The following is a 144,179-nucleotide window of genomic DNA, read 5'->3' on the forward strand; positions in this document are numbered from 1 at the left end:
CAGGGAGCCCGATGCTGATGCTGGGCTCGATCCCAGGACCCTGGGATCATGACCTGAGCCTGAACGCAGATGCCTAATGACGGAGCCACCCAGGCGCCCCTAGGTTCATCAATTTTTTTTCTTTTTTGTTAAAGATTTTACTTATTTGACAGAGAGAGATCACAAGTAGACAGAGAGGCAGGCAGAGAGAGAGGAAGGGAAGCAGGGTCCCCGCTGAGCAGAGAGCCCGATGCGGGACTCGATCCCAGGACCCTGAGATCATGACCTGAGCCGAAGGCAATGGCTTAACCCACCGAGCCACCCAGGTGCCCTCATCAATTTTAACAAATGTACCACTCCAGGGGAGTGTTGATAATAGAAGCAGCTATGCATTTGTGTTGGGGGGTGGTACCTGACAGCTCTGTACCTTTCACTTCATTCTGCTTTGCATCTAATGCTGCTCTAAAAATAAAGTCTACTAAAAAAAAAAAAAAAAAAAAAAAGCAGTTCTCGGTATCAATGGCATAACCCTCCTTACTTTTGAGAACCAGCATTCCCTTTTTACGTTCATCAGCCAATTATACTTTTTTGAATTGGGTAATCAAATCCTTTGCCTATTTTTCTTTTTTTAAGATTTTATTTTTCAGTAATCTCGACACCCAGCGTGGGGCTTGAACTCACAACTGTGAGATCAAGAGTCACATGCTCTGCCGACTGAGCCAGCCAGGTGCCCCTGCCCATTTTCTAACGTTCTTTCTTTTTTTTTTTTTTTTTTAAGATTTGATTTTATTTATTTGACAGAGAGAGATCACAAGTAGGCAGAGAGGCAGGCAGAGAGAGAGGAGGAAGCAGGCTCCCTGCTGAGCAGAGAGCCCGATGCGGGGCTCGATCCCAGGATCCTGAGATCATGACCTGAGCCGAAGGAAGAGGCTTAACCCACTGAGCCACCCAGGTGCACCCCTGCCCATTTTTCTAATGGAACTTTTTTTTTTTTTAAGCAGAAGACAGGTCGTTAGATGGGATTGTCCTTATCAGTTTCTCTATATGTTTGCAGAAGACTTGCCTTTTGCTTACTCATTAAAGCTGCTTTTATATTAAGAAAATTAACCTATCATATGGACCAAATGTTTGTGTCTCCCCACCAAGCTAATCCCTCATGTGATGGTATTAGGAGGTGGGGCCTTTGGGAGGTGCTTAGGTCATGAGAGTGGAGACCCTTGTGAATGGGATTTGTGCCCTCACCAGAGACCCCAGAAAGCTCTCTTGCTCCTACCTCCATGTGAAGTTAACAGCTAGAAAAAGGCCTTCTATGAACCAGGCAGCAAGCACCTTGATCTTGGACTTCCCAGATTGCACAGCTGTGAGAAACAAATGTGTTGTTTATAGGCTACCTAGTCTGTATTCTGTTATAGCTGCCCAAATGCACTTAAGGCAATGGGACTAAACTCCCCACTCCACCCCACCCCCATCCCTGGTCATCTATATTTTGACTTTGCTTATTGTATTGATTTATGTTTCTTTTTTTTTTTTCCCCCAAAGCAGAATTGTCAAATTTCTTATTCTTTTATTTTAGGTCTTTGGGCTTTGTGTCATACTCAGAAAAATCTTTCTTACTCGAGCTATAAATACAGTTGTTTATACCGTGATCACCAGGCAGTTCGTCAAAGGACTGGATTACATATTACTCATTTGCACAAAGCCTTAAAATGGTACCATAAACCACTGGTTGTCAACTAGGGATGACTTGGCCCACATGGGACCTTTGGCCGTGTCTGGAGACGTATTTGTTCTGTGCACTGGGGCTGTGTTAAGGACATCTCGGGGGTAGAGGCAGGGAGGCCAAGGAAAACTCCTACCGTGCACGGGCCAGCCCCTCCCCACCGCCCCCCAGCAAGGAGTCAGCCAGCCCCCAAAATGTTGATGACCAGAAAGATAAGAAAACCTGCCAGAGACCAACTCCCGTCACTGGTTATTCGGCTCCCCCATTGTTCAGGTCTTTTGTATATCACAGAACACTGGAAAGATGGAGTGAGAGGGAAAAAAGAAAAAGGGAGGAACCAGATAAGGAAGTTAGAGTAAGTTGGAGAAGGCCCTCTGACCCCACTGGGGCTCTCCTTCATTCAGCTCCAAGAGCTTAGATTGAACAGACATCATTTTGTACAGTACATCAGAAAAAGAGAACATTGGGGGGAAAAATCTGGCAAACATGACTGGCAAACCACGAAGGGTGGAAACACGAGGAGACTACTTATTATGTAAATGCCTTTATTGGAACTAATACATTGCTACCAGATTACATCACTTTTCAGAGTTAGAGTAACATTATGATCTTGGAAACTATAGCAAACAGCTTGACAAAGCAAGAGTACATTACGTCCTACATACATATTTTATTTTTTAGTGACCACATCTCCTTGTTTTAGGTGGAAAATTAGAAAATTTATGGTACACTTAGCATGCTTGGCCTACCATCTCCTGTCTACATTCTGAGCATGCTCTCTCCTCAAAAGTGTCATATTCAACAGCATTTTAAATCTAAAGAGAGAGTTTGACGATACAAGTTTTTAAAACAAATAAGCATATATGGAACCAAGTGTGTGAAGACAAAATATGTCAGCTGTTTACAGCTTGGGTGTGAGAGGGTAAATGCAAAATCAAGGTACACTTTTTCTCTACCTACAATGTATGGTTTTTACGTACTTGGAGACCCCTTAAAAAAAGTAGCAAAATCAGCAGTCTTATTTAATGTAATCAAAATATTCTTAAATGTACAAAAAAGATCACGTAGAAAGAATACTGTAAAAAGATACTGATCTTAAGAATAAAAGAATATGAAAAGCTTCTATTACTTCTGCCAATGTTCTGTACTACAAAGATAAGCAAAGGATACTCTTATCCAGATACCCTCTGAGCCTGGTTCTCGAATAAGAACTAGCATCCTGGATGGAAAAGCAAAGTTATGGTCTAATGGTATTCATATCCAATCATCTAAGCAAGTCCCAAGAGGCGGATATTCTAAGGGGGTGGCAAAGATACACAGAAACGACATACAGCAACGGGAAATGTCACGGGCAGCGATCTAGGAGGAGAGAGTAAATGATCCGGCCGTGAGTGCATTTCAGGTGTGCCTGACAAATCCAACTGTGACTATGGGAAAGAGGAGCTGTTGCCATTAAAACTCTTCCCCTGTGAGCTCTCAAGATGAGGAATCTTGTTCATCAAAACTATGAGTCCTTGCAGTGACCATCAGTTCTTTAAGCCATGACCGCTTCCCCTGGAAAGAGCTGACCTGCTAATCATGCACCTGGGAGCAAGGCTGTTTTTATTCGAATTGGTTATTTTACACCCTCTTCATTCCCCTGCCCATCAAGCATGCAAACACAGTCATGACCATCTTGGGCTTTACTTCCACAAGGTCTTCTGGGAGAGCATACACCCTGGCTCCGATTCTTCTAGCCATTGACACAGCGTACCTATTGTCAGAGGAAACAAAAATCAAGACGAACCTCTTGTTAGTCAAGGACATGACAGGAGACATGTTTCCTCTTGTAAAATCATTTGGCTGGGAGGGGAAACTTTCATATTGAAACTTTGGAGTGGTACCATTTTAGTTTTTGAGGTCACTCTTAAGTGATCCTGCTTTTTTGGCTCTATGACTTGGGGATGATTTTACTCACCCCTTTTCTGCAACGAGAATTAATTTTGAAGCTGATGTGATAAAAGATGAGGAAAAAAATTATCATTATAGTTTTCTACCCACTGAGCAGGGAGTCTGACATAGGGCTCGATCTCAGGAGCCCAGGATCACGACCTGAGCAGAAGGCAAATGCCTCACTGACTGAGCCACCCAGGCGCAAGAAACTTTCAAGACATAGTTTCAGTGGAGGCTTAAGCATCCTGCTCATTTAGGGACCAAGATAATAAACTCAACATATGTAGGAAAGGGGATCTGTGCACAGTAAAAAAAAGACATCAGTAAATAATGCATTTTGAAAAAGAGCAAGACAGAAGAATATTCTTATCTATGGCATAAATATTCTTAGCCTATCTTCTCCTTGTTGTCAGATAAAGTATATTATTTTGGTAATTCCCTAAAGCAACAGCTGATCGAGTGCCTATGACGTCAGGCACAGTCTAGGCTCTTATATCTTATATTCATATCAAAATCTCTAAGATAAGTATTATTGCTCCCTTATGTACTGATAAGGGGTCTGAGGCTTGGAGAGGTTTTCCTCAGGTGACACCACTCTTTTTTTGTTCTGTTTTGCTTTTTAAGGATTTTTAAATTTTATTTATTTATTTGAAAGAGAGAAAGAGGGAGAGAGAGGATGAGCCAGGGGGAGAGGCAGACTCCCCAGTGAGCAGGGAGCCCGATGCGGGGCTCGATCCCAGGACCCTGAGATCATGACCTGAGCCGAAAGCAGACGCTCAACCGATTGAGCCACCCAGGCGCTCCTAGGGCACCACCATTCATAAAGTGGCCGAACCTGAGCGAGAATGCAGAGCTGCCTGGCTACCCAAAGCCCATGGGTATTAATCATTGTTATCGTCAGTGTCTCTTACTTGGCATTATTGTGCTTGTCGTCTTCTGTCAGATTGCCACTCTTAACAAGGTCATAGTTTATGCAGCCCGGCTGGATGGCGTCAATTAAATCCACAACGGCCAAACTGGAGCTGATCGTCTTGTCCTAGTGCCAAAGGACAATAAATCTGAGAGTTTCCGGTTTGTACAAGTGAACACGGGATTACTTGTATCAAGTTGCCACGCACCAAGCCCAGCAGGTGAAGAGAAGCTCGTTGTTAGCCCAACACTAAATCACACTAACCAACCAACCAGAGGCCGTCCTTCCAAATTACTGATCCTTTCTGGCAAATAGAACAGTTAATCATCTAACATGCAATTCTTACCTTAAAACTCTGAATGGAAGTTGATTTTCCAGCTTCACTCAATGTTCTGTTCACCCAGCTCACAATGATGTCATCATTGGCTTTCTGCCCGTCTCCAAGGTCTTCCAGAACATTCAGGGTATATCTAGAAGGAGAAGTGAAAGAAGAGGTCCCAAGCTACTTCATGAGGAAAAAAACCAAAATGCACCTTTTGTACTAGTCTGACAGTGGCCGTGACCTAAAGGCAGTTGTGCTCTGGCCGGCACTCGGGTGTAAATGCACGTCAGCACTCTAGCTAAGAGGTCTTTTTTCAAACGGATACACAGGCTGTTCAGCATTTTTGCAACTATCCATCACTTAAGCTCACTTCAGAGTCTAAATCCAAAAGTTTCCAAGGTGTAGTCATTGACATGTCTATCTGAAAATGACAAGGGCCAGATCACAGACCGCTAGGACGGTGGTGCTTGAGCAGCTAAAACTGGGTGCCATACCTTCTCATCAGCTGCCAGACTAAAGCTAGAGTCAGGGTTTGGTTTCCATCGTTCAGGTCTTGCCCTCCGATACCAACCAGGGAGAATTTGGCAGGATGCTTCCCCAATTCAACAGCATAGTTGCAGTTTTCCAGCTGTAAACCCACAAAAAAAGCAAACGGTTGAGGATTTTTTTTCCATTGGCTTCATCTGTACATGTGAGTGAGTACTGAGGGCACACGATGCTGGGTACTTAGCACATCGGGATACGTGAGACACAGCTCCTGTTCTTAGGAAGCTCAGATGCAAGTTTCCCAAGCAAAAGAACGAACTGGGACTGAAAACAGTAACTAACCCTAACCCTGTAACAATTGTATGCAGTAACTTCCCATCTACCTTTTTCATGTTGGCTCCAAGTTTCGGGTATGGAGGTTTATTAACCTTACTCCAGTCAACAGGAACTTTAATTCGTTCATACAACTGTAAGATTACAAGGGCGTCCTGCAGGTCGCTAAGGAATAAAATAAAGAATAAAATAATAAAAATAATTTCATCAGTGTTTTCAGACAGCTGGGCCTTTGTTTCCTTAAACACAGTAACAGTACACTGGCAACTGAAACATATAAGACCAGAGATAAGACCCACGGCTCACATTTTCTAGCAGTCTGTGCTAAAAATAGAGCTCACACCATCCCGTTCACTTAAAATACTTGAGAGCTTCCGGTTTGCGAGGTATGACTCTAGAAGCTGGGCACATAGGATGAAAACCCGTGGCCTTACACCAGACTCAGAGAGAGAGTGACAATAAACAAGTTATGGATCGATAGATAATTTGATTTGAGGGCGTATATACTTGCTATGAAGATGAAAAGAACCGGGGTTAGGGTTACAGTGTGTTAGATGGTGGTCAGGGTCTGAATCTGAAGACAGTAAGGGAGTAGGGCATTCCAGGCGGACAAGAACGTTCGAGGCTGAGAAAACAGTGAGTACAAAGGCCTCAGGACATCATGGACAGTGCACTTAAGTCTTTCCCTACTCTGTTACAAAATGTAAAGGATCTGTTTCCTGGGGTGTCGGAAAGACATTCATACACTCTTACTCTTAATGATCATGTAAAGAAAGAATCTGGGCCTCTGTGTATTTGGAAAATGATAATGGATGTCACCATTCAAAATCTTCCAACCTCAATGACCAGTGTCAATGAACATCTAGAAAATGTTTAGAGCTATAATTCTTTCTGTGGCACCCATTCATGCTGTTCCTAACTGATAGTAACAGTAGAAAGGCTTACGCGTAGAGATGGTTTACATGGGGATTAACTCCAAGAGAATTCATCCAGTTACGGAAGGTTCTTTCTTCACGAGTTTCTCCTATTAAGAATATTTACAAAATTTAGATATTAACTAAACACCTTTTATACATGCATATAATATCAGTTCTAGCTAAGATGAATTCATTTCCTCTGTGCAAATCTAGAGGTTTTCTCTAATACGAATCTCCAAATATTTTCTCTAAATACATTCTCTCTAGGTATAGGCTTATTTTAAAAAATTTGCTGATTTATTTTAGAATTGAAGAACACAACTTTATAACCAGTTAAACAATTTAGAGATTTATGAATTTTTTATAATCTCCTCCCCCTTCTAAGGATTCCCCAGTATCTCCCCAAATCCCCATACCTCAAAAGTAACTGATGTTACATTAGCCCTCAGGGAGATTCAAATTAAAACCACATTGAGATATCACCTTACACCAGTTAGAATGGCCAAAATTAACAAAACAGGAAACAACATGTGTTGGAGAGGATGTGGAGAAAGGGGAACCCTCTTACACTGTTGGTGGGAATGCAAGTTGGTGCAGCCTCTTTGGAGAACAGTGTGGAGATTCCTCAAGAAATTAAAAATAGAGCTTCCCTACGACCCTGCAATTGCACTCCTGGGTATTTACCCCAAAGATACAGATGTCGTGAAAAGAAGGGCCATCTGTACCCCAATGTTTATAGCAGCAATGGCCACAGTCGCCAAACTATGGAAAGAACCAAGATGCCCTTCAACGGATGAATGGATAAGGAAGATGTGGTCCATATACACTACGGAGTATTATGCCTCCATCAGAAAGGATGAATACCCAACTTTTGTAGCAACATGGACGGGACTGGAAGAGATTATGCTGAGTGAAATAAGTCAAGCAGAGAGAGTCAATTATCATATGGTTTCACTTATTTGTGGAGCATAACAAATAGCATGGAGGACAAGGGGCGTTAGAGAGGAGTAGGGAATTTGGGTAAATTGGAAGGGGAGGTGAACCATGAGAGACTATGGACTCTGAAAAACAGTCTGAGGGGTTTGAAGTGGCGGGGGGGTGGGAGGTTGGGGTACCAGGTGGTGGGTATTATAGAGGGCACGGCTTGCATGGAGCACTGGGTGTGGTGAAAAAATAATGAATACTGTTTTTCTGAAAATAAATAAATTGGAAAAAAAAAGTAACTGATGTTATTGGTTTTACCTTTAAAGAAACTTGGGGGGGGTCAAACTTCAGGGCTGCGAGCATATGAACCCTCTATACACATGAATTTACACCCTCCCTCTACATATTTATAAATTATAAGCTACACACAAGCACTTCTTTTACATGCCTATATTATAGCTGCAAGTCACATGAAACTTGAAAAGCATAAAATTTAAAAATGTTATAGTCCTGCCAGTGGATATTCAAGGAATGACTACTACATTTGCTCATTTTTGAATCTTATACTTCATGCATTTATAATCTGGAAAAGGTAAACTCTACCTTCCCCAAACTCAAATAATTGCCATACGTTAATCATTTTAAAGATTTTATTTTTAAGTAATCTCCACACCCAATGTGGGTCTCAAACTCACAACCCCTAGATCAAGAGTTGTATGCAATACCAACGGAGCCGGCCAGGTGTCCCTGTATTATGATTTTTGGAGTAGGTAAATAGAAAAGGAACTGGGGCTAATTCTGTCTGGTTAGTCTGAATGTGGAAGAATGAAATAATATTATAAACTGATAGGTCAAATTTAATGCATATATACATTTTTCTGGTGAGGGGTTTAGAAGGTGATCTATTTCTAAAATACTAAAATAAAACTGGTTTACTAAGCTAGGTGAACCTTGCTTTACAAAGTTCCCAGTATCATCCCTTTCCATCAGCTGCCACTTTTGATTCAGCCGTCAGGTCTACTTCCAGCAGAAATTCGCTAAAGGAAAGTGGGGAAGGAAATTTATTAGGCCAAGATCCTAGAATCATCGTGGCCTATGTATTTCTGGTCTGTAGTCCCGCACATTAGAACGTGAGAAAACTTCCATTACCTTCCAATAGAGTCCAGTCAATGTCCTGGTTCTCGGGCTTCGTTAGTGCCGGGTATTTATTAAACAGGTTAGCCACAAAGGCTAAGTTCAGTTTGGGGTTTCCACTGACAACATCAGCAGGGGTGACAAACTGTCTGCACCCCAACTTGTCTGCTTGTTGAAGCATACTTTCAGCTCTCCTCAAATCATCTGTTTCCTGTTGAAGTAAAAGAAGCAGCCATCTTTTAAAAGGCTATACTAAAAACATAGACCTGTTTCCCTACAATGATAGGCTGGATATACAATTCTACTTTCTCTTAGCCGACATATGGTACTTATTATAAAATTGTTTTGAATGCAACAGCAAAAAAAAAAAAAAAAAAAAAGTTGGTTGTATTTGAGTGCAGTACCTCAAAGGCACGCTAGGTGGAACCAGATCATCTATCGAAGGACAGTACATTTAATTTAAATGGGATTACATCGCTCCTCTGAAAACTCATCAAGAAAAAAGCTAAAACTGTGGAGATTTTTCAACTGGGCCTTAAGGAAGGTGTAAGACTGTAAAGGGTAGAGAAATTATGAGAAAATATTTAAAAGATAACATCAAGAATAGCAGTTTCCAATAATTTAATTTCAGGTTTAAACTGTGTATTTCAAATTGTAGTTTTCCACTGCAAGGATTTTTTGGGGGGTGGGGTGGGGTGGGTTACGGCTTGTTTGACTTAACTTTTCCACTCAGGCAGAAGCAAAGTTGCTCATTTCTGTAAAGAATACTTACTTCCAACTAATTCCCATGACTCCTAACTTGTTACCCGTCCCCCAAACCCCCATTCCTCCCCAGCCCCTCCAACCCACCCCAAAAGATGAGTGCCCAGCTCTGGATTAACACAGGGTTTGGTGAAGAATTTAAGTTATCCAATCATTTCAGCCTGATGTAAAAAGTATAGTTTCTCAAACACCCACTATGCCTACATCCCAAGGCTACAAGTAAAAAACATGGAGCTGTGGGAGGAACGGGTGCTTTTGGATCTGTTTCTGGTGACCTACACTTGGAAAGGAGCAGAGTGGCAGTCTGGGCACTTCCTACATATACACGGTACAGTTTTGCCCGGGAGCAAACGTAAGCATTTCTGCGGAACAGTGTCATGGGAGGAAGGGTTTTACAATCTGGTGGGAAAAGAAGAGATAAAGATAAATGAAACTTGAGGAATGTTACTTTTAAACTAAAGCTGCCCAGGATGTATAATTTGACAATCTTAGCTTTGTCTTCAATGGGTGATGCTATCTTAGTTTTTTAACCCCCGGTGAGGTGCCTTGATTGTACAAGACTCCAGAACAATGTGTATTCATTATGTTACCCTTGTTACCTTCTGCAAAACAATCAGTAACCACTAGTGGATGGGTAGTTGCGTGGGATTCAACCTTTCTTCAGGGTTCTCTCTGAGCATAGTGAGTTCCTCTCATAGAGCCTATTTTATTTCTTGTAACCTGTCAGTTATTACTTTAATATTGTTTGCTTTATGCTATTTACCAACTTTAAATAGTCAAATATACAATAATGAAATATAAATAATCAAATAAAAATATATATGAAAAACTAACTTCAGCCCCTACCTCACACCATATCCAAAGTTAACCCCAAACATATTATATTTCTAAAGGTAAAACCTCAAACTATAAAACTTCTAGGAGAATACGTAGGAAGAAATATTAGTGACCTTATGTTAGGCTAAAATTTCTTAGATACAACACCAAAAGCATGATCCATTAAAGAAAAAAATGACTAAATCAGACTTTGCCAAAATTAAGAACGTCTGTTCTTTAAAAAACACATTGAGAGAAAATTTGCAAATCACATATCCAATCAAGGCATTGTCTCCAAAATACATAAAAACACTCAAAACTTGCTAATAAGAAAACAAACAATGCAAATAAAAATGGGCAAAATGTTTGAACATGATGATACAAAGATGGCAAATAACCACATTAAAAATATTCGACACCATGTGTCATTAGGGAAATACAAATTAAAACCACAATGACAGATCATTCGGCACCTGTTAGAATGATTCAAGTTAAAAGGACTGACCACACTAAAGTACTGGTGAGGATATGGATGAATTGGCACTTCTGTATACTGCCAGTAGCAATGTAAGATGTACAACCACACTGAAAGTGAATTGGTCGCTTCCTAACATACCCGATTACTCAGCCATTTCATTCCTAGGTATTTACCAAAGAGAAATGAATGCATGTATTTATACAAAGAGTTCTCTATGTTCAATAGCAGCTATATCTGTAATAGCCCCAAACTGGAAACAATCCAAATGCTCATCAACAAGTACATGTGCAAACAAATGGTGATATATCCATTCACTGGAATATAATTTAGCAATAAACAAGGAATGCATTTATGATACATGTGACAACATGAGTGAATCTCAAAATATTACACTGAGTGAAAGAAGCTAGACAAAAAAAAAAAAAAGAGTACATACTGTAGGGGTCCATTACATAAAGCTTGTAAAAACTCAAATGAATATAAAGCAAAAGAAAGCAAATGAGTGGTTGCCTGGGATGGGGGAATATAGGATGGGAGCCAGAAGGCATTACAAAGGATCATGAGAAAACCTGATGTGATAATGGATATAAAAAAAAAAATCAATCATCAGTCAATTAGGCCTTAAAGAAGGTAATAAAGCTGAAAAAGATGAAGAAGGACACGGACTGACAAGGGAAAAGTGTGAGCAAAGGCTCAGAGGTAAAATGAGTGTTGGGGGAGGGTGTGGGGGTGGAGGCTAGCGGGGAAGAGCACTCGCCCGCAGACGGGGAGCAAGACCATGCAGGGCCTTAAATGCTAAGCAGAACACTTTAGACTGAAGTCTAGAGTTAATGGGGAATCCTTGAAGGATTCTGGGAAGGCAAGAGACAAAGGAGTGTTTGAAGATCAACCAGGGAAGAATGAACGCAGAAGAGCGGTCTTAAAATCAGCATCAGTTAGCATACTGGTGCCATTTACGCAGGCCCAAGGTCACCCGGCGAGCCTGCGCGGACAGCTGCCCCACGCACAGGACAGTTCCTGATCCATACCAAGTCACCTGAACCAAAGAGTCTCACATCCCACATCCAGACAGAAATAGAAGCACACAAGTCAGTTACAAATTCAGTTCTGATAAGGTCATTGTAAGTGGTTTAGCCCATGTTATCTACTCGATCCTACTGCCTACCGGGCTAGAAACATGGATTCTCTAAATTAGTACAATGCATTCTATACCTAATGGGTACAAAGAACGCACCGGGGGATCATAGAAACTTAAGACTAAATTGTCTAGTCCAACTCCTTCCTTTATGGATGAGCAAAGTGAGATCCAATTTGGCGAAGAAATCTGTCCAAGGTCACTGAACAACTGAGTGATATAACCAGGGAATATGGTCCATGAGTAAGTCCCCAAGTTGGATCTGCAGTTTGTAAACATAGTCATGTTACTCTCAACACACGAAGACTACAAATGCATATATGACTATGTTGTCATTACATCTCTCACTGTGATTATAATCCAAACACTTGGAAAAGGTTAGTTTCTAGCACTTATTTCCCGACCTTGGTTTTGAATATTTTATGCAATCAATACAAGCCAATAGCGCCATCGTTATGGAACCCATTAATAAACTACCAAAATACACCAAAGCTCATCTTTCGGTCTTTGAATTATACCCACAGCAATAAATTTTAAAATAACGCTCAAAATTTTTAACACCATTACATGCGATTATCAAACTTCTTGTTATTGAGAAGAAACTGACAATCATTTTGTAAGACTGTAGAATTCAAATGAACACTTATACTTACATTGAAACCTGACATGTTAATATCTATCCGCAGTTCACCTTCCTTTTGTCCTTTTGGTGCAATTTGATTGAGAAGGTGGAAATAGGCTTTGGAATCCTATAAATGAATTGAAAATCTCAGTGAGATCACATCTACAAAGAATGAATGTATCCCATTGTTCTATGTTTGGAAGGATATTTGCACGGGATTTTGTGAGAATATATGGCACAAATTGCTGTCTTCTAATCTAACAGATCTTTCCCCCAGAAAAGTCCAGCCATCTGGCCTACTTTCTGCCTCAGATATGGATAACTGGATTTTATCATGACTTTATAACTGATTAACATTGCCAATAAAATAAAGCTAGTAAACACAGAACTAGTTCTGTACCTTCACTGAATTACTGAAGTCAATAAGCTTGGCAGATAAAACAAGCAAGAAAAGAAAGGAGGAGCAGAAATCCAGGAAGCATAGGGAAAGAGAAAATAGACAGGTTACATCATTACAAAACACAATATATACCATAACCTATGGGGAAGAGATTAGCTATGTTAAAGATGTATTTAACTGTAAATTTAAATGACATTTTTAAAAGTAACACTTGAGTTGGTGAAGTAACATTTAACCCTGTATGACCTGAACATAGTTAACCAAATAAGATATTTATTTTAACTAGGCTCCCAATGCAGGGCTTGAACTCACAACCCTGGGCTCAAGACCTGAGCTGAGATCAAGAGTCGGACGCTTCACCGACTGAGCCAGCCAGGTGCCCCCGAAGATTTTCTTTTGTTTTAAGCTCCTGAACTCATCCATTGAATGGTTTTACATGGCTAGGTGGATTCAGGCTGTGTGGACCCTCCACAGAGGACAACTTGAAAACCACGGCACCAGGGCAAACACTTCATAACAGTCTTCAACCATGTCAAGTAAGCATCTGCCTTGAGGGGACAGAAACTGGGGTCAAGACTCCTTAATCCTGCTGAACTGGAAGATGATCCTCCCAGCAGTGATCAGATTCTGTTACTGAACCTCGACAGTCCAGACATGCTTATAAGGAACGTCTCTTCCAGCAAAATCTGTAGATAACCGGCACCATAATCACCTGGGAGAAGCTGTTCAATACACAGGTGACTGGGTTCAGCCCCAAACCTACCAAATACGAATCTCTGGGAGCTGCATCTTACAGAAGCTCCCTGAATGAGGTGGATACAGAATGCCGGAAATAACTCTAAAAGAGGGGAAAATCACACCAGTGAAATCTACTTCAGAGCCATTCATGAAATGCAAAGCCAGATCCTGCCATTAGCAGGCACAGGATTTGCCTTCCCGTAATCATGCATTACCGTTGTGAAAGCGCTTGTGCTTACAATTTCTTCCTAATGGTGCATGAGCAGCTCATAATCTAATCCTCTGCCCTTGACAAGAGTGAGTAAAAAGAGCAGACCCAGCAGGGTCTTCTCCCCCAGAAAGGGCTTTACAGGGCAAAATTACACTTGGAGTATAGACCAAATGGAAGCCTTTCTTTTTCACATTACTAACAATCCTTTGCTTTTTAAAAAGATTCACAGCAGGCTCCATTTTTAAACAATATTTCCTTTTGTACCTTTCAAAGAGGTCCCAAACAGAAAATCCATTTAAGAGTGGTTTTTAGGAACACAGCTCGTGCATAAAGCAAAAATATATACCCGACCAAACATCTTGTGTAAGTTAAAAGAAGAGGTAGAAGGCCTGCTGGTTTTGTAATCTGGGAGCTATCCTTAACTGTCCCTGGTGAAACCAGTAATGCAAACATCCCAAGGCTCCCTCTCCCCACTGAGCACATCGATAGGATCACAGACTATCGTTTTCATAGCCCCGTGGGTCAGTGACATCTGCTGAAGATCCTTGAATTTGTTCCCTGTGTCCCAACACTCAGATCTGGGAGAGAGTGGAGTCAATGAATGAGATTTTTTTTTTTTTTTTTCTATCGTAATTTTGGGCCCCCTCTTTGGGAAGCTACCAACGTCTCCTCCCTCTGCTAGTTTTTTCCTTACTGCCTTTGAGACATGAACGCCAAAATGTAACACAAGAAATGTTTGAAGGTCTTTTATGTGGCAGGTCTTGGGGTTAGAAGTGGGCTTTGGTAGGAGGACCATAGGGCAGGGCTGAGGTAGGAGAGACAGCCATATGTGAGCTCATCACTACCCTCATGAGCTCAATGGCTAACGGTGGGAGCACATGATGGAAAGAAGCCAAGTAAGAAAGGAGGAGGAGAACCCTGGGGCCCTTTCTCTTTCTCCCAGGATTTATTAACAGGTACCCTGAGGTCTGGGAAAGGCAGTTAGGAAGAGAATGGTCATGGCCCACCCTTTGGTACTCCATGTTTAACAGAGAGCAGAACAGAAAGCGTTAGGACTACAATACTTTGACCATTTGCCACAGAAGGAGAGTACCTTCTAGGTTTCAGCTCTCCTGAAATCTACCATCAGGGCCAAGGGCCAACAAGGCCTGGCAATATGCTGGCAGGATTTTCCCTCTGTCTGGCTGGTAGTCACCCAAGCCATCGTATCCACGCCCAAAGGCATGACGGTTCCTTGCATGGTTACCTTGATGTCAGCACTGAAGTTGTTGATTTTCTGCCAGCCTGAGTTTTCCAAATGAAAGTTTGCCCATCTGAGCAGAAGCTCTTCCGGAGACAACTTCATAAGCTCTTCCAAAGTCTCACCATCTCGAAGTAAGGCAGCCAAGGCTAAAAGGGAAAAAAACCCACAACCAAGATATTACATGACAATGGTCATTACAAGTTCATTTGTTCTTTGGACACTCTGTTAGGTAACAGAGGGACAATAACTGGTCTGACCTAGTTCCTCATTTTCAGGTACTGTCACTCTAATAAAAGATAATATATTCGTGGATAATTATATGATGATGTAGATAAAGATACTGTTATGAGAATATATAGCAAATACATACTATATTTTATTAGTCTTTATGTTCCAAATGACAAATAAGTTACAGCTTTTAAAACACTTTACATTATGACATATGTTTACCTTGGGTTTTTTTTTTTTAAGATTTTATTTATTTATTTGAAAGAGAGAAAGTGAGCAGAGAGAGAAGCAGAGGGAGAGAGACGAACAGACTCCCTGCTGAGTGCAAAGCCTGGCTTGGGATTTGATCTCACAACCCTGAGATCCTGACCTGAGCTGAAATCCAGAGTCAGACACTCAACCAACTGAGCCACCCAAGCGACCCCTAAACTGTCCTTGTTTAATTATGTTAAAATTAGAGATTTGGAGGAGGATATTTAAAATGGTGGCACCTTTATACTTAACCTTTTGACCAAAGGAGTATAGAACCTTATGGTACTTATATTTAAATGTAATTAATGGACTCTCGAAGGGGTAAATCTATTTTTTTAAAAGATTTTATTTATTTATTTGACAGAGATCACAAGTAGGCAGAGAGACAGGCAGAGAGAGACGGGGAAGCAGGCTCCCCGCTGAACAGACAGCCCAATGCGGGGCTCGATCCCAGGACCCTGAGATCATGACCTGAGCCCAAGGCAGAGGCTTTACCCCACTGAGCCACCCAGGCGCCCTGGGGTAAATCTATTTTTAAACATAGTTTTATTTTTAAAAATAATCTCTGCAGCCAACACGGGGCTCCAACAACCCCGAGATCAAGCGTCCCACGTTCCACCAACTGAGCCAGCCAGCCGCCCCGGGTTAAATCTATTTTTAAAGGGCTATAATTTAGCTTCACATTTTCTATAGCACCTAACATGTAAAAGCTGCTCAGTTATTTTTTGTTGTTGAATTGAATGTGAAGAAGCCAAGGGTTCCTGGTTAGTATTCTCTATGGGTACTAGGTAGAAGCAGGGGGTGTCTGCACGGAGAACAGCTGAACTTCCGGCATGGTTGCAGGAGTACGTCATGTGGTCCCTAATGCAGTAATTACCTCCCCTGAAATAAAAGGAGGTTTCCCTTGAACAAGAAGACTGAAACTGCCTGATTTCTGAAGAGGTCTAAGTGATACCTTTATCAGGCAAATTTCATCTCTCATGGACTCTGCCTCATGCCATGTCATTCTGATGCTGAGGGACTTAAGCAAGGGTAGAAGCAGCAGGTCACTTGTCTAAGACCGTCCTTTTGCTCCCCATCCCCACCACATCAGAGGCCAAAGAGGATTAAACCGCCTGACATCTGTGCACCTGAGACCTTGTCAAAGAAAAGTTATTTGATTTATTCCACATGCCAATGTGATTGTATTTGCCTTTCCGAACGGACCTTTTTTTTTTTTTTTTAAAGATTTTATTTATTTGACAGAGAGAGACACAGCAAGAGAGAGGAACACAAGCAGGGGGCGTGGGAGAGGGAGAAGCAGGCTTCCCGCTGAGCAGGGAGCCAGATGTGGGGCTCGATCCAAGGACCCTGGGATCATGACCTAAGCAGACAGCAGATGCTTAACGACTGAGCCACCCAGGTGTCCCTGGACTTCAGCTTCTTTAACAAGACAAACACCACCGTGAAGAAGGCCAGCAATGAGAGCAATTGTCTTTGTTCAAATATAGTTCAAATATAGGTACCTTTGAGCAGATTGAAACAAAGGCAAGGGCAACAGTCTCAAAAGTGCAAAAAAGTCTTATCATGGATCAATATGCAAAATAATAAAACCATTGACAGACATTCTGGGGGACCTTGAAAAGACTGAGAACCCCAAAGAGATATTTCCCAGAAGTGACAAGGATTGAGAAGGCGATTTCTGGAATAAAATAGGAATATCTGGAGTGGTGGTTCATAGTTAAAGCTTTGCAGGAAGAGTATCATGTAGAATTGCCCAGGACACAAGACAATTGTATCATGTGTACTTATAGAATCTAAAAATCCACGGTGTGACGGGAAACCCCATGTTGTAAGAAGTTCAGAAAACGTGACCATCAAGGGTGGGGTGGATTAGTTTGAAGAGGTCTCAAAATCCAGGAGTGAAGATGGGGCGGGAGTTGGGCAGCCAGATTAGAAATGAAAAGTACCTTGGGAAAGTTCCTTCAACTCTGTGCTTTTGTGTCTTTATTATAAAATGAATTCTAAAGCACCAGGCAAATGTGAATTACTACTAAAGACGAAAAGTTGTAATTAGACTGTTTTCCACAACAACACTATAGCATTACCTTCTTTTAATTCTAGTTATCATCTAATCGTCTCAATTAAGTGAAAGCACCACAGTCTGTGTGACCAGGAAAAATATCCAATAAACAATTTTCAAAATAATGACTGTGTTCCATTACCTTCATTCCTGCTTAATTCAATGTCGGCAAACAACCCGATCTTAATAATCTGCCAAAGCAGTCCCAGAACCAGATGTGGTTTCCCAGCCCGCAAATCCTCCGCACCGATGTTCACAACGTGACACCCAATGGCAGAAGCAGAGTTCAGGGCCAAGTTTAAGTTTTCCTGCAAGAGAGCCAACGTACACATTTGCTTCTTGACCTTTCCAGTTTTTAGGAGTCTACTCCTTTACTGAAAATAATGCTCAATGAGGAAATTAATTTCAGCCGCACATGATCCACAGAAAACAAAGTCCAGACAACCAACTCCAGACTTTGGTGTTAAAGGCATAGCTAAAACAAATCTCAGCTTTATTATTGTTACTGTCTTTTCCAGAATTCTGTGGGAAGTTAACTTGGTATTTTTATTTGGTCTCTTTTGAAGTACATGGACATTGTCACGAAAAGAAAAGGCTGAGTGACTAGAGTCAGGCTCTCCATGCAGGTCAAGGGTCGTATTTCTTTTTTTCTTTTTTAAAGATTTTATTTTTAGGCAATCTCTATACCTGGGACTCAAACTTATAGTCCTGAGATCAAGACTTATATGTTCTACCAACTGAGCCAGCCGGGTGCCCCAAGAGTGGCTGTATTTCCACTTTTTTCCTCAAGAGTATCTATCTATCTATCTATCTATCTATCTATCTATCGACAGAGCACGTGCGCGTGAGAGAGACCAGCAGAGAGAGAGGGAGAAGCAGACTCCCCGCTGAGCAGGGAGTCCCTTTATCCCAGGTCCCGTGATCTGAGCCCAAGGCAGACGTTTAACCGACTGAGTCACCCAGGCACCAGAGTCATTGTATTTCTAAAAATGTCTAAAAGAGGGGTCTAATCCATGCACCTGAATAAAGTTCTAGAATTGTAATCTCTGCGTCGCAAGAGGTGCTGCTGCCCGAGGGAATTTTGCTATTTCAGAGTGTAATACTCACTTAACAGAAAAGAAAAATGCTCCATTGCTTAAGCATGCTAATTAATTAAGAGCTTAAATATTTTTGCTTATTTCTGCATGCTTGAAAACAGCATGTAATGAGAAGAACACAGGGCTTTAGAGTTAGTCCTGGATTTGAACTTCAGTTCCAATGTTAACCTTGGGCAAGGCAGGAGCCTGAGTTCCAGCTCTCCTCTGTCAAATCTGGATAATAGTCCTAAACTCAAGAGTTGTAGAAGAATTAAATGGGAAGACATGAAGGGCAGAACTGATGGGCTACAGAATAGGATCTCACAAGGCCGTTTTCAAGAAGAGGGTAGGGATATCCTTTTGTACCTGAATGATGAAGGGTGTCAGTTTCTTCTTGTTGATTGCTCTTTCATCAATTGTATCAGGAACTGAAAGGTTGATCATTTTACTGAAACACAAATTAGCAGGGAGTTGGTTTACTTTTAAAGAGCCTGTAAATATTCACAAATGTTTTAAGGCACATGACATGTCTCTCATGTAATCTGAAAAAAAATCAGTGCAATATATGACTTTTACCATGTTGATCACACACACAAAAAACTATACATGTGAAAAATGCACATGAAAAAAAAAAAGACCAAAATGCTTACAGTAGTTGAGTATTTCTGAGTTGGGGATTGAGGCATACTTTATCATTTTAATTTTTTGTATTTTCCCATCATTTTGTAAGAATGAATAACTTGGATACTGGAAAAACCCTTACTGCATACATTTTAAAAACAGATAAAATCCCACATGGAAATTGTGTCTCTTTCTCGATTGTAAAATTCACAAATAAGAATGACCATTTATTCACAAGGAGGTCAATTTATTGAGCATGAGATTCTTTCATTCACCATATTTATTGAGAGCCTAAAAGATGAGCTAGGCACGATATTCGGTATTGCTAATCCAGTCGTGAGGTAAAGAAATGTTCTGCTAATTAGACTAGAATCTGTGATTTCTTCGGGTAGAATCTCATTCAGTAAAATTTGGACGAAGACACTAACATTTTAGGTGTTTATAATACTGCCCCAAAACATGTGATTCCACACAGGGAAAACCATGCTTCTTTCCATGTCAGATTTGTTTTTTTTTTTTTTTTAAAGATTTAATTTATTTGGGAGAGAGAGAGAGCACAAGTGGGGGCGGGGGGTAGCGTTGCATAGGGAGAGGGAGAAGCAGGCTTCCCGCTGAGCAGGGAGACTGATGTGGGGCTCAATCCCAGGACCCCAGGATCATGACCTGGGTCCAAGGCAGATGTTCAATGGACTGGGCCACCCTGGTGCCCCTATGTCAGATTTAAACATCAAATCAACAGCATCTCGTACGTAGCAGAGCAGCTCCCTCGCTGCGATCTATTGAAAGTTAGCCCTCGACACAAGGGTTTGAAAGAAAAGAAAGATTAAAAAAAAAAAGAAAAGAAAAGAAAGAAAAGCTTTTTAAAACGTTAAAGTAGAAAAAAGAGAAAAAAAAGTTAATGAAAAAAAAACCAATAGCATCATGTGATTATCTCTCTGTACTAAAACACATGGGAGAATTAGTTCTTTAGTGCCTATACATGGACGAAATGGGATTATCTTATGGTTTTTAATGGGGATCATAGTAGATGCAGCGTGAAATGCAAAGGGGTGTGAATATTCTGACTGCATTTTGGTTGGTCTTACAAGCTCCTGAGCGGCAGAGGCAGAGGACGAACCCAGGCCGACTGATTACGGAGCATATGCTCTTAGAGCATCAACGGGACAAAGTGTTGATCATCTTACATCCTTTCTACCAAGATACTGTTCGCTCTGGAGCAGCAAGGACCAACACAATTTTCAGAACTAAGTAACTGGAGAGTGAGAACTGAAGAGGAAGCTTTTTTTGTATTTTGAAGCTATGGTACTTTATTTTTTTTATATTTATTTTTTAAAAAAGATATTTATTTATTTATTTGACAGATAGCGATCACAAGCAGGCAGAGAGAGAGAGGAGGAAGCAGGCTCCCTGCTGAGCAGAGAGCCCGATGTGGGGCTGGATCCCAGAACCCTGGGATCATGACCTGAGCCGAAGGCAGAGGCTTTAACACCCACTGAGCCACCCAGGCGTCCCAAAGCTATGGTACTTTAAAAACAAGTAGACACTGACATACTTAAGTCCAACAAAGTTGTCACGTTCTGCTTGTACTTCAGCAGAAATCGGAAGCTGGCAGCTTCCTTATAAAGCGGTCCCCAGTCTAAATGAGTGAGTTTCAGATTTGTATCTTGGTGGTACTTTCTCAGACACACCCAGACAACTTTCAGTTCTGTTTCCCGAGTTGAAGCCGTCAAGCACCCAGAAACCAATAATATATCAATTATGTGGAAGGCTGTTTTGGAAATCGGGACACAAAATCAACCAACATCTTACCAGAGCACAATTCCATCACCAACAGCTTTGAACAGGTCGTCAGTATTCGGGTTCATGGGTATTACGTGTCTGCAATCGGGATCATTTTCCAAAGCTTTGTTTATCCAGTTAACAAAGGCATATTTTTCTTCCTCTATAATCATGTTAAATAATAAGAAATTAGTTCACACTCTAGGTTGACTCTAAAGTCTAAAATAATTTGTACGTAGTACTGAAAGTTAACGTGTCACAAACATGAGTTCTCCCCTTTGAAAACCCAGATACTTGAATACAATATGGCTCTTATGAAGTACAAAATTAACAGCAAAAAACAGAGAGAATGAGCAGGGTTAACAGATCCTTAGAAAAGTTAGTTACCAAATTCTTTAAAAAAACATTACTTACATTCCTGTAGAGTTCTACTATAATAAAGCCGATCATTGCTCACATCATATAATATGTCTTGCAAGCTAACAAAGCCATATGATAAATACTTACAATACCCTTACGGCAAGTATTAGTCCCAGGTCTAAATACACACCACAGTGGGCTTCTGCTGTATTCTTATTTAGGAAGCAATGTTTCTCGAGCAGACCTCCTTAGGTCACTGCATCACCCTGTCATACTATTATTACCTGAGTAAGAATGCTGCGTTCCTTCACTGGACAGCTCGGAAGTGCCTCCCAGAGCACAAATCCCTTCTTTCCTGTTGATTGCTTTGCGGAAGGTTTTAGCAATATCGCTGCTTTTTACCTCTTGGAAAATCTACGAATGAAAATCTGTTGTTAATTCACAGTTTGTTTTAAATCAGGTGCAACGATAAGCCCTTCTATCTTCTTTTAGACTCCTACATTTTCACCTACATTTTCCCATATGGGTGGTGAGTCTTAAAAGGAGATGGAAAACTGGGCTTGCGCTTTTAAGATGCTAAATAAATACTACAATACTGCTACTGAAAATGAAGCCAGACAGTCAATTGCACACACTTGTCAAAAATGTTAAGTGCCACATGCATTGAATCCGCTTTAAGCCGCCAACTAGTGTGGTTCAAAGGCATAGGTAAATCTGCTAATTTTCTACCAACAAGTAAGGCTTTGTTCGTTCCCTGGAGAGAAAAAGCTGAAGGATCCCCCTTCTTTAACCACAATTCTTAATGCAAAGGAAGACGAAAATTTAATGATTTAACCAAAAAAACCTCTTTCGGGGGTACAATGGTAAGAGCTTGTTCAATCAAAATTTACAGAATAATCAGGTGAAGAAATGGGTTGAGTTGGCAGCAAAAAGACAACTTTGGAGAATAAACACAAAAAAGAGGCTTTTCAGTAACTATCTTGTTTGAGTGTTTATGAAATCTAGCTTCTCGTCATGAACAACATGGTGAACAAAATGAATGTGTGCATTCTAATTGTACAAAGCAGGTGGTAACAAAGCAGATTTCATACCCTCTCCTAACTGCCTGATTGAATGAATGGATTTTCTAAAGGACTACGCAGCTCTACATATTTTTTAAAGATCTCTCTATATTTTTTAATGATCTATTTATTAGAGAGAGCACAAGAGGGGAGGGACGTGGGGAGGGAGAAGAAGAGAGACTCCTCAAGTAAACTCCCCGCTTAGTGCAGAGCCCGGAGGTGGGGCTGGATCCCAGGACCCTGAGATCATGAACTGAGCTGAAACGCAGAGTTGGAAGCCCAACGGACTGAGCCACCCAGGTATCCCAGGACTAACTATATACTTTTAAATATTGGAACTCACCTAAGCCCAAACTTGTTTCTGATCTACCAATGCACATGGCTAAAATGTAGCTACTTCCAATAAAATGAGAGAAAGATGTAGCATCTTCACAAAAATTTCTTTAAAAGGCACACCTGGGTGGCTCAGTCAGTTAAGTGTCTGACTCTTGATTTCAGCTCAGGTCATGATCTCAGGGTTGTGAGATCAAGCCCAGTGCAGGGCTCTATGCTCATCAGATCGTCTGCTTGGGTATTCCTTCCCCCTCTCCCTCTGCCACTCACATTGTACATGTGTGCTCTCTCTCTCTTAGACTCTGTCTCTAAATACGTAAAATCTTTTTTTTAAAAAGGTGTTTATAACACATAAGTGGACCTACAGAAGGAAACATACTACCCTAATGGAAGAGTTGCTGAACAAACAAAACAGGAGTCAAAGGCCTTTGGCATTATTGACAGTTACACACACACACACACACACACACAAATCTCAGGAGGTGCAGCCCATGTTTGAAGTTCATAGACCAGGGTCACAATATGTAGCAGTTCAGGTTGTATCTATGAGAACAGGCACGAGGATAAGTTTGAAATCCAGCCCCAAGTGCCACTGACCAACCCCTGTGTCCTGCACAAGACATCCATCCAAAAGCTGGGAGGGCCTTTTCTATTTAGGTTTCCCAGGAGGGAACCTTTTTGTCATTAATCCACTAATCTACTAATCCAAATCAGAGAGAGAGATTTTCTGTAAAAGTTGTGTAAAAGTTGTTACAGGTGTTGTGGGTGGCCCTCTCTCTCAAAGCCACGCTTTTTCCTCTTGCCTTTCTAAAATCCTGTCTTTCCTTGGACTTACAAACCCAATTTTATTTAGGAAACTAGGGAGTAGTTAAGTTCCACAAGATCAAGCTTAATTTTCAGAGCTGTGATTTCTCTGCTCTACCTGTAATGTCAGAGGTGGAATTTCAGAATGGGTGTGCACGTGTGCAAGTGTGTCCATGTCTACTTATGTCTTTAGATACACACACACAGACTACTCTAAATATTGCACAGAGCCGACAAAATCATTTTCCCTCCTTTCTGGCCATTATATGGACTCCTGTTAGGTATCGATACTGTAGAGCTGACTACTCAGGCACTCTGGGCAAGTTCTAAATGATAGAAATTCTTTTTATGCACACTGATTTTTTAAATCCAACTTTCGTTTCATTTCATTTACCTTAACTTCTGAGCCAAGATTATATGATAAAATGGTGACCAGTGAATGTAGCAGTCTTCACTGGGATGCGTTTGGTTCCCATAACTCCCCTTTGAGAATTATATATCTGCTTAGTAAAAACGCAATATTCACTATTCTACCCAACTCTGAACTCCACTTTATTTAGACATTGTCTAGTAAATTAAAATCTGAAATGTGTGCTTTCCCTCATGACTGAGGTACCATAAATCACTTGCATGACAAAAAAAAAAGCATACAAAATGTTATTGCCTCAGAAATGACCTATGAAAAGTTATTTTTTTATTAGGCCTATTTTTGCCTCAAGATCGTTTGCTTCTAAAAATTAGGTTGGGGGGCACCTGGGTGGCTCAATGGGTTAAAGCCTCTGCTTTCGGCTCGGGTCGTGATCCCAGGGTCCTGGGATCTAGCCCCACATCGGGCTCTCCGCTTGGCAGGGAGCCTGCTTCCCTTCCTCTCTCTCTGCCTGCCTCTCTACCTACTTGTGATCCTTGTCTGTCAAACAAATAAATAAAATCTTAAAAAAAAAATTAGGTTGGTTTCCATGATCACAACTGCAGCTAAAAAATAAATCCAAATTTAAATATAGCATGGAAAAAAGGAACAATACAAATAATAAGTTAAAAAAAGAATGTCTACTGTGTAATATCCTAATGCAATGACTTACGTCACTGGAGTTAAGCTCATGCTTGGGAATGGAAGCAAAGTTGCAATTAAATCAGTTAATTTTTAATTGCCTTACAGAGGTTATAGGACCTTCGTTTTCTAAATATTTTTAAATAAATGTGTCCAGCCAAGCTCAAACTTTCAGGTTCACGGTAATTTCCTCTGTTGCGTAGATTTAAAAAAAAAAAAAGCAAATTAAAAGGGATAATTGAAGATTTACGTCTCTTCAATGGATTCACCGCAGGAGAACTTGCATTTTGTTTTCTACGTTAGGGAAGAATTGCTCCAGCGGATGATAAAGTTATTTGAGTAGAAAACCCTGGCTTAACAAGAATCTCTGAAATCAGAGATAACACAAGGCCAACTACTGTGCTGAAGTCTTCTCAATGAATCTTTTCAAAGCTGCCCGTTGTGATACTAATGAGCTCACTGTTAGTGCTGTTTTCCCTCGAGGAGCAAGGACTGGCTTTGTCATGCGTGAGCAAACTCCTGGGGACCCTGCGGCTCTGGTTCTATGCATCTCCCCCCCTTTATGGAGTATATATATGTATATGTTTCTTATTCCTTTTTAAAGTTTCATCACCTTTCTAGTTCTGTGCAGGACTAGCAGCCAGACAAAGCAATCCAGAGGCATAATGACTTAGGAGGAAGGAAAGATTTCAGAAAGAATTGCAAAATATTGACTGGCTTCCGGGGTTTGAGGCTTGCTTCCAAAGTGTTTCCAAAGTAGTACACTTGAATTTTTTCTTTTCTTTTTTTTTGGAATCTGTTGTAGGCCTGAGCTTAGTAATAATAGGAAAAGAACACTACTTTACAAAACAGAACAGAAATCCGTACCCCCAACAGTTGACATCTACATAGCGTTTGCTATATGCCGGGCACTGTTCTAAGCAAAAGTCCTAGGACTGGTCAACAACTTAGTGCCATTATGCAAGAGCAAATTTCTCACTGTGAAAACAAGAGTTTAATGCAGACATCTCTGCTGAAAGGAAGGGCCATACCAGTCTTTTTAAAGATACGGGTAAAAAAAAAACAACAACAAAAAAACCCCACCATTACCTTGTAGGTATAAAAATCCAGTAATGTCGTTTTGAGAGACTTAGAAGAAACAAAATCCGGGTATTAAATTTAACTAACATTTGAAGTGTACATAATAACTTAGGGACTCTTTTCTGCCCTATATATATTCTTCTCCAAAATTAACATAAACTGATTTTGTCTGTAGGCTGCTTTGCAATTAACACCTCTTATGCAGCAATTTAAATAAAAAACCCCAAGATGTAAGAACACGTTTATTTGTACTTCCTTATGTTAACACCTGATAGGAATAACTCGCTTGGTTTTTTTACAGATGACGAAAATTACCCATATTTTGACAATTTCTAAGATGTCTCATCAGTGACAAAGCAGATGGAAGCGGACGGGCATTTGCTCAGACACCCGTCTTTCAGTCCGGTCATGGCGGTATCATTCTGAAATTTCAGGCAGGTTATTTAACTGTCCTTCACATTTCAGATGTCTTGAACAGAAGGGAAGTAACTGGAAAAAGCTACTAGTCCTATGTGTAATGTTGGGGAAGCTACTTCCTTTTTTCAGGACTCCAGGCTTTTATTTTTGATTTGAAAAATGAAAGAGTATACTGGGGCGCCTGGGTGGCTCAGTGGGTTAAAGCCTCTGCCTTCGGCTCAGGTCATGATCCCAGGGTCCTGGGGTGGAGCCCCACATCCGGCTCTCTGCTCAGCAGGGAGCCTGCTTCCCTTCCTCTCTCTCTCTCTCTCTCTCTCTCTCTGCCTACTTGCGATCTCTGTCAAATAAATAAATAAAATCTTTAAAAAAGTGAAAGAGTATAAACATACTGATTCCTTCCAATTAGAAAGAAATGTACATTTTAACCTGAAATGTCATTAATATTTTCTAAAAATTCCTAGCGATGCCAAAATTAGTATGCACGTCATTTACTTTTTAAGAATATACTAGGGGAATCAAACCTTCTCCCTTAAAAGCCTCCGACAGCTCGGATGGAAGAACCTGCAACATTTCAAGACCTACAAAATTAAGTATTTCCCTAAGATCATTTTTCTCAAGGACACTTTCACAATTTTGTCCTTAATAATACTGGCCACACTGCAGATCTTCACGATTTAGGTCCATTCTTTCTAGCAGATTAAAATTCTGGGCAGTAAATTATCTCAAAAATTAACCCATCATAGTTAACTACTGCTCTAAGCTGCTTTAAATTCACAACTCAACATGCAGTTCCAAGGGGAGCACGTTCACATCAGAGACATGCAAGTGCTCATACTGCAAGTCAATTGCAACTTACTATTGAACACAGAATTCAAAACAAAAGGCTTTGGCAATAACTGAAGACAAAAAACAGTAGGTAGGAAATCAGTATTTCAAAAGAAGCCGACAAGAACGCCATCATGACACATGTCTACATTTTTAAAACAGCAGCCCTCCCCGCCGCACCAAATGCTCTCAGCTCTGGATACATCATTAGCCAATCTGCTCTTAACAAAGTTCTAAAGGAGTTAATTCTAATGGGAGAGAACATACCAGAATTTCACTGGCTATAGGGAGCCTCAGTTACCATGGAAAAGGAGGATGAGAAAGCTGGGAAGTTGGTGAAAAATGAGGCAACTCATTACCTGTTTGTAACCCAGTAAAAGGAATGCCTAATTAGATCTAGACAAACTCAGCCTTAAATTAATAAACCCAACCAATAAAATCTTCAGGGTGTTCTTCATGGAGGGAAGAGGCAACCGCTACATCTCAAATACTCCTGGCAATGGCTATGGACTGAAAATGGCACCAGTCGCCTGGCTCACTGGCAGCTACAGTGTCGGGCTTCAGGAAGGAGGGCTACAGAACCCCTCCCCAAGCACTGAGTGCGGAACTCTAAACTCGGTGCTTGGAAGTGGAAGAATTAAGTCAGCCCCGAACCCTAAGGAGTATCTGATGATACTAGAAATTTTAAACGCCTCCTCCAATGGACTAAAAAGATACACTTCAAACTTTTAATTATCAAAATGATTATCCTCGAGAAAACCGTCCGGTTAAATACTACTAAGACAAGAGTCGCAAACATCTTCTTTTAATCAGAAAGCTCAAGTCAGGAAGCTTCCAAGACTGTGAGTCAGGGTGTAGCATTCATTAACTAACATCTGGGAGCACCCTATTCTCCAAGGCAGACACCAAGGGAGACGGAAAGAGCACTTCAAGGACGACACTTAGCACCTTGAAAAATCCCCTTTGAGGAAGCCCTAGAGGAAATGGATCGCCTTTCACAGCAAGTAGAGTAGCTTTGATTTTGTCAGTGTTCTTTTCCCCAATTCATTTGCTAAGATACTCGAATGGCTAAGAGAACCCAGGACACTTGGTGGGGTGAAGGAAACTTCATTAATCCCAACAGTACTAATACGCAACATTTAGCAACTTCACAGGATTGACTACTTTTAAGATCCCACTAGACAAAGGAACAGTCATGACCCCTTATACTAATGGTGCACTTACACATACTTACATAAACAAATTCATCGAAACTTATCTTCCCATCTTTATTCCTGTCACCATCCAGCATGAGTTTTTGAATAATTTCTCTCACTTTATATCCTGGTAATGGCATATTGGCCTCCTTGAAAAGCTCATGAAGTTCATAGTCACAGATGAATCCGTTGCTGTTGAGATCTTTGTAAAGAGGGAGAGCAGGCAAAAAAAGGAAAAAAAAAATTAGAAGAAATAAGTGAACCTCTTGGAGTAGGCTTATGATGAGCATTTGTCTTCATTTGAGACTCAGTTCCTACTAAGCTCGCCTGAACACAGTGTTTGCTCTTCTTACTGTTTGGTACCTAAGGTTGTTTAAAAAGGAAACGCAAATTTTAACAGAAAGCACAGTTTTACACCATGTTTTCTGTATTTTAAACAATGTATATGTAGCTTCACTTAAAAATAGCATCCCTGGGGTGCCTGGGTGGCTCAGTGGGTTAAAGCCTCTGCCTTCGGCTCAGGTCATGGTCTCGGGGGTCCTGGGATCCAGCCCTGCATGGGGCTCTCTGCTCAGCAGGGAGCCTGCTCCCCCCCCCGCCCCCCCCCCCCCCCGCCTGCCTCTCTGACTACTTGTGATCTCTCTCTGTCAAATTAAAAAAAAAAAATAGCATCCTTAATACTAACAAAGCAGAGTTGCCTAATAAATTATTTTTCAATCATGAAGCTGACAGGACTTCTAAAAAATAAATAATAGACAACGTACCAATAAAACACCGCCATGGTAGAAAACGGTTTCTGTTGTATCTATTTAGGAGTTTTACGTCCCTTATTCTTCCATTAGTCTGGTAGAACAGTTTATGAATGGATGCTGATTATATTACAAAGCACACCTGAAATTAAACTACCCTCTTCAACGCCACTTTTTTCCAAGAGCTAATGTAAATAAATATGGAATTCATAAAAATAAATGCAGTCCCGAGTAATGCAAACGTTTACCATGACTCTATAAATAACCTTTTTATTTTTGTGCTAGGACTGTTCTAACAGGGTATATATCTTAAGTGCTGATGATGCTTAGTCTGAAACTATTCAAAATGAAAAAACAAAAAACAAAAAACTGATCAATAACCAGAAGTTAATTTACTGAGAAAGAGGGTTAATGTCCCGAGGGCTGTAATCTCTTGGGCATATATAGTTTTAAGAAAACTGGACTTTCACCAGAAATTTCAAATACCTACTGTTTCAGCAGTGCTTTTCCTTAGGTTCCTCCACTGAATTTCACACATAAATTTATTACAACAAAAGGATACAATCTCAATAGAGAAACCAGAGCACTGTTCAAGAAAATGTATTGTGAAATTAATCTATCTGATACGTTACTTTAAAACCTGACTGGGTGCTGTTCTGGGAATGGGGGTGCTGCTGGGATTCATAGAGAAGTCCTGTTATTCTAATGACAACTACTAAGCAAATAACATCTAAGGTGAGGTAAGACTATAAAAATATAATATAATGAAATATAACTTAAGTGCTGTGCTGAAAAATAAAGCAGGGAAAGGGGTCAGACTGGGGGCTAATTTGCCCCCCACCAAGGCTCCTGGCATCCAGTGTCTTGTGCTGCCCAATACCCTCCGACACATATGACCCCCGCCCGCAAAACAGAATTATGCAGCTCAAAATGGCAGAGGTCAAGGATGGCCACTTTGACAAGGTTATATTTGAATGAAGACTTACATGAAGCAAGGGAACGAATCGCAGATATCTAGGGGGAAGAGATTTTGAGTAGAGGAAAGAGCAAATGCAAAGTCTGTGGTATGGAAGAGTGTCTGGTACAGTTTGAGAACAGCAAAGATCCAGTAGGACTTGAGCAGAGTAAACAGAGGAAGAGAGTCAGGGATGAGGCTAGGGAGCTGATCACATCTACTCTTACAGATCATGGAAAGTACTTGGGATTTTTATTTTTATTTTTTGTAAAGATCCTGCTTATTTATTTGAGAGACAGAGAGAGAGGTCAAAGATAGCAAGAGAGGGCACACGTAGGGAAGAGAGAGGAAACAGAATCTCCGCTGAGCAGAGAGACCAATGTGGGCTCGATCCCAGGATCCCAGGATCATGACTTGGGTCGAAGGCAGACGCTCAACGAACTGAGCCACCCCGGTGCCCCTATGTCAGATTTAAACATCAAATCAACAGCATCATGTGATTATCTCTCTGTACTAAAACACATGGGAGAATTAGTTCTTTAGTGCCTATACATGGATGCCTAACTGACTGAGTCACCCGGACGCCCCACAGATCTTATTTTAAGTGTGATCTAAGTGTAATTCATTTCAGCTAATTTTTGTCAACTATTAAAATATTAAATATCCTATGTAAAACCATTTCTGCAATATTTTGAGGGCTGATAAAATTCTATATTTAATTTTAGTGAAGTATATTTGTAGATTCAAACAAATACTCTTAAACGCAATTGGCACATTTAAATCTACCAATTAGAGTATCTATACTTCTCAAACATCATCCCCAAGCTACCCCAAACTTCTGAAAATCACGAATATTCCCTTCGATAAAGAGTACTTAATTTCCCTAGGGCACATCTTTGCTTTCTTTGCTTTGAATTAATAAAAGGCCATACATCAAACACTTTACTAGTAAAGTGTTTATACGTACAAGTCAATCCAGCAACAACATCTGCAATTGCTAAAAAGAGCAAAGTAATCCACATGGTACTGTGGCAGGATTTTAGCAACTTTTGATGAATGAAATTCTTGAGTTTAAATACACCTCCTCCCATGCATAAACTAAGCTGTTTCTCCCATTTTATTTATAAAGTTAAATAGAGGGGTGCCTGTGTGGCTGAGTCCATAGTCATAAAGTGACTGGCTCATGATTTCAGCTCAGGTCATGATCTCAGGGTCATGAGATCAAGCCCCACATTGGACTCTGTGCTAGGTGTGGACGTGCTTAACATTCTCACTCTTGGGGTGTCTGGGTGGCTCAGTCAGTTAAGCATCTGCCTTTGGCTCAGGTCATGATCCTGGGGTCCTGGGATCTAGTCCTGCCTCAGTCTCCTTGCTAAGCGGGGAGCCTGCTTCTCCCTTAAAAAAAAAAAGAAAAGATTATCGCTCTTCCTTTCTCTCTCTCTCTCTCTCTCAAAAAAAAAAAAAAAAAAAAAAAGGTAAAACCGAGCTCATTACTAGGGTGTAAGCATGGCATACAGAAAGATACACAGCATGGCTAAAAGGATGCGAGTGAAGAGTAATGTGACATAGGATTTGCATAAGTCACATCTCTGGGTCTTCATTTTCCCATCTGTAAGATGTCTTTGGATCAAATGATCCCCAGATTCCCTTTTTGACTCTAACACACTCTGATTCTAAACTTGAGTAGCCAAGACTTCACAAACCACACACACACGCACGCATACACTTTTAAAAATATTGGAGGTAAAACTGTAATACATAATAGAAAGAGATATATAATAATAACATTCTGATCACTACTGCATCACAGCACCTAAATATAACATTCCTTTATTTTTAGATCTTTTAGGAAAAGATGGCTTATTCCTTGCCACTATCAAAACTTTGTCCACTTGGGGGGTGCCGGGGTGGCTCAGTTGGTTAAGTGACTGTCTTTGGCTTGGGTCATGATCTTAGGGTCCTGGGACAGAGACCCAGCATCTCCCTTTCCCACTGCTGCTCCCCCTACTGTGCTGTCTCGTGCTTTCTCTCTGTCACATAAATAAAAATAAAAAAGTCTTTAAAAAAAACAAAACAACACAACTTTGTCCACTTGGCAATTTCTTTTTTTTTTTTTAAAGATTTTATTTTATTTTATTTGACAGACAGAGATCACAAGTAGGCAGAGAGGCAGGCAGATAGAGAGGGAGGAGGAAGCAGGCTCCTTGCTGAGCAGAGAGCCCAATGTGGGGCTCGATCCCAGGACCCTGGGACCATGACCTGAGCCGAAGGCAGAGGCTTTAACCCACTGAGCCACCCAGGTGCCCCCACTTGGCAATTTCTGATAGAAAAATATTTTATGGGCTGCCTGGGTGGCTCAGTAGGTAAGTTGCCAGCTCTTGATTTTGGCTCAGGTCATGATGTTGGGGTCCTGGGATGGGACCTGTGTCAGGCTCCACACTCAGCATGGGGTCTACTTGACATTCGCTCCCTCACCCTCTGCCCTTCCCACTCATGCTCTCTCTCTCTCTTAAATCTTTTAAAAGATTTGTTTATTAATGTATTCTACTTTACCCTGACTTCTGAAATGATGTATCTGAGCACAATTTATTTTATTTATTTTTTATTTTTTCAAAAGATTTTATTTATTTATTTGACAGACAGAGATCACAAGTAGGCAGAGAGGCAGGCAGAGAGAGAGGAGGAAGCAGGCTCTCCGCTGAGCAGAGAGCCCAATGCGGGGCTTGATCCCCGGATGCTGGGATCATGACCCGAGCCGAAAGCAGAGGTTTTAACCCACTGAGCCATCCAGGTGCCCCAATTTATTTTTTTTTAAAGATTTATTTATTTATTTGGCAGAGAGAAAGGGAACACAAGCAGGGGGAGAGGGAGAGGGAGAGGGAGATGCAGGCCCCCCTGAGCAGGGAGCCTGCTGTGGGGCTCGAACCCAGGACCTTGGGATCATGACCCAAGCAGAAGGCAGATGCTTAACGACTGAGCCACCTGGGTGCTCTGAGCATAATTTAACCTGTGATTGACTCCAGTTTTGACCTAGCATAGAATAGGTCCTTAATTGTTCCTTTTGTATTCTCAGTGATCTAACAGAAGCAGAAGGCAGAGATTTTTAAAATAAGTATTGGAGAACAGTGAATTCAAAACGACCTGAAACCAACCAGGGTGCCGAGAGTCTAGGCCATTTCGCAGTTTATCAGCCTTAGGTAGAATAGAGGTGTAGGCAATGAAGAGAATTAACATTTGCCTGAGCCCTTTCTGAAATAACCTGTTGGGCATTAATTAGAAGACAGCTCACTGACATGATTAAAAGATGCCAGGAAGTACCCACCCTAAAATATAACTAACATCAAATAACCACGTGTAGAAACTCCATTTTGAAGTAAGAGTGGTAATACACAGATGCTGTTAGTAACCGACAGGACCATTTTAAAGGGGGACTGGAGGGGCAGGACTTGGTCAGAATGCAGCAATCTTCCTTATTAGGTTGTAAATCTTTTGACCTCAACCCCAGTACGTGGCCCAGTCCCTTGCATGTAACAGGCGATGGGAAAAGACCATTTTTTGTAGGACTACTGATTCTCAGGTATTAACCAGGAAAAGAATGTTCTAATCTAATGAGCATTTTAAAAACAGAATTAAACAAACAATAAGGAACACATACAGAAATAGCACTGAAAGACCGAATGGTAATTCACCAGGAAACCATAACGACAGAAATATCCCTTAAATAACATTCAATCTCATTCCCTTTGTTCTAATCCTGTCCCCACCCTGGCAGCCTTCAGATCTGTAATTTGGTTTTCTAAGTGAACACACCCACAGAGGAGTACCCTGGTAGAAAACCAGTGATGGCTGTCAGGTCAGGAGTTCCGTTCTAAATGTAGAAACCTGCTTTGTCTGTATTAAGAAATACCGTGTGCACTTGGTTGGCAGAAGGCAGCCTCCAGAACAAATGGAGAACCTACTGTGTGGCCAGCACTAAGCTAGACACCAGAGATACAGAAATTAATCACATTTTACATATTTTAAAAGTTTTGGGGTGCCTGGGTGGCTCAGTTGTTAAGCGTCTGCCTTCAGCTCAGGTCATGATCCCGAAGTCCAGGGATAGGTCCCTGCTCCGCGGGAAGCCTGCTTCTCCATCTCCCACTCCCGCTGCTTGTGTTCCCTCTCTCACTGTGTCTCTCTCTGTCAAATAAATAAATAAAATCTTAAAAAAAAAAAGTTTTACCTACTCTGCTGTTTTCCTACAATTTATCAGCAGATCTAGCTCGTATTACCTCCCGTAATCAAAGACATTTTAGTGTTAGTACTAGTAAATTAGAGCCAGCCTTTCTTAGAACTCCTAAATCGTTATCTTTTTGAAGACAACAATTTCAATTTCAATAAAAAGGCAGAGGGAGCCTAAAAAGGCAGCTTGCAATTAATTTTACAAAATCTCCCAGCTGGAAAAGTACTTGAAAGACAAAATAGGGTGCAATTATTTTTAAAGAGTTTTATGCTAATTTTATTTCCAATCCCCAGCCAAAACACGCGCGCGCGCACACACACACACACACAGACACACACCCTTAAACTATTATCAGAGATCTAATACGCTGTGCTTTGGAAAGCCAGAAAATCAAATAGCACAATGGCATTTTAGAAAGCTTCCATCTTATCAGTGACATTATTACTGGGAGCCCAAAACGAGGTTTGGCGGTGATCTTTTTCTATTCGGAGTTTTGACATAAACATGAGAATTTAATAATAAACTGACCCCCAAAACACAGACCTGGATTGAAAACAGTCTGAACAATTAGAAACTAACATCACAACGTCCTGGCAATAATGGCAGCCCTCTATTTTCTCATTAAAGCTGCCGATATTCTGAAAGCCCTTTCTGGCTCATTTGCCACATCTTCATTAAACTACACATTGGCATAGGGTCAAACAGGTTCTGCATTTTGAAGACTCCTATTTTCAACCGCCTGATAAGCTAGATACTATCCTATAGCCTGTACTATCTAGAGCATTCTTAATGCTTCTGTGGAAGCAAGTCTCAACTTTTGGGTTCAGAACATAGGGTCAGTAAGGAGTCGACATTAACAAATGGCAGGAAAAAAAGAAACTCCAGACACATCCCTGCTGAACAAAGTTCCCGCAGAAAGTAAACAGCTAAACATTCAGGCCACTGACCAAGTGTTCTTCTTTTTAAAGAAAAATCACTACACTTAAAAAAAGAAAAATCACCAGCAGGCTCCCAGTGCTACACCGAGAGGCCTGTCTTTCATACTGGCTGCTGAATTCCTCAGAAAGGAACCAACTGTTTGTAACAACAGATTCTCTCTGTCTGTTGCTCTGTGTGTGTGTGTGTGTGTGTGTCTGTCTCTCTGATGACACGTGTAAGTTCACATCTGCATTCTGTTTTAAAAGAAACCTCATTATGCTCTTGTACCAAGTATTATTTAAAACGCCAGTTAACTCTCTCAACACCCTCCCCCAAGTAACCTTAAAGTAAATAAACTTATTATACAGCCGTGTTCCTGCAGAAGTTTGAATCACACCAAGAATGCATATCCTTAAAAGGAAATGTTTTCCCTCCCCTTGCATCCTGTTATTTAAGCTATTTTAAGTACTTGTCTGGAGAACGCTGAGCCAGAATTCAAGTGGTTTTGATTTTAGCTGTTCTACACTGCCCATGTCCAGGTGGTACGAGACGAAATCTATCACTTCAAATGCATCTTTTGGAGTGCTACTTCGTCTTATAAATCTGACAGTAAGAAAGACTGGGATTTCCTTTGACCCCCAAGTTGTGTGTGTGTGTGTGTGTGTGTGTGTGTGTGTTGCTTTAACCATCCTTGAATCAGTCTAAATCCAGTGTCTCTACAAAGAGGTTGCATATGTGTGTCCTCATCTGTAACACACATGCAACCTCTTCACTAACCCATCACGGACAGTGTGCATTAGGACTTAAAGAAGAAAACCAATCAAGTACAGATCCACATCCTTTCAGAAAAGCTGGGTTTAAAAGTTCCATTTAGTTTAACCAACATACCCCAAACTTTTTCACACTAAAAAAAAAACAAAAACAAAAAACCAAAAACCAAAGACAAAAGGAATCTATGTGTCTAACAGGAATGGATTTACACACGTGTACACATGCACATACGCCATCTCCAATGCCCGCGAAAGCACAAGAAGTATTGACTTGGAAGACTCAGCCAAAAGACTTGCGTAGAAGAATTTAGGTTATATTCTATCCTAAGATCTAAGCAGTAAAGTCGAGCTTTCATTAGGCATTAAAACTTCAGAAAAGGCAGCTGCTAAACGTCTCCAGATGCTTCATTAAACGTGAGTTTTGCCTTTCACAGCTTACACCTTTTGAGGTAGCTCATTCCAGCAAATAGAAGAGACAGTTTAATGAGTCCCAGCTCAGGGTAGAAGTGAGGTCGCTATCGAAGAGTTCATCCTAATGGTGGATCCTCAAAGGTGGAGGTAGGTCAAGGACGGCTGAAGGCCAGGCAAGATTAGAAGGCTGAAACCAGGCAATCAAAAATGTCACCTATATCGGTCATTTTCCAACTCAAAATTTCCAACAAGTTTGGCCCCCGGTTCCCACCTGCTGCCACTCTCCCGCTTTAAAAGTACACACACATCTCCACACACGTGCGCTCTTGCTCTGAAGCCCATCCATCCACATGTGTGTACGTCTCTAATCTTCCACACCCCCAGAACATGGTCTGCAGACCATCCCAAGGCCTTCTTCTTCAACAGTCCACTGAGAATTAGCCAGATGGCTGAGTGAAATAGCATGGGTTAGTTTATTTTTTTGGCTGGCCTGTAGGTTTTATTTTTTAAGTCATAATTAAACAAATATGCACTGGTGGACTTTTATTGAATACTAAAAGTAAATGAAACTAAACCACTGTGCCTTTTGTGGCATCATCCTGATGTGGGTTTTATGTACTACAGAATATCAGATAATTGGAAACAACTCAACTTCCTGAGAGGAGAAAATCACCATAACCAAAACGTTTTGACTTCGTGTGGTAGGCAGCCACAGAGGGATATACCCACAGTATTCCTCGTCATTTATGAAACCCCGTTATTCTTTTATTTCAAAGTGCTGAATTTGTGGGGGCTTTTTATGTTTTTTTTGTTTTGTTTTGTTTTGTTTTAAAGCTCAGTAGCAATTGCTTAGGAGAGAAAAAAGTCAGATGTCAGTGTTTGTGGGACTAAAGCCAATCTGAAAAGATTTACATTACGTGACTTTATCTCCATGACAAGTAATCATCCAAATGACTTCTAGCTTCCATAACAAGATTAAGTTCTCAGATTGTGTAAGACATTTTATAGTTGGTAAAATATTTACTTCCTAAGTGCTCTGAAAGTTTTATTTATTCTTCTTTAGAAAGAACTTATGCAGCATTTACATTAATAGGGAAACATTATGAAGTAGGAAAAAAAAAAAAAAAAAAAAACCAGAGCCAAGGCTTCTGCTATCCTTGTGGGATATACTGGAAACAAATGTTGAGAAAATTAAAATAATTAAATGAAAATATACTGCTGGGAGCTTAACACTAAGCAGGTGCAGAAAGTGAGTGAAAGGATAACTTTAAGTCTTAATACTCCATTTATTGCTAGTAAAGAGAATTTCAAAGCACTATTAATTGATTGGACAAAACCTATGGTTAGTGGTAATTACAGAGATTTTCCTCACATGCTGTGATTTTGCTGAATTTCTAAAGAGATAATCAAGGCTATTATTGTTAATAGATGGGAAAAATCACATAATGATTTCCATATTTTGTCACAACTGAACAGAGACAAAGTGGTCCTCCCTGCCTCCCCCCACCAATAAGAAAGAATTGTCCTTGATAGGAAAGCAAGTTCTAGAGCTTGTTTTTCAAATCAAGTTTCCCTGAAGGAAGAAAAAAAAAAAAAGATTTCCATAACACCTTTGACAGTTGCCTGAGGGCTCCGTAACTAATAACTACAAACTACAAAGATTTTAAAGGAAAAAATCAAAAGATTCAGCTGGGTCTTTAAACACTTTTGGAAAAGACAGACTCCACACAAGGCTTTATTATGCCGAAAAAATATATATATATAAATTTTATGTGCTATAATGTGATGGCCAAAACCTCTAGCAAAAAATTCCACCATGATGAAAATCTTCATAACAAAGGCCCTTTTATTTTTTATTTTATTTTATTATTTTTTTAAAAGATTTTATTTATTTATTTGACAGAGAGAGAGAGATCAAGATCACAAGTAGGCAGAGAGGCAGGCAGAGAGAGAGGAGGAAGCAGGCTCCCCACCGAGCAGAGAGCCAGATGTGGGGCTCGATCCCAGGACCCTGAGATCATGACCTGAGCCAAAGGCAGAGGCTTAACCCACTGAGCCACCCAGGCGCCCCAACAAAGGCCCTTTTAGTTTATAGTGGGTAATGACAAAGTCCTAGTATGTGAAAAGACTACGTGTAATTCCTAGGGATTCAGTCAATTAAATATTTATTGTGAACCTAACATGTGTGCAACACTGAGCCAGATACTGAATAATATATAGAGCAGGCAGAAATTGGGGACTCCAGAATTTCCACATAGAGCACACAGAGTAATGAGAGCCTGCATATCTTAGGAATGAATATGTGCCTGTTAGGGACATCAACAGCATGTATGGTCTGATCTTATGCCTTTGGGAATCTCTTTGTCTACCCTACCCCCTCTAAGATGTAGGATTTAAAATAAGACAGTAGTTCTACCATGACCCTTTCTTGCAGTCCAAGCTGATCCCTCACGTAGGGCAATTTAACCCTGGTTCCTCCATGGCAACAACTGGTGAGCGCTCTTCATGTCATTAAAGCTTGTCAGGAGCGATGAAGCTCTTTTCCTGATTAAGAGTATTCAGTTCTGTCAGGTAAGCCACAACTGAATAGCTCGACATTCTAAAAAGATACTGCACACAATTATTTCCAAGATGCTTCTCATGAGAACAAGGCCTGTATTCAATAATAAACTTTTTTTTTTTTTTTTAAAGGAAGCAAGGCCTTAAAGATTCAATAATGGCCATAGTAAGTCCTGGTCTTAGCCAAACTTCTATTCATAAAGAAACAAATGAGCCTGTCCCCAGCACTGAGGGAGGATTATAAGGGAAAAAAAAAAAGAAGGTTCAAAGGGTATGCAATCCTGAATAATTCTGATAAGGCTATTTCTACAGAGCAATGAGATTTTAAAAAATTTGCAGCCAACAATTCACCAGCTTGTTTTCTCCTACTCAATCTTGTATCAGACTGATAGTACTCTTTCTTACAGTAGGTAGTATCTATGGCCAGTTAACAGGTTGCTTTTTTTTTTTTTAACATACACACACAGAAAAGTGTGTTAGAATAAGGTCTATCCATTTTTTTCTACTTAGAATTCTGATGAGATTGTGGAGTCACTTTGGTTGTGGGAGCAGTCATTATTCTTCCCAAGGCAAGCTGTTACTTACTAAATGCCTTCACAGAAAATGTTGGCCTTGAGTCTATGGGAATAGAGATGTAAGCTTCCTTACTTTTCATTAATGAGATTTGCATCACAGGTCCCAGAGTCAAGTCTGATTTAAATAACAAATCATTATGATCTAACTTTATACCTTTTCATCAAGGAGACACCAAATAGTAGTTTACTTCTCTAAGCCCATGTTGACTCATGTGAGTACACGTGTCAATAATCGGTTCTTACCCCGTTTTCTCACTAGCTTTGACTGATTTGACCTGAGCACTGAAATTTGGAATATAAATACTACAAACTCCATAGCAGCTAAATTCTAAGACATGTTCAATGAGGTTTAAGGAAAAACCAGATGGCATGCTAGGTCTTCCCATGTAATACTGATACTAGAACATAATGTGAGAAAACAGAATGGGCTGCGTTATCCAAAGGCATAGAAGATCGATGGAAAATGCAAGAAAGCCAAGCTAATGAGGTAAAGCTAAAACATCATCTAATCATCATCTGACATCTTCAGCGGTCTCACACACCCCTCTGAGAATATGGTGAAATCTCCCAATTTTTTCCTCGGAAAAATAAGATACACAACGCAATAAACAACACAAAATTTGTCCCAAGTATTCAGGAGCCACAGTAGACTAAAAACCTTTGACCATAGTAGACAGATGTAATCAGAAATAATAGTTTAGGGCATAGCTTCTAAAACTTTACCCCATTGATTTTAACTGCCTTGCCCTAAGGTTTGTGATTAACCATTCATATGATTTTTTAGAGAATTAACCTCCATCAGGGCCAAACAAAAACGATTTTACTATCGTTAAAGCTATTAAAAAAAAATACTTACCAACTTTTGCAAAGGCCTCTTTGAGTTCATCAAGCTCATCTTTGGAGATCTGAGTGGTAGCCATCTCCTCCATTTAAAGATCTAAGAGAAACCAGAAAGGTTTAAGACTGAAAGAGGTTTGTGATGTTTATACTATCAATATTCCTATGAAAGTCTCATCTTGAGGTAATTTAAACAGAACAACAAACTGCTAAAGCCATCTCAATACATTTCCATATTTACAGCTAAAGCCATAATAAAGAAAAACAAACACATGAGAAGTCTTTTGGTAAACTTTATTTACCAAAAGTTATTCAGGAAAAAAAAAATAGCTCTGAATCCTCCTTTCAAGGACAAATTCTTAGAAAGGAAGAGCCAGGGTACCTAGTAATGACAGGAAGAGATACATACTAGAAATCTGTGGTTATACATATTACAACTGAAAGTCCAAATTTTGTGACTGAAGGTGGAGGGAATATGTAACTGTTCTATTAAGCCCTTCTCTCCCTCCTTCTCTCTTACTGGCTGCTTCCATTTTTTCCAGCTTTATTGAGATGTAACTGACATATAATAGTGTCTAAGTTTAAGGTGTATAACATGATGATTGGATACACTAATATATCATGAAATAATTACTACAATAAGGTTAGTTAGCACATCTGTCACCTCACATTGTTAACCATTTCTTCCCATTAAGTCACTGAAAAATCATTGAATGTGAAGGAGTGCCTGGGTGGTTCAGTGGGTTAAGCATCTGCCTTTGGCTCAGGTCATGATCCTAGGGTCTTGGGATTGAGCCCAGCATTGGGCTCTCTGCTCAGTGGGGAGCCTGCTTCTCCCTCTCCCACTCCCCCTGCTTGTGTTTCCTCTCTCACTGTCTCTCTCTCTGTCAAATAAATAAATAAAATCTTTACAAAAATAAGAAAACAAACAATATAATATTCTTGATTTTGCCTCTTGGCTCACAACATTTGTGATCTGGACCTTGACAGAAAAACTTTACTGAACCCTGCAATAAAGAAAGGAGGTCTGTTTCACAATGGGTAATCCCCAAATACAAACTTAACAACAACTTTTGGATGGAAAGCCATGAAAATGATGACGTGTTCTCTGGGTTTGGTTGGGGTTCTTTTTTGTTTTGTTTTGTCTTTTTCTTTTTCTCAATCTTTTGTGAGGACTTTACTTTTAGAGAACACTTAGGTTCACAGCAAAACTGAGCAGGAAGTAAAGAGATCTCGGTCCTCACATACCCCGTTATCAACTTCCCCCAGCAGAGGTGGCTCCTTTGTGACAGTCGATGACCTTACACTGACACATCAGACTTGCCCAAGTCCGTGGTTATACCTTAGAGTTCATCTGTGGTGTTATACATTCTATGGGTTTGGACAAACACATGATATCATGGATCTACCATTACAGTATCAAACAGGATAGTTTCATGGCCTTAACTGTGTTCCTCTTTCTAAAAAGTACCCTGGGGGCACCTGGGCGGCTCAGATGTTAAGCGTCTGCCTTCATCTCAGTTCATGATCCTAAGGTCCCGGGACTCGAGGTCATGATCCCAGGGTCCTGGGATCGAGCTCCACATCAGGCTCCCTGCTCAGCGGGGAACCTGCTTCTCCCTCTCCCACTCCCCCTGCTTGTGTTCCCTCTTCCGCTGTGTCTCTATCTGTCAAATAAATAAAATCTTTTAAAAAAGTACGCTGTATGTTAAATTTCACAATCTATACAAAACACAAATTAGAGATTGTATATTTACCCCTTTTTGATAATTTTGTTACTAGTTAAAAAAAAACCTATCCACCTGTTGTATGTAAATGATAAATCACTAAATTCTCCTGAAACTAATATACACTCTATGGTAACTAACTGGAATTTAAATGAAAACTTGAAAAAAACCATCTACCCACCAATTCATCAAGAGAGAGCTGGGCTACACCTGTCCTTTTCAGAGCCAGAATTGTTCTCTCTTGAACTTACCACAGTCCCAGACACATAGGAACGCACTCGATGAAACAGCTTTTTTTTTTTTTTTTAAATTTTTATTTATTTATTTGACAGAGAGAGATCACAAGTAGGCAGAGAGGCAGGCAGAGAGAGAAGAAGGGAAGCAGGCTCTCTGCTGAGCAGAGAGCCCTGTGTGGGGCTCGATCCCAGGATACTGGGATCATGACCTGAGCCGAAGGTAGAGGCTTTAACCCACTAAGCCATGCAGGCGCCCTGATGAAACAGCTTTTTACTAAATTCTTCCATTCAACAACCGCGTGCCAAGCACAACGTCAAATAAATTCATATTTGTATTAATTCCCTGAACCCTGACAACAGCCTTAGGGGGTAAATATTCTCCTCTTTTTTTCCTTATAACTTAGGTTCAGAGGGACCATGGAACTGGAATTCACACTCAGCTTTCTCAAATCCCTAGGATGTTTTCAATCAACCATACGATACCATGAGCTATGTTTCCACCACAACACAATACCCATTTCTAAAGACTGGTTATTTTCAAAAATTAAATAAAAACAGACTTTTATTTACTTATTTATTTTTAACCATTGTATTATTAGTATTTCTTTATTTGTAAACTCTACCCCCAGTGTGGGGCTCAAACCCATGACACTGAGATCAAGACTCATATGCTCCACTGGCAGAGCCAACCAGGCACACCCGAAACAGACTGTACTTTTCTAATTTTATTTTACTTTTTAAAAGATTTTATTTATTTATTTGAGAGACAGAGAGAGAGAGAAAGAGAGCATGAGTGGGGATGGGGGTTGGGGGGTGGGGAGAAGAAAGGGAGAGGGAGTAGCAGATTCCACACAGAGCAGGGAGCCCCACGCAGGGCTTGAACCCATGACCCAGAGATCATGACCTGAGCTGAAGGCAGATGCTTAACTGACTGAGCCACCTTGGTGCCCCCCAAAAAGAGTCTTAAAAAACAGAAAACAAGGCGCGCCTGGGTGGCTCAGTGGGTTTAAGCCTCTGCCTATGGCTCAGGTCATGATCTCAGGGTCCTGGGATGGAGGCCCACATTGGGCTCTCTGCTCAGCGGGAAGCCTGCTTCCCGCCATGCTCCCACCAACCATGCCCCCCCCAGCCCCGCCTGACTACTTGTGATCTCTCTCTCCTGTCAAATAAATAAAATAAAATCTTAAAAAAAAAAGAAAAAAAAAAAACAGAACTTGCTTCCTCATAAACTTTTCTTACCTGTGATGTTAAAATCTCACTCAAGGGGGACAAACTTCACAGCAGATAAGCTGGGTGAATCACCTTTCTGAGTAGTCTGAGGCTCTAGAAGGTAAAGGAAGATCTTCAGTTAGATATGAAGCAGGCATTTGAAAAATTAAGAGTAAAAAGCTATTTTTCATATGTTAACTTATAATCTAATGGTGGCACTTTTAAAAAGCATCCTTTATTTTTCTATTACGATGTTTAACACTTCTGATTATGAACAGACTATAGAGGATTTACTCCAATTTTCTTTATGCAAATTTTAAGTAGTAATGTTTTCAATATGAAATTATTAACCAACCCCATGAACGATACCACACAGAATAATGGGACACAAAGTTTGAAAGTGAGACCATCTCGGAAAATCCATAACATGTGGCCTCTCCTGTGTCTCTAAAGGTCCTTCACAGTTTGGGTTGTTTGAGCATCAGTAATGATCTAAAGTGTGTAAATTTAAAAAAAAAAAATAGAAGACAAGTGATTTTATTCTCATACTACCATCTCCCTTCTTTACGAAAGAGACCATGAGACAAAGATGGTCCTAGATACGGCTCCCTCTCCTTTCCCACCCTTCAACCTGCTGACTAAACCCTTCTCCCCGGCTTCTCCCCTTTGCAGGCGGCAAGGCTGATTGAGGCAGAAATCTCTTTCCCTCTTCTTCATACTTCTCCCCAACATAGACACACACCTCTATCCTCACACAGTTTTACCAATATTTTAGGCATCTGTTATATGCCTAGTTCCTGCCCTCAAGGAATTTACAATCTGGGGAATGCAACATAAAAATAATGATAATTTGACACAAAGGGAATTAGTGGCTGCAATAAAGGTATAGAAGAGAAAGGCTCTGGAGACTTTAAAGATCATTAATTTCTTTTCAGACAGGCGAGGAAAGAAATACTTTTGTTCTTCCTGCAAAGTTAGGAAATACTTAGATCTCACAGAAATGATTTCAAAACAATCATTTACTTAAACAATAGTATTACAGATGGTAACTACACTTATGGAGGTGAGTACTGAGCAATGTATAGAACTGTCAAATCACTATGCTGTACATCTGAAACTAATCATTATAGGTCAACTGTACTTCAAAAATAAAAATTTTAAAGATCAATATAATGCAGCATTAATAAAACTCAAAGTATACTTTCAAGCTTTCTCTTTTCTTATTCCTGTCTAATAGTCTTCTTCTTTTTTTTTTTTTAAAGATTGTATTTATTTATTTGACAGACGGAGATCACAAGCAGGCAGAGAAGCAGGCCCAGAGAGAGGAGGAAGCAGGCTCCCTGCTGAGCAGAGAGAGCCCGATGTGGGGCTCGATTCCAGGACCCTGGGGATCATGATCTGAGCTGAAGGCAGAGGCTTTAACCCACTGAGCCACCCAGGCACCCCATGTCTTTTTTTTTTTTTTTTAATTTTGAGAGCATGTGCATATACATGCATTAGTGGGAAGGGGGCAGAGGGAAAGGGACAAGCAGACTCCCCACTGAGCTGGGAGCCTGATGCTCCTGCTCCATCCCACAACCCCTGAGATCATGACCTGAGCTGAAGTCAGACACTTAATGGACTGAGCCACTCAGGTGTCCCTGTCTAATTGTCTTAATGAAAGCCTAAAGTGAGTTCTTTAACACTGAAGGGGAGCAGACTATATCACCCCAAAATATTCCTCCTTGGCATACTAATTATTTTAAGCTGGTTATTTTTAAGATAGCAAACAGTGGTGAAGCTCTGAAAACTGAGACGTTAATATATGAAATATATACATTCGTAAGGGAAATCTCCATTTGTCAGAGTGTCCTGTCCTGCTCTAACAGGAAGAAAATATCTAAATCTCCAGAAACTCTTATTAAGGGAGGAAGGCATAGTCTTAAATCTGCATAACAAGCTTACATTGTTTTCTGTCCCATAACTGACTCCCCACCCCCAGCATCTTCTTTTGTCTTTAGCTGAAAGTGGTATTTACGGTGGTGGCTTCAGCCATTTTAGGGAGTTACTCAGTTTTCCTGGGTCTCTCCCATGGATACACGAGGTGTGCAGGTTATTAAGCCGTTGTTTTTCTCTTGTTAATCTGTTTTATGTCAATGTTCTTACAGCAGCCAAAGAACCTAGGAGGGCAGAAGAAAAATTGTTTTCTCCCCAACAACACCTATAACTCACAGGAGACTTCAAGAGGCACATACAAGAAAGAATAAAAAGAACTAGAATATGCATATATCCCCCAAAATAACATTGCCAGGTAAGTTGGTCCAGGATAACAGAACTGCTGAATTTGGGAGTCTCTTGCTTAAATAAAACTCAATTTCATTGATTTATAATTATTTGAAATAAATGCTGCCCTGAGACACCTGAGCTAAATCTAAGAAATACAAAGTCAAATTTAAAAGCCTCACAGTAGATGATTTTGTGGATAAAAGTCACAATTTTTTTTTAAGATTTTATTTGTCAGAGAGAAAGAGAGCAAGAGAGAGAGAGCACAAGCAGGGAGAGCTGTGGCAGAACAGGCAGAGGGAGAGGGAGAAGCAGGCTCCCCACTGAGCAGGAGGCATGATGGGGGTGCTGGGTCCCAGGACCCTGGATCATGACCTGAGCCAAAGGCAGGTGCTTAACCGACCCAGGCATCCCAAAAGTCACAATTTTTGAAGTAGCTTATATAATGCAGGCCTTTTCCCATCATGAATTAAAAAAGCTCTTTTCTTTAGACTACTAGTAGATATTTGATGGTATCTGTAGGGAAATTAAGCAATTAAGTACTATCATGGGGAAAAAATATCACACTTAAGTAATTTAGTAAAGATTGCCAGTAAGTTTTTAAAATGAAGATTTCAAAAATCTCAATCGTACAAGTTAAAATTATAGATGCTCTATTCCTCTTCATGGGCCATTCATTGCACTTTAGGACTTTCTTCCCTCAAAGCAACTAAAACATCCTAGACTGGGGCTTATGATGCAAAACCGAGGATGTGACATCATTATTGCCCTGTACATGGGCAATAGTTGTTCCTTACTCAAGCCTGTAGGGAGTTACAAAGGCAAGATGGAAAGTCTTGAACATGCGATCAGAAAGCATCAAGCAGGGTCCGTTCTGCTCTCTCTTAGCAGGGTGTCCATGAGCAAGTTAAATCCATCTGGCCCCCAGTGTCCTCATTTGAAAATAGCAACAATACCTCCTTCCCCAGGGTCCTCATGAAGATTAAGAATGGCGTATGTGGGGGCGCCTGGGTGGCTCAGTGGGTTAAGCCGCTGCCTTCGGCTCAGGTCATGATCTCAGGGTCCTGGGATCGAGTCCCGCATCGGGCTCTCTGCTCAGAAGGGAGCCTGCTTCCCTTCCTCTCTCTCTGCCTGCCTCTCTGCCTACTTGTGATCTCTCTCTGTCAAATAAATAAATAAAAATCTTAAAAAAAAAAAAAAAAAAGAATGGCATATGTGAAGACATACTGTAAACCATAAAATATTATATAGTAACTTCAAATCCTTAATGAAAGAAAATAGAGAGCGGCACCTGGGCAGCTCGTTTGGGCGTATGCCTTCGGCTCAGGTCATGAACCTGGGGGTCCTGGGATCAAGCCCCGCATCAGGCTCCACGTCAGAGTCTGTGTCTTTGTCTCTTTCACCCTCTGCCCCGCATGCCCACCCCTGCTCGTGTTCTCTCTCTCTCTCTCAAATACATAAATAAAATCTTTAAGAAAAAAAAAAAGAAAAAAAATGGTGGAATAAATGAACGTCTAAGTAGTTGTGAGAGGCTATATAAAAATAGGCGTAAGTTCTAATAAGAACCTTTTCAATGGGGTGTATGAAGTTTTTCCATTTGCCCTATAATTATTGACTCCAGAGTATAAAGATGTCCTGTGTACATAAAAATTATAAGCCTTTACTCAAAGTAATTTAAGAAGGATGGGCCCCACGAAAACCTGTCAGCCACTTTTCATCCATGACTCAATCTGACTCCTTCATTAAGGCCAGTTTCTAACTACAATTTGAAGAATAGCCAGGAGATAATGGCAAAAATGCAAATTTTACTTTAAATATTTTGGGGCCACTTTTAAAAATCACTAACAGCTTGTCGATATTATCATAGTCCTCCCAATCTGCACATTGTCATCAGCGATGAAAAGTAAAAGGTAAAGAGGTAAAAAGTAAATTTACTTGCTGAATAAAAGTTTCACTTCAAGTTCCCAGTATGTAATTGACAGGCCAAAAGAAAGTCTGGCTTTTGAAATACGTCCTTTTCCCCAGTCTGTCTTCCCACAAAAGTGAACTTTATTTACATGGGAGAGAGAAAGAGAGAGAGAGAGACAAAGTGTGCTGATATTTAAAAAAAAAAAATATATATATATATATATATTATATATATAATATATATATTATATATATAATATATATATAATATATATAAATATAAATATAAATATATATATAAATATATATATATATATTTTCCCCCCTTCCATTTAAATGTAGCCAATGAAATACTAATCAAAAGTAAAGGGGCGCCTGGGTGGCTCAGTGGGTTAAGCCTCTGCCTTCTGGGGTCATGATCTCAGGGTCCTGGCTGGGATCAAGTCCCACATGGGGCTCCCGCTCAGCAGGGAGCCTGCTTCCCCCTCTCTCTGTCAAATAAAAAAATAAAATCTTTAAAAAAAAAAAAAGTAAAAACTCCCAGGGTCTCTGCATATTTCTGAGTTTTCTCATCTGCAAAGCACTCAGATCTGTCCTAAATTCTGTTTTCCCCCTAGCTCAGGAAAAACAACAACAACAACAACAACAAAGAATAGATCCTCCCCCTCCCTAAACATCTGAGACAAAGGAAAACAGAATTTCCCCAAAGGGAATAAAACAAAAAGCAAACAAAACCTTGTTTGTTGGTTTTTTTTCATAAAAGGATATGGTGTACGACTGGGTCTGAATTCAGGGCGTCACCCATAGAGAAACCTTAGGCCAATGAAGTCATCTCTAATTACAGAGTTGGACTAACAATGCAGCAATTATGAAACCACTCCACCGGCTCATTTAACTACACTGAAATCCTGAACACAAATCTTTGCTGAGAAAGGTGTACCTACAACTAACTACCTGAAACTATCAGGCAAAAATTCTGGAAGGTATTTGATGGGAGAGGAGGAGGGGTGCCTGTTTTCACCCCCTACAGCGATTCACTGTAGGAATGCAGCCTCTGAATAATCTATTTACTAATCTTTGTCACTCAGCAGCATGTGGGGCGGGACCGTGGGGACCGTTTCCCCACGCTGGGAAACTCATCCGTGGATAATCGGGAGTTGATGATGATGAACTCTGTATTTCTTTTTCTGGCAACTGAAAGGGAACTGCAAGACAAAGGCAGGGGATACTCATTCAGCCAGAGGCTCTAACCCAGCCACTAAGCAGGCCAGGTAAAAAACGGATTGGGAAAGCGAGGCTGGTTACTTAAATCAGAGCTTTGGCAAGCTCACATCAGGAAGGAGAAGGAGAGCGCGACAAACAGTGGACAAAACATGGAAGAATACAGTTTCACAATAAATGAAAAAAAAAAAAAAACAAAAAACAAAAACCCAAACCCGTAGCCACGGCTAAGGGTGAATAATTCAACAGCGGTCAGCAAGAAGGGGTGTATTAGTCACCTTCCTTTGTCCAAATCAGGCACTGCTCTGAAACACCCACACTCCACATACTTACCTGCCCAACAGAAACTGCCGCCCTTTCTCCTCCCTCCTTAGGGAAGTCAGTAGCGCTGGTCTCCAGGTCACATGGGTGTTCAACACCCAGCTAGAGCTCCCCTCCTCTTCCCATGATTACTCAAGCTCCACACCTGCCCTTCCAAATGACTTTCTAGAAGGTTTCAACTTGATTGTCTACCCTAGTCACTCACTTATTCATTTATATCCAGTCCTTAATTGAAAGTTTAGTGGGTACCAGGCAATGTGTCAGGTGCTGCACATTTAGGGAATTAAGACCCGAAGTTCCCTTCTCTCGAAGAGCTTACTGTCTAGTGGGAAAATCAGACAGAAAAACCAAGACATAATATTATGTAATGTCATGCTATTACAGTCCTATTTCCTGAGTGGTGGAATGAGAGCCGTGGGCGTCAGGAAAGATTTTCCAAAGATGACTTTTGAACTTTAATCTCAGAACATAAGTAGGAATTCCTCAGACAGACATCCCTGGTGAAGACGTTCTAGATACAGAGAGGTGAAGAGAAGATTCTATTCTGGAGGCAGAGAAACAAGTGTTGTTGGAGCCCTGTGTTTGGGGTTTAGGACAGACATGATTTAGAGTCGAAGGCCAGGGACAACCATAGAAGGACTACACTTGGGGCGCCTGCGTGGCTCAGTTGGTTAAGCCTCTGCTTTCAGCTCAGGTCTTGATCTCAGGGTTCTGGGATCAAATCCTGCACCGGGCTCCCTGCTCAGCACGGAGCCTGCTTCTCCCTCTTCCTCTGCCTGCTGCTTCCCCAGCTTGTGCTTTCTCTCTCAAATAAATAAAATCTTAAAAAGAAAATTAGAGAAGCTCCACCCTCTGGCCAAGGGAGAAGACAGCTGAGTGAGGAGGATTCCAGTCAGGAAAGTCTGAGTGTCTACACTGAACTTCGCGCCGCATTAGTTCCCATTTTCAACTATCTTCCCCTGCCAAATCCCATATCCCTTTCCAATTCCCCACTTAGCTCCATCTCCAGGTTTACAAATTTGAGACTGAAGTTTGGCCACAAGAAACAAAGGGAGGGCGAAGTAAGTAAGTAAGCAATCTGGATTCTTCCATCATACCCGTGGATCACCTCGTGTCTGACCTATTCCAAAAGACTTTGCATTGGTCTATCTCCAGTCTTGTGACCCTCCAAGGTAATCTTCACACTGCCAGCTCCCTGGAGAGATCTACCACCAATTCTACCAAAAAAAAAAAAAAAAGCCCCACCTCTCCTGCATGACATTCAAGTTGATACCTGTCTTTCTTTCCAATGTCACTTCCCCTCACGTGCATGGTCTCCTTGACCCACACTCTAGAAAGATTCCATTTCCCAAGTAGGCCACCAGTTTCCTACCCCCTGTTCCTTCCCCTCTGTGCTTCTCTCCAGTGGAATGCTTTCCACCCATCTCCTAACTGCTCTTCCAAAGCATCTTTAAGGAAGGCCCACCTGAGATCCCAATCCTCTCTGCCCAGGACCAGCTGTGTTTTCTTCTCTGACAGCCAGTGCAGGATTCTTTCAGACAGCTCGGATTCTAAGTATCTTGTTTTTCCGTCGGAGCCTAGGTATCAATGTCTGAATAAGAACATACGGTCCCCACGAGGATAGCATTTATAACAAAGCTCTTGGATAGAAGGGGCCATACCCCATTCATCTTCAAATTCCCAACCCTGATCACAGTGCCTACAGAGTAGGTAATAATAATAATTAAGACAATATAATAACATGCCATTGTAAGTTTACATGACAGCTGACATTTTACAGAGGACTCATTATGTACGTGTATTCTGTGACATGCTTTATATACATCATGTAAGTTATGTCCCAGAAAAAAACTCTATAAACCAGGTGATACTGTTACTCTCATTTGACAGAAGAGCAAGTGAGTTCAGAGAGGTTGGGTAACTTTCCCAAAGGCACACAGCTCTTGAGAGGCAGAGCGAAGTCTCAAGCCCAGGTCTGCCTGCCACTGAAGTCTCAACCATTTTGCTATGGAGGCTTCTCAACGACAGCTTATTGGATGGATTTATTTCCCCAACAAAACTTTAACCTATTAGAGTGGAGACACAGCTTACTTATCTCTGTATTTACCACAGCCCTTAGAATAATGCACAAACACAGTGCATTTTCTTTCTATCTCTTTTTCAGAGAGAGACAGAGTGCATGCAAATGGGGGAGGGGAGCGCAGAGGGAAAGGGAGAGAGAGAATCTCAAAAAGGCTATCCACCCGGCACGGAGCCAGACACAGGGGCTCGATCTCACAACTCTGAGATCACGACCTGAACCGAAATCAAGAGGCAGACTCGTAACTGACAGAATCACCCAGGCGCCCCGACAAAGCATTTTCAATACATCTCTTCTGAATAAAAAATGGCCCACAGCTAGTGCCCACCCCCCTACTGATCATGTCTGTTCCCTTATAGGAAGCTATAATTGCTTATGCCTTAAATCGCTTATCTAATCTCTGCCTGATATTCAGGTCCTCTAGAGTGGTCCAACTGGACACATCTAACCAGTTTTACATCTCGACAACACTCACAATCAGCTTTTTTTTTTTTTTTAAAGATTTTATTTATTTATTTGACAGACAGAGATCACAAGTAGGCAGAGAGAGGCAGGCAGAGAGAGAGAGAGGAGGAAACAGGCTCCCTGCTGAGCAGAGAGCCCGATGTGGGACTCGATCCCGGGACCCTGGGACCCCGAGATCATGACCTGAGCCGAAGGCAGCGGCTCAACCCACTGAGCCACCCAGGCGCCCCCACAATCAGCTTTTTGATCACAGCTAGTCTCCTGAGGTAGTCCTGTTAAGTCCTACATTAGGACCGTCTGTTTTATCCTGTCCCTCTTCCTTGTTCCCTCTCTCCTGCCAAGGACTCCCTCTCCTGCATCCACTTCTCACGCTTATAACGCCCTCCTCATAATTTTTCTTCTCTCCCTATCCAAATCCTACTCACCCTTCAAGGTTCAGCAGAAGCCTCACCCTCCTCCCCCAAAGCACGTTTCCCAATGCCTCCACCCCCTGGCGCCCCTTCTCTTCAAATCCCGCAGTCTTTAGAATCCTGTGACAAAATCCGGCCATTTCAAGATGGCCTTCCTCCTCTCGTCATGTAAGTGGATGTGAGGACTGTCAGGCTGGGGCATCCATCATCCTTCTTGATTCAGTTCACCTACCTCTCCCACATAGCTCCTCAAACGTGCTTTGAGAATAATCTTCCCCAATAAAAGATTCCTTCCTTGAGCCGCAACTCCGTCTTCCTCTTCTATACTCCCACCACAATGATCCACTGTTGGATCCCAGGTAGAGAGACGTGGCTCAAAAAATATTCCAGGGGCGCCTGGGTGGCTCAGTGGGTTAAAGCCTCTGCCTTTGGCTCTGATCATGATTCCAGGGTCCTGGGATCGAGCCCCACATCAGGCTCTCTGCTGAGCAGAGAGCCTGCTTCCTCATCTCTCTCCCTGCCTGCCTCTCTGCCTACTTGTGATCTCTGTCTGTCAAATAAGTAAATAAAATCCAACTGACTGCATGGTTCTGAAGGTGGTGATCATTCCCATCATGCCCGATATCCAGTGAGTACTGAAACCGTCATAGGGAGGAAGCAAGTGCCTAGGGTAGTTACATGATTTTGCCCAAGGCACAGAGCTGCGTAGTAAACATTAAATTAAAAGAGTATGTGTGAGGGGCACCTGGGTGGCTCAATGGGTTAAGCCTCTGCCTTGGGCTCAGGTCATGATCTCAGGGTCCTGGGATTGAGTCCCGCATCAGGATCCCTGCTGAGCGGGGAGCCTGCTTTCCCTTCTCCCTCTGCTGCTCCCCCTGCTTGTGCTCTCTCTCCTTCTCTCACTCTCTGTCAAATCAATAAATTCTTTAAAAAAAAAAAAAAAGTATGTGTGAATGACGGTAATGAACTACTCTTCCCATAAAAGCAGAAACAAAGAGGCTACACACTGCTTTGTGGGAAGAAGGCTCATGCCTGGGAGAGCCTACCCAAGAAAGGCTCTAACAAACGTGACCATGCAGAAATACGCAGTGATCAGAAAACACAGACAGTGACTCCCCTACCTAATACTAACTTGTTTTTGTTACTTCAAGGGTAAGGGGGTTCCCTTGATCCTTGAACTGAAATCACAAAAACTGATTGTGGAAAACATATAGAATATAGGAAACATTCAGTGAAGATCATGTACTATGGAATTCTCAGGGTTCTTTCTTCCAAACATTCATGTTAAACGGGTTACCGACAATAAGACAGACCGTACTTTTAAAAAAGTAAGGACACCGGGGCGCCTGGGTGGCTCAGTGGTTTAAGCCTCTGCCTTTGGCTCAGGTCATGATCTCCAGGTCCTGGGATCCAGCCCCGCATCTGCCCCTCTGCTCAGCGGGGAGCCTGCTTTCCCCCCCCCCACCCGCCACCGCCGCCTGCCTCTCTGCCTACTTGTGATCTCTATCAAATAAATAAATAAATAAATAAATAAAATCTTTAAAAAAAAATAAAAAGAAAAGTAAGGACACCAATGCTTCCCTTCTCCCATGGTCCATTCCCCTTCCTTGATATGACAGGCTTGTGCTTTATGGGATTTAATGACTTCATTTCAGCCTCTTAAATGTTAAGTATTGTGAACAACCACTCCAACCATATCAGTGCTAATAACTTAGTATAAACATAACCAAACACTCAAGTATCTACGTGAGTTACTTTTTATTTGAAGAATTCTTTCCATATGTAAACCATCACTATGACACCCATAGTTTTTTGTTTTGTTTGTTTTTTGTTTTCAGTGATTAGTTCTTAAATTTAATAGCACTTCCTTTTAGAAAATTTCAATGGAAGGGCGCCTGGATGGCTCAGTGGGTTAAGCATCTGCCTTGGACTCAGGTCTTGATCCTGGAGCCCTGGGATCGAGCCCCGTGTCAGACTTCCTGCTCAACCAGGAGTCTGCTTCTCCCTCTCTCCCTGCCCTCCCCCTGCTCACACTCTCTCTCTCTCGCTCGCTTGTTCCCACTATCTTTTCCTCAAATAAATGAAATCTTAAAAAAAATTTCAATGGAATCTTGGAACAGGAGTAATTGTGAGAGCTTAAGACATTATGTGCATCTTGCTGAATTTAATGATTTGTTGCTCTGAACTTCAAACAAGTGATTCGAACTCTAAATGCCCTCACGTGCCATGGGTTCCTAGTCCTGACAGTTCAGGAAAGGTTAGAGCACTAAGAAGGGGTGACAGATTTTACTGTCGATTACAAATTGCTTCCGATAGCCGATGTGGAGAGCAAAGTTGTACAAGAGCAATATTCAACAGGTACGGCATACTTCATTATTGAGGCTGTCTTTCGGCCCTAGATCTTTGGCTGATTCTACCTGACATTTCAGCCACAAATTGGTCAAACTGAACAGAGGACTCGGCTAGATGACCCCAAGTAAAATGGACAGCGTTTTCCCGTGAAGCACTGCTGTATAAGTCATTAGGTTATAGGGTGTTGAGGACTCCTTATCCACTCTCAGGGTGTTGAGAGTAAAGCAACTGGCCAACAGAACATAAATCTGGCTATCTTTAGCAACTACACTTCTATAATTCATTTGGATTAAAATAACATGAACATGTTACTTCGGGTAATACAGTGATCATTTCAGGGACATTTGTGGGGTGACCTGAAAAACCTTACCTGCTACTTCCATGACAGAACAGGTTTTAAACTACAGATGGATGGAGAAATGAACTTTGGAAGGCTCATCAGTGACTGAAGGCTAACATTCCCCTTTATCCCAACCCATGGAGCTGCCCACCTACAACTGCAACTTGGCCAAGGAGGTGCCCTTGAATGTTTAAGGAGACTTAAACATTAGCTTACTATTTAATGTGCCAAAGAGATTGCTATCTCCTGCAGGTATGCTGCTCCAGCAACCCTTGAGATGCAGGAGGGAAGGGTAGAGCTTTTATTAAGAAGTGCAGGCAAACAAACATGGCTGTTACTTGGGAAGTCATGCATGGCAACTGCATAGAGTTAATGAAACGAAGCGATGTTAGCCCTCTACCGACTTCCCTAGCTCTTACGAATAATTAAGCCATCTCAAATTCTCTTGTTCACATTGTTTTAAAGATTCTATTTATTTATTTTGAGAGAGAGAGAGAGAGAGAGCATAAGCAGGGGCAGGGAGAGAGGCAGAAGGAGAGGGAGAAGCAGACTCCCCAATGAGCAGGGAGCCAGAAGCAAGGCTCCATCCCAGGACCCTGGGATCATGACCTGAGCTGAAGGCAGACGCCCAACCCCACTGAGCCACCCAGGTGCCCCCTTGTTTTCATTGTTTTAAAGGAGATGCCCCATTGAGTCCTAGTTGGTCACCACTAACTTCCCTTCTCCAATTCCTGTAGCCCCGCCCTCTTTCATTGTGGGATGACCACCTACTTCTCTATTTCTTCCACCTGTCTGGGAGCTCCCTGAAGGCAGGGCTGGTATCTTATTTGACTTTGTTATCTTGGCTCGCCACAAGCACCTACTAAATGTCTGTTGAATAAAGAAACTGATGGAGGCAAGTAAGGAAAGTGAATATCCGTAAGCAGAAGGCAGGCTAAACAGTTGTCTTCCTGTGGTTTTAAAAATGCATATTCTATTAGAGAAAGCTGTGAACAAAACCATCAAGACAAAATAATGTTCCTGCATTCTTCACATGCAATCGGTCTATTAGCATGCTTTAGCTATCTACTCTTGTTTAATGCTCCAAGATACTACAAAACTACTCAAGATGTTTGCAGCCTGTCCTTTGAATTTAGCTGAAAGTCAAACAGAAAGGTTTTTTTTTTTTTTCCCCCAGAAACTGTTTTTACTTGTTACAATTTTGCAATCAAATAATACCCATCAGACACAAATCGTCCTTTGACAAACCTGCAATTTATAGGTAAAAGTAATGTTTGGAAAAAAATGTAAATTGCCCCAAAGTAAATTTAGCTACATTTCAATGTTTTATTATGAAAATTTCCAATAAACACGAAAGAGAAAATAGTACAATAAACACTCATAAACCCACCATTTAGACTGTATGTTGATCAGGATTTCCCTGCAAACTACTTCATCTCTTCTCCCTTTTCTGTCACTTTCACTCCTGAATTACTTTATTTATTTTTTTAAAGATTTTATTTATTTGACAGAGAGAGATCACAAGTAGGCAGAAGCAGGCAGAGAGAGGGGTAAGCAGGCTCCCTGCTGAGCAGAGTGCCCAACGCAGGGCTCTCTGGAGATCATGACTCAAGCCGAAGGCAGAGGCTTAACCCACTGAGCCACCCAGGTGCCCCTCTCCTGAATTACTTTAAAGCAAACCCAGCCAGACATCTCATGAATTTGCCCTACATAGCTTTCTTAAGAAATGAGTTCATTTTCTGGAATAACCTCTATTCTATTCTCAAATCCGGCATAAGCTAGATTCTAATTGATCTTTTTTTCAAGTACCAATACCTATGAGTCACTTAAACGCCCAAGGGTGCCCAATCCTGTGTCATTTCCTGGAGGGATATCAAATACTTCCATTTAAGTAAACGTTTCCTCTTTTTGTACTTAATAAAGAGAGAGAGAGAGGTAAGACCTTAAAGTAATGGCTATTTAAAAATAAGTTAGTAACTTTTCCAATAATGGAAACATTCAATTCAATTTAGTCAGACTGAAGACATTCTTTACATTCTTAAGTCAAGAGTTTTACAGATATTTTACATATGTCCTAATCATATTCTAAAAGCCCTTTCCCCTTGACGAATATTAAATCAAAGCCAAAGATAAAATAACAAAGTGACACCTCTCCTTCTCCCACCAATAGCCAAGCTTGTGTGAACACCTTGGATGGAAACAGCACACTCCCCTTTACAACGGTCTGAGCCCGTCTGTATTTCCTAAGTGAACACTGACACTTGCCCCAAAAATCTGAATAATTCATGAGAAAATACATCTGCTGCTAATTAAATTAATTAACCTTCACATCAGAGGGGTGTTTCATTGTCCTTTCTATGAAAATTAATATTGAAGCCAAGGGCAACCTTCAGGTGTGTGCGTATGCGTCTATATGTGGTACACACACACACACACACACACACACATCACAAGGCAAGATCAGACTAGCTAACACACTTCAATTCAAAACAAAATATCTGTTAGTCACTGAAAGTACCTCCTGCAATGTTCTCAAATTGAGAAAACACTTCTTACTGCATAAGCACATCAGAGTCGAATATCTAGCTCTGCTGAAAAAGGGAGAGAGAAAACGCATGTGATCACCAATGGATGGAAATCCCTGACAAGTCTGTGGGCACTGGAAATCACCATCGCTCCCACATTATAGTAACAGCACCCAAGTTTCAACACCAGTGATTTTCATGCACCTTGTAAAATAAATACACAGTAACATGACGTTTGTCACAAGTCATTTCATAAGAGCAGAATACTGGTCTAACCATAACCAATTCTGTCATGACAGCTACCTCACCTTTTCCACAGAATTTTGAAGAACCATTTATGGATCAAAGGCATCAAAGACATCCACTCCCCACACCCCCAATCCATAAAGTAATAGTTTCTGTCATTTAAACCTCCGAGCCTCTAACGTGACAGATACAGGTATATAATTAAGATCTCAAAACCAATTTTTAAGCAAGTACAAAGTCCTTAGAATATTCCCCAAATAACAAAAAGGCAAAATATAAAGACAAAATTTTAGATTTGGAAAAACCTCAAATATTTTCTCTCGTACTTGGTCCTCCTCGAGTAAGGAAGGTTTAGAATGCATCTCCAAATGCTTAACTACCCAAACACAGAATAAGAATCTCAAACTTTTGAAATAAATTTCTGCTTAAATATTCAGTCATCGAGAAGTTAGAGCCTAACAAAATAGTATTAAAATAGTTACCCTTCTGCGACGAGAGCAAACCTGTTTCTTTCTCTCTCGCAGCACTAATAGAAGGAACCTCCCACGCCCAGAAAGCCAATCTGGAAACCCAACATTCTTCTTACAATTGCAACTTTGGAGAGCAAGTCACAACACTTCCTGCTAGAAAAAGAGAACACCCTGACAAAGGAATGATACAATGCTTACGAATCCCCTTCCGGACAGCCTTGTGGGATTCTGCCAAATATTAATAAATTCTAACTTTACGAGGTTTAGCAAAAAGTTAATTTTTTTTTTTTTTTTTTTAAATTCCAGCTCTGCTGAAATCCTGCAAGAACACAGGGGAATTTAAAAGTTGGTTCAGGTCAAATAGCTACAACCCACATACCTATTTAGAGCTTGAACATTAGCCAAGTAACCTGCTTATTTTAGAACACCTGGAACCAGCTTCTCCCCAGTGCCCAAGTCACTTGTCCACAGGAAAGTACAGTACTTAGAAAGGCAAATGAACAGTTCTCAGACGACTTGCGTTCTCTATTGTTCATTTCAGTCTATACCTATTCGTGCCTTCATATAACATTTAGGCTCCATATGCTAAGTGTTGTACCGTTTATTTCCAAGGACCTAGGTCTTGTTTTCTTTCAAACAGGTCAGCTATTGAGTGTGGGAACTGTATTTTCTACAGGCATGGCACAGGGGGAGTAAGCCAATACTCGGCTGAACAGAATAACTTTCTATTCAGGGGTGGTCCCACAGAGTAGAGAAGGGCTGTGTGAGTCCTTGGGCAAGCTGCTTATGCTCCTGAGCCTCTGTTTTCTCATGCAGGGATGATAACGGTGACGACTTCGGGTAATAGTCACTGTTTTCTACGTTGTTGGAATGGTTAAGTAAGTGATGCAGTATGCGTTCACAGCTGAGATCATATCCTTGCACATGAAAGGCGTTCAGTATGTGATAACTGGTAGTCTTCCTATTGAAATTTGGCTTTAAACCAATGGAGCCATTCCAGTCTGTCAATTGTTAAATTAAGCAACTGGTTCTCTGCGAGTACCTTTTCGGGGTGAGAACAGAAAAACCATAGGGGTACTGTGCTAGGCTCAAGAGACCACTTCTAGGGATGCCTGGGTGGCTCAGTCACTTGGGCATCTGCTTTCGGCTTGTGTCATGACCCCAAGGTCCTGGGGTCAAGTCCCACATCGGGCTCCTTGCTCAGTGGGGAGCCTGCTTCTCCCTCTCCCTGCAGCTCTCCCTGCCTATGCTCTCTCTCTCTCTTTCTCTCTGACAAATTAAAAAAATAAAAATCTTAAGAAAAAAAAAAGGAGACCATTTCTAATACTGACATGGGGAAAGTTGATCATCTGAAAGGAAAGGGAGCACAGGGCAAGTGTCAGGGTCTTAGGAGTCCGCCAGATGTGAATTCTGTGTGACCTCACACAACTGCTTAGCTTCTCTGAGCCCTAGGTTCGTATCTGTATAGACCGAGCTCATTCCATGTATTTCAAAGGGTTACTGTAATGGAGATGACAGAAGTACGTAAGTGTGTCTGGCTCTGGCGAGGTGCTAAGTGGCAGACATTATTATAATCTTTCTGGGATATAATACATGTAAAACCGTCTGCCCTATTTACCTAATATGAGCGAAGTGAGATCAGAGACACTCCAGCCCTTTATAAAGAATCCAAAGCAAACCAAAGAATTTTCTGACAACATACTGAACTCTCAAAACAAGGAGGCGACTCCGACTGCACTTGCTTGTGAAAAGGTTCAGGGTAGTCCATGTTCAGAGGCAGATGGTCCTCCTGTCCTCATCACTGACCACCACTAGCAGACCCTGGGTTACATGTTGTCTCCTTAATGGAAACACTTTATTTCGTCAATCACAAAAACTGCATGAAGTAGCAAAAGCCACCAAATCCGGAACAGAAGGAATATAGAGGCAGGAGTCAAAGGATGTGTTTTTCTATCTGTCTCCGGGGCTGACTTACTACATGAAGCCCCTTCAACCTTCCAGAGTCTCGATTTCTCCATTTGTGAAAATAAGCATAGCACTACCCACCTGCGGCCTGCCAGGGAACACAGGGCACGGTAAGGACGTCTCGAACACTTGGAGCTGACCGGCAGGAAGGAGACACTCGGATGTGTCACCATGCGTTTTACAGACAGAGAAAACCGGGGTGCAGACAGGTGCCTTAGGCAAGATGACAATAGCCGCCTTAGACCTGAAACAGTGGGTTTTCCCAGCCTTCGCTTTTCTGTGCCACACTTGTCACTCCCAACCACTTGGATGGATCTGTCTCAAGACAGACCTCAGGACTGTCTCTGGACCTCTTCAATAATAATGCTCCCTGGAATCCACTTCTCTTGACCTGCCCGTCCATGGCCATCTGGAGGGAATGTGTCTCCTTTCTACCTTTGTGAACTCTAAGGCTCATCTGTGATCCCAGGGTGATCCCGTCAACACCCAGCCTCTGGTTTTAAAGTCTATCGACAACATCACAGGACTCATGTGGACTGCAAAACCTCGTGAGGTCATGAAAGCTCCAGGGATGGATGGATGGATGGATGGATGGATGGATACTCCCTTCAGAAAGGCACATCTTCTCCCCAGGAACCATGAGGCCATTTTCTGAAAGACTGTTCTACTGCATCAGTAGTTGAACCAGTTTCTGTCTGCGGCCCATTTTGTAACCTCAGTGTCTCAACCTCTGAGGTATGTGTGGGTGTGCAGGGCCGGGGTGGGGTGAAGTGGGGTGGGGGGTGGGGCGTGTTAGTGCGTGTGCCCGTGTGTGACTCTTGTGTGGGAACAGACGCTCTGTTCGTACTGTGGGTAGTGAAAGTCAGGGTGAGAACAGAAAATGGCGGCAGGCATTGTGGAAGACATTTCATGTCTTCTCTAAGCAGGCCACACATTGAAAACCACTTTGGCGCTGCATTCCAAATTCATCGTGAGGAACGTCTGGATGGTACAACCAGATCCATAAAGCGAAAAGTTCACACATGTGCACCTTGGGAGACACACACACACACATACACACACACACACACACACACACCCTTAAGGGTGGAAAGGAAGGAAAGAGGCACGCCCGAAGTTGCCTGAGAGTTTCACAGACGTATCAGGGTAACAACTCTCATTCAAACATCATGCTCTCCACCGCACCCAGTACCAACAATATTCTTTCCATGTGTGACATAAACCCTGGAGGCCTCTCCCACCGTGCTTAGACACACCTCAGTAACACTGACCTATTGTCCTCTAACGCAACAGGATTTTACCCATCTGCGTGCCTTATAAGGCAAACAAACCAACAGTAACACTCACACTGCAGCATCCAGGCAAAGGGATCGTACATAAATCATAGGCAGGGAACTGCTACTGTATTTTGGACTATACTGGAAAGTTTAGGAAATTTATACTAGGAGTAATATTAGGTACACGAGCTTCCGGCAGCACGGATGTGCCCGCTTTAACAAGCAAGCGTGTCTGGTTTATGTTATCATTCTTTTCATATTTGAGGCGGAAATCAGCCACAAATACATCTTAATTATTTCAGTATTCCAAGGGATGTCTCCTCAACAGTAAGGATTTATTACCTCTGCATCTGTGTAACAAAGTAATCGCAATCTTAAAATATACATTAAATTATAGACTTTGTCCTAATGCACTAAAACAAAAGGCTGCAATAAGTAGAAGGTAGTTTTAAGCATTTGATCCTCCAAAAATAGCTGAACTATAGACAGGGCAAGGAACTGATTTAAAAGGCATCTGTTTTGACTACAGTTAACAATACTGAACTGTTTATCTGAAGTTTGCCAAGAGAATAAATCCTTAAAGGTCTCATCATAAGAAAATCTCCATGTGAGGTGTTGGATGTTTACTAGCCTTTTGTGGTGATCATTTCACAATATATACATATATCGAATCATTATGTGGTACCCCTGAAATTAATGCAATGTTGATGCCAATTACATCTCAAGAACACTGGGGGGGAAAAGCCATCTGTGTTCTGTTCATAGCTAGTAAAACCATACAAAGGAACAACTCAGATGCTATCCACCTTTCTATCCCGAGGGTCTCTCATTCAAAAAAAGAAAGAAGAAAAGGAAACAGGAGAGAAAAAAGGAAAGGACCAGAAACAACAAAAGCTCAGCTCAACAATTCCTACATTTTGGGGTCAGGACCTGAGGACCCCAAAGAATTTTTTGATCTGAGGGTTAGATCTACCAAGCCATCCATCATATTAGGAACTACAACTGGGAAAAAATTTCAAGTTATAAATAAATGTTAACATAAGTAACTTCTTTAATGAAAATCACTAGATTCCCCCCCACCGCCACTGCCCCAAATGAGTGGAGAGTATATTGTTTACATTCTTGCAAACTGCTTTATCATTTAACTTAAAGATGAGTGGATTTTCACATCTGCCTCACTCAATGCTGTTTTAGGTTTAAGTGTATTCAGAAAATAAGGCCTTGCACAGATACATTGTTGAAAGAAGTATCTTAAGAGCCCTTTCAGATAATTATGGATATTCTTCCTTATAATGCTACACCAAAACTTGAGAAGTGGTAGTTTCTTAAATGTCAGTTGCAGTGTGGAATTTGATACCATCCAGATGAATTTTTCCTACTCTGTTACATTAAAATCCATGCTCTATGTGTTGCACATTAAATGGGCCTCTTGCTATTTTATCATCATGCATGGGTCATTTGGAACAATATTGTTTGACTAATGCAGATCTTCCAAATGTTGTTCCACTTCATTTTACTATACGTAACAAAACACTTTCACTAAAAACACCACTGATCTCAGAAAAATCTAAGTATTGACACTCCGTGGCTGAGGCAAGTTTTCAAAATTTTGAATTTTTGCTCGAGATCTCTAATTTTATCTTTGGTAACAAATACTCTCAGTTGTTTGCCTGGTAGTAACAGGCCCACTTGGTTCAATTTTAGAAGTTTTTAAGTAATCTCTATACCCAGTGTGGGTTTGAACTCATGACCCAGAGATCAAGAGTTATGTGCTCTCCCAACCGAGCCAGTGAAGCGCCCCTTGCTTGGCTCATTTGTGATAAAATATCTGCCCCATACTCACGTCTGAACACTCAGTTAACATGTCATTCCATCTTTCGAGTAAAAATGGTTTTCTGTTTTGAAAAGATGCGGCTAATTTAGCTTGCAGCTCAAACAACCACACGCATACTTTTCCTCAGGACAAGGGTATGTATGTATGTATACTTCCCATCTCATCACACAGAATATTAAAAGATGTATGCCCAAGAGTTCAGAGTTAATAAAATTAGTTTTTCCTGCTTCATGAACAACATTCATAAATGAAACCCATGTCGTAGGTCTTTAAGGGTATGGAGTTGAATACAGTGACCACTCACAGAGGGCCCTACCACTGCCTCGCGTCTTGCTAAGGTGCTAGTTTTACCACCGGGATTTTGGTACCACTGCTGCAAACGTCAACACCGACGAAAAAGCAAGTAACATCTTAGTGTCAGTATGCAAGTAATTTTGATCCCCAAGGGCCCGTAGGCCAACATGTTTTTTGAGAACTGGTACTTTATTTAATAACATTTATCATGGAGTCATTGAATTTTAGAGAGACAAAACATATAAAGTGTGCACTTTTAAAAAGTATTTATTTTAGAGGGAGAGAGAGTGTGCATGAGCAGGAAGGGCAGAGGGAGAGGGAGAGAAAATCTGAAGAAAACTCTGCACTGTGTGTGGCGCCTGATATGGGGCTCGATCTTACAACCCTGAGATCACGCTGTGAGCTTAAACTGAGAGTCAGACACTTAACGGACGACTGGGCTGCCCAGGCACCCCAGATGTGTAGGTTTTGACATAAAATTTCAAAACTGAGAATACAATTGCCAGAATTGCATGGAGCGGTTTCCATGTGAGTTCTGTGGCTGTTGAATTAAGAAAAGAAAAACGAATGCGTTGATATCAGTTCTGAGGGGATCATTCCATAGCTTACCCATTCCAAGGCACATTTGGCAGAATCAGGTTCATGTCTGTAAGACATGAATTTATCATGATAGTGTAGTTGAGAAACTTCTAAGAAAATTTTTTTTAAAAGATTAGGAATGGCAATATATCTGTTATAACACTGTTACAAAATCCCCAGCTCATGGGTGGTACATCAGATTTTTTTCCTGATAAACAGTGTTTCTCTGACATAAGCTAAAACAGAAAGCAAGGGTTTGAAAGTTAAATTTCGGTGAAATGCAGAAATATTAAAATAAAAATATTTTAATATTTTAAAATATTAAAAACTGGGGTGCCTGGGTGGCTCAGTGGGTTAAGCCATTGCCTTTGGCTTAGGTCATGATCTCAGGGTCCTGGGATTGAGGCCTTCATCGGGCTCTCTGCTCAGCAGCGAGCCTGCTTCCCCTCCCCCTCCTCTGCCTGCCTCTCTGACTACTTGTGATCTCTCTCTCTCGGTCAAATAAATAAATAAAATCCTTAAAAAAAAAGTTATAAGATATTAAAAACTGCCTGCCCAGCTCAGTCAATGGAGCATGTGACTCTTGATCTTGAGGTTGTGAGTTCAAGCCCCACATTGGGCTTAGAGCTTATTATTTTTTCTTTACAATAATCTTTTATTATTTACTTATGGATAAATCTCATTTTTTATTAATTATTTTTATTAACATATAATGTATTACTTGCCCCAGGGGTACAGGTCTGTGAATCATCAGGCTTATACACTTCACAGCACTCACCATAGCACATACCCTCCTCCCCAGTGTCCTTAACCCAACCGTCCTATCTGTACCTCCTACCCCCCTTAATCTCATGAAACAACCCTCAGTTTGTTTCATGAGATTAAAAGTCTCTTATGGTTTGTCTCCCTCCCGATCCCATCTGGTTTCATTTTTCCCTTCCCTACCCCCCAAACCCCCGACTCTGCCTCTCAAATTCTACGTATCAGGGAGATCATATGATAATTGTCTTTCTCTGATTGACTTATTTTATAGAGTTTACTTAAAAAAAAATAGAAATAGAATATTAAAAAACTAGGTGTGCTGTGGGGCGCCTGGGTGGTTCAATGGGTTAAGCTTCTGGTTTAGACTCAGGTTGTGATCTCCTGTATGGGGATGGAGGCTCGCGTCCCAGGGCTCCATGCTCAGCAGAGGGTCTGCTTCTACTTCTCTTGCCGCCCCTTCCCCACACTCGCATGTTCTCTCTCTCTTTCTCTCTGTGTCAAATAAACAGCTCAATGAATAAATAAATAAATAAAATTAACTAAAACTAGGTGTGTTATAATACTTATGAGTAATACATGGGGTATTTTAAAGCAAATCCCAAACAACAAATTAAAAGGAAGGGGAGCAAAAGGATGGAGATAAGAACATCAAATATTGGTGATTGTTGAAGCCTGGGGGTGGGGGGCGGAATTCACTATGCTATTTTACATTGTATGTTTGAGAATTTCCATCAAAATGTGTTTTTAAAAATTCCATGCACTTGTAAGAGAATATTCAGTACACCGGCAAGCACAAATAAAATTCCTGGCTCACAGTCATTCACAGAGACAAACATCGAATGAGTATGCATTCGGTAAAAGGCGCTGCACTAGAAGGCTCAGGAAACATAAAGGTTATTAAGATGTTTCTATCCACACTCAAAGGGCTCACTCAGAGCATCTGCATCCATATATGTCATGAATTCCCTAAAATGGGTACAAAATGGATATAATGCCTCTGCCCCGACGGTCCTTAGAGGCACCTACACTACGCAAAGCCAGTCATCACGATGCAATTTTCAGAAAAGAGAAAGGACAAAGGGCAGGAAAAGAAAATACAAAAAAGAAACTAAGAAGCTAGGAGACGAGAAAGACTCTCTGGAGTTCTTCTCTAAAAGGAAATGAACAAGGGATGTGAGCAAACATGGGCATGACCGTGTCATGTTTCCACCACAAGCCATCATCTTATTTCGCTGCAGGACAGGAACCAGCATGTCATATCCTTTGAGTCAGCGCTTGTACTAGTCACATAGGCAAAAATAACTAAGCAATGCATTCATTTTCCACGGAGAACACTAAGTATTCTAGAATCCTTCAAAGGACTGAAGGCAACATTTATGAATGCCAAACGTGAGGGCTACCATGTCCCTTTCACCACGTCCCTCCACCCGACTTCGGCCCATCCTGAAGAATAAATCCACACGGTAAACTAGTAACATTCCTCAGTTACTCAAAGGATCTGATGATAACATTAATAAATGAAAACTAAAAGTGGCAAGCAAAAAGCTAATTATTTCCTTATCAGGCTCCAGCTTCTTGCCATAGAGTCCGAGCAAATGGTCAGTTTTTCCCTATTCCCGCTTCAGATAAAATGTGTAAGTGTTCTCAAGACTCCTGCAATGAAAGTCTTGAAAAGCTGAGAGCATGAAGTGATTTAAAATTGCTCTACTGCTTCAGTATTTAGTAATGGTTAAGCTCTAGGAAGGCATTGATTTCTCTGCTTCGTTTACCAATCTATCTCAAGCATCTAGAACACTGCTTGGCACACATAATATATGATAACGACATTGCATCCAAAAGGAATTAAACTCATGTGCTATTGGGGTTTATCACATAACCAAGAACAAACTCTGGGCGCGCTTGTAATGCAAACCAAACACATACACATGTAAGAGGCATCCACTCCCGTCACATTGGGTGACTCTACAAAATAAGAGAATTCCTGAGAGCTAATCTGGCAAAATAAATGGTAGGTGACATCTTCCTAGGGGAACCGAATCCACAATCATATCTGAATGAAATATGAAGGGAAGGATTCTTAAAATTCTCCGCTTCTAGAAAATTCGGGTCCTTCAGAGAAAAGCAGCGGAACACAAAGTAGAAAGAACTTTGAATTTTATCAACTTTCCCCTCAAATTTACCACACAAAGAAAGAAAGAAAAATCTCACTTAGCTGTCAAGACCCCACCGCTGATAGTTTTCTAAACTTTAAAACAAGTACTTTTCGACCTCACAAGGAATACCGAAACCTTCCAAAGAAAGAGCGGCTTTAGCATTTCCTGCCGGCCTGCCCTAGTCCCAGATTAACCTTGTCAGTTCTTAGGAAGACATATAAAACCCCTCTAAATGACTAATTCAGATGAAGTGGTAACATGAAGCCATAGTTTATAAGCCGCTCGTTTCTACTTGTTACCAGATGTTGCCATCACTTCAAAGTGTTAAATGCATTCATGAAGGGGCTCAGATATATTCGCATGTGAAACATTTTCTGACTTCTACTATTACTGTGGAGACATGTTCCCAGGGAAAAACTGTTGCTTCATTGTCTAATAAAATGTCTTTAAGATTGCCAGTATTAAAAAAAATAAAAATTAAAAAAAGAAAGGATTGCCAGTATTCACTTTAAGAACCACCAAGTACTCTAAGTGAATCTCCCTTCCACGTAATTCTTGCAAGCACCTATATACACAGTTTCAAAACACAACACAAATTAATCCATTTCATTGGGAGTTTGTTATGAACAGCCAGCTTAAAGGTCTAGGTTACAAATCCAAATTTTTGTGTATGTATACTTTTGGAATATGTTAAGCAAGTACACAGTCCCCAGCTTTATCTCAGGTTAGGGCTCCTTTCCTAGGTATCGTTCAACAACTGCACGAAGTTTTCTGCTTCTATCCATTTTTTTATGATTACTTTCTTTGGTTATGTTGCCATTAATTTTTATTAGCTTAATTAAAAGATTTTTTTTTTTTGCATCTCCAGAGAGAGTTTAATTCGACAACAATGGTTGCTATTTTCCACACATAATGGTCATTTGTTAAATTGAGCCCAACAAAGAATCCTGAACACAATGTAGGGTTATCCTTAAGACCGGCCGCAAAAATACTGTGGTCTAATAAAATGTTATCTGTCCTTACTATTCAAACTTGTGGGCGATGCCCCATAAATGTTATTAATTATATTTTTGCTGAGATGCCCCAATTTTATTTCTCTGAGGACGAAGCTGAGCCCATGAGCATTACACTATGTGGGCTCCGGTTTTTAGAGACAAAATTATAACTGACCAGAGTGCTGCTTGCTCAATATTTTATTTGGCAAGCTGGTACAACTAAAAAAGTCTCATTATAATTCTGCCACAAAGCAAATGGCTTGTATGGCTTTTGCTTGCTAAAAATCATATTGTTAGCAAAAAGTCACCCACGCCAGCGTAACTTCTTCCCTCTCTCAGTCTGTCCCTCTCCCTGGTACTATGCTAACTTCGGAAGTTGGCTAAAGCTTCTAGCAGTGTTTTTTCGATGGGGTAGACTGTCACGGGCTTAAGGATTCTGAGAATTCACCGCTTTAAAAGAATGCACTTTTAAGTCTCTCATTAGACCGGAATACAAACAAGCGCAGATAACCCGTATGTGAAAAAAGAAACCGGAATATCCATTTATGATGGGTGCCATTTCATTGCATTCTTCCTTAAATTACACGGTTTATCGATTATGGGGAAGGGTATGGTGCCTGAACAAAGTTAGGTGTAGGAGACGGGGGACAAACAAGGGCTGATATCAGAGGTAATGATTAACACTAAAACTATGAGCCATAGGTTCTAACATAGGCTCTAATGAATTAACTTAGTATTCATTATTGAGAAGTTAATTCTGCTAACTGTATTTAAGATAGAATAATTGGACTGTGATTTTCAAATTCCTATCTAAGCCTAACCCCTTAATACCACATACATAATGTTATAGGCCACCAGTGATGTATTTTGTTAAAGCGATAAAAGCTGATCTAGAATAGAAACAGGATGGGAAAGATCGCCAGAGGATTTTTGGTGTCTCCACCCTGAATCAGTAAGCAGAAAGAAGGGTGGAAAAGCTTTATCTTGAGAAAGCAAGACAGAAATGAATGCATGATCTCATTCACTTTCCTTCATCCAAAAGCAACAAGGTGACATTTTCTCTTCCATTCGTCTTCAGCCTTAATCAACAGTCTCCCACTTTTTTTTTTTATACCTAAGAATAAGTTTCCAAGTGTCCTATTTGAATTAAGAGGTCTACCAGATTCCATTTGTAAGTTTTAAAATTTGATTTTGCAGAATCAAACATCAAAGCATGAGAATGCACAAAATTTTCCATTTAAAACTTTTTGATTTATTATTCGTGAACAACAAACACATCTCAAACTTCAAAACCCTAAATCCCAATGCTTTAGTGGCATATTCTATCTTGCTATTTGAGGAAATGCATTTGTTTAAAACAACCGGAGAGGTAAACCATAATTTCCTTAAGGCAGAACAATAGGTTTAGGAATCTTGTACACAAAAATCTAATGCAGGGTTGGGAGGCTGGGGTGAGGTCTTAAAAATTCTGGAAGTAAGCCATCAAAAAAGTTTTAAATTAAAAAATGGATCAATCATTTAGATCCTGAAAGTTATGTATCTAAATCAAGAATGTGACACTCCTTTGAAAAAAAGGAAACTTCCAAATTTGGCAATTAAAAAAAGGCATTCAAGTTATGTCTGAAGAGAAATGACCAATTAATAGTCATTCAATGATTTAAAAATCATAGCAGTTGGGGTGCCTGGCTCGCTCTTGATCCCAGGGTCATGAGTTTGAGCCCCACAATGGGTGTGGAGATTGCTTAAATAAATAAACTTCTAAAAAAGGGAAACAAAAAATAAAAATCATAAAAATTGGGACCACCGTAGAAAATAAGACCTAGTGTGAGACCATAGAAAACATTAAATTGTCTTCCTTACTGGAATTACCATTTTTAACTTAATTAACATTACATATGCAATCTCAAAATTCTAATTCATTAATGCAATTTCTATCAACATTCTAGCCAAGTTTGGGGTAGTCACAGACCAGCTTATTCTAAAAACTTATGTGGAAACAAAGAGGTCTTAGCCCAGGTAAAATATACTGAAAAATAAAGTGGGTGCCATCACTCCACTTGGTATAAAATCCTATCTTGTGGCTACAGCAACCAAGACAAGGTGGGACTGGCAGAGCAACAGACATAGAATGATGGAACAGATCAGAGAACCCAGAAACAGACCTACACGAGTATGCTCAACTGATTTGTAACAGGGGTGCAGTAGCGTATCAGTGAAGGCAACTGAAGAACCATTTAAAAAGAAAAAAAAGAACTTTAACCTAAACCTCACACCTTTACACAAAAATTAACTCAAAATGGGTCTCAGACTTAAATGTGAAGCATTTAATATACAACTTCAGAAAAGAAATTTGAAAAATTTCCAGAACTATGTCTGGTGAAGGCCTGTTAGATATGATGTCAAAAAGACAATCCATAAAATGAAATAGTGATACATTTGGCCTCGTCAAAATAAATACTTTTGTTCTGTGAAAGACCTTGGTTCAGAGGATGGAAAGACAAGTTACAGACTAAGAAAATAGCTGTATACCACATATTGGACAAAGGATTACTATCTAGAATACAGAAAGACCTCTCGCAACTCAACATTGAAAAAATCCAGTTAGAAAAATAGGCAAAAGACAGGAATAGATATTATACCAAAGAGGATATACAGGTAGGAAAGAAACACATAAAAAGATGTTCAACATCATTAGCCACTGGGAAATGCAAAATGAAACCATAATAAATCACTACACACTTATCTGAATGGCTAAAATTTAAAAAAAAAGAACAGAGACAACACCAAATGCTGGCAAGGATGTGGAAAAACTGTACCACTTCTACACTGCTGGTGGGAGACTAAATGGCACACTCTGGAAAAACACTTTGGCAGTTTCTTACAGAACTAAACATGCAAATCTCCTACAACCCAGAAACTGCACTTTCCGGGCATAAATCCTAAAGAAATAAAAACCTACATTCACACAAAAACCTGTATGCAAATGTTTACAGTAGCTTTATTTGTAATACCCAAAGTTGGAAATGGCCCAGATGTTCTTCAGTGGGTATGTGGTTCATAAAACTGTAGTACTTCTATACCTTGGAACACTACTCAGCAATAATAAGGAAGTAATTGTTGCTACAGACAGCTTGGATGAATCTCTAGAGACTTAGGCCCAGTGGAAAAAAAATTCCCCAAATTATATACCCTATGATTTCATTAAAATTTTTTTAAAGATTATTTATTTATTTGACAGAGAGAGATCACAAGTAGGCAGAGAGGCAGGCAGAGAGAGAGGGGGAAGTAGGCTCCCTGCTGAGCAGAGAGCCCAATGTGGGGCTCGATCCCAGGACCCTGAGATCATGACCTGAGCTGAAGGCAGAGGCTTAACTGACTGAGCCACCCAGGCACCCCTCATTTATGTATTTTTGAAATGACAAAATTACAGAAATGCAGAACAGATTACAGTTTCCAGCGGTAGAGATGGAGGAGGGGAGAAGGAGGTTGTGTTGTTATAAAAGGGTAACAAAAGGGATTCTAGCAGTGATGGAACTTGGCTCTGATTCTGTGCTATGGTCTTGCAAGAGGTACCCCCTGGGGGAAACTGGGTAAAGTGTACCAAGGATCTTTCCAAGTTCTTTCTTACAAGTACATGTCTACAATTATGGCAAAGTAAAAATTTAAAAAAACCCTAATTCAGACTTAACCACAGAATATAGTATAATTTTTTAAAAAAAGATTTTATTTATTTATTTGACAGAGAGAGACACAGCAAGAGAGGAAACACAAGCCGGGGGAGTGGGAGAGCGAGGAGCAGGCTTCTTGCGGAACAGGGAGCCCAATGTGGGGCCCTATCCCAGGAGCCTGGGATCATGACCTGAGCTGAAGGCAGATGCTTAACACCTGAGCCACCCAGGTGCCCCCAGAATATAGTATCATTAAACTGATAAGAAAAAGAGAAGAAAATCTACTTGCAATAATTCCATATTATGTCTTCAATTATTTCCGCTAATCTTGCAGAAACATTACTGACATGACTCTTAACATTATATAGCCTTGGCACAGACGGTCAGTTCATGATTCCATTAGAGTATCTGATCTGGGTCAAAGATTCTTTTTTTTTTTTTTTCCTGTTCAATAACAAAATAAAAAGCTGAAATAAAGGAGAATTTCAGAGCTAAACTTACCGATGTAGGATAATTTAGGCATCTGTTCTTGGAATTATTTCCTTCAGTGGTACTTCTCCCCAGATATTCACGTGGCTCACTCCTTGACCTCCTTCATGGCTTGCCCCAAACATCTTCCTGTCAGTGAAGCCTTCTGTGACCAACTGATCTGGAAATAGCAATGCCTCTCTTCCCACTCCCTAGACCCTCAATCCTGCTGTGATTTTCTTCACATTACCGTCAAATACACTATATCATTTTAATATTCTATCTTCCCCCAGTAGGATGAAAACCTCGTAAGGGTGGTAATTTCTGTCTGTTTCAAAGTTATCGCCAGTGCCTAGTATACTACCTGACCTATAGAAAGCATTCAGTAAATATTTGAATAAATGAATAACATGGAATTTTGTGTGTGTATGTAAGGAGTAAAACAAAGAGGAAATACTGGCTCTCTCAGAGTGACAAAAGCCACTTTGAAAGAAATCAAGAGTGATAAATCCCATAACATATATCCAATATATTGACACTAGAGTTTTCAAAATCTTTTGGATACATCACAATATAGGAAACTCTTTTAAGATCAGTAATTGGACAGCAGTTTTGTTAGCGTTAAGAGTAATCTGGACTAGGGGCATCTGGGTAGCTCAGTCGGTTGTGCATCTGCCTTCATATCAGGTCATGATCCCAGTGTCCTGGGATTGAGCCTGGCATCCTGCTCCCTGCTTGGCGGGAAGCCTGCTTCTCCCTCTCCCAATCCCCCTGCTTGTGTTTCCTCTTTCACTGTGTCTCTCTCTGTCAAATAAATGAATAAAATCTTAAAAAAGAAAAAGAGAGAGAGAGAGAGAGAGTACTCTGGACTGAATATATGACCTAGAAAAATAATTTACCACTTAAAGCCATCACTAATGGATTTCCATTAGTGATAGAAGAGCTGGCCGAGTTAAACCAAGCTGCTTAAATTATGCGTGAAGTGTGTGTCCTAGAGTTCATGTCGACTTGAACGACTTGGCATCTGCCATTTTGTTGATACCTGAAGGAAAACGCCACTTAGTATAAGGGAATTCAGAGAGCAAGAGGCCTTCTCAGTAAACAAAGTTGGACTCTGAATGCAGTGGTTAGCTTTATGTAAGAAAACTGATGAATTAGGTATCAGGAGACCCCACCTTCCATCACTGTCCTCTACGGCTGTATGCTGGGGCAAGACAAAATCAACTAGACCTCTGTCACCTTATCTATAAAAATCAGTGGTTGGATTAGACTCTGAGCTCTTCAAACAATGGCACATCGTTTTATTTCTCTTGCTGGTACCAGTGCCTGGCACACTGCTGATAATTAATAAAGGCCTGTTAAATGAATTAAGTAATTACATAGGAAGTTCTAAATGGCTCTCCTGGAAATTATATCTTCTCTTGGCTGAACCAACCTCCTCTCTCAGGGAGGCCTAACCTTATGTAAGTGTTCCCAAGATATGCACTGCCCATAAGGCTAAGGAGATGGGGGGTGAGGGAGTGCCTGGTTGGTTAAGTATCCGACTCTTGATCTCAGCTCAGGTCTTGATCTCAGGGTCATGAGTTCAAGCCCCGCATTGGGCTCCACGCTGGGTCTGTAGTCTACTTAAAAAAAAAAAAGAGAGAGAGAGAGAGACTAAGGAGACTGGGTCCAGAAACTTCTCTGTGGGTTGAATCCAGAACATAATGGGAGAGGTAGGTTCTAGGTATCATCAGCTATTTTGACCTGATACCATGCAGGTGAATCTGAGGTGGTCAAGGGTGCTTGAAAGAAAAACTCTAATCCGAAACTGAAGGGGATTCTTTTTATCATCCTTTGATAATTCCTCATTCTCATATTTTAAGTCAGTAGGTAAAGAATCCCTCAACTTTAACATCAGACCTCCTAAATGTAAAACACCAAGCTCTCCTGAAAATGGCAAGCATTAAATGTACTTATTTATGGACACATACACAAGAAACTAGTTCTAATGGTCAGCTCCTGGAAAGGGAAATGGGGGACTGGGGGCAGGGGCAGGAGACTCATTTTCTTTTCTTTATGTTCCTTTGTAGTTTTTGAATTTTGTTCTGTGAACAGATGTCACAGTTGAGAAGCAGATTAAAAAATAAACATATCAGATGTGCTCAATAATGGTCTAGGTCAACGGAAACTGTTGTGTTTCAAAGTGTTTATCATTTACTTGTGCACTACTCAATACTTAATAGTACGTGTTTGATAAAGGTTTATAAACAAGAAATTTTGTATAGATCTATCATACAGTAAGTTTTAGAAAATGTGATTACACAACTTTATAGGCTTTCAATTCAAGTGAAAATATTATGAAGGAAAAAGGATCTGGCAACAAGTTGATAATATGCTATTAAACATAAGGAAACCAAAAATTAGCTACATTGAGACGTAGAAATCAGTATTGCTCAGAGTCAATCAAGCCAAGATTTACAGTAGCAGCCGAGTCACGATAAATGAAAAGTCATCTTGTCAATGGCGCCTCTACCCCATTAGCTGATCCGTGGCTAGACATTTAATATGAGCATTGCCCCTTATTCCTCATAGCCAGAAAGCAGAAACAGTCCAAACATCTAGCAACAGATAAATGGACAACCAAAACAAGGTACATCCATACAGAGGAACATTATGCATAATTATTATTATGTAGAAAGGAATGATGTCTTTGTCCATGCTTCAGTGTGAATGAACCTTGAAAACACTATGCTAAATGAAAGAAGCCCATCACAAAAGACCACGTGTCTATAGGTTCCATTCATATGGAAATCCAGAATGGGGGAAATTGCTGGAGACAGAAAGTAGATTGGGGTTGCTTAAGAACGGGGGAGGTAGGGGGCTGGGGAGGTGGGGGGGAGGCTGGGGAGAGTGTGATAGCTCAAGAATATGAGGTTTCTTTTCTGAGGGGATGAAAATGTTTTTGAAATTGACCATGGTGATGGTTGTACATATCTCTGAATATACCAAAATCTGCTGTAACTCTACACTTCACTTAATAAAACTGCTGCAACACATAAAAAAAATTAGCATGTCCCACTTTCTTCCTTGAGTCTGAAATTAAGCAGCTATCACAATGCAAGGGCCATCCATGACATTCACTCCTGACCACTGATTTAAAGCCGCTGAAAGAGAGAGAAGACCAGGGAAATCATTTGCCTAGTCTTCTTGTAGGGTTCACACCATTCTGTATTTTATTCGGTGTGATTCATCAGTTATGAATTTGCTGGTTAGGTTTTCACAATTTAATCTTTATTGACCAAGGCCATTCATGGCCAATTATTTTTCGCTCTTTTAAATGTATATATGGAGACCTGGCTCGTGCCAGGTACAGTGCAACGAGCTAGAAGAAAGGGGCTTCCCCTCGGGGCTCCTTTTCCTCTATCCCCAGAAGCACAGTTCTTTCCCTGGTACCTCCAGACACCGTCCTGATGCCCTCCCACCAAAATGGAAGGATGGGATTTGGAATCCTGGCTTTTCCTGCTCCTTTTAACATCCGTGACGATCGCGAAGTTCAAGGGAGGAAATTCTGGTGCAGTTACTTGCTCCTGCCATTGAGTCAGATAAAATTCACAGCAACACCATGTTACAGAAAGTACAAGAGCCGCAGGTACAAGTCATGGCTTATCAGCGTTTTCCAGGGCTTCTGCACACACGGCTGTTTCCACAGCTGCAGATCCAGCTACCACAGAACTCTGTGCTGTGCACAACATCTACAATTTAGTAAAGCTGGAAAGAATTTTATTTTTGTAAAAACTAAATGGGGTGTGGCTCATTTTCTTGCCAAAGGGCTATTTTATTCCAAGACACTGCTGTCTGCTGACCTTCATTTATAGGCTGAGCAATGTTCTATTTAAGTAAAATTAACTCATAGTGGGCACTTTTTTGGGGATGCAATAATTATTGCAAAGAAATAACAATGTTTAAATTTGATTTGTTCTTAGTTTAGATTTGATTATATTGGGTTATAAATGAATGTCTTTGTTCACACACGGTTTAAATTTAGAAATTATTTTATGTCAAGAAAAAGGGCCATATTTAAGTTCATTTTCTACATGTAAAGGATATTTTTAGGGTTCGTGACATCCAATATTTTGTGTTTTTTGTTCTACTAGACTGCAGGTGTCTCTTACCCACCTTTACAGCGAGGGCACCTAGCAGTCTTTGTTGGACATTTCATTTCATTGAATGAGGAAACCATGCCACAGAGTAATTAAGGCATTGTCTGCGTTACTATCCCTGGTTAACTAGTACTTCATCTGTAGTTCATACTATTTCAATACATACTTGGCAACTTTGGGCACATTTGAAAGCTTTCTTGAGTTTACATCTATTTATAAATGGCCTAGAGGACTTCTTTTATGTGATTCTTACATATTTCGAGGTACTTGATTTGACATACCATCCTCTTTACACAAATCTCTGGTTAGGGAAGTTTCCCATCTTTGGCTTATACCTATAAATATATTCCAGTTTCCTTTTTTTTTCTAGGAAAAAAAATGTTGGAACACTTTGACTTAGGATCAGACACCAAATATGTAGGTTGGCTTACATTTTAAAACATGCAAATCTATCAGTATTACTTTTTGGTTATCTATATGATAATTTGGCTATCTTTGTTTTTTAGTTATTATAAGATAAAATACGACATTTTCATTATTCATAGCCACTTGTAAAAATGATTTCGACTGTAGCTTTAAACTGGAGACCCACAAACTGCTCAGAATATTTGTAGAATGTGTCAGTGTCCTTCATCATTTCCTGGTTTTTGCTTTTGAAAACCTCCACTAGAGGAAACTAAGGGCATCATAAATTTAAGATTAATGTGTTTTGGATTCACCCATTTCTAAAGGCTACATGTCATCTTGGGAAAATGTTGATTTCATTTATAACCCTCTGTCTTCCCAAACACTTTAAGTTCTCACTAATTTATTTTCTGTTGTCTCTTGTTTTTATAAAGGTAAACTTCTTAACATTCACATTTCTATTTCTCCTACTATAGAAACACTGAAGACTTTGAAGCCTTTTTTCCTCTGTCCCCTCTCCCAAATCAAGGATCAACATTACCTATCACTACCTTTCCCCATTATCAAAGGTGTATTTGTTAACAGCAGAGGGTTTATAAAGTATGAATAATGTTTCCAATTTTCCTTTGAGGGCAAATTCTTTAAGCCTTCAGGTGGCATATCCTCACAAAAGGATAAATGAACTGGTAAACGGGTTTCCTAGCTAAGTCAAGAATCTTCTTCAACCTGGAACTTTGTTAAAATCTTCCCTATCCATAATAAAAAGCAACAGAAAGCAATATTTTTATAATGTCATTAAATAAAGCAGAAAAAATAAACGATCTTAGTTTGAATGGTGATACGTAAGGAAAAAGTGTTTGAATTAGAGGAAAATGAACAGAAGGATATACATACCTAACAAGGTCATCTAAGGCAACATTCACTGACCTATAAAAGGGGAGTATTTATTGAGCACCTACAATCTGCTAGCTTCTTTATACATGTTTTCATTTGATTTGAAGGACAACACTGAAAACAAGTGGTATTAGCTCCATTTGAGAGATGGTGAAACTGAGGTTTAGAAAAGTTTCAGAACTTCCCTAATGTCACAGAGATGGTAAACAGCAAAGCCTTTGGAACCCATATTTTATGCTAAAATCCATTCTGACAATAAAGCATAATTGTAGACGATCATGCTGAAAAGAAAAAAAAAAGAAGGTGGTAGGAATGAGTTTCGGGTCAGACAAATTTTCCTTTTTAAAGATTTATTTACTTGAGAGAAAGTGTGTGTGCATGAGTGGGGGGAGGGGAAGGGAGAGGGTCTCAGGCAGACTCCCCTCTGAGTGTGGAGCCCAACAATGTGGGGCTCAATCTAAGGACCCAGAGATGACCTGAGCTGAAACAGGTCAGACAAATTTTCTATATCACTTCCGGGTCATCATGCTATACCCAGACCAACATGGACTTTATAGAGACTGGTGACCTAGTGGAAGGAGAGAAATATCAGGGAAGGGTCTGTGAAACAGCATGGGTTGAGTTTTGAGAGGGACATGCAGTGTACAACAAGCCATTCAAATCTACAAAATATTTGTTAAGTGTCTGCAATTTGATGAGTCACCATACACCGGACTTAGGCACAAAATAAGTGGGAGTATCAGAGTTTCTACCACTGTTGGATCTCTGCTTATTTAGGCAATGTGAATGAAATATAAAACTTCGAATTTATTGACTGATGTCAAGGTAATTTAAGGTAATTTAATGTTGATTTCTTTTATAACCCTCTGTCTTGGGCGAGACGGAAAAAAACCTATCAAGAAACACATTCATTTAACCAACTCCAGGACTGAAAGTTCCTTTAGGATACTGAAGGTTTATGGTCACAAATAAGCCCTGTATACTTGAACTGAGTTTTAAAGCAACCTAAAATCTAAAGACAAGTTAAAAACAAAACCTGCCTCCCTTCCCCCATTAACAGTTCCGTTTGAAAAAAATAGACTTCCTATGATTGTATACCCCACAGGATTCTCCTTTATCCTGCTTTGCACCTGTTAAGTAGATCAGAGGAAACCAAAATATTTCCAAGACATATACTTTACCTAAACTAGCTTCAGTTTAGAGTCAAATACCATACACTATATAAAGAGCAGTCTTTTTTTTTTTTTTTTTTTTGGGAATACCACTGTTTGAAATCAAGGCCTATTTTTGCTTAAGCCCATGTTTAAATTTCAGAGATTGTCAAAGAACTTCATCTTTAAAAACAAAAACCTTGCAATTTCTCTTCTATTCTTTATCTCAAAGAACTAATCAGAGTTGCAAAATGGTTTTTGCAAGGATATTCACCGAAGCATTATCTATAAGATACGGAAACAATATAAACTTGCAACAACCTAGAATTAGTGAAAGAAGTTATTAAATACCCATTATATGGAATATCATATAGTAATTTTAAAATTTTTCAGAAATATTTGATTACTAAGGGACCTAGGTGGGTCAGTCGTTAAGTGTCCGGTTAAGTGTCTGCCTTCGGCTCAGGTCATGATCCCGGGGTCCTGGGATCGAGCCCCACATTGGGCTCCCTCCCTCCTCAGTGGGAAGCCTGCTTCTCCTTCTCCCACTCCCCCTGTTTGTGTTCCCTCTCTTGCTCTCTCTGTGTCAAATAAATAAATTAAATCTTTTTTATTTTTTTAAAGATTTAATTTATTTATTTGACAGAGAGAGATCACAAGCCGGCAGAGAGGCAGGCAGAGAGAGAGAAGGGAGCAGGCTCCCCGCCGAGCAGAGAGCCCCATGCGGGCCTCATCCCAGGACCCTGAGATCATGACCTGAGCCAAAGGCAGCGGCTTAACCCACTGAGCCACCCAGGCGCCCCTAAATAAATTAAATCTTTAAAAAAAATTTGATTACAGGAGTACGTGGGTGGCTCAGTTCATTAAGCATCTGACTTCTGCTCAAATCGTGATCTTGGGGTCCTGGGATCCAGCCTCCCCTCCCAGCTCCATGCTCAGCATGGAGTCTGCTTCTCTCTCTCTCTTTGCCCCTCCCCCAGCACATGTGCACTCTCTCAAATAAATAAAATCTTTAAAAAAATTTTTGATTACATGAAAACATGTAGTAGTAAGTGAAAAGAATGGAATACAAACTGTATGGTTCCAACTTTTAGAATATGTAACTTTTACACTGGAAATAGATTAAAAAATATGAGCAGGTGGTACAATTATGAATAATTTTAATTTTCTTCGTTATAAATCTTTTATATTTTCCTCTAAAATGTTTACAATGATTTTGTATTTTTTAACTCAAAAGGTACTTGATTTGACATACCATCCTCTTTACACAAATCTCTGGTTAGGGAAGTTTCCCATCTTTGGCTTATACCTATAAATATATTCCAGTTTCCTTTTTTTTTCTAGGAAAAAAAATGCTGGAACACTTTGACTTAGGATCAGACACCAAATATGTAGGTTGTGTGCTACTTAAGATACTTCTCTAGTAGATTAACTAAATTTTGACCAATATTTTAACTAAATATTGACCATTGTAGAATTTCCCATCATGTTTACTCTAGAAAACACTATGCAGTCTATCATGGTAATTCTCTCTGACCTGAAATACAAGCTCCCAAATGTCAAAAAGAATGATAAGAAATGACAAAACTGGAAGTACACAAGCTGATTAAGAAATACAGAGAAAAAGCCTACAGATTACATTAATCTATGAAAGATAATGTATTACTCAGTGTCAACAGCAGAATGTCAATCTGAGTGCAACACTATGTAATTAGAGTATATAATAAATATTCAAAACTATCATACTGACCTCACAAATTTTATTTTATTGAAGAGGAAAACTATATATATTATATAAAAATTACATATCTACAAGCAGCTTAAAAGAATCAGAGTTCGCTTTTCAAAAAAAGCGCTACAAGATTACAAAAAATAACTTGCTACTGAATCTTTTAAACCAAAGACAGCAGAAAGAAGAGCTCAGACTTTATAAAAGAAATTGACTTCTATGAGCAAAAGGAACCCACTCTTCAGAACTAGTCACATGATACCAAGTTATTTCAAAAGTTCTTTCACTCAGATGTTTCTGCTTATTTCAATTCAGCACTATCACTTTACCAATGATATCTTCACAAATACTATCAAATACCATATGACTTCACTCATGTGTGGAATTTAAGAAACAAAAGGAACAAAGGAAAAAAGAGAAATGAAAGAGAAGTCTCTTAAATGTGGACAACAAACTGGTGGTCGCCAGAGGAGGGATGGGGAAAACAGGTGAAGGGGATTAAGAGTACATTTATGGGGACGCCTGAGTGGCTCAGTTGGTTGAGCGTCTGCCTCTGGCTCAGGTCATGATCGCAGGGTGTTAGGATTGAGTCCCTCTCCCTCTGCCCTTCCCCCTGCTTGCACTTTCTCTCTCTCTCTGGCAAATAAAAAAAATAAAATCCTTAAAAAAAAGAGTACATTTAATGGTGATGAGCCCTGAATAATGTATAGAAGTATTGAATCACTATATTGTACAGCTGAAACTAATAGAACACTCTATGTTAACTATACTGGAATTTAATAAATAAGAACATAATTTTAACCAACGAGATAAAAAGGCATGGTAACTCAAAGAATGACAGAGTTAATGAACCATCATAGAATTGGCCAGATGACAATAAACACTGGAAATTAATCCAAGGTTAACAGTTTTAAGGGTGGGAGCTGAAAAGGACCCCTCTGGCAGCCAGCTATCCAATAGGCTTCTCAAATGCAGATCTACATTAACTTTTCATCTTTTCTGTGTTAATGAGGGCATACCAGTTAAATATACAGATTATCTCCTCCATTAGGAGCTTTTCCAAACCAGCACATCTTTAAAGGGCAATTATAAGGAGAAGCACTTGCTTTTTTGTGAGTTTTACACAAGACCTCCCATTATGGGCAGACACAAAACTAAGAATGAAGTAGGATAAGCCAACGGATTCTGTAAGATTACCAAAAAACACTAAAATACTGTTCAGTAGTTACTTCAGGAGGAGGAAAAATAAAAAACAAAGCCCATCACAGGAATGGCCTTCACAGGCTATCTGGCACAACATTTGAGGGGGAAAAAATAAGCAATCATTACATATAGGCTTTTATTCTTGTTATCAGCCAGAAATAGATTATGCCTGGCTTTATTTCTCCTTTGCTTGTAAACGTGGATAGCTGGAGAATCTCTACAGGCGAGTACAAATGGGGGGGAGACTTAAGTGATGAGGACTGTGCCATTTCTGCAAGCTCCTGTTAAAGTTTTAGTGTGTCAATGACAGACTACGACAGTACTTTGAGTTTATATAGCACCTGTCTGCTAAGAGCCACAGCTTACTTATCCTTTCAGCATGGCTGTGACATATACAGTTTGGAAACAGATGGCTTGATAAAGCAAAATCCAAACACGGACACAGGAGAACTTGTGTGATTTACCGACGATGGCCTATATGCCCAAACTGCAGAGGACGCCAAGCCCTCGGATTCCACATTTGATGCCTTTTCCAATAAACGACACTCCCTCCTTACCCTCAAACAACTTCTAGACCGTTAAGAAAAATTAAGCTTTCTTGTAACACAAAATCGGTAGGTTTAATGCACCAAAGTCCTCGCTAAGGAGTGATGTTCATGGTACCTCTATATTTTAAAGAACTAACATGAGTCATGGAATAGGCCACTGGTGATCATATCCTGCACGGCTACCAATTTGCTAACAAAGTAGTTAGCTTGGTTCTACACAGGTGCGTTAAAATTTGAAAAAATCAACTAATATTAACTGAAATAAGCCAGACTATGACTACTGGGGGAAACAAAAATCCCAGCAAACCAAAAACCCTGAGCCATGCTCTCACTTGTACGAATGACAAGATGCATAATGTACTCGATGTTAGTTATCAGTATAATAATTTTAAGTGACTTTCTCTAGGTCGAACTATAAGTCAGTAGCATAGCCTTGTCTAAAACTTAGTTCTTCTGAAAGCAAGGCCAATATGGTTTTCCCTTAGTATTTCAATTTTCACTTAAAAGAATGTTTTTTCATCCCTAAAACATTTTATACTAACATTTGTCTTTCAAGTGCTAAGATTAAGGCAAATTAGATATTACTAAACATATTGAATTTGACAGTGTCTTACCTTCATAACTACAGTGAGTTGGCCCCCAAAATTAGGATCTTCTGAGACTGACATTTCATGATTAGATAGTATTTTATATTTCTAAGCCATAACTGTAACCAAAGTTGTACCATAACTAAAAACAGCCAGTCCTGACCATTGGTATCTAAAACAGCTTCCAGGGAGCTCCTGGGTGGTTCAGTTGGTCTGCCTTCAGCTCAGTTCATGATCCTGGGGGCCTGGGAATGAGCCCCAGAGCCCCACCTTGGGCTCCCTGCTCAGTGGGGAGTCTGCTTCTCCCTCTCCCTCTGCCCCTCCACCCACTTGTTCTCCCTCAATCAAATAAATAAATAAAATCTTAAAAAAAAAACTTTCAACTGTGTAATGTATCTAAAAAGCTTCTGAAACCTCCCAACACACTAAATGAACATATATATATATATATATATATATATAGTAGATCACTCTCTAGAGAAATTACATGGACTCAAACCACGATCTAGCTGTTTTCGTTCAAACTGTGTTTTATTAGTTTCACACCTCAAATTCTTCCCTCTCTGCATTACTTTTAACCAACAGAAAAATTATCACATGAGCAAATATGAAATGATTTTAAAAACAGACACCCGAGTTGTCACATACCGATAGACACTTAGTTTCAGTTTTATGCCAGCTACTTTTGGAATCTGTGCTGAACAGCAAGAAGAGTTTAGCATTCACATGGTGCCTAGATGGTGCTCACAATACGCAACAGCAGATTCCGGAGTTGATCATATGTGGTAAGACTATCACGTCAGTCTATTTCTTGGAAAGGCAAGCAGAAATGATGTCTAAAACAGAACATGGAATAATGGAAAGTGGACTTTCTTCCTTTTTTTCCCTGTCAGTTTCACCAGAAAGAATCACTTTAGTTCTCAGGCAACATGGCCAACCTACCCCTTCTTTTCAGCAACAGTCATGTGGTTTGCCTAGGGGCAAAATTTCAATTGGTTTCTGATAGTGCCTTGGATACTGACATTCTGCCAGTATAAATAGTCAAGTCTAATGTGCATGTAACCATTTGTAGAAGAGATGTAATCTCAACCAAAATATTACTCACCAGTTATAATTAACCATCTACCCCAAATGTCATAAGCCCAGACATTTTTAGCAATGCAATCTAAATGATGGCATCAGACTGGAGACCCTGGACTTCAGTGTTGATTGTCTGTACTACGTCAAGGCAGAGCATAATTTGCTTGGCTCCCCACCCCGGATAAAGAGAGAGGTTGATAAATTGCTAGATCTAACAGTAGAGATTAAGAATTAGACTCACAACCCCCTAATCTTAATAAAAACCCAAGTTCATTAAATGATACCCCCCCATTAAGTCAGTAACAAAGTCAGTGGTTTTAAATGAGTGGACATTGGAAGACAAGAAAATGTTCCACAGACTAAGAGCTTAGTGATGATCCTGTTTTGACATGAGTTAATAATATTTCAAAAAGAGCTTATCTCCCTACCACTTTAACCTCATTTGATGGTTAGCTGTATTCTCTCTTGAGGTTACAATATGTATTAGGACTTCAATCTAAAATTCTATGATCACCTCACTTCCACTAGGGGGTTCTATCTACCAGTGTAGTTAATCTCAATAACTCAGGTGCTGCTTAATTCCACTTTGAGCAAATCTGTGCCACAAGGCTAGCCTTGAGGTCAGAACTCTATGCTTTCAAGGAGTTCTAGTAGTTAGGCTCAGAAACCCCAGCCCAGCACAAAAATGGAGCGCTCAAGTCATTCCGAGGCTGCAGGCTGCAGGCTGCGGCAGTAGACAGAGGGTTTTTTTGTTTTTGTTTTGTTTTGTTTTGCCTAATGCATACAAAACCAACATCTCTTAAATGTTCCCCGTTTTTTTTTAAATGTTCCCCGTTTCCTTTATAGCTGCCCTAGTTTCAAGGCTGAATATGTATCAACTGCATCCATTTTTGTAAATAAGTAAAGCTTTTAAACTTCTGACCTCAGAGACTCCTCTGCCCATTTCTATACTCTGCAAAATATAATCTGAATACCAGAACTGCCACCTTTTTCCAACAGCAATCTTAACTTGGGCCACATGGGCCGGTCCTGGTCATCACCAGAGCTGTTTCGGGGGCCTCTCATTATTCCATCAAGATATTGACAGGCAAAACCCAACTAGTTCGATTGGTCAGATTTAGAATCCACTGTTCTTGTGCCTCATTTCTGATCCAATTAATTGCAAACCACAAATAACCGGTGGTTAATTTTAGTCAAGAAATGATCCACCACCTTCAAGTAGATGCCTAATAAAGAGAACAGTTCAGTTAGAATATAGGCCAGAACCAGGAATATGGGTAAATTCTAATTATTTTAACACTATCTCTTGGACTATGGCTTCAAAACTATCATCTAGGGATGAAGTGTGTGTGAATTAAAGGTCGATTTTCCCAGAAAATAATTAGTAAGATATTTCTTAAATTTTGGAAAGCTATCAGGGAGATATATGTCCGGCACAAACAGATTTCAAGCCCTTATTTTAAAAACAGCTCCCGGGTTTTTTTGGATAAAATCAGAGCACCAAATTCCCTTTCTGTTCCCTTTCTACAAGTCCAAGTAGATTCCCTGGAGTAGAGGCTAGTTCACACTCTCCCTCTCTTTTTCTTTTTTTCTTTTATTGTGGTAGTTTTTGGAAAATGGGCTTCAGCCATTACATTCCAGTTTTCAAGGCAAAAGAAGTCATGTGAACATTACCCTAGGGGCATCAGAGACTTGGGGCACGTGATGCCAATCAGCAAGTGTGGGACTTAGGCCACTTCGCTGGAATTCACTGGAAACCACATCTCCAGGATCCAGTTGAGGCTCCCAAACACATTGTGACATCATTAAACTGGCCCGAGTGCTTACTTCTCAGGAGCTTGCCGTTTCACTTCACGTTTTCTACCTGCTGTGGGGCTAGCCCGGCTCTCTTCCCCATCCCACCCCTTCCCTCCTAACAGGTCGGGCACCCCCAGCATCCCCTCCATCGGATCCTAAATGGCGAGGCTCTCCAAGAGTTAGTTCTAAGCCCAATCTGCACCCCTGGGGATGGTGTGCATATCCGGCGGGGAGCAAGAAGCCGCGAGCGCGTCGGGCAAATGTCAGATAGCATTAACCCCACTCCACCTCCCAGCCTGGGATCCTCTGCAGTCCTGGAGCCGGGCCGGTGGAGCCGCCAGCGCGCTACCAGCAGTAGCGGCGGCGGCGGCAACTTTGGGACTGGAAGGAAGCCAGGGCGGGGGTGGTCAGCGTCCCCCCGCCTCTTATTGGAGCGCTTAAGTACTGCGGGTGGAGGAAAGTAAACAGCGGCAAGTGCAGCTGGGGGGCGGGGGCAGGAGAGATCACCCCCCCTCCCACCGCCCCTGCCGCCCTGGTATCCGGGAGCCCCAAGAGGTCCCGGGCTGCCACAGCCCCGACCGCGCGCTCGGAGCTGCAGAGCCAAAGGAGCCGAGCAGGGAGTGGACAGAGGGGTCCAGGGATATGGGGAACCGAGAGGTTCTGCCCCAGTGGCCCGGAGATCTTGTGCTACTGAAAGGGAAAAAAGTGCTTACTCATAGGGAGACGCGGTGCAATCGCTGCGCTCTCGCTAATGGCCAGGGAAGCAAGCGGGAGGCCGGCAGCCGGAGCCCGCCCGGCTCCTTCCCTGGGCCAAGGCAGCGGCTCAGAGCCCCGGAACTGGCGTGTGCCCGAGAGGTCACCCGAGGCGGGCGAGCGGGGGCCGGAGGCGTCGCAGGCTGCCGGCTCCGGGATTTCCTGAGTCCGGGGCGGGAGAGGGCGGGGGGCTAAGGGGAGGGTAGCAGTAGCTGAGGAAGGACGACACAGGGAAGTTAGGCGCTCGGTTTCCACTTCGGGGCCGCCGCCACGAAAGGGGAGGACTAGGGTAGGCGTCAAGGACTGCAGCCTCAGGTAAGCAACAAGTTACGAGCAACTAGCGAGAAAGCACCATCCCGGTGGTTAAGAGCAGAAAACGTGTTTGCGGCGGGTGGTCCTGGGGACATTGTCACTCCCACCCATCCTGGATGCCAACGACCCGCTTTAGCGCCGAAGGTGCCAGGACCGAAATTTCTGCAGCCTCCTCTCCGCGTCCCCCCGCGCGGGGCACGTTCCGGCTGAGGTTCCCGGAGATGCTCTCCGCTGGACCCACGCCTGCCCACGCCCCGGGAATCTGCTCCCGTCGTGCCCTGGCGTGCCCACAAAGCACTTACATAAAGTCGCAGAGTCCCGGATCTGGCCCGACAGCCTCCGACCGACGCACCCAGACAACTTCTGCCTCTTGGAATCTTTGCGGCAGTGGTTCTAAAGCCAGCGCTCCCTCCCTCCGCCCCTCGGCCGCCGCCATTGGCTCGGGTGGTGCTCACAGTCGGCCTGGGAACCTGGAAGGGGATTGGGCCGCGAGCCTGTCACATCAACTGGGTGGGGAGCCCGGAGAGGAATCGACAGGCACCCTGGAGGGATGGGGGCTCTAACTCTGCCGCAGGGAGCGAATACCGGTCCCTCGCTCCTGCTTCTCCCTCTCCCTGGCTAAAATGTACGAGATTAGAAGTCCACGGTGCCTGGCTCAGAATCATACGCAATAATAAAATAAAACAAAGTGGAATAAATGGAAAGGTAAGAATGTTGGGAATGGGCGTTTGAAAGTCACCAAGCCCCTATTTAAATCCGAGGGTACAGTTTCTCCCCGGAATGGTAAAGAGAGTCTCAGCCAAGAAGGACCATTTACTAGCAGTTTCGTCTGCGTGGATCAGCCCAGGTGTGAAACCTTAGCAATCTTCCCTTTTCCCTTCGGAGGTCTAGGGAGCAGAATATGGGCAGGACGGGGCTCTCGGGTCTTTGGTTTGGTGCCAAGTGAATTGTTGACCAAAATCATCTGTCAGTTAGGGTTGTCCATGCGGAAAACGCTGAGAGGTCGAGGTGGGAAGGAATGGTGGGAGTAACGGCGTTCCATTCGTTGGAAAATGGATGTCAATTTCTCATCAATCTCCTTCCACCAGAGAAAACTTGGGAGACATGCTCCTGCTTCCCAGAATACCTTTTCTGTTCCCCAGAGTCCCTTTTCTTCTTTACCCATGAGATTGCCTCCATCCATATCACAGCTAGCTTCTTGCGTTAATACACGGGGAGGTTTCCCATGCGTATCTGCATTCCAATCCTTTGGCTCACTCCAGGTCAGCTCGGAGGACCAGAGTTGGAGGGATTCTCCAGGGTCAGGACAAGTGATTGGCTTGTGGGACAGCTGTCCAAGAGAAAGTCTAAGCCTTTCCCTTTCCAGTCGTAACTATTTGGTTCAAGAAATGTGTACTTGGATTTTTTTTTTTTTACAAATTTAAAATTGGTTCAAATATATACCATTTTCCACGCATTTTGGGAAAAATGCTAAATTAAGAGTGACCTGAAAAATTGAATGCTCTTGTAAAGAAACCCCCACTTGATCTGCTATTATGAACTTCCTTAAAGAAATTAACCTGTAGTGAGTACCGGGACTTAAATGGGAAGGCGTTGAGGAGTCCATAGACTACCTAAAAGCTAGATAAGCGGAGAAGGATTTGGCACTGGCAAAAAAGCCTCGTTAAATATTTATTAATGATTAACCAACCAGAAGGACTTATGAAAGGCACAGGAAGGTGAAAAAGAAATGAGAGGACAACAGTGCTTTCAGAAACATTACATTTCTGTTACGAGAGAATTCATACCAGGTCAGGTTGGGGTCGCTGCAAAAAAACATATTTCAACATGTTGCTGTTAGCCTGACCCACACACATTGACAATAGGCTCCAGAATGAGATTTCTGACCCCCAATAATTGTCCGGAGGTTTGCTATGGTTTCTGGAATTCTTTGCACAGAATTTCTAGACACAGTAAACATGGTACTTTTTTTTTTTTTTAGAAAAGATTTTATTTATTTATTTGACAGAAATAACACAAGTAGGCAGAGAGGCAGGCAGAGAGAGAGAAGCAGGCTCCCTGCTGAGCAGAGAGCCCGATGCGATGCGGGGCTGGATCCTAGGACCCTGAGATCATGACCTGAGCCAGAGGCAGACGCTTAACTGACTGAGCCACCCAGGTGCCCTTGGTACTCCTAACTTTTGTCTGTGAGTCACCACAGAAAACTTCCACCTGCTTTTAGACTTAGACTTAGCAATTTCCTGAAGGAACTTGGGAAGCATCGTTTTTGAGGATGGATATATTTGCCTCATTTACTTAATTTTCTACTTTAGTTTATTTTTCAAGTTTTGGAATTTAGAGTAACTCAAAATATTAAGAGTCCTATGCATATCCTCTTTTTGCTTTCTCAACCAGAGAAACTTCCGTCGAAACGTTAATAAAAGTCTTTGTTCACCACTAATGCTGCAGATGTCAGACTTCAGCCAAGAGTTTGTTGCTGAGAAACATCACTTTAATGGCAGTGCAGTGGTCTATAGTCTGAAAGCTTCAGGGTGTCCAAGCGGGGCCCTACTCATGATCTCAAGAGAAAAAAAGGTGCCTTAAACACGGAAGCACCTCTTTGGATGCTAGTTGAGATTTCTAGGTAACAAGCTCAGCAGTATAATCCAGGTCAAACTGCGTTTTATTTTATTTTTTTAAAAGGTTTTATCTGTTTATTTGACAGAGAGAGCCAGAGAGCACTAGCGGAAGATGACAGAGGGAGAAGGAGAAGCAGACTCCCTGCTCCCTGATGAGGAACTCAATCCCGGGACTCCAGGATCATGACCTGGGGGAAGGCAGATGCTGAACCACCTGGGCATCTGGGTAGAATTGCATTTTCATGAATATTATTAAAATAGGCATTTTGGTGTAACTAAGCTACCTTTGTGTTGCCCCAAATCTGAAAGATATCTTCAAAGATTAGCATTTTCTCTAAGAAAGTAGCCTCAGACTCGAAGATTTATTCAAACTGCATTTCTTTCTGATCTTGCACAGCATCAATTTAACTCCCACAGGATCATTCATAGACAAACCTTGAATTGGTCATTTTTCTATCTTTGTAAAAAAAATTTGGTGGCAGACGACCTCCAGCATCCTTTCTATCTCCTTCTAGTCAGGACAGAGGCCCTAATTCATCTCAGAACACCTTGCACAACAGCCTGGCCTGTAGCAGTTCAGTAAATGTTTATTGAACTAATGATAATTTTATGGTTCTATTCTTGTAAAACAAAAAACAAAACAAAAAGTGTATGTGTGTGTATATATATATATATATATATATATATATATATATCTCGCAGATTCTGTGAATCAACAGCCTGTAAGTTTTCACCCTTTCCTTCCATCTCCAATTTTTAATTCCACAGGCCTTTAAAATAAATAGCTTCAAATCAATAACCCAAAATTTTGAAAACTGTTTTTTTTTCCAGTATTTTTTTCGACATCAGACGAGGCTCTGGTCTCACCCTTAGGTTTTTTCTCTGTCCAATGTATCTTTCCTCCTTTCCACAAGCATACCTTCCTTTTCTTTGCTCTGCTTTCTGTATATCTTCCCAACGCTCTCACCAGTCCAGTTCACAATTTATTATTTGCACATATTCTGGGGTTTGTTCCCTGACAATTTCTTAGGGTAAATTCTCTGTTTCCCTTTTACCCACTTTTTTTTTAAGCCTTCTTTCTATAGCCCATTAAAATGTGATTTTGCTACACAACCATTATATGATAGAAGAAATCAAGAATCTCGATCAGTTCAATACATTTCTTCTGATTCATTATTGTTTTCTCACTGTCTAAATGTGTAATTGTGTATCAATCTATTTTAATTAATTTCTTCTTAATTTAGCTGTTCATTTCCAGGAACCAATATATTTTGCTTTCATCTTATGTTTTAGTATGATAATTCAATTCCATGTTATTTTAGGTTCTTGGATTGATCCTTAATTCCTCTTTTTATTCAACATGTTATATCTGGTTAAAAATACAGCTTATATAAAAAAAGAAAAAATATATAGCTTATATGATAATATCCATAGTGAATAGTGACATATAATTTCTTTAATAAGTGTGATTTTTAAGATTTCTCTTATCCTTAAATATTAGGCATGGAGGTGGAGCTTGGTAGACCTGTAAACTTCTTAAAATTTTTTGACCCAGAATATAATAATTGCAAGTTATTTCCATTGTTTACTAAGTGAAGGTGGTTTTCATGTTTCCAACTCAAAACACATGAATGTTAATTCCTTGAATAGGCATTTTCAAATATTTCTCAAGTCTCAGCAGTTCCTATCAATTATCAATCTGAATGTCTGTTGAAACCTTCCAATTTTCTTTTTTTTTTTTAAGGTTTTATTTATTTATTTGACAGACAGAGATCACAAGTAGGCAGAGAGGCAGAGAGAGAGAGGAGGAAGCAGGCTCCCTGCTGAGCAGACAGCCCGATGCTGGACTCGATCCGGGGACCCCGAGACCATGACCTGAGCCGAAGGCAGCGGCTTAACCCACTGAGCCACCCAGGCGCCCCAAAACCTTCCAATTTTCTTATAAGCACATTTTCATAAAGAAATTATTGTGACATGTCCAAGAGTGTTTACACATTTTCACTTGTTAAAAAGAAGAACAAAAGACCAAAAAAAGTCAAATGAAATGTCTTTACTAGGATTAGGATATATTTGATCAACTTTAACCTTCTATTATGTAGACCCAATAACGGTCACTATCCATCCTTGGAAATGCTCAGAATTAAACTATTACCCTCAGGTTTCCTGTCAAATATATCATTAATGGACAATATTCTTTTAAATGCCTATTATGTTCTTGGCATTGAATTAAATTTTATGGGGCGCCGGGGTGACGCAGTCGGTTAAGCATCTGACTCTTGGTTTTGGCTCAGGTCATGATCTCAGGGTCCTGGGATCCCCAGCCCCACTTTGGACTCCACACTCAGTGCAGAGTCTGCTTAAGTTTCTCTCTCCCCCTGCCCCTCTCCGCTCAAATAAATACATCTTTAAAAAGTCAATTAAATATTATAAGCAACACAGAAAAAGTATGGTCCAACACACCTGGAATTAATAGTCAAAGAAATCAATAGCAAAACCAACGTAGATGAAATACTGAGACAATAATGCAAGATAGAATATACAAGCGATGCGGTAGGAATTCTGGAGAAAATGGGAATGATTAGGCCGAAGCAGTCCGAAAGGCATCTTTGGTGCAATGGGACTTGAGTTTGGTTTTAAAAGATGCGTAAGACTTGATAAGTCTAAGTGGAAATGAAAGGCATTCCACTTCTAGGAGAAATCAAAAGGACAGCTTTGGGTGAGTTTCTGGGATTGGGCTTCCTTTATAGGCTTCCACTTCGCCATCTGCAAAACAAAAGCTTTGAATTTGCCTGTTTTAAAGATCCAGTGATAACATCAGTTAAATCAGGAAAATCAGTCAGCTAAATCAGGAAAAAGGGTGGCTTGACATCTCATCTATTTAATCCACTTCAAAGATAAAATATTTGTTATATTTCCTTTAGAGACAGAACAGACTTCTGAATCTTGTTTTACAATGATCAAAATCGCAAATTACAGAAGATCTTGCCTTTTTTAAAAAAAGGATTTTATTTACTTATTTGACAGACAGAGATCACAAGTAGGCAGAGAGGCAGGCAAAGACAAAGGAAGGAAATCAGACTCCCTGCTGAGCGGAGAGCCTGATGCGGGGCTTGATTCCAGGACCCTGAGATCATGACCTGAGCCAAAGGCAGAGGCTTTAACCCACTGAGCCACCCAGGCATCCCAGATCTTGACTTTGGTTACAGCAATTTTGACAGTCGTTTAAGATATTGCCCTGTTAGTCCCTCCTGTGAAGTTTACATAACTAATTAGCACATGTCACAGTTTAGTTCTGGAGGAAAAATGAACATGCCTGTAAATTACGGGGCAGGGTAGGTGGGTACACTAGCTCCTGTACATATCTTGACTTCACTATTTTGCGTCTCTGGGTTATAAGAGCATTCTTTTGGATGAAATATTCAACCTAACCCTGCATCAGAACATAATTTCAAATACTGAAGGTTTTCCTATGAGAAGGGTCTGTTAAAGATATACTACAGACTTTCAGAATAAGTTGTAGAGCATATTTCAAAATTCATATCCATAGATTTCCACACCACTAATCGGGCTCCTCAAGAAACAGCCTATTATGTTTGGTTGTTTGATTCTCAACTGTTAGGCTAGATTTTGGTGAATTTAGGAGTGTCTGTCTCTGTGTGTGAGTGCGTGTGTACATGTGTTTGTGTGGTTGTGTGTCTGTGTGTGTGAATGTGTGAGAGAGAATATAATCAGATTTTAAAATGCTATAAATAGGGGCACCTGGGTGGCTCAGTGGGTTAAAGCCTCTGCCTTTGGCTCAGGTCATGATCTCAGGGTCATGGGATCAAGCCCCACATCAGGATCTCTGCTCAGTGGGGAGCCTGCTTCCTCCTCTCTCTCTGCCTGCCTCTCTGCCTACTTGTGATCTCTGTCTGTCAAATAAATATAAAATCTTTTTTTAAAAATGCTATAAATATTTGAGTCTGTGTCTACTAAGTATGCAAAATGTGACTTTGAAAAGAGATTGACAGTGTTGCAAGATGGATGAACTTTGAGAACATGGTAAATGAAAGAATCCAATTACAAAAGACCACATACTTATGTGATTCCATTTATATGAAATGTACAAGAAGGGAACATTCATAGAGATATCCATGGAGGAAAATGGGGGAGTTACTGCTAATGGGGTTTCTTCTTGCGTTCATGAAAATGTTCTAAAATAGATTGCAATAATGGTTGTACAACTCTGTAAATAACACTAAAAACCATTGATCTGTACTGTTTAAGCAGGAGAATTGAATGGTACTGGAATTACGTTTCAGTAAAGCTAGTATTAAAAAAGAAATTGACACAATTAAGCTGCTTCAACCCAGGAAAACCATATTAATGAGGATATGATGTGTGAGAGCAAAAAACACTTATTATATAGATCCGTATTACAAGAGACAAGCTACACTCATAAATCAAAAGTATTTTGGAATATAAAGGATTCGATGTCCTGGTCAAGTGTGAGCTCTTGTTTGCCACTGTCATTGAAAGAAGGACAAAGGGCTTCGATATACCACAAAAGAGATTTCAATGTTGCAAACACATTTTAAGCCGACCAAATAAGCCAGAGTCAGAACCCAGACAGTGAAAGATGATGTATTTCTTTTGGTATTTTTAGAAAAGTTTAATTATGTGACTGTATTGGTTTAAAGATTTAAATTGTGCCAAGATTTTCATAACAAATTGCAGTTAGAAGATCTGATCTAAATAACCAAGAGGTTCCTTAGAAAGTGTCACAGAAGTTTCACTTTGAATCAGCAAACATCTATGATAATTCAGAATCAAGAACGCTTTCACTGTTTGTTTCTTTATAAATGCCATAGGGTCACCTGGACAAGGGTGTAAACGGAATGTCAAGTTGTCCATTCAGAGAAGCATTCCTGTTCACACACTGGGCAACATTATAGGAAAATATATCTCATTTAGGGGATGGAATGGAATAGGTCTATAATTAACTAAACTTAACTACGCTTTTAAAAAAGTTTGAAATATGTGGGAGTCCTCCGGAAAGGACATCATGTGAAATGAGATCAAACTCTTAAGGAACATTGTAGCTCAAGTATCAATAAACATTCATTATCTATAAAGGACCAGATAGTAAATACTTTTTGGCATACAGTTCCTACAGTCTTTGTTGGAACTACTGGATTCTGCTGTTGTAGTAGAAAAGGAGCCACAACCAGTAAATAAATGGGCATGCTGGTATGCCAATAAAACTTTATTTCAGTAGATTGGGCTGGTTTGCCAGTAGACCCCTGTCTGGGTTTCTGTGTTTCCTCCAATATGGATTTGGCATCTGTATGAATTTGTGTTCTTAAAGGGATATTTAAGTAAGAGTTAATTCATGGGGCACCTGGGTGGCTTAGTTGGTTGAACTTCTGACTCTTGATTTCCGCTCAGATTGTGATCTCAGGGTCATGGGATCAAGTCCTGTGTCCAGCTCTGCGCTCAGTGTGGAGTCTGCTTGTCCCTCTCCCTCTGCTCCTCCTGCTCATTCTCTCCTTCTCTCTCAAATAAGTAAATGAATAAAATCTTAAGAAAAAAAAAAGAAGAGTTGGTTGGCAACTGGACATAGGAAATGTTTAGAAATTAGCACCCGTCCCTCATTACAATCTTAGGTCTTCACAATCTTTAATCCCAAGCAATAAGCAGATGGTTATATTCTACTCTCATTTCTTTTTCAGCTTTCAAATTTTAATATAATCACAATGACAAAATTGTACCAAGGGGGAAAAAAGGACAAATCTACAGTGATCCCTTACTGAGCTCTTCAATGTGGCGGGACTTGCACTCAGAACTTGATGTATATTTCCTCATTTCACACTAGTAACTATTCCACCAATGGACATACTATTATCCCCATTTTCAGATGAGAAAGCTAAGGCGTACAGAGTAAGTAAACTTTTTTTTTTTTAAAGATTTTATTTATTTATTTGACAGAGAGAGATCACAAGTAGGCAGAGAGGCAGGCAGAGAGAGAGAGAGAGGGGGGAAGCAGGCTCTCCACTCAGTGGAGAGCCCGATGCGGGACTCGATCCCAGGACCCTGGGATCACGACCTAAGCCGAAGGCAGCGGCTTAACCCACTGAGCCACCCAGGCGCCCCCAGAGTAAGTAAACTTTTACACAAGGTCATTTGGCTTGTAATACAGGAGCGGAGTGGGGTACGGGAACGGGGAGGAGAGAATTACAGGCAATGTTCGCTACTTTATCCCAAGAAATAAAGCACAGGAACTGTTCATTAAACATCAGCCCAACTGCCAACCTTGACTCAGCTTCAAGCTACCAGGACACAGGCCCCACTCCTCCCCCGGACCCTGTATTTTCTCAGCGTGTCTACTGAAGAATTTGGCCTTCACGATGACAGGCTGTTTGGGAAGCTTTCCCTTCCCCAAAACTTTGTAGTAGCCTGATTGCACCACATCAGTGATAGGAGCTGCCCCCGTCGTGGTTTTGGCAGCATTTCCCCGTGTCTGCTCCCTGACCAAGGTCCACAGTTTATCAAGGTTGACGGTAGGGCAGAAGCTCCCATTCCTCTTTACATGGTCTTGATACCTCAGACCAGCTTTGCCAGAGGAGCCTGGGTGATATTTGCGGAAGCTGATCCTGGGTGACGCTTGCCGCCAACATCCCCCTAGCCTCCTGGGTGCTTCCGGAGCTTGCCCATGGGGCAGTGGCTGTGGCTCCCGTGGCTCCCGTGGCTCCCCTGGTTCTCATGGCCCCAATGATTCCAGGTCTTCCTGAGTCTGGATGGCATATCCGCAGCCCCGATGAAAGAGCTAGGGTGGCATTTTGAGGATTATAATTTTCTTTCTAAGTAATTTTCTTTCTTTCTTTAAGTGTGGATTTGCAGATATGTTAGGGATTGCCATAACTTGTGCCATAGAGCCGGCTGGGGTCCCTTCCAGCTGCTAGTTTCCTGGACCAGGGAAGCCAACCAGAGGGTAGAGGCTGAAGTCAAATAGCGTGTGGGGTATAAGTGCGTCACCAGAGCCTTGCACCTTACAGAGCAAAACTAGGGCCAGGACTGACGGAGACCAGGAACTCTGTCAACCAAAAGAAATGCAAAATCCAAGCTTTAAGAACCTCATCTGAGGGGCACCTGGGTAGCTCAGTGGGTTAAGCCTCTGCCTTCGGCTGGGGTCATGATCCCAGGGTCCTGGGATCGAGCCCCGCATCGGACTCTGTTCAGTGGGGAGCCTGCTTCCTCCTCTCTCTCTCTGCCTGCCTCTCTGCCTACTTGTGATCTGTCAAATAAATAATTAAAAATCTTAAAAAAAAAAACCCTCATCTGAGATGAGTGCTTGACAAGAAGGCCAGGTAAGGTAAAGGAAACCTGACTAGTAACTAAGCAGAGAGCTAATTTGGACTGCGATTTGAGTCTTCTGATTAATTACCCTGATTTTAAGAGGCGTGGAAAGAACTGCATTATTCCTTGGGAAGCTGGAGGGAATTATTTACATCATTAGAAGCAAGTCAGTGTCTGCAAAGAGGTCGTGTGTCAGGTCATTTGGCCACACAATGGAAAGACTTCATCTAGTTTGCTTCCTTGGTTCCCTTCTCTTCCCTACCTTACTGTTGACTATACAAAATTCTTTCCCTTCTGTAAACGGACAATGAAGCTCTTTGTCTTCATCAAATCTGTGAATGAGATTCTGGTTTCATTCTTCCCAATTTCTTCTTTCTTTCTTTCTTTCCTTCTTTCTTTTCTTTTCTTTTTTTTACCTTGATTGAAGCAGGCACCACTCATTAAAAGGGCATCATCATTCTGGGTCATTAGAATGTACAACTTTAGCAGAGCAGAAAACCCCAAAGAGAGAGGTAGAGGTAACAGATTGCAAAAAAAAAAAAAAAAAAAAAAAAAAATTGGAATTACTTCCTTTCAACCCAGCTATGAATACCAGTCTCTCCGACCTGCCAGCAACATATGATTATGTGTCGGAGCTCCCCAGGTGCACAGAATAGATGTGCAAGACTCAAACCATTTGTTCAAGATGCTTTCTTCTATAAAACCTATCTTGGGATATTTAAAATAGTAATATACATCATTCTTTTTACCAGAAGTGACTCAGAACATTAAGGTCATTCCTATACTTTATTTTCCATTTTGAATCAAATATAAATTTTTCAAAAGTGAATCAATACTGCCATTAATATTTATATCAACCCAGTTTTTGTGTGTGTGTGTGTGTGTAGAAAAGAAAATCCTCTGAAGTATGGAACAGCTCAGCCTCCAAAGTGCAGGTCAGAAAATCAGGCTAATTGAGTGCTTATCGGTAGTAGTATCATTTTTCCCAAATGTCTCATAGCATTTTGTAAATAATTAGAAATACAATTTCAGCTTCTAAAAAGGAAACTGGTGCATAATTTATAACAGTGTTTATGATGTGTATGAAAACATGAAATGTTATATAAATACAATAAATATCTAACTATTAGTAGGATTTTTCCAATTACTTTATCTAAAATGAAAGTGCGGTGCTCAGAGCTAATTTCTCTGTTTTTGGTTATTCCAATTAAAGGGCCTTTAATTATAATGCTTTGGTGCTCCACAAAAGCATATGCTTCTATATAAAATAGAAGCATATGAAATATATGCTTAAACATTTAATGTCTAAAAACGTAAATTCAACATCTTTAACCTCAACGCTGGGTGCAATTCTTTTCTGTGACCCCTGAGATCGGTCAATACAATCATTGCCCTGAAGGCAAAACAGAAGTCTCTGTGAAGTCAAGAGACTATGGACTCTGAAAAACAATCTGAGGGGTTTGAAGTGGCGGGGGTTGGGGGGGGTGGGGGGGGGTGAGAGATTAGGGTACCAGGTTGTGGGTATTATAGAGGGCACGGATTGCATGGAGCACTGGGTGTGGTGAAAAAATAATGAATACTGTTTTTCTGAAAATAAATAAATTGAAAAAATTAAAAAAAAAAGAAGCTCGTGAAGTGACTATAGGTTTGCACTACTCAGCAACTCAATCTTTCTTAAAAAAATTATTTAAAATCAATTAATTAACATGTAGAGTATTATCAGCAACTCAATCTTTGTTGCCAAACATTTTCTTTTATTTTCTAGCACAACTTAACCTATTTTTAGATCGTTTAATGAGATGTAATTTTTTGAGAAACACGTGTCAAGGTATATGCAGATCTTGGCAATGTTTTTTGGGATATGTAAATATGCAACTACATAAACACAATACAGTGGTGATGCAAAGTCAAGGTTATTTGGTACTGCTCTCCATCTTTGCTTCAGATAGCTATTCTCTTATCTTTGTTTGAGTTCTGGCATATTGTCTGGAAAGCTGAGTGACAAATATTCATGATATTTTAAAGTAATTGCAAGTAAAAAATGGTTGCACTGATAGTCATTTTTTTTCCCCGAGAGTCAATTTTAATTCCTTCTTGGATTTTCTTCCCTCTTAACATGGTGGGGTCATAAGTTTCTAAAAACTTTGAAAAGTTATTATTGTACCTGTTCCAGGACCTTCTTGGAAAGGCATAAAAAAGGAATGATTTCTCCTTTTCTAAAATCAAATGCAAATGATCAGATATGTAAACCTTAACATGCAAATTAGTGAAACATTCCACAAATTTTCTGCTGCCACTTCCCACCCCCTCCCCACATTCTCTTATATCCTAGCCAAACCAGAAATTTCATCATTTCCCAAATATGCCTGTATACCTATACAATCCAGTTTGAGGGGTGGAATGGAAAACATGTGTGCTTAGTAGAGAGTCAGAACTTGGTTTGAATCTGCCTCTTACTATCTGTATGGCTTCAGAAAAATCACTTAGTCTCCATGTGCCTTATGAAAATTCAGAGAATTTGTACTTCCGCACAATGCTGAATCCGGAGCCATTCAAGTCCCACATCAAATGACATGTCTTTGGAGATGATTTCTCCAGCCCCTCCAGGCTGACCAAATGGTTCTAGCTCCTCATTTCCATAGCATCTTACACCTACCTCTCAGAACACTGCGTTGCCATTGGTATTTTATTTATTTCCCCAACTATGTTTAGGAAGCTCTTTTGGGGCCATGATTTTACCTTATTGGGCTTTGTGTTTCTATTTTCTGAGTTCCAAGTATACGATAGAACGACTAAATGTTTGTTGAAAGATGAAGAGATTGAGTTGTCTGTCAAAGATTTTCTAGAATGTAGGATTTGACCATACCTTTTTTTTTTTTTTAAAAGTAATCTCTACACCCAACATGGGGCTCGAACTCATGACCTTGAGATCAAGAGTTGCATGCTCTACCAACTGAGTCAGCCAGGTGCCCCTTGACTATACTTTTTAAATCACATATTTTCCCCACTAGACCACAAAATCTAAGAGAAGCCCTCTTTCCTTGTATTCATAGCAGTGACACAGTGCCTGAATCAATAATGTTGAATTAATGTAGGCAAGATCTGTCATTAGGGCTTTTCCTCCTATTTTTTTTTAAGATTTTATTTATTTATTTGACAGAGCAAGAGAGCATAAGCAGGGGAGTGACAGAAGGAGAAGCAGGCTCCCCGCTGAGCTGGGAGCCCAGTTATGATTATGGGCTCAATCCCAAGACCCTGGGATCATGACCTGAGTGGAAGGAAGACGCTTAACCACTTAATGGACTGAGCTACCCAGGCGTCCTCCTCCCCTACCTATTCTGTATTTGAATAACTCTCCTCCTCCTACTTTAGGATCTTTTCCCACTACAGGATCCTTACAATATCTGTCTTTCCATGTTCTCAGTTTCTGCTTTCTTTTGCTAGTACCAAAGGATAGATTTAAATTAGGTAAACTCATCTGTGCTACTGTTTCAATAGCTAACTCCTTGCTCTCTTTCCCAATCAGTGCCTCAGTGCAGCTGTACTGTAAATGTCCTGGCAAATGACGGTGTATCTGGCTTCATCACAGCCTATTTAGGAGGAGGGGGTGATTTGGAAGCATAGTCCTTAAAATATCTTCCAAATTCCATTGTATATGGTGGCTATCCAGTGTGTTAGTTGGCATGTCTAGCCCTGGGCAGAGAGATGTGATAAGTTAGAGATAGTGCACCAACCTGTGAAATATCTTGGTTTTTTTTTGAACTTGTCCTTTTACATAGAGCATTAATTAGAGAATTAACCTCATCATGTCTAATTGCCCCCTCAATTTTGGGAATGCTCGAGTCATGACCTCCCATGGAACTAGGAGAAAAATTTTAGTTCTACCTCCCTTCCAGATTATCTAATGTGACCCCCAGTTCATTTTGTTTGCCCAGCAACCAAGAAGGGATCATCTTCCGGGCTGATTTTCATGTGAAGAAATTTGTGTTCTAGGTGGGTATTCAGCTAACAAGTAGTACACTAGAATTAGCTGCTTTAGGAGTCTGTTAAGCTGACTGATGCAAAGTTGACCATGACCAATACAAAATTAATATGGATGTCTAAGTTTCCTTAGTATTGTCTCATGCAAAGCTGGTCTTCAGTTGGTCTAGCCTGTATCATCAAGAAAGGAGTAAGACATTTCCCTTACAATTACAATTTTAAATTTTTGAAGGAAAGCCTTTTCTGTTAAAATAAAAAACCCTCATAAATATTAATGGTGTTATGTTGATCAATTGATGTATCAGATTGTACAAGGAGAAAAGGTTTTAGTATCAGAGTCTTAAATGAGAATGTAGCTAGACTAAGGACTGTTAGTAAAATTTTCCTTTTACTTTATCCCGATACTTGCCTTATCTCCCTTCAGACATGTGTTCCCGGAGACTGTTGTCTTTACTGCATATCCCCGTCTTTCAGTTAGGGAGACAGATAAGCAGTTGTCTTGAGAATATAAGGTCACTGACATTCCATAAGAGGATTCCAGTGTCTTCTATAGAAACAAGTGGTGAGTGTTCTCTGTCACTTGCAAACTATAAATTCATTAAGTTGACAACTTTTCCTTCTTTATGTTATGCTTTCAGAAGGACTTTTGAAATACCATTTGTTGTAGTTTCTGACTGTAATATAACATATGATCATTGTAGAGATTGGTAGGACAGAAGAGAGAAGAATAAAAATCTCGACCCCTAGAGATAACAGATGTTAGCATTTTGATGTATTTATTTACAGTTTCTAATGTGTGTATAACATATTTTTATTGGGATTCTATTAGATATAAAGTGCTACATCTTGGGTTTTCAAAGTGTCCTTACATCTGAAACATTTTCAAGTACCATTAAGTATTTGAAAACATTTCAAACTGCTAGATAACATTTTGTCACGACTGTACCATACGTTGTTTACTAAAAAGAATATCCTTTTATTGTTGGACATTCAGTTTGATTCCAATTTTTCCATCTTAAAAGTAATTCTGGACTTCATCTTTGTCTTAATTTCTGATTACTTCATTAGACTAGAATCCTACAAAGGAAATTACTTGGTCTAAGTGTGTGAATTTTTTTTTTTTTTTAAACACTCATGAGGGGTGTCTGGCTGGCTCAGTGGGAAGAGCATGCCACTCTTGAACTTGAGGTAATAAGTTTGAGCCCCACATTGGGGGTACAGTTTACTTTAAAAGATATATACAAGGGCGCCTGGGTGGCTCAGTGGGTTAAGCCTCTGCCTTCAGCTCAGGTCATGATCTCAGGGTCCTGGGATCGAGCCCCACATCGGGCTCTCTGCTCAGCAGGGAGCCTGCTTCTCCCTCTCTCTCTGTCTGCCTCTCTGCCTACTTGTGATCCCTCTCTCTCTGTCAAATAAATAAATAAAATCTTTAAAATATACGGGGTGCCTGGGTGGCTCAGTGGGTTAAGCCTCTGCCTTCAGCTCAGGTCATGTTCCCAGGGTCCTGGGATCGAGCCCCACGTCAGACTCTGCTCAGCAGGGAGCTTGCTTCCTCCTCCTCTCTCTCTCTCTCTCTCTCTCTCTCTGCCTGCCTCTTTGCCTACTTATGATCTCTGTCTGTCAAATAAATAAGTAAAAATAAAAATACATATATATACACATACATGATAATAATTTTCAAATTGTTTAAAGAAAGGTTGTATCAATTTACCTGCCCAGCAGCAGTATTTGAAGGTGCCTGTCCATTTCACTGATGTCTCTCCCAAATAATTATTTGAAAGTTCTTAATTTCATGGACAAAAATGATATATGTCACAGTATTTTATTTTATTATTTGATTTTAAGTATGCTGTACGTCCAACGTGTGGCTTAAACCCATGACCCCGAAATCAAGAGGCACAGGAGCTTGACTGACTGAGCCAGCCAGACGTCCCTATCACTGGTATTTTAAAATATTGAACCTTCCAAAATATGTATTCACCAGGTTCTTGAACTTGTGTCCTGTGTATTTATCTCTGTTCCTGTTCTTTAGCCATTTTTCATTTTTATTTTTGTGAGCTTTTTAATACTTCAAATCTGTCATCACTTTTTAGAGTCTGTTGCAAATATTTTCCCTAGCCCGTGTGGCTGGTCTCTTAGGTTTTCTTATTTAGTAATGGCTTTTGAGCTTCCATTTTTTCCAGTTTTGTGTAGTCCCAATCTATTGATTTTTCCATTTGTGGTTTCTTCCACTGCTTATATGCTTAAAAATTCCATTCTTATTCAGTAGATTTTTTTGGGTTAGCTTTAATTAGTCAGATTTATAATTTTGAAGGCAATGGATTTGTTCTACACAACTGCAAATATAGCTATTGCCACTCTTTGTTCTTTTTAAATATTTTATACACAGACTTGGAAGTGTTAGTTACAAAAGTAGGAGCAGCTGTAATTCCTTTTGAACAGGATTGTGTATGAAGAGAGGGATTCTTAAGAAGTCTTTTGAAAAAAAAAAAAGACTTGAAATGTTGACATTTTATCACAGTGAACAACTGTGTTGATTGAATGTTCCACATTATTCACTTCACATTGTTTAAGGGCTCCGTAACTCAAGGCAACACAACACTCAAACTGAAGACTCCCCCAGCAATTTTCATGTCGAGGATTATCTTATTTCTGAATACCTACAACTACGCTTCTCAAAGGGTGGTCTTTGGACTCCTTTTCAAAATGGAGATTCCTGTGTCCTCCCTCCAAACATAATAAATCAGATCCATCGAGGTTGAGGTCTTAGAATCAAGCATCCCAGGTGATTATTGTGCCCACTAATGTTTGAGAATCTCTGGGCTAGGAAGGAACATTAGTTTAAGAAATGGATCCGTGGGGGCACTTGGGTGGCTCAGTTGGTTGAGCACCTGCCTTCGGCTCAGGTCATGATCTCAGCGTCCTGGGATCGAGCCCCCTATCAGGTGCCCTGCTAGGTGGGGAGTCTGCTTCTCCCTCTCTCCCTGATCTTCCTCCCTGCTTGTGTTCTCTCTCTGTCTCAAATAAATAAATAAAACCTTTTTTTTTTAAAGGTAGGTTTAAAAAAAATAAAATGAGGATAAGAAGTACTTGTGCCCAACCATACAAGTTGGTGAAGTCTGGGGGAAATATGAATTTAAGTGTCTTGCAAAATTTGTAGGCATTATTGTTAGTGATAGAATCAGAGGAAGTACTGGTGGTGGTCAGCACCCAGATGATGTGACCCCGGGTACACAGACTCAGTGTTGACAAGTGTAGAGTTCAGGGTCAAGAAATCCTGTCCCTGGAAGGACTTGAAGTCAGGGTGGCAGGGTGGGGGGGTAGGGTGTTGGAGGCGGGAGGGGAGGTGTTGGAAGCGGGGCAGGAGGGGGTTGGTGAGGGGAGGGAGAGGGCAATCCATCCCCAGAAACTCAGCTGGCTTTGTGAGACTGAAATATTTGGTCAGTCAGTGAGGGAAATGCATCACATGAGGTATTCAGCCTGGAGGAATCGCTCCCTTTTCTGGAGATGCATTCTCTTTCATTTGTACCCTGCACACGACATTCATTCCTTTATGCTTTACTATCGGCTGACCCACATTGGAAGGAACAAAGCTGTCAGGCTCTTTCAAGGGTCTCAGTCTTACTGAGCGATGTGACTAACAGCCACCAAGTTCTTTCATCACTCCCTTTTTCCATTCAGAACCAGGATCATGTCAGGGTATGAGGTTACGGGACACCCGGAAGAGGTTCATAGAATTAGAGGACTGGGCGCTCTGGGGCTTGAGGGAAGGTGGAAGGATTCCAAAAAGTGTGTACTTTTTTTTTTGTTGTGACAGCCTCAGGAAATGGGAGGTATGCTGCCCCCTGAACAATCTGTTTCCTTTTTGACTTCTTTTCCCCATAGGATTTCAGTTGCCTTTATTGCAAAGTTAATACATTCCAGAGTGATTAAGTCTCAGTGGGTAATAGACGATATAGCAGTAAATAAAGATACACATAGTTATTTGAACCAGCCTGTTGTAAACTATTCATTAAGTCTAGTGGAAAGAGATGGGCTTCAGTTTGTTGGGAGCTACCTGAGTTATTTCTGAGTTAGAATTCCCTGTCAATTTCTTACTGTTTGATCTTGAATAGGATGTCTATGGGCCATCATCCCCAGAGGAGTCTGCTTCTTTCCTGGTTTCAGCTTTCTTTGCAGCATCCAGCCCAGCTCTTCCTTCTCTTTCTCTTTCCCTTTCATGTTTCCTCCGTCCTTCCCACTTTCTAAGGAAGTGAGGTTCTTTTTGTTCTGGAATCTAGGACCACTTCTCTCTAGATGGAAAATTTTGCCCTCAGTCTCCTGAATACTGAATATATTCTTTCAGTCTTCTGCTCAGAGGAATCTCTTTCAACTAGCCTCCCACATTTTTTCCCGGCCCCTTCTCAAACTTGTTCATTTTGCATCATTTATCCTGCCTTTTTTTTTTTTTTAAGATTTTATTTATTTAATTGGGGGTGGGGTGGGGAGAGAGCACAGAGGGAGAATGAGGAGGAGAAGCAGAATCTCCACTGAGCAGAGAGCCCGATGTGGGACTCAATCCCAGGAACCTGAGATCATGACCTGAGCCGAAGGCAGTTGCTTAACCAATTGAGCCACCCAGGCGCCCTATCAGGCTTTTGTATCTCAGGTTTTTGAAAATTTCCTCCCATCCCCCAACCCTTACTCCGGAGTAACTTACTGTAGCCTTCATGTTTTGTCATCCTCTTCTGGCTACATCCGAGTCTTCCCATAGCTATGTAAGAACAGGCTGACCAAAAGCCTGACTAATGATGAATGATATCCCAACCAGGCTAGAGCTTTCACCACTTGATTTTGAGCGCGTGATGAGAGACCTGTTCTAAGACTCTAGAAGACACTGCACTGTGGTCAGTACTCACTTCAGCTAAACCTCTCTGTTGACCCACAGGGGACCAAGGAGTTACAGACCCAGCTGTGCTGAGCACTACTTACTTTTTAGACTTTGTCAGTGGGGAAACTCGCAAAACCTCTCTCTCCTCTTTCTCTCTGCATTCAAGTAGCTCCCAATAATAGACATGTAAAGTCTTTTGAGTTAGTGAGACAGGAAAAAACTCCTTTCTGAGATATTTGCTTGGAAGCCCCACACATCTGGGTACGATGTGGCTGGAGTTTAGTACAACTTAAAAACAGTTCCTACATTCACTCATTTAACAAATATTTATCGAGAACTTAGGATATCCAGTGTGAAGTTCTGGATGGGAGGATGAAATGAGTTAAATTAAGTAATTAAATTCTGCTGAGATCTCACAGAGTTGGGAAAGGAAGGCGAGCCACAGGCCGCCAAGTTATACAGCATAAAGGGATGAATGTCGTGTTCGAGGTACAAATGAAAGAGAATGCATCTTCAGAGAAGAGAGGGATTCCTCCAGGCTGAATACCTCATGTGATGCATTTCCCTCACTGACTGACCAAATATTTCAGTCTCATGAAACCAGCGGAGCTTCAGTAACAAGATCTTGAAATATTTCAACTCAAGATAAGGGGAAAAAAAATGAAATTCAATTGTCCCAACAATGAGCGTAGTGTCACTGGATGAGGGCAGCCCGTGGGCACCAGAAGACCTGACAATTGCTGTGCTTCATCTGTGAAGCCTTCTTTCTTTTCCTCAGGTTGTGGAAATAAAATAAAACAGTCCTCCAAAGAGCAAAGTCGAGAATTTCCAATTTTGTCCTCTAATAAACGGTTTGTTGGCATTGAATAGAAGGAAAATAATGATAGGTCTTTTGGCACCAAAGCACAATGACCCTTGTGGCCTTTCTCTTCACTCTGTACCCTGTACTTTAGATAGTAAACAGCAATTTGAGTGGCAATATTGAAAAAGATTTTAACTCTCTGTTGCTCAGCAAGCATGAAGCCGACACAGAGCCCACATTGTGCTCACTGAGCCAGGACAAATAGCAAAGGAGTGGTCCTCGAATTTCCCCCTGTTCCCCAAGTTCACTGAAATAGAAAGCCTGGTATCAATAGATATAGGGCCTTGATTGAAAAGGACGAGAATCCACGTGTAGCCAGAAAACTTATAAACCTAGAATTTACTGTGACATTGATATTGAAACTGCATAGAACTTAGGCTCTAATTTCTATAGGTGAAATTATTACCATCCTAACCTTTAGAAAAGTAATAGGACAGCCAGAGTTCAAATTTTCTTTACAGTCAAGGGAAAAAAACATTTCTTCACCACATAGCTGTGTAAAAGTCTTTATCCTTTAAAGAGTGTTCAATTATATAACCTGACTCCCAATTTCAAATGCCACAGGTGTGATGGAGTAGCACCTTAATAGGGTTGCCATAGTTAGCAGAAATAACCAACAAACCAACCCTCACAAAACTACAGGATACTGAGTTAAATCTGAATTTGAGATAAACAACAAATAATTTTTTAGGATAAGTATGACCCATGGAATATCTTGCAACCCTAACCTGAGGGGGCATTGCCTGATCATATGACATTCCAGTGGGCTGGTTAAATTTTGGAGGCAGGTTTGCTTTAAGAAAGAGTACGTAAGTGAGAGAGAGATGGGGGGTGGAGAGGATCTTCAAGCAGACTCCCCGCTGAGCGGGAGAGCCTGACACAGGAATCAATCTCCAGTCTCCGAGATCATGACCTGAGCTAAAACAGAGTCTGATGCTCAACCGACTGAGCCACCCAGGTGCCCCCAGGTTTTCTTTTAATCCCCAGTGTTCATCTTTCCCTAGTCCTACATGACTCCTCAACATACAAGATTTGAATGAATGGAAAGATCTTCTGTGAAGACCATTCATTTCATAAATGAATTATTTTAATGCCTTCTACCGTTCTGCAAAAAAAAAAAAGTGAACATAAAGTTTCTTTTTTTGGTCCACTTTTTGTGCTGTCCCAATGGCTCTTCACTTGTTGATCTGAGTTGCGTCATTTAGAGCAAGTCTCTCAACAATAAGTGTCTAGTTTTCTGTTGTTCTTGGTCTGAAGGCTCAACCAGATGGAGGTTGGGCTGAGGTGGGGGAGGGGGAGAGTCTAGGAACTGAGTCAAAAAAGTAGAACTAATTTTAAAAAATTTTTAGATTTTATTTTTAAGTAATCTCTATACCCTATATAGTTTCAAACTTACAACCCTGAGATCAAGAGTGTCACGCTCTTCTAACTGAGCCAGTCAGGTGTCCCAAAGTTGAACTATTTTAAGTGAGAATTTGGAGAACACCCAAAAGGAACATTTAGTGAGCCAAAATGTAGACCTCAACATGAGATTTTCCTTTAACTAAAGAATCTCACCTCCCCAGATAGTAACTCTTGTCTGATCATTTCAGTGAACATTCAATTCACACCTCCATCAGAAAGTTTAAAAAATGTATGAAAAATTGATGATTCTGCATTTAGTTCTTATTAATTTTGCAAGTAAAAATGGATCTTCTTCACAGTTGAATACGTTGATGTCAGCTTTCAGGAATCCTTCATTTCTCCTTATCTCAAAAGGATACTGGGGGGCACCTGACTGGCTCAGTTGGTAGAACATATGACTCTTGATCACGGGGCTGTGAGTTCAAGCCCCACAATGGGTATAGAGTTACTTAAAAAGAATAAAGGAGGTTGGTTCCCTGCACCTCAGGCTATCCCTGAAGGCAGATTCTAAGTAGACAAGTTGTCTGAATGAATATGAATAAGACAGGCTCATCTCTAAATTTATAACAATTTTGGGAGGGGCATCAAATTATCAAACAAAAACTGTAAGAAAGATTATAGACTTTCAGTAGTTGCTTAACTTTATTATAAGAAACCTTTTTTTATGAAACCCTGAGACAGCTTATCAAAGTTTTAAATCTATTAAACACACACATTACATATCAATATGCTGATCATAGAACATTCTTTTCAATAAAAAAATCTTGATAGAGCTTTGCATGAAAAATTCATTAGCTTGGTTTAACTTAGTGTACATCCTCAAAGATAAAGAACCACATATTTTAACATACCGGAAGTTCTAGTCAGACAAAACTGGGTGACAAGACGAAATAACATATATCCAATTTGGAAAGGTAGAAATAAAGTTATCGGTATTCGCAGATTACATGACCATATATGTAGGAAGTCCTAAAAATCTACCCAAAAAAAGTTAGTTAATAAGTGAATTCAGCGATCTATGTGTTTGATTTGGGTTCAGGACCTATTGTCTTGATGACTACAGCTATGGTACTGGCACAAAAACAGACACATAGATCAGTGGAATAGAACAGAGAACCGAGAAATGGACCCTCAACTCTATGGTCAACTAGTCTTCAACAAAGAAGGAAAGACTGCCCAATGGAAAAAAGACAGTCTCTTCAACAATGATGTTGGGAAAACTGGGCAGCCACATGCAGAAGAATGAAACTGGATCATTTTCTTACACCACACACAAAAACAGACTCAAAATGGATGAAAGACCTCAATGTGAGACAGGAGTCCATCAAAATCCTTGAGGAGAACACAGCAACTTCTTTGACCTCAGCCACAGCAACTTCTTGCTAGAGAGATTGCCAAAGGCAAGGGAAACAAAGGTAAAAATGAACGATTGGGACTTCACCAAGATAAAAAGTTTTTGCACAGCAAAGGAAATTGGTCAACAAAACCAAGAGACAACTGACAGAATGGGAGAAGACATTTGCAAATGACATATCAGATAAAGGACTAGTATTCAAAATCTATAAAGAATTTATCAAACTCAACACCCGAAGAACAAATAATCCAATCAAGAAATGGGCAGAAGACATGAACAGACATTTCTGCAAAGAAGACATCCAGATGGCCAACAAACATATAAAAAATTGCTCCACATCACTCAGCAGCAGGGAAATACAAATCAAAACCTCAGTGAGATACCACCTCCTATCAGTCAGAATGGCTAAAATTAACAAGTCAGGAAAAGACAGATGTTGGTGAGGATGTGGAGAAAGGGAAACCCTCTTACACTGTTGGTGGGAATGCAAGCTGGTGCAGCCACTCTGGAAAACAGTAAGGAGTTTCCTCAAAAAGTTGAAAATAGAACTACCCTATGACCCAGCATTTGCACTACTAGGTATTTGCCCCCAAGATACAAGAGTAGTGATTCGAAAAGGCACGTGAACCCCAATGTTTACAACAACAATATCCACAATGGCCAAACTATGGAAAGAGTCTAGATGTCCATCAACAGATGAAATAATAAAGAAGATGTGGCATATACATGCAATGAAATATTATGCAGTCATCAAAAAATGAATTCTTGCCATTTGCAATGACATGGATGGAACTAGAGGGTATTATGCTAAGCAAAATAAGTTAATCAGAGAAAGACAATTATTATATGATCTCATTCATATGTGGAATTTAAGAAACAAGGCAGAGGATCACAGGGGAAGAGGAAAAAATGAAACAAGATAAAACCAGAAAGGGAGACAAACCATAAGAGACTTAATCTTAGGAAACAAAGTGAGCATTGCTGGAGTAAAGGGGGGTGGAGGGATGGGGTAAGTGGGTGATGGGCATTGGGGAGGGTATGTGTAGTAATTAGTACTGTGTTTTATGTAAGACTGATGAACCACAGATCTGTAGCCCTGAAACAAATAATACATTATATGTTAGGCCCACCTGGGCCCCTAATGACTGGGTCGCTCAGTCATTTAAAGTGTCTACGTTTGGCTCAGTTCATGATCCCAGGGTTCTGGGATTGAGCCCCACAAAAGTTTCCCTATTCAGTCTGCTTCTCCCCTTCCTCCCCACTCATGCTATCTCTGTCTCTCTCTCTCTCAAATAAATGAATAAAATCTTAAAAAAATACATTATATGTTAATTAATGGAATTTAAATTTAAAAAAATAATAAAAATTTTAAAATAAGGGAATTCAGCAGACTTACAGGATATGAGGTCAACATGCCAAAATTAATTGCATTTCTGTACACTAGCAATGAACAATCCAGAAAGAAAATTAAGAATTCCATTTACAAAAGTATCAACATGGATAAAATTCAGAGTAGATTTAACCAAGGAGATAAGGACTGTACTCAGAAAACTACAAAACACTTTTTTTTTTTAAAAAAAAGGCTTTATTTATTTATTTGACATAGAGAGAGACACAGCGAGAGTGGGAACACAAGCAACGGGAGTGGGAGAGGGAGAAGCAGGCCTCCCCCGGAACAGGAAGCCTTATGCAGGGCTCAATCCCAGGACCCCAGGATCATGACCTGAGCTGAAGGCCATGGACTGAGTCACCCAAGTGTCCCTACAAAACACTTCTGAAAGAAATGAAAGAAGCCCTAAATGAATGAAAAGTCATCCTATGTTGATGGTTCAGAAAACTTAATATTAAGGTGACAATTTTCCTCAAAATGATCTACAGATTCCATGCAACCTCTAACAAAATTTCAATGTTTTCTGTTTTGTTTTGTTTTTTTTAGAAATGTAAAAATTTCCTCAATTCATAGGGATTTGCAAGGGGTCCCAAATAGCCAAAACAACCTTGAAAAGGAATACTTTTGGAGACTCACACTTCAGATTTTAAAACTTAATACAAAGCTACATTAATCAAGAATGTTGTACTGACATGAGGATGAATGTGTAGATTGGTCAGCAGAATAGAGGGTCCAGAAATAAACCCTCACATTTATGGTCAATTGATTTTCCACAAGGATGCAAGAACATTATTCAATGGGGAAAGAGGAATCTTGAACAAATGGTGTTGGGGCAACTAGATATTCACATATAAAGGAATAAAATTGGATATTTATCTCACATTATATTAAAAAAATTACCTCAAAATGGATCAAAGACCTAAATGTAAAAAATAAAACTATAAAACTTTTAGAAGAAAACAAATAAGCAAAATCTTCATGACCTTGGATTTGGTGATGGTTTCTGAAAATACGACACCAAAAGAATAAGAAACAAAAGCAAAAGCATATAAATTGTATTTCATAGAATCTTTTGTGCATCAGAGGACACTATCACTTGGGTCACTCAGTGGGTTAAGTGTCCGACTCTTGGTTTCGGCTTAGGTTGTGATCTCAAGGTCCTGAGATTGAGCCTTATGTCAGGCTCCTTGCTCAGCGGGAGTCTGCTTCCCCACTCCCTCTGCCCCTTCCCTGCATTCACTCTCTCTTCTCTGAAATAATTATATAAAATCTTTTAAAAAAGCAAAAAAAAAAAAACCCAAAAAACAAAAAAAAAAACAAAAAACAAAGGGCACTATCACGAGTTTGAAAAGACAAGACACAGAGTGGGAAAACATATTTGCCAATCACATTTCTGATATGGGTCCAGTAATCAGAAAGTAAAAGTAACTGTTACCACTTAACAACAAGGATGTTCATTCCTTACAAAATACTAGAATACTAGGAATAAAAAGAAACTCAATTTGACAAAAGGCATCCACAAACTGTAGATGACATTATGCTCAATGTTAAAAAATGGAACGTTTTTGCTGAAGATTAGGAACAAGATGAGGCCTGCTCTTTCCACTTCTCTTCAATGTACTGGGTGTTCTAGCAAGTGTAATCAGGCAAGAAACAAAGGGCATTCAGACAGGAAGGAAAGAAGTAAGACTATCTTCATTCATATGCAACGTGACCATCTGTGTAAGATATGGAAACTACAAAAAGTATATTAAGTACAATAAGTGAATTTAACAAGGTTGCCGGATATAAGATAAAAATAGAACATTGATGTTCTTTCTGTATACTAGCTACTAACAATTGAAAATTGTGATTCAATGAAATACCATTGATAATAGCCTCAAAAAACCTCATGAAATACATAGGTGTAAATCTAACAAAAGATGTTCAGATCAGACTGCTGAAAACTGTGAAACACTACTGAAAAAAATTAAATTACAAATTGAGATATATGGTATCCACAGATCTGAAGACTCAATTTGGTCATTTTGTCCATTTTCTCCAAGTTAAATATATAGAGCCACATAGATTCAAATTCATAGGGAAATACAAAGGATCTAGAATAGCTAAAAGAATTTGGGGAAAACAGTAGAAAGTTGGAACAGGAAGAATATCTGTTTTCAGGGGCGCCTGGGTGGCTCAGTTGGTTAAGCATCTGCCTTTGGTTAGGGTCGTGATCCCAGGGTCCTGGGATCTGCTTCTGGTTTTCTGCTCTCCCTCTCCTTCTGCCTCCAATTTCACCTGCTTGTGCTCTCTTGCTCTCTCTCTGTCAGATAAATAAATAAAATCTTTTAAAAAAAGAATACCTGTTTTCAGAACTCATTATTAATCTATAGTAACCCAAACCCTAAGGTACTAGTATCTTTATAGTGGTTATTTTTAGAAACATGCAGACCAATGGAACAGAAGAGAGAGTTCAGATAAGCCCACATGGACAGCTGATTTTTTAACAACCCATCAAATGCAATTCAGTGGAGAAAAGATAGCATTTTCCACAAACTATGCCAGAATAATTAGATATCCATACGTGAAAATATAAATGTGGGTTCATACCTATTTTTATATGTGAAAGTTAACTCAAAATGGGCCTAGACCTAAATGTAGAATCTGCATATATAAAACTCCTAGAAGGAAATAGAGGAGAAAATTTTTGTGTCCTTGGATTCAGCAAAGATTTTTTAGCCAAATGTACAATCCATACAAATGAAAAGTTGACAGAATGGACTTCATCAAAATTAGAAAATTCTGCTCTTTGAAAGACACTCTTAAGAGAATGTAAAGACTAGTCACTGGGCGAAAATGTTTGCATTACAGACAATAAAGACTTGCATGCAGAACTCATAAGGAGAAAAAAAAGAAAAAGAAAAAAAAAGAATACATAAAGAACTCTCAAAACTGAATTGTAAGAAAACAACCCAATTTAAACAATGGGCAAAATTTGAACAGACAATTCACCAAAGGAAATACATGAAAGGCAAATAGGCACATGAAAAGATGTTTATCATTAGTAATTAAAGAAATAACAATTAAAAACACAATAAGATACCAGTATACAGCTATTCAAAGGGAAAAATGAAAATGACCAACCATAGCAAATGGTGGCAAGAATGTGGAAGATCTGGAATGTTCATATACTGTTTGTGGGAATGTAAAAGGGTATAACCACTTTGGCAACCAGTTTGGCGGCTTCTCAAAAAGTTAAACATACACACACTGTATGATATACCTATCCAACTCCTAAGTAATTATTTCAGAAAAATCAGGGACACTTGGGTGGCTCAGTTGTTTGGGCATCTGCCTTCAGCTCCGGTCCTGATTCTAGAGTCCTGGGATTGAGTCCCGAACCTGCTCCCTGATCAGTGGGGAGCCTGCTTCTCTCCCTCTGCCCCTGCCCCTCCCTCTCCCCCTGCTTGGTCTCTCTCTCTCTCTCTCTCTCTTTCTCTGGCAAATAAATAAATAAAATCTTAAAAAAATAAAATACAATAAAATAGAAGTACATGTCCATACAAAGGCTTGTATGTAAATGTTCAAGATGAAATATGTACCCAATAGAGGGCTACTTAGCACTAAAAAGAAATGAACTTTTGATACATGCAAAGAAACTTTTTTAAAGAAGATTTTATTCATTTATTTGAGAGAGAGAGAGTGAGCATGCAGGTGCACGTGGAGGGGGAGTAGGGGCAGAGAGAGAGGGAGAAGCCGACTCTGTGATGAGTAGGGAGCCCAATGCGGGGCTCAATCCCAGGACCCCAGGATCATGACCTGAGCTGAAAGAAAGCTTAAATGACTGAGCCCCCCAGGGACCCCACAATAAAAATTTGGACGAATCTCAAAATCATTGTGTTGAGTGAAATGAACTAGACAAAAAAAGAGTTCAGACTATATGATTCTATGTATACATAAAGTATTAGAATATGCAAATGGATCTATAATGACAGAAAGCAGATCAGGGATTGTCTGGGAATGTGGAAGGTGGGCATTGAACATGGGGAAAGGATTCCCATAGGGCACAAGGAACTTTTTGGGTGGTGCTAGATTTGTTCATTGCGTTGATTGTGATGACGATTTTGTATATATATGCGTGTGTCAAAACTTATTAAATTGTATAATTTAAATGTATTCAGTTTATTGAATGTCAAATTATATCCTAGTAAAGTTGCTAAAAAATTAAACATCAGCTTATGATATTCTTTCCTGAAAAGCTTTCACAGTGAATGTCATATAACCATCTTGCTGGCATTTCTATGTTAATTTGAAGCCAAATGACAGGCTTCCCTGGGTGAACACATTGTACTTTCCCTGAATTTTACTAGTTATCATTTCATATTTTTAAATTTTTTTAAAATGTAAGTTCTATTTAGTTAACCTATAGTGTATTATTAGTTTCAGGGATAGAACGTAGTGATTCATCAGTCGCATTTCGCACCCAGTGTTCGTTACCTCAAGTGCCCTCCTTCATGCCCATCACCCAGTTGCCCCATCCCCCCACCCACCTCCCTCCAGCAACCCTCAGTCTGTTCCCTATAGTAAAGAATCTCTTATGGGTTGTCCTCCTTTCTGTTTTTATCTTATTTTGTTAAAAACAAAACAAAACAAAACAATGAGAGCAGAATGGCATACCCAGCGTTCTGAAAAGCTGAAATAATTAGAGGGCAAGGAAACTTATCAGAGAGAAATGACTTTACTTAGCTGGCAAAAGAAGTCAGATATTGTCTCAAACAACAAATGGAGAGATATACCATGTTCATTGGTTGGAAGACTCAATATTGTCATGATATCAATGCTACCAAATAATACAAGGTAGTTAACAAGGAGAGAGGTACCCTACCAGGCACTCAGTGAATTGTTACTCTTGCTATCACTTGAAAATCAAAAAGTTCTATAAAACAGAAATCATTATAGGGGCGCCTGGGTGGCTCAGTGGGTTAAAGCCTCTGCCTTCGGCTCAGGACATCGTCCCAGGGTCCTGGGATCGAGCCCCACATCGGGCTGTCTGCTCTGCAGGGAGCCTGCTTGCTCCTCTCTCTCTCTGCCTGCCTCTCTGCCTACTTGTGGTCTTTGTCTGTCAAATAAATAAATAAAATCTTTAAAAAAAACAAAAACAAAAACAAAAAAAACCCAGAAATCATTATATACATCTGGCAGTAACCAATTAAAACTTGAGACAGGGGCGCCTGGGTGGCTCAATGGGTTAAAGTCTCTGCCTTCGGCTCAGGTCATGATCCCAGGGCCCTGGGATGAAGCCCTGCATCAGGCTCTCTGCTCAGCTGGGGCCTGCTTTCTCCTCTCTCTCTGTCTGCCTCTCTGCCTACTTGTGATCTCGGTCTGTCAAATAAATAGATAAAATCTTTTAAAAAATAAAAAAGTAAAACTTGACATAGTCCTTTGAAATCGGAAGTACACTAGACTGGAAAACTGGAGACCTACTTGGGTTCTAACAGGTCAGCATTTAGTTTTGTGATATTAAACAAGTCATTTCCCCTCTCTGGGCTTAAGTTCCCCATGCATGAAATACGATTGTTAGTAGACGCTCACTCCTGTTCCATTTCTAATTCTTACCTAAATCATTGAGGGTTTAACATTAAATTTATTACAAAAAATTTAAGATACTACCTCACTAGTGCAAACAGCAACATTGAAGAACAGAATAAAATGCTTTATAAATGCAGGCAAGAGTGAACTTTTTATCCGAATCATTTCAGATAATTGTCTTAATTGTCCATTGACTATAGATTTATCCACAGCGTGTTAGTGTGCTAGTCATAAAAAAATAAAATAAATTCCCCCAAATTTTGCACTTCCCCAAACCAAATGATTAAGAGTAATCAAAGTACTAGTCTTTATGGTCTGATTAGATTTTTAAGGCTTTCATAAGGCAGACTACAAACTGATCATTGCAAGGCATTTAAAGTAGCATTTAAAACAAAAAATGTGCAGTTTTATTCTTATACTAACTATTTCGACTCTCTTTTGAGGATACATATAGCTTTATATGCAACCAAGTACATAACCAAATTGTCAGTTTATGTGTCATATCAATAATGTTATTTTCATTTCCCTATACTGATTTCTTTAGCACATTCAGGTGTTGATGTCTAAAATCATGAATCTTTTCTTTGAATATGTCTATATTTTTTCAAAAGAACAAAAAGTTCCCACCAACAGTGCATGAAGATTTCTTTTTCTCCATTTCCTCACCAACACTTGTTATTTCTCTTCATTCTGATTTTAGTCAATCTGACCAGTATAAGGCGATATCTCCTTGTGGTTTTGATTTGCATTTCCCTGATGATATGTGATTTTGAGCATCTTCTTATGTGTCTGCTGGCTATCTGTATTTCTTCTTTGGGAAAATGTCTGTTCAGGTCCTCTGCCCATGTTTCAATTGGATTGTTTGTTTGTTTGTTTTTGGTGTTGAGTTGTGTAAGTTCTTTATATTTTTTGGATAATAACCCCCAATCAGATATATCTTCTTCCGTTCTGTAGGTTGTCTTTTAGTTTTGTTGATGATTCCCTTCGCTGTGCAAAAGCTTTTTATTTTGATGTAGGCCCAATAGCTTATTTTTGCTTTTGTTTCCCTTGCCTTAGGAGACATAGTTAGAAAAATGTAGCTATGGCTGATGTTGGAATAATTACTACCTCTATTTTCTTCTAGGATTTTTATGGTTCCAGGTCTCTCATTTAGGTTTTTCATCCATTTTGATTTCATTTTTGTGTGTGGTGTTAGAAAGTGGTTCGGTTTCATCCTTTTGCATGTAGCTGTCCAGTTTTCCCAGCACCATTTGCTGAAGAGACTGTTTTTTCCCTATTGTACATTCTTAGCTCCTTTGTGGGAGATTAATTGACCATGTTAGTGTGGGTTTATTTCTGGGCTATCTATTCTGTTCCATTGATCATTGTGTTCATTTTTTTCTGACCAGTACCATATTGTTTTGGTTACTACAGCTTTGTCGTAGATCTTGAAATATGGAATTGTGAAATCTCCATCTTTGTTCTTCTTTCTCCAGATTACATTGTTCATTCAGGTTTTTTTTTTCTTTTTTGGTTGTTGTTGTTCCATACAAATTTTAGTTCCATTTGTTCTAGTCCTGTGAATAATGCTATTGGTATTTTTATAAGGATTACATTGAATCTATAGATTGCTTTGGGTATTATGGACATTTTAACAATATTTGTTCTTCCAATCCATGAGCATGGAATGCAAACTGGTGCAGCCACTGTGGAAAACAGTACAGAGGTTCCTCCAAAAATTAAAAATAGAAACACCATAGGATGCAATAATTCCACTAATGGGTATTTATTCAAAGAAAATGAAAACACTAAATTGAAAAGATATATGCCTCCCTATGTTTATTGCAGCATTATTTACAATAGCCAAGATATGGAAGCAACCTAAGTGTCCATTAGTAGAAGAATGGAGGGGCATCTGGGTGTCTCAGCTGACTGAGTGGCCGGCTCTTGGTTTTGGCTCAGGTTGTGATCTCAAGGGTGTGAAATAGATCTTCACGGTCAACACCATGCTCAGCAGGGAGTCTGCTTGAGATTCCCTCTCTCCCTCTCCCTCTGCCCCTCCTCCTGCTCAGTACTCTCTCTCTCAAATAAGTAAATAAATCTTAAAAAAAAAGATGGATAAGGAAGATGTGAGATATATCTCTGTACCTCTCTATATAGATGAATAGATATCTATGTCTCTATCTGTCTCTCTATATAATGGAACTTTATGCAGCCATAAAAAAGGATGAGAGTATGTCATTTGCAACAACATGGATGGGCCGAGAGGGTATTATGCTAAGTGACATAAGTCAGACTGAGAAAGACAAATACCATATGATTCCACTCCTACATGGAATCTAAAAAACAAAACAAATGAATAAACAAATGAGAACCAGAATCAGATCTGTAAACACAGAGAACAAACAGATGATTGACAGAAGAAAGGGGGTTGGGGGATGGGCACAATGGATGAAGGGGTGTGGGAGATACAGGCTTCCAGTTACAGAATGAAGAGGTCACAAGACTAGAAGGCACAATGTAGGGAATATAGTCAATGGCATTGTATAGTGCTGTGTGGTGACAGAGGGCAGCTACACTTGCGGGGGGCAGAGCGTAATAGAGCGTAATGTAGAGAGAAGTTGAATCGCTATTTTGTGTACCTGAAACTGATGTAATACTGTGTCAGCTCTATTCAATGCAAACATTTTAAAAAAGAACAGAAAGTGATGTAACATTCACTATTCTATATAGAATATGAGTCTTGGAATTGGTGATGTGCTATATATATAATCATCCCTTTTGTAAAATTTAGAATGAAACCTAAACCTTTTTTCTCATTCACGCATGTCAGTTAACCTGTTCCATTCAGCTACTTATATCCGGTGGCAAAATTTTGTTTATATTTAGTTAATTTGCTAAATGACTGCTAAGTGATTTAATATTCATAGACACCTATAGATAGGGATCTTGTTCCATTTATATTTGGAGAGGTCAAAACTGTTCGGACAGTTAAAATTTCAAGAAATATGAAATACGGGGCGCCTGGGTGGCTCAGTGTGTTAAGCCGCTGCCTTCGGCTCAGGTCATGATCTCAGGGTCCTGGGATCGAGTCCCACATCGGGCTCTCTGCTCAGCAGGGAGCCTGCTTCCCTTCCTCTCTCTCTGTCTGCCTCTCTGCCTACTTGTGATCTTTCTCTGTCAAATAAATAAATAAAATCTTTAAAAAAAAGAAATATGAAATACGAAGTATGTTGCTTCATTTGTATGTTTTTAGTGAATTTGAAGATTTCATTAAAGTTGACAGTTTTGTATGTGTCTAGGTCTCCTCAGTGTCTTTCTGTGGGTAACAAACTTCTTCATGTATATATATTATTTTTTTCCTCTTCTTTACAATTTTTACAGAGGCAAATTTCAACTATGGGCCGATGTTGTTTCTGCATTCCAGTTTGATAATGAGCCTTAACATTATGCCATTTCATTCCATTAAAAGAGTAAAAATACCTACTTCCAAAGCAAATGGCTCATAAAGTAATCTGAATGATGGAGAAAGAACAGCTCCCAGGCCAAAATGAAAATATCTTTCATCACAGATGAAGTAGAATCATAGAAGTCCTCCATCTGCTTTTGACAGTTTTCTTAAATAAAAATCCCCTTGGGTCCCTCACAGGATGTTTGACCACTAAGGTTTTAAAGCCTGAAACATGATTGAATCTGCAAGCGGGGCAGTCACAAAAAGAATCCTATACTTTCTTCAGATTGGAGGGAGGTCGGCATTCCATCACACCTACTCCATTGGTTACCCTCAGTCTAATACATTTCTTTATAATAGTACAAACATTTAGATATTTTTCTTTCAAATAAAAACTTTTCTAAAATGTACAGCATACAATTTGTTTTGGGAGGTCAAGGTGGTTGGTCCAAGGGATCCTAAGCAATAATAAAGCAGTCTAGCGTGAAATAAGGAGCCAGACTTCAGTCCGATATGAGCTTCTTGGCACAATTGCTATGTAGTATTGCAAAAAGCCTCTCACTTTTCTGATCAGAGTTGCTGTGAGGGCTGAGCACAAAAATTCAAGGAATACCCTTTTTCACCATACAGCATTATGCAAATAAGAAGTGTTTTCTTGAAATAGTCACCTAAAGGAATGTTCCCGACAAGTTGTGTCTGTTCCAATTGGTTGTCCAAGCCATACCATAGTTCTCTAATTTCCTCCCTTCTCCATCTTTTCAAGCATGTTTTTTTTTAAAGATTTTATTTATTTAAGAGATAGAGAGAAGCAGACTCCTAGCTGAGCAGAGAGCCTGATGTGGGGCTCAATCCCAGGACCCTGAGATCATGACCTGAGTTAAAGGCAGACGCTTAACGACTGAGCCACCTGGGTGCCCCCAAGCAGGTTTTAAAATGAGAAGTTCTGAGCTGTCACATCACGTCCAAGGAAAGGGGGGGGTCAAAAGTCCTTAGAGGGGCGCCTGGGTGGCTCAGTGGGTTAAGCCTCTGCCTTCGGCTCAGGTCATGATCCCAGCCAGGGTCTTGGGATCAAGCCCCGCATCAGGCTCTGCTCAGCGGGAGCCTGCCTCCTCCTCTCTCTCTGCCTGCCTCTCTGCCTACTTGTGATCTCTCTGTCAAATATAAATAAAATCTTTAAAAAAAGTCTTCAGAGACTGTTCCCTGAGACTGTTCCCAAGTGTTGCTTTGACTAAAATAGTCCGGAAAATGTTGAACATCATTAAGAAAAATAGCAGGAGAAAGAAACCCCAGTAAGCAGTCATCCCACTAATTTGTTCATCCTGGAGCTTGTTTTGGTAGTTCAGGGCTGTGTGTAAGACAGGAATAATAGGGTTGGGAAGATGCAGAGAAAAGCAACTCAAATAATGACAGGGATTAGAGAAAGCAAGGCGGGGGTGGGGAGAGGTCACACATAAAATGACAAGTTTCCTTCATGAAGCTGGCTAGGGGAAGTGCCATCCGAGAGCCATGTGGCTGGCGGTCTTTGTGACTGGCACCTGGCCAGAGCATGCGTGCTACGGTTTCTCCCTCAAGTGGCCTCAGCCTTGGGGCTGAAGTTTTGTTCTTCCATTTTCCTCTGTGTTGTTCAGCTGAAACGTCCGGAGCCTCCCTTAGCAGGAGTTTCTCATTACAGGATGGGGGAACATCAGGATGTCTTTGCGAACCGGTAAAGGGCAGGTGAACCGTCTTATTTAATGAGCCGGAGAGCTCATTATGGTTCATCAAGGTTCTGGTTTGGTTCCCCCTCCAGGACAGGTGACTGACTTTGCAGGCTCCGTGTGTTTCAACCGAGTTACATACGTCAGAAACCGCCCAGGGGAACGGCGGCGCTATGAATCATTTAGCACTTAATTTATCTATTGTGTAAAATCAGAATGGCCTATGTGTGCTTCTTTAATATAGAAAACGATCGAACAAACAACAAAAATGCATCGGTAAATAGAAAAGTGCTCTTGGTTTTACATCAATTTAAATTTCTCGCACAGAGAGGCATCTTAACGTGGAACAGGCTCAGAGGCCAAGGTTGGCTTTAGTTGGTTGCCAAGAAGCAGAGGCAAATAACCACTTACGTAAGCATCTGCATTAGGCAAGGCCAACCCCATTGTTTACAATCCTGCTTCCGTAGTCTTTATTTCCAACACGTCGCTTAGTTAGACCCTTTTCACACTAACCTTGTCATTGTACAAATCGCTGCCTATATACAATAGAAAGAAAAAAAAATGAGATCTTAGCCTGTCACGCTTCCATTCATCTCTCCCCACCCCGTCTCAATATTTTTTCTTACTATTTGCAACCATTACAACTAGTGACTACCACCTCTCCTGCTTATTCCCCTCAACCAGAAAGAGCTGCTGCTGCTAGTCAATTCCGTGCCTTGGTGTAATTTAGGAAAAGACACCCTCAGAACACAGACCCAGCCCACGAAGAACAGAGTGGGGGGTTGGCCATCAGCCCCATTTCCCATTTCATTCTCTCCCGCAGGTGCCCCGGTGATGTGAATAACAGAGCACCTGCGAGACTAGTGAATCTAAACAAGTTGATTTTTGTGCCAGTGCTAATGAACCGACAGTGGCTGTCTTAAAACAAAAACAAAAAAAAACAAAAAAAACCCACAAAAAACAAAACCATGGTGTTGAGAGGGATTTTGAGGTTGTTTTCAGGCTCAACACATAAAATGTATTACAAGCAGTGACGATTTGTCGGGATGGGGAAAATGGCATAGATGTGACAGAAATTGGCTCTGGAAGGACTAGAGGCTTCCAGCCTGTCCTGAAGGGGTCTGAGGCTTGGGATAGGCAGAAGCTGGTATAAAATGTGGGCCTAGATGAGTTCTGTAATTTATAGACTATTAGCTGGCAATGCCCTTGTGATAAAGCATCTGGCTGAGCCAGTGTTTCATTAGAACTCAGCTATACAAAATTATTTCTTGCTTAAATAAATGAATGGCATCTCAGTGTCATTTTATTGTTTATTTTTTTAGATTTTATTTTAGAATAATCTCAACACTCCACATGGGGCTCAAACTTAAAACCTGAGATCAAGAGTCACATGGTCTACTGACTGAGCCAGCCAGGCGCCCCTCATTTTACTGTTTAATGAAAACTGATTTTTATCACCTTTAGCCATAATTCCAAGAAGGAAGCTTCAGTCTCTCCCTCTTTAAGTCTTAAAACGGATGGTATTGTACAAGGTGTAGCCTTGTCCCTTTACTGAGCTCCCTCTACATGACCGCCAGAGTGACCCTTGTACAAAAGCCACTCTTTTGCTTAAAAATCTCCAGTGGCTGACACTCACAGTAAAAGACAAAGTCCTAGATGTCCAGGTGCCTGGGTGGCCCAGTTGGTTAAGCATTCAACTCTTGATTTTGGCTCAGGTAGTAATCTCAGGGTTGTGAGATCGAGCTCCGTGTCGGGCTCCACGCTGGGCGTGGGGCCTGCTTAAGATTCTCTCTCTCCCTCTGCCCCTCTTCCTGATTCTCTCCCTCTCATTTTCTCCCCCTCACCCGCCACCCCCTTTTCCGCCACCAAAAGGGCAAACTCCTGACCCTATTCTGTAAGGCCTCATAGGAAGGCTGTGCATCTCCCTCCCCATGACATTCTCTCCTGTTAATTTCACTGAGCTTCAGTCACATTGACCTTGATTTTCCTAGACACAACTAGACTTATGCATGGATGTTCCCTTTGCTGGAATACGTGATACCAGACATAAGCATGATTTTCTTCCTTGCCTATTTAAGGTCCTGCTCAAATGGCACGTTCTCACTGAGGCATTGTCTGAGTTTCTCCTGTCCTCAATTCTTATCTTCCTTTTTTTAAAATAAAGATTTTATTTATTTGAGAGAGTGGCATGTGTGCAATCAGGGGGAGAGGGGAAGGGAGAGGGGAAGGGAGAGGGAGAAGCTGACTCCTCCTGAGCATGGATCCTCATGTGGGGCTTAATCTCAGGACCCCAGGATCATGATCTGAGCTGAAGGCAGACGCTTAATTGACTGAGCCACCCAGGTGCCCCCCATCTTCCTTCCTTGTCGAATTTTTCTCCATAGTGCTAACCATTGACTGCCATGCTACATGTTCTCTTCATTTCTTTCTATTTCATGTGTATCTGTTTCACCAACTGAAATCTCAACTCCATGAAGATAGGAGCTTTTCTCTTGAACATACAGTATGTGGCACATACAAGGTGCTCGGGATTTATTTTTGGAATGAATTAAAACCGCTCTCTCTGCAGCCACTCCCCCAATTTTTGAACTTTTACTTCCCCATGGAATCCTTTCGGTGCCTCATGAAAAATTTCTTCCCCAAGTCCTAACCACCTGAATAACTTTTCCTCAGTGGCAATCTCTTACTTTTGTTCATGTACAATTTTTTGTTTATCTGAAATTCTAATTATTTATTTTTCTGGCAACTCGACTACGATGGACATAGGTATTATTGAATGGGCCTTTGTAAAAGATTTTATTTATTTATTTGACACACAGAGAGAGATCACAAGTAGGCAGAGCGGCAGGCAGAGAAAGAGGGAGAAGTAGGCTCCCCGCTAAGCAGAGAGCCCGATATGGGGCTCGATCCCAGGACCCTGAGATCATGACCTGAGGCAGAGGCTTAACCCATTGAGCCGCCCAGGCGCCCCTGAAAGGGCATTTTTAACTGAACTATTTTCTAGAAAAACCCTATCTAAGAGGGAATGTTAGCAAACTCTACAAAGTACAACAAATGAGATACACGTAGACTATCTCACTATCTTCAAGAATACCAGGAATTGGGGAATATTCCCTTGAAACTTAAAGAAGTGGTTTTGAAGTATTAAGAAATTGAAAAGCTTTGCCCAGTAATAAATATATGGAATTTATTACTCCCAGGAAGAGATCTAGCCAGAAAATTTCTGAAAGAGATGTTTGAAGTTTTAGATATGTTCATGTACAGTAGTGGGAATCAAATAAAAAATGATAAAACACCCACTATATTCTGAGAATTCACAATCCAGAGTTGAAGATACTGTCCCTGTACTCTACTAATAATACAGATAAAACTCAAAATGACAATGTAGTATTTAGAAGGAAAGTAGAAATGAATAATAAAGTACAATTGCAGTGTGGGGGGAAAGCATGGTTAATTATCTCAACTGGGATAAGATGGGGAACGTCCAGCTGGCTCAGTCGGTGGAGTGTGCGACTCTTGGTCTCTGGGTTGCAGGTTCGAGCCCATGCTGGGTGTAGAGATTACTTAAAAAATAAAATATTTAGGGGCACCTGGGTGGCTTAGTCAGTTGCGCGTTTGCCTTCGGCTCAATTCATGATCCCAGGGTCCTGGGATGGAGCCCCACATCGGGCTCCCTGCGCAGCACGGAGTCTACTTCTCCCTCTCTCTCTCTCTGGCTCTCACCCCCACCCCCCCATGCTCGTGCTTTCTCTCTCTCAAATTTATAAATAAAATCTTTTTTTAAATCTTCAAGAAAATAAAGTGGAAGAAGATGAAAAATAAGGGAAAGGTTCTCTAACAGATGACCCTTGAACAGGTATAGTTTCCATGTAGTAAAACCCATTTAAATACAATTTAGTTTTTATTTTATTTGTATAGATTTACTGAGGTGTAATTCACATACATTAAATTTTAGCCTTTGGAGGTACACAGTCCTATAAATTTTGACAAATTTACTCAGTCATAGAACCACCCCCAGAATCAAGATCTAGAGTATTCAAAAGTTGTTAAGAGAGCACATCTTCGAAGTTCTCACCAGGCAAAAAAAGGTAACTGTGAAATGATCAGTTGACGTCTTTGTGATTGTCACTTCACTGTCTGCTCTTACATCAAATCGTCACATTGTACACCTTAAATATATACAATGTTATATGTTAATTATATTTCAATAAGCCAGAAAAAATGTCTAAAGAGTATTTTCTCTACCCAAAAGAGTTCCTTCATGCCCTTTTGTATTAGTTCCCTATTGTTGCCAAAAGAAATTGCCACAAACTTAGTGGTTAAAACAATACCTGCTTATTTTCTCACACTTCGGAGTCAGAAGTCTGGGAAGTCTGGGATGGTGTTGGGGGCTCTTTGCTTGGGGTTTCACAAGGCTGATGTCAAAATGTTGTCCAGGTTAAGTTCCTTTTTGGTCTGAGTGAAAACGTCTTTCAAGCACATTCAGGTGATTGGCATGATTCCTTCCCATGTGGCTCTAGGGCTGACATTCTCGTTTCTTTGGCATTTGACCCCCTTCACCTTCAAGGCAGCAACAGAGAGTTGAATCCCTCTTGTGCTTTGAATCTCTCTTCCTCTTCTGCTTTTAAAAGCTCATGTGATACATTAGGTCTACCTAGATAATCCAGATATATCTTGTTATTTCAAGGTTAATTGGATAGTAACCTTAATTACATTTGCAAAGTCCTTTCTGCCATTCGTGGGTGTCAAACCAGAGTTGAAGGTCATGGGGGTCAAAATTTGGTTTCTCCCAACTTCTTAGTTCCTCCCAACTTCCCTTAGTTCCATTCCAGCTTTTGGCAACCTCTGATATGATTTCTGTCTTAAATGTCATATAAATAGAATCATACAGTATATACTGTAGTCTTTTGAGTCTGGCTTTTTCATACTCTGCATAAGACCCTTGAGGTCTGATCACAATATTGTTGCATGGATGAACAGTTCCTTCTTGTTGCTGGTTAGAATTTCATTGTATGGATCAGTTTATTTGACCTGTGGTCTTGGCACAAATGCAGTCTAAGAATATGAGGAGTGGTTACTTTTGGTTTAGGGGAACAGGAAGAAAATAGAAGCTAGGACCCTCTCAGCGATCTCAAATCACCAGTAGATTCACACATTCAGGGGATGACCTGATCCTAGGAAACGGTCTACAAGAAATAAGAAATTTTGCAAATAAGAAAAGAGAAGTTCCAAGAGTTCAACTAATGGGCTCAAATCACACAGCTGGTCAGTGCCTGAGGCTAGACTTAAACTCATGACCGTCTGACGATAATTCAATTCGTGATTCCCAACTATTTTTCTGACATGATAAAAGCTATGAATCTAGTCCTGGAAAAATAAACTTATATGAATGAGTTCCAGCCCCAGTGTAAGAACATCCTGCACTAGGGTGATATTTCTAGCTATGCGGGTACCTTGGATTGATGATTTCTCCTCAAACATAGGACTAGAGATCAGGGAATGTCATTTGCTAATGAAGGCATCTCCTGAACCCAATGGGATGTTTTAATGAGTTAACAGTGGTCAATAAACTTTTTCTTAAGGGACTAGAAAATAAATATTTTAGGCTGACTTGTATATGGTCTCCATGAGAACTACTCATCTTTGCAGTTGTAGACCATATGTAAGTGAATGAATGAGCTTGGCTGGGTTCCAATAAAACTTTATAAAACTTGGTTGTGGGCCGGGATGTCTGGGTGGCTCAGTCCGTTAAGCGTTTGCCTTCCGCTCAGGTCGTGATCTATGGGTCCTGGGATCCAGCCCTGTGTCGGGCTCCCTGATCAGTGGGGAATCAGCTTGTCTTTCTCCCTTTGCCCTGTCCCCCACCCCCCTAGTGTTCTATGTCTCTCTCTCAAATAAATAAATAAAATCTAAAAAAAAAAAAAAAACCCAAACTTGGTTGTGGGCCTTTAGGCCATAGTTTGCTGACCCCCAGATTAGAGAGTGCCCACACTCTGTGAATAAAGCTATAGAATCTAATGTGCATGCTTGTACCTTCTTGTGCATTTTTCTCTAATCCCCTAAAGCCAATCATAATCACTCCTAGTGATAAGATAAATGCACAGAATATTACTGCAGGTGGCATAATTGAAGCAGGAAGACCTTGTTTCAGATTCTGTCATTCACTGCCTTGTGCGACCTTGGTCCTGTTACTTTAACTGAGAGTTAGCAAAATGGAATATAATACCAGTAAAATGAGTATTAATAATGGCACCCTGGCAAGGTTGCCGTAAAGCACACGGCGTGCACTCAGTAAGGCCTGATAAACTGAACTGCTCGATGAATTCCACCTCCCTGTCCCTATCGCTGTCTTCTGACCATCCTGTCAAAACACAGGGCGCCATCTTGAACCTGAATGGGCTTGACTCTAAAAGTCAGGCTCCTCTGGGCCAGGCACAGCAGGAGGTTTGATAAGGTATTAAACCTTAAGAGGTCTCCAAAGAAATAAGTCATCCAAAGTGAAAAGGGCGCCCTGTAACTTGATGGCCAGTGTTAGGGGCAATCATGCTAGATTCTAAGCCTACTTCCCGTGGTGCCTGCCACGTATATCATTGGACCAGGCCTCAAAAACTCATGCCTGAATCCTACAGCAGAGGATCTCTAATAAAAGAACAAGCGAAGGGACGCCTGGGTGGCGCAGTTGGTTGGACGACTGCCTTCGGCTCAGGGCGTGATCCTGGAGTCCGGGGATCGAGTCCCACATCAGGCTCCCAGCTCCATGGGGAGTCTGCTTCACTCTCTGACCTTCTCCTCGCTCATGCTCTTTCTCACTGTCTCTCTCTCAAATAAATAAATAAAATCTTAAAAAAAAAAAAGAACAAGCGAAAATGAAAAGAACTCTACTGTAGTGTGTCAGTGACCTCCGTGCCAACAGTTTGGGCAGCCCCTGAGGTGAGCCTCCACTGGCTTCTGCGGCATTGGAAGACGGCATCATTTTTACTGGCCACTGACAGTGTGTGTGTGGACCCTGCTGGCCACCCGTCATACCCTTGGCAGCACCAGGAAGAGTCCTACCATTGCCATTGGCCATGACAGCCTATATAGCAAGGCAGACTGTAGAAGAAAAGAAGAGAATGGGAGCTATGCAGTGACTGTGAGTACCAGATACCAGAAAGCTTGTGAGATGTCTTTCTGGTTTACCAGAGGGCCTTTTGTGTGTGTGCGTGTGCGTGTGCGTGTGTTTGTGGAAGGGCAGGCCAGAGGACATACAGGAATGTGTGGGTATGGAATGGGGAGCAAAGTTCTTAGAGAGTGCATGGGATTGGAGCCAGAAAACCATTCACTTGTGATTTTCCCTTTTCTGCAAAGCTCGTGTGATCATGGAAACCCCGGTGCAGAACAGTAGTATTTACTCTCCCAGAAGAGTCTGTATTTCATAACCCTCTGACCTTGGGATGTAGATTTTTTTCTCTCAGCAGTATCTTTCCTCATGTGGCTTTCCTTTCTGAAGATGCTGGTCGTTCTCAAACTTGCTCAAGTGTCAGGAGGACTTGGGAGTCACGTTGCTCTCTGTGGGACTCGGACAAATGGCATTTTTTCATCTGATTCTGTCACGTAGTGAGAAGACTAAACTAAGCGCAGTATCCCAGCACCGGCCGTCTGGGGGCACTTACTATGTACCAGGCACTCTGCTAATTCCTTTACCGGCATGGCCTTACTCTCCTCTCCCCATAACCCTATCACCCTATGTCCTGCGTGCTATGTGAAGATGGAGGCTCGGAGACATTCAGAGACTTGACCAGGGTCACACAACCAGGAAGTGACAGAAACCGAACTGGCATCCTGGATTTCAAGTTTGGGTCTACTGCCTCCCCCTATGAATCATCTTGCTAATAGAGAACACAATTATATGACAACTGGACAGTATAAAACATACCCTCTAGCATATGGATTCAAGTACACCAATGAGCTGATGAAAACAAATGTTTGGCTGAGGATCCTCAAAGAGAATACATTATAGCAACAGTTGTCTGGTCCCCTCGGGCTTGTTTACAGTAATTAGCTGTACTTCCTTATCTCTCTGAGGTTCATTTAAAAGCATCAGTTGACACCAAATGATGTATTGTTTGCCCTTAGCTGCTAATACGAGAAAGAAAAGAGAATTGGTGCTCTTAAGGGTGCGCGTTTGATTACTTCAAGAAAGTGCTCTTTGAAGAGAAAACTTATTATTTTTTTTGAGAAAACTTATTTTAATCATTCTTTTTCAAATCCCTTCACAAAACTTGAGATCTTCACAGTTTTAAAGAGCAGAGTGTTGGAGATGTTAACTAGAAGGGTGTCTGAGACTTTTAACACACTTTTCCTTGGCCAAAATGCCAGGACTACACAAGTAATAGAATATTCCCCCTTTTTTGTCATTGTTTCTCATCCCCATTCCTCAGAGGCTGAAGATTTGCTCCTTCTGGCTGTTAGTACCTCTCCTCAGGATTGACTTTTCTGCCTCACCATGAAGGACTCATGAAAAGCCACACTGTGAAAAATCTCAGGTTCCAAACCATAGCCAGGGAAACAAATGATTGTTGTCTAGATAAGTCCAGAGTCAAGCCTAAGTTGTTTTCTTAGTTTCTTTCTTTTCTCTCTCTCTCTCTCTCTCTTTCTGAGTGGGGGGAGGGGCAGAGAGAGACGGAAAGAGAATTTCAAGTAGATTCCTCGCTGAGCAGGGAGCCCAAGGCAGGGCCCCATCTTGCAGCCCCTGACACCATGACCTAAGCTGAAACTAAGAGTCAAATGATTAACCAACTGAGCCACCCAGGTGCCCCCTTGTTGTCTTAGTTTCAACCTCCTTCTCCCTCAAGCCAACCAAGCAACTATGAAGCCCCTGGTAACTATAGAAAAACAGGTCTTTGTGATAGGACTTCAGGCATAAGCCCAAGATTCTACACCAGTTTGAGCATAGCAGCTGTCCTGACAGCCCAGCTGGACTGGTCTCCTCCAAACACCCTGAATAAAATCTTAGCCTGAACGTTTGACCTGGGTTAGGTTCTATGAGCTGTTGGAGTTGATTGCCCAGGTTGGCCATCTTGCTTTTTCTCTGGCCTGTTCTTATTATGTCAGTCCTTTGTCTTCTTGTCTTCTCACGGTTTACACTTGACCCAGAATCCTCTTAAAATCTATGTTGTTTGCACATTTGCATATTACCATCCATGAACCAGCAGCCATATTGCTTGCGTTTTCTCCAACATACAAAAATTGCTTTTCTTCGGGTAAAATGGAGCTCCATAGACAATACAGATGGTTCTTGGGAGGCACTAGTCATCACATCAGTGCCTAATGTCCTTGGTGCATAATATCAAAGAAACAAACCTCTGAGGTCTCGGAGCATTTCGTGTGCATCAAAGCCCCAAGAAGACAGAAGGGGTGTTATAGGGAATGTATGGCTTTTTTTTTTTTAAGATTTTATTTATTTATTTGAGAGAGAAAGAGAAAGCACAAGCAGGGGGAGGGGCAGAGAGAGAAGCAGCTCCCCGCTGAGCAAGGAGCCCAACACGGGGTTCAATCCTGGATCAGTACCTGAGCCAAGGGCAGGTGATTAACTGATTGAGCCACCCAGGTGCTCTGGGGAATGTCTGTTTTTTAACCTAGCCTTAAAAACAACACTTTAAGAGCACCTGGGCGGCTCAGTCAGTTACATGTCTACCTTCAGCTCGGGTCGTGACCCAGGATCCGGGATCGAGTCCTGCATTGGGCTCCCTGCTTGGCAGGGTGTCTGCTTCTCCCTCTGCCTTTTCCACCTGCTTGTGATTTCTCACTCTCTAATAAATAAGTCATATCTTAAAAAAAAAAAACCCAGCACTTTAAAAAAAAAAGTCAAGCAAAAAATAACTACAAAAATTTTTAAAAATTAAAAAAATTAAAAATCTTGGGCACCTGGGTGGCTCAGTGGGTTAAAGCCTCTGCCTTCAGCTCAGGTCATGATCCCAGGGTCCTGGGATCGAGTCCCACATCGGGCTCTCTGCTCGGCAGGGAGCCTGCTTCCCCCTCTCTCTGCCTGCCTCTCTGCCTATTTGTGATCTCTCTCTCTCTCTCTCTCTCTGTCAAATAAATAAATAAAATCTTTAAAAAAATTAAAAATCTCAAGGAGTGAATTGAAAATCTTATTTTTCAGTGCAAAGATTCCTGTATGGCGGGGTCATAAAATATTGGTTTGAATTATTTCAGGGGAACCTAACTTGACAGAAAAAAAGTATGTGAGAACACAGGCTAACTGAGACATAAGGTTCTCCCAAGGGAAAAGTTAAATACCAATGTCATCGTATCTGGATGGTTCCACACTTGTCAAAGTTGCTGCCGGGTGAGAACAACACTCTTTCACAATGGCTTGCTGCACTGAAGCATCTTTTGTTAAGCTGAAAGTCCTTTACCAAAAAGTTTCCTTTAACTAAAATTTCTAAAAGGCCATTCAGAGAAAAAGCAGCTAGACATTTGTGTTTAGCAGTTTTCTTTTTAGATTTTTGAAACTGTGATCAGATGCCTAGGCTTCGTGCCAGATTATGAAGACTGAGCTTCTGTGAATGACAATGTAATCGTAGAATCCCACTCTCTAAAATCTGTATTTGGCCCTGACCTTTCACCTTTTTGCCAGGTCAATGTTTTCAGCTGCCTATAGCTGTCTTTATTTGAGTTTCTCAAATTTGAGTCTCCTCGAACCCTTTATTTAAAAATAAAGTAAGCCTCTTGCTAGTTTCCTCTTCCTCTTGATGGTATTCATCTGTATTTCCTACCTTGAAATCTTGGTGTCATCCTAGACACACCTCTTTCCTCCATTACACAGGCACTGATGGAGCATCTACCATGAGCCAAGTGCTGTGCACAGTGTTAGGGCTGGGTACCAGCTCTCCAGGGGCTCTATACTCAGATTACTATTTTTTTCTACACCCAGATTCTGAGTTCTACTGTCGCCTGATTTACATGAAGGCACATAGAAAACAATAAATTATAATATTGCCAATGTAGTGTGTGTGTGTGTGTGTGTGTTTAAATAAATGTGTTAGATTCATCTTCTTCTCCACTTTCCACTGTGTAAATCCCGGCTTTTAAAACCTGATGTTTAAGATATTGTAATAGCCTTTCCTTGTCTTCAAAGAGCATCAGTGGTTACATGTGATCATTTTAGTCTTGTTATTTAGTCGGCTTGCTGAGTTTGCCCACGTTTAGGCATAAATTTATGCAATTTTAGAAACATTATTAGCTCCTTTTGCCTTGTGTCAGTTTCTGCAGAAGCAGGGATTCAGTTGTAAATGATGTCAAGGGAATGCTCTTTAGGAAATGCCTGGAAGAGAGTGAGAAAAGCAGGACAGGGAAGAGAAAAGAACTAGAAAAAGATGTGGTCTTAGAGAAGTCCAGCCTTGGTCTGATCGACGAGGTTAGGGCTCTGGAGTATAGAGCACACTGCAGAAGAAGTCAGAGTGGTTCAGAAGGGATGGGACACCCCCGCCCGCCATGTGGGACATCACTTCCTGGAAGAGGCAACTCTTGACAATCAGAGGGCAGTTGCGCAAAGAAAGGGGATGTGAGAGGTTCGAGGCCAACTCTTCAGCAGTTGCAATAGGACACCATGGTGAGCTCTGGCAGGGGTGCTAATGGGGCTGTCTGCAATGGTTGTTTTCAAACTTTAATATTTATCAGATCACTCCATGGGCATATTAAATCAGAGACTGCTGGGCTCCAAAGTTGGGGTTTCTGCTTCATTTAGCTTGCCTGATGTGAACCCAAGAATTTGAATTTGTATCAAGCTCCCAGGAAATATGGATCACGTAATCAAGATCACGCTTTGTGAAGCCCTGCTCTATATAGAATAATGTCTTATAATGAACATTCGATCCACCTTGATGAATTTAATTAAATCCTGCACAGAACTGCCAAATAAAATATAGGATGCCCAGTTAAACTTGAATTTCATATAAATAACAAACCATTTATAGTATAAATAAAATTATTATATATATTTATATGTAATATAAGTGTAATATAAATACAAAATATATATAAATATGTCCCTAATATTGCAAGGGACATACTTATACAAAAATTATTATTTATATGAAATCCCCATTTAAATGTAAAACTATTCGCTAAATCTAGCAACACAAATCCTACTGTTGTAAGTAGAAATGTAGAAAAGTTTTGTTAAATGGTAAGATTGGTGGACTCATGATAAAAATAAAAATAATGAATGCCATCAACAAAATGAAAAACAACCTACGAAATGGGATAAGAGATTTCCAGATGATATATCTGATAAAGGGTTAATATCCAGAATATATAAAGAACTTATACAACTCAACACCCCAAAAGCAAAAAACAATCTAATCTAAAAATGGAGAGAAGACTTGAATAGAGGAGCACCTGGGTGGCTCAGTCGGTTAAGTGTCTGCCTTTGGCTCAGGTCATGATCCCAGAGTCCTGGGATCGAGCCCTGCATGGAGGGGGGTGTCCCTGCTCAGCAGGAAGCCTGCTTTTCCCTCTCCCACTCCCCCGGCTTGTGTTCCCTCTTTCACTCTCTCTCACTCTGTCAAATAAGTAAATAAAATCTTTAAAAAAGACTTTGAATAGGCATTTTTCTTTTGAAAAGACTTTTGAATAGACATACAGATGGCCAAAAGACACATGAAGTGATGCTCAACATCACTAATCATCAGAGAAATGCAGATCAAAACCACAATGAGATATCACCCTACTCCTGCCAGAATGGCCAAAATTAAAACAACAACAAATCACAAGTGCTGGAGAGGATGTGGAAAAAAGGGAAGCCTCGTGCACTGTTGGTGGGAATGTAAATCGGTGCAGCCACTGTGGGAAACAGTATGCAAGTTCCTCAAAAAATTAAAATAGAGACAGCTTATGATCCCGTGATTCCTCTACTGGGTATGTGCACAAAGAAAATGAAAAAACTAATTTGAAGATATATGTGCCTTTAGGTTTATTGCAGTATTATTTATAGTAGCCAAGATATGGAAGCAGCCCAAGTGTCCATCAATAAACGAATGGATAAAGAAGTGGTGTATATGTGCAATGGAATATTACTCGGTCATAAAAAAGAATGAGATCTTACCATTTGTGACAACATGGATGGATCTAGATGGTATTATGTTAAATGAGATAAATCAGTTGGGAAAGACAAATACCATACAATTTCACTTATATGTGGAATCTAAAAAACAAAACAAAACAAAAAAACCAAACAGACTCATAAATACAGAGATCAAACTGGGTGGTCCTCAGGGGAGGTGGGTAGGTTGGGGGATGAATAAAACAGGTGAAGGGGATTAAGAGATACACACTTCCACTTATCAAATCAATAAGTCACAGAGATGAAAAGTACAGTATAGGGAATATAGTCAATAATATTTTAATGTTGTATGGTGACCAGTGGTGACTAGATTTATCAGCACTGAGGAATCACTATACCATACACCTGAAACTAATATAACATTGTTAACTACAAGGACAAAAATTAAAAATTAAATAAATTAATGGAATAAGAGAATAAAAAATTTCAAATTGGTGAGAAATGACCAGTTTGTGATTGGATGACTTCTGTGATAGAAACAACTATGAATGATAGAGAGCAAGTTATGGAAGATGGAAGATGTTCTGTGCTTTTTGTGATCCATGAAAATCAGGGAGAGGACCTACAATTTTTTAAAGAGATGATTTCTTTGAGAGACAGAGCAAGCCAGAGCATGGGGGAGGGTTGCGGGTAGGATGAGATGGAGGGGTCCTCCAGCAGACTCCCAGCTGAGCACGGAGTCTGACAGGATGGGGCGAAGGGGCTTGATCCTATGACCCTGAGATCATGACCTGAGCTGAAACCAAGAGTCAGATGCTTGACTGACTGAGCTTCCCAGGTGCCCCAAGGAGCTGCAAATTAATTGAGGAAATGGAAATCTTGTGAACAAGGGACTAAGGGCCCAGCATTGGTGTCATATGCCTATTAGTGTAAAAGTAATTAAGGAGAAGGCTAGTTTAGAGGTTTGTTGAGACCCTCAAAACCTAAACATGGTAAAAATGGTGTGGATGAAAAAAAATTTTTTTTTATGCATCGATTCAATCTGCTGACCCTTCTTTAACACTACAGGCCCCATCTGGTACCTTCTGCCCTGGCACTCCCAATTTCTCTTACCCTGCTTTATCTTTTCTTTTCCTATAGCACATATTTCCTTACAATATATCATATACCTACTTATAATGTTTATTGTCTGTTCCCTGCTGCTAGGATGTAACTCCATGAGGGCAAGGATCTTTACTTTGTCCACTGGTGTGTCTATCCTAAGGAGTTCAGAACAGTCTCCGACACATACTAAGTACAGTTGACCCTTGAACCCAGGGCTTAGGTGTCGACCCCTGCCCCCAGCAGTTGAAAATTTGCTCATAATTTTGCACTTTCCCAAAACTACTAATAACCTAATGTTGACCACAAGCCTTACCAATAACACAAACAGTTCATTAACATGTATTTTGTGTATGTAATATATATGGTATTCTTATGATAAAGTAAACAAGAGAAAAGACAACGCTATTAAGGGAATCATAAGAGAAAATACATTTATAGTACTACACTGTATTTTTGTGTTTTTTTGTTTTTTGACAGGAAGAAAGAGAGAGAGGGAAGGAGGAAAGGAAGAGAGAGAACTTTAAGCAGGCTCCACGCTGGGCATGAGGGGTTTGATCTCATGACCCTGAGATCATGACCTAAGCCAAAGCCAAGAGTCAGATGCTTAAGTGACTGAGCCTCCCAGGCGTCCCTGAGGACTTCGAATTTACACAGGAAGGTGCGATCAGGCCGTGAAGCTAATGCAGTTGCTAGAGTTCTTGCAATCACAGGGGTTTGGTGTTGGGAGAAGGTATTTATCTTAACAGACTTTCAGTGTATTCCATACTGGCCTGTTTAGGGAAAAGATGCCTGATAGAACATATCAACAACAGGAGACATGTGTGTTTGGTTTCTGAGCTGAGAAGGACAGACCCACACTGACTTGGCCTTCGGCAGAAGGTTTTGGAGCATAAACCACACAGCAGTGTTGCTTGCTATAGAGGCAAGGGAAAAGCCTTTTGAAGGTGTTACCAATCTCTAGCTAGGGGCCAGTTCCAAATGCCGCTGGATTTGGGGGAAGGGGTGTGGCCTTCTTGGCGAGCAGCTCCTATCAGCCCCAGGCAATTCTCCAGAGAACCGAGGCAGCTGTGAGCCCTCAGCCCCCCGACACTCACAGCAGCTGCTTGTAAATGTTCCTAGAAACAGCAATCGGCAATCGTAAGCCTCTCTCTCTCTTGACTTCTGAATACGGCAACCTATAGCTCTTTTGGATTTATCCTCTCCTTGACTGTGGGAGTATTTGTATTCAGGCAAAGGGAGGAGAGAAGGCTCTGTTTGAAGTGAGGCGGGTGGGGCTGGAGCCCCGAGGGAGTGAAGGGTTAAGGCAGAGACACTGGGTTCTGTGCCTGGCCTGGGTGGAGTTCCTGTTTCTGGCTTGCAAAGGGACTAAATTGGTCACACAATGGTTCCAGTTTGCTTCATCCTTGGCAAATTTGGGGGCCAAGAACCCCTCCAAGCTGCAGGTGGGTTTGAGCAGCCCCTCATTAATTCTCAATTTTTTAAAAAGATTTTATTTATTTATTTGACAGAGAGAAATCACAAGTAGATGGAAAGGCAGGCAGAGAGAGAGAGAGGGAAGCAGGCTCCCTGCTGAGCAGAAGAGCCCGATGTGGGACTCGATCCCAGGACCCTGAGATCATGACCCGAGCCGAAGGCAGCGGCCTAACCCACTGAGCCACCCAAGCACCCCTAATTCTCAATTTTTGACAGTGGCCTTCGAACATTTTCACTTGCGTAGCCTCTACAGGAATTTTGGAAAAACTGTATGCTCTGTAACCTAAAGTTTACACCTAACAACTTTTTATGGAGGGATTTATGAAAGTTCAAATATTGTGAATGATGTAATTTCTGGCATATTGCAAATATTGACATTAAAAAAATAAAACTGTCACATCCCTCTTTGAAATGTATTAAGCGGAACCAAATACCATAGCGTTTGATATCCTCTATGAATGACTTACAAGATACATGAATGAACTCCTTTTGAACAGTCAGAAATTTTATATCCTACCTTTTTCTCTTGAACTCGTTTCATTCTGCCCCCACAGAATTGTATCCTAATGCAATATGTTTTTATTCTTGGGAGTCTTTGATCATCACGACCTACTTTCAGCCATAAAAGCATGTATAAACTCACATTGTAAAAAATGCTCATTTCCTGTGACTGTCAGGCTTTTGAGTCTTTGGGATTGTTTTCATTATAACCAGTAGTACACGACTGATTAAGATAACACAAATATAAAACTTCATAATTAATAAACATAAAATAGAGTATTATTGGGAATATATCACTTAAGTGGTAGAAGAGGATTTTTTAAAAAAGATTTTATTTATTTATTTGAGAGTGAGAGAAGGAGTGAGAGAGAGCGTGAGAGAGGAGAAGGTCAGAGGGAGAAGCAGACTCCCCATGGAGCTGGGAGCCCGACGCGGCACTCGATCCCGGGACTCCAGAATCATGACCTGAGCCAAAGGCAGTGGCTTAACCGACTGAGCCACCCAGGCACCCTAGAAGAGGATTTTTTAAAAAATGTAGTTCATTTATCTGTGGATGAATGTTGCTTATTTTTAGGATGAGACGGAGTTCAACATTTTTAAAATAAAGATTTTATTTATTTATTTATTTGAGAGAGTGTGTGAGTAAGTGGGGGTGGGTGGGTTATGACCAGAAGGGGAAGGCGAGGTAGGGGGGAAAAATCTCAAGCAGACTCCATGCTGGGCATGACCCATGACCCTGCAGTCATGACCTGAGTCAAAACCAAGAGTTGAATGCTCAACTGACTGAGCCGCCCAGGTGTCCCGCAGGTTCAGCATTTTTAACAGAGAAAAATGTTGAGAAATCTTTTTTTTTACCTAATTAGATGGCAAAGAATGGAATTTGATTAAAATAATATAATTCAATTGAGCACTTTTTGAATAATATCTTAAAAAATTACTTACTGATGTATCATCAAAATTATACGTAATGATCTATGAAATGACAACTTGGTTAAGCCCTCTTCTGATTCTGTTGATAGCAAGGCATTAAAAACTACTAGACTTTATAAAAGTATTTTTTATTTTTTATTTTTATTTATTTTTTTTAAAAGATTTTTATTTATTTATTTGACAGAGAGAGATCACAAGTAGGCAGAGAGGCAGGCAGAGAGAGAGGGGGAAGCAGGCTCCCCGCTGAGCAGAGAGCCCGATGTGGGGCTCGATCCCAGGACCCTGAGATCATGACCTGAGCTGAAAGCAGAGGCTTAAACCACTGAGCCACCCAGGTGCCCCTATAAAAGTATTTTTTAATCTCATCATCAAAGTGATGCATTTCTCAATGTCTACACCAATATTTCCAATGGTGCCTTTGTCTGGTCTCTGGGAGGTTTTTTCACCTTGGGTACCAAGGTAAGCCTTGAGATAAATTAGAGACATGCCTTTCTTTTGTAAAGTGGGACAAGGGAGGGAGGGAAAGTCGAACCATCAGGTATGTTCTCACAGAGATCAAGTTTAGAAAGAGCACAAGTGGAAGTTACAAATCTGGTAATTGGTTAAAAATAAACACACAAACACAACCTGCCTATGTGTCTCTTTAAGGTCCGCATGTATGCTAGAAGTATGTGCTGTTTGAACAACTTTAACCCATAAAACAGAATAATATGAAAAGCAGGGGACTGGAGTAAGAAGAAAGGCATTATCCCTACTGACCCCATCCAGACACTATAATATACACTTTTAAAAGAGTCAGTGTTTGGGGTGCTTGGATGGCTCAGTCAGTTAAGTGACTGCCTTTCGCTCAGGTCATGATCCTGGGGTCCTGGGATTGAGCCCCACATCAAGTTCCCTGCTCAGCGGGAAGTCAGTCTGCTTCTCCCTCTCCCTCTTCTGCTCCCCCTTCTTGTGCTTGCTCTGTCAAATACATAAATAAATAAATATTTAAAAAATAAATATTTTTATTTTAAAAAATAATTTTTTTTTTTTTAAATAAAAGAGTCAGTGTTGAAAGGTGCCTGGGTGGCTCAGTTGGTTAAGCATCCAACTCTTGGTTTCAGCTCAGGCCATGATCTCAGGGTCGTGAGATCGAGCCCTACTTTGGGCTCCATGCTGAGCGTGGAATCTGCTAAAGTTTCTCTCTCTTTCTGCCCCTTCCCACCTCTCTCTCTCAAATAAACAAATACATCTTTTTAAAAAAAGAGTCGGGGGGGGGCCCGGGTGTCTCAGTGGGTTAAAGCCTCTGCCTTCGGCTCAGGTCATGATCCCAGCGTCCTGGGATCGAGCCCCGCATTGGGCTCTCTGCTCTGCGGGGAGCCTGCTTCCTCCTCTCTCTCTGCCTGCCTCTCTGCCTACTTGTGATCTCTGTCTGTCAAATAAATAAAATCTTTAAAAAAAAATAAAAAAAGGGTAGGTGTTGAGTCATTGTGATATGGAACCCCAAATTTCATACTCAGCCTGAACTCAATCTGCATACATTACTCATATCCTTGGGACAAGGGGTTCATTTACTTATATTCAGACTAACGTGTAGAGGACTGGTACAGAGGTAGGGGAGGACTGCAGAAATGTGAGTGACCCTTCGGACCAAGGAACTCAGTAAAGAGAGGATGAGTATCATAACTGAAGTTAGCCATTTCCATGGTTTCCCAGATTCTTCATAACCGAAGGCTTAGATACGTCTCTTTGAAGTGCTTTAGATGGTTGGTACCTGGCGCAAAACTTGGATTCAGGGAACAACAGGCCTACATCAGGCAGCTCATGTCACTCTTCTTTAAGTGGTCTAATGATTCAGTGATCTGGGTTTCCATAGACTAAGTTCTGCCCCAGCAAGTTTTTAACTGGGGTTCTGTAAGGATTGATAGGTCAGCATCCTTCAGAGTTCTGCAAACTATGACATATTTTGTCAAAATATTTAAACTGCCTGAGGTATCAGGTCATCACATCTGTTTTAAACATTAAGCTTTAGAGAAAGATTTAGTTGGCAAAAAGTGCTTTTTTGCTGAACACACACACACACACACGTGCATACATGGGTACCAGTCAAGCCATTCACTGAACACACACTTTGACTCATTTGTGCCCTTGCACATGTTGTTTCTTCTGTCTGGAAACATGAGAGCTCATCTTCTCATTAGATCTAACCTTTCCAGAAAATGTTTGCTATCTATTTTATTTTATATATTTTTTTAAGATTTTAAAAATTTATTTGAGAGAGAGAGACAGAGATAGTGAGAGAGAAAACACAAGCAGGGAGGAGAGGGAGAAGCAGGCTCCCCACTGAGCAGGGAGCCCAATGTGGGCCCTGATCCCAGGACGCAGGCTGGGATCATGACCTGAACTGAAGGCAGACGCTTAACTGACTGAGCCACCCAGACATCCCTGCTCTCTCTCTCTCTCTTTTTAAAAAAGATTTTATTTATTTATTTGAAAGAGAAAGAGAGAGGGCATAAGCCTGGGGGAGAGAGTAGAGCAGAGGGAGATGGAGAAGCAGACTCCCCGCTGAGCAAGTAGCCTAATGTGGGACTCGATCCCAGGACCCTGAGATCATGACCTGAGCTGAAGGCAGCAGCTTAACTGACTAAGCCAACCAGGCATCCCTCTTTTAGGTAGTATTTTGTATTTACTGTTATTATAGAGTTTCCCATGTTGTCTCATAGCTGTATTATTACATGTAGTGGCAACTCAGTGTTCTAAATATTACTTGAATCTGCCTTCTCTTCTCCATTCCCTCTACCTATGTGTTCAGTGTACCCTCATCTCTCACGTGGATTATTGCAACAGCATCCAACTGTGACTTTTTCCTATTTCTTCATACTGCTACCACACTTAAGGTGCTATTCTGACGATATCATGCCCCCACTTACAACATTTTGTGGATTCCCACTGCCCTAAATGATAAAGCCCATGACTCTTGGACGAGCTGAGTTGTCTCTGATGTCTTCCTTAGCTTCTTTTACTCTGCTCCTTACCCTTCCCTTGAAAATTCTGCCCCAGCCATGAGGAATTACTGATAATTCACCCAATAAGCCATGTTATCTCAAAGTTTTGTGCCTTTGTAAATGCTGCCTCCCCTACTTGAGATAGCCGTTCTCTAGTATGTAGTGAAGTTAATTCTTGTAGATCCTTTGGAATCCCACTTAGATTTCATTTCCTTTAGGAAGCTTTTTTAATACTGGAGTATTTTCCTTTTGTGATCCTATAGTTCTCTTTCATCCTTACTTAGCATATTTTATAACTGTCTAGTCTTTAGACTAGACCATAAGATTCAAGTCTTGGGACACCTGGCCCAATAGGTTAAGCATCCAACTTTTGATTTCAGCTCAACTTATGATCTCAGGGTACTGGGATCGAGCCTCACATTGGGTGCTGTGGTCACCGGGGAGTCTGCTTGAGGATTTCTGTCCCTCTCCCTCTCCCCCTGCTCACTGTCTCTAAAATAAATAGATAAAATCTTTTTTAAAAGTCAAGATTTTATTTGAGAGAGATCATGAGCAGGGAGAGGGGCAGACAGAGAGGGAGAGAGAATCTTAAGCAGGCTCCACGCCCAGCCTGATATGACCCTGAGATGATGACTTGAGCTGGGTGCATAATGGAAAGAGCCACCCAGGTGCCCCAAGACTCAAGCCTTAAGGACAGGGACTATATCTTAATCATCTCTTATCTCTATTGCCTAGTACAATGCCTTGCCCAAAGTAGTTGCTCAATGAATAGCTTTTGAATGAGTAAGGAATGAATGCTTAGTGGGGGAGAATGTATGCCTGGCCTAAGGCAGGCTTAGGGGAACTACTTTATTTGGTGTCCTGAGTCATTCCGAACTAACACGCCACAGGGCTATAGAGTGTGACATAGGGAGCCAGAGTGTTTCTGGGCTCTGCCTGGAAAGAGATAGCTTGGTGTAATTTACACAAACTTTGGGAGTTACTGGTATTAAAACCAGATTTAAATAGAGCTTCAGTGTCGAAGAACCACAGCCGTATACCCTACGGCATAATCAATAGCAAAACAAAGGCATTAGGAAAATGAGATTGATGAAACTCTACAGAAGAAAGGAATCTGGGTGCTATGGAGACGAAGCAGCAGTCACAGCTGTTGACTCTAGAGGACAACAGAACAAGAAGGGGATAAAAAGAGCAATAAAAGGCTATTGAAAGCACACCTGTTACAGTAGGAGACAGGCCTTGGACAGTATCCTGTTACATGCCTGGGACAATTTGCCTCTTATTTATTTTAAACTCTGAGAAATCTAGGGATAAATTTGGATAAGATGGGGTATTGTTCTAACATTTCCTATTGGCCACATCCTTTCTGTATTACTAGACAAAGAAATATATATAAATATAGCTAAACACAAAGCAAAGACAATTCATCTTTTAAAATACATGTATGAATTGTAAATAATGAAAGAACAAAAAAAGAAAATTAGTGAGTTACTCACCCTCCAACTCAATTGCCATCTCACTGTTGTCCTTTTGTGATGCCCTGTCTTGCCATCAAATAACATTTTTGAGAAACCTTGTCATCCAAATGTTATTAAAACAATTCTTTCATCTTTGGCCTCGCAGTTGGCTTAGGATCCACAGGAGTCTAGTTTGAGAACATAAGTACCATATTTTTAAGATTTCTAAAAATAAGTGGATAGCTTAATGAAAGAGGTAATGCATACAAACCACCACAAATATTTAGATAAAAATGGAAACATTCAGTCAAAAATCTGGATTTACGTCAACATGATGACGTAAAAAATTTCTATTTTTTTCATGCAACATTTTAGCCGCACCCATGTGGACACGGCAGTAACATCTTTTTCTCAGTTATTCATTTCTCCGTATAGAGGAGATCCTTGCCATATCAACAAGAACAACAAATTTCGATTATTATTCATACCAAGAGGCAGGTCTTAACATAAAGGGCTTCCTATAGGACTTCTATATTTTTCTGTGTGGTGTGTTCACTATTAGGTGAACCATCTATAGTTCATGTAGTTTCAGTTCTAGAGGCATTCCTTCATTCCCTCATTTGAAATTAAACTGGGAGTGGGGGGAAAAGGTATGGAAGAATATTTCAAATAGAAGAGCATATGTGTGGGATCTGAGCTGGTAAGGAACTTGGCATGTTGGAGAAGAAGGCCCGGCTTGGGATGACTGGGTGGCTCAGTGGGTTAAGTGTCTGCGTCAGACGGGACTCTTTCTGCCGGCTAATCCTCCTGCTTGTGCTCTCTCTCTGTCTCTGCCTCCCTCTCTCTCTCTCTCCGACAAATAAATCTTAAAAAAAAAAGGGGGGGGCCAGGCTTATTTCAAGGATAGTGAGCAAGGGTGAGAATTTGGGCTTTACCCTAAGAGTCACAGGAAACCACTGAAAGATTTTCTTGTTCAAGAGTGTATCAAGGGATGCCTGGGTGGCTCAGTGGGTTAAGCGCCTGCCTTAGGCTCAGGTCATGATCCCAGGATCCTGGGATCGAGTCCCACATTGGGCTCCTTGCTCAGTGGGAAGCCTGCTTCTCTCTCTCTGTCTCTGCCTGCCGCTCTGCCTGTTTATGTTCTCTCTTTCTCTCTATCTCTGACAAATGAATAAATAAAACCTTTTTTTTAAAAAAGAGTGTATTGATCTTATTTACATCTTAAAATGATCATTAAAGAGGTACCAGGGTGGCTCAGTCAGTTAGCCTCTGCCTCCTGGTTCTCACTCAGGTCATGATCTAGTCTTGAGACTGAGCCCTGCATGGGCCAGGTTAGGCTCCGTGCTCAGTAGGGAGTCTGCTTCTCTCCCTCTGCCCCTCTCCCTTACGTGCACAAGTGCATACGCATGCACACACATTCTCTCTCTCCAATCAATCAGTGAATTGTTCCCCCCACCCCAAAAAGGTCATTAGATACACAGTGTGTAAAATGAATTGGAGGGCTGGGCAGGAGTAGAGCTAGAGGCAGTGATACTTGTTGGCTCACTTGAATCCTAGTAAGAAGATGGAGAGAAGTGGGCAGATTTGAGAGAGATGTCAGAG

The 144,179-nt window shown here is 40.7% G+C and overlaps 1 protein-coding gene across 2 annotated transcripts; it reads right to left on the reverse strand.

Annotated features, from left to right (window-relative positions):
• Positions 1 to 2,227: 2,227 nt before the first annotated feature.
• Positions 2,228 to 86,968, reverse strand: PLS3 (plastin 3). Of its 2 annotated transcripts, none has more exons than XM_044234473.1 (17): positions 86,871 to 86,968; positions 43,403 to 43,486; positions 40,220 to 40,300; positions 28,243 to 28,406; positions 21,725 to 21,854; positions 21,111 to 21,243; positions 19,047 to 19,128; positions 17,747 to 17,912; positions 15,066 to 15,208; positions 12,502 to 12,597; positions 8,673 to 8,868; positions 6,628 to 6,706; positions 5,733 to 5,847; positions 5,358 to 5,491; positions 4,888 to 5,011; positions 4,543 to 4,667; positions 2,228 to 3,452 (listed from the first exon to the last, which is right to left on the reverse strand). In XM_044234473.1, exons 3-17 carry the CDS (start codon positions 40,290 to 40,292, stop codon positions 3,320 to 3,322), a joined length of 1,893 nt encoding a protein of 630 aa, XP_044090408.1. In that variant the 5' UTR covers positions 40,293 to 40,300; positions 43,403 to 43,486; positions 86,871 to 86,968; the 3' UTR covers positions 2,228 to 3,319. The 2 variants fall into 2 exon arrangements, with proteins under 2 accessions (XP_044090408.1, XP_044090409.1); XM_044234474.1 differs by lacking the exon at positions 86,871 to 86,968 and adding an exon at positions 57,985 to 58,087.
• Between the last annotated feature and the right edge of the window lie 57,211 nt (positions 86,969 to 144,179).

The sequence above is a fragment of the Neovison vison genome, chromosome X (genome assembly GCF_020171115.1).
Source record: "Neovison vison isolate M4711 chromosome X, ASM_NN_V1, whole genome shotgun sequence".
In the NCBI taxonomy this organism is placed as follows: Eukaryota; Metazoa; Chordata; class Mammalia; order Carnivora; family Mustelidae; genus Neogale; species Neogale vison.

Coding starts and splice junctions, on each gene's coding strand:
- PLS3 (XM_044234473.1), bottom strand. CDS start 40,292: ATGGAGGAGATGGCTACCACTCAGATCTCCAAAGATGAGCTTGATGAA. Junction 5,848..6,627: donor CATGTAAACCATCTCTACGC/GTAAGCCTTTCT, acceptor TTTATTCCTTAG/CGACCTGCAGGACGCCCTTG. Junction 5,012..5,357: donor GTCTGGCAGCTGATGAGAAG/GTATGGCACCCA, acceptor TTCTCCTTCTAG/ATATACCCTGAATGTTCTGG.